General features: G+C 44.7%; 6 protein-coding genes and 1 long non-coding RNA gene across 10 annotated transcripts; 1 reads left to right on the top strand and 6 right to left on the bottom strand.

Annotated features, from left to right (window-relative positions):
- Positions 1 to 8,810: 8,810 nt before the first annotated feature.
- Positions 8,811 to 16,949, bottom strand: LOC309327859 (osteoclast-associated immunoglobulin-like receptor). Its single transcript, XM_081837445.1, has 6 exons — positions 16,309 to 16,949; positions 16,145 to 16,180; positions 14,324 to 14,614; positions 13,009 to 13,314; positions 11,578 to 11,868; positions 8,811 to 9,173 (listed from the first exon to the last, which is right to left on the bottom strand). Exons 1-6 carry the CDS (start codon positions 16,469 to 16,471, stop codon positions 9,064 to 9,066), a joined length of 1,197 nt encoding a protein of 398 aa, XP_081693571.1. The 5' UTR covers positions 16,472 to 16,949; the 3' UTR covers positions 8,811 to 9,063.
- An 8,071-nt stretch (positions 16,950 to 25,020) lies between these two features.
- Positions 25,021 to 46,137, bottom strand: LAIR1 (leukocyte associated immunoglobulin like receptor 1). 3 transcript variants are annotated; one of them, XM_081837471.1, is made up of 7 exons: positions 45,939 to 46,136; positions 45,775 to 45,810; positions 44,524 to 44,811; positions 41,512 to 41,610; positions 39,057 to 39,158; positions 26,071 to 26,108; positions 25,021 to 25,603 (listed from the first exon to the last, which is right to left on the bottom strand). In XM_081837471.1, exons 1-7 carry the CDS (start codon positions 46,069 to 46,071, stop codon positions 25,445 to 25,447), a joined length of 855 nt encoding a protein of 284 aa, XP_081693597.1. In that variant the 5' UTR covers positions 46,072 to 46,136; the 3' UTR covers positions 25,021 to 25,444. The 3 variants fall into 3 exon arrangements, with proteins under 3 accessions (XP_081693597.1, XP_081693598.1, XP_081693599.1); XM_081837472.1 differs by lacking the exon at positions 41,512 to 41,610 and having other exon boundaries at positions 45,939 to 46,137; XM_081837473.1 differs by lacking the exon at positions 39,057 to 39,158.
- LOC309327911 lies at positions 26,115 to 50,263 on the top strand. Its single transcript, XR_014150674.1, has 3 exons — positions 26,115 to 28,052; positions 41,889 to 41,992; positions 50,000 to 50,263. It is a non-coding gene; the product is annotated as an uncharacterized lncRNA (long non-coding RNA).
- On the bottom strand, positions 48,050 to 118,457 carry LOC309327821 (immunoglobulin superfamily member 1-like). 2 transcript variants are annotated; one of them, XM_081837346.1, is made up of 15 exons: positions 118,262 to 118,457; positions 118,095 to 118,130; positions 116,913 to 117,206; positions 116,094 to 116,387; positions 115,578 to 115,880; positions 114,238 to 114,528; positions 103,285 to 103,563; positions 102,348 to 102,638; positions 100,900 to 101,190; positions 78,165 to 78,455; positions 76,717 to 77,007; positions 54,190 to 54,480; positions 50,268 to 50,387; positions 48,883 to 48,920; positions 48,050 to 48,416 (listed from the first exon to the last, which is right to left on the bottom strand). In XM_081837346.1, exons 1-15 carry the CDS (start codon positions 118,323 to 118,325, stop codon positions 48,258 to 48,260), a joined length of 3,333 nt encoding a protein of 1,110 aa, XP_081693472.1. In that variant the 5' UTR covers positions 118,326 to 118,457; the 3' UTR covers positions 48,050 to 48,257. The 2 variants fall into 2 exon arrangements, with proteins under 2 accessions (XP_081693472.1, XP_081693473.1); XM_081837347.1 differs by lacking the exons at positions 102,348 to 102,638; positions 118,262 to 118,457 and having other exon boundaries at positions 118,095 to 118,247.
- LOC309326860 (tigger transposable element-derived protein 1-like) lies at positions 50,895 to 51,880 on the bottom strand. Its single transcript, XM_081835873.1, has 2 exons — positions 51,508 to 51,880; positions 50,895 to 51,456 (listed from the first exon to the last, which is right to left on the bottom strand). Exons 1-2 carry the CDS (start codon positions 51,826 to 51,828, stop codon positions 51,043 to 51,045), a joined length of 735 nt encoding a protein of 244 aa, XP_081691999.1. The 5' UTR covers positions 51,829 to 51,880; the 3' UTR covers positions 50,895 to 51,042.
- On the bottom strand, positions 52,196 to 52,731 carry LOC309326693 (putative CENPB DNA-binding domain-containing protein 1). Its single transcript, XM_081835569.1, has 2 exons — positions 52,319 to 52,731; positions 52,196 to 52,283 (listed from the first exon to the last, which is right to left on the bottom strand). Exons 1-2 carry the CDS (start codon positions 52,715 to 52,717, stop codon positions 52,236 to 52,238), a joined length of 447 nt encoding a protein of 148 aa, XP_081691695.1. The 5' UTR covers positions 52,718 to 52,731; the 3' UTR covers positions 52,196 to 52,235.
- Positions 62,241 to 70,582, bottom strand: LOC309327847 (immunoglobulin superfamily member 1-like). The gene is made up of 9 exons (XM_081837422.1): positions 70,088 to 70,582; positions 69,924 to 69,959; positions 68,749 to 69,042; positions 67,930 to 68,223; positions 67,414 to 67,716; positions 66,078 to 66,368; positions 64,807 to 64,911; positions 64,276 to 64,313; positions 62,241 to 63,326 (listed from the first exon to the last, which is right to left on the bottom strand). The coding sequence occupies exons 1-9, from the start codon at positions 70,116 to 70,118 to the stop codon at positions 63,177 to 63,179; spliced, it is 1,542 nt and encodes a 513-aa protein (XP_081693548.1). The 5' UTR covers positions 70,119 to 70,582; the 3' UTR covers positions 62,241 to 63,176.
- Positions 118,458 to 122,254: the final 3,797 nt, after the last annotated feature.

The following is a 122,254-nucleotide window of genomic DNA, read 5'->3' as shown; positions in this document are numbered from 1 at the left end:
TGGCTTAAAATGCGGATTGGACACACTCATGGAGGACAAGGCTTTCAATGGCTACTAGCCCTTATGGCTGAGAGGATGTGGGTGGTGCTGTGGTCTAAACCACAGAGCCTAGGGCTTGCCGATCAGAAGGTCGGCGGTTCGAATCCCCATGACGGGATGAGCTCCCATTGTTCAGTCCCTGCTCCTGCCCACCTAGCAGTTCAAAAGCACATCAAAGTGCAAGTAAATCAATAGGTAATGCTCCGGCGAGAAGGTAAACGGTGTTTCTGTGCGCTGCTCTGGTTCGCCAGAAGTGGCTTAGTCATGCTGGCCACATGACCTGGAAGCTGTCCACCGGCTCCCTCGGCCAATAAAGCAAGATGAGCACTGCAACCCCAGAATCGTTTGTGACTGGACTTAAGGGTCCGGGGTCCCTTAGCCCTTATGGCTATGCTGTACCTCTGCTGTCAGAGGCATTATTCAGACAGCTCATTACAGAATCCAAGCCAGCTTTCTTTGGAAAGAAGTGGACGGCGGGTATGCCTCTGAATACCAGTTGTTGCCAATAGCAAATGGGAAAGTGCTGCTCCGCTCATTTCTGGCTTACGGGATTCCCACTGGCATCGGCCAAGGTAAGAGCAGGATACTGGGCTTGATGGGCTTGGCCTGATCCAGCAGGCTTGTCTTATGTGGTTCTGTGGCAGGGGCGAGACCAAGGGAGCGTGAGAGCCAGGATTCTCAAGAACGCCTCAGAAAATTAACCCAGAGTATGAGTGGCTGCCACAGTGGGGAAGGAGCCTGGAGCTAACAATATTTCTCTCTGGAGTTTGCACATCCTTCTTTGACTAACCCAGGGCCTGTAGTTACAGGAAGACAAATGACTGCATGTGTCGCCTTTCGTCTGCCACAGGCCCCATTACCTAATCTTACAGAAAGAGGACCTCTTCCTAGGACTGGCGTTTGTGTTTCCCCTGCTACTCCTCTTCCTGAGGCAACTTCCTTAATATTTGACTTTCCCCAACATGACACAGCATTGAAGATGTGACTTTTTCCCTTTAAAAAAAAAAATGTATTTTATTGATTTTCAGTTACAAATGAATTGGATCTGAAAAAGGAGAAAAGAAAAGAAAAGAAAATCAGTAGTAATAGCAACAACAGTTTGGGAGCATAGAACCATCACAAAAATGGGAAAAATAAAACAGGAGCAATCCCAGATGTGGCTCACTGGATATACATTAGTAGGATGAAAGTGACATTCCTTAATGTTCGGTATGTTGCTGGTGGCTGGAAGCCATGCTTCATGGTTTGTGCATATTCAGTCAAAGTTTGTAAGGCTGTTAGTTTGTCCTTAAGAATAGAGTCCCATATCTGTGACATCCAAGCTTCAAAGAGATTTACCTTGAGAGTCCTCCAGTACATGACCATTCTTAATCTGGCAGCAGCTAACACATGGGTAATAACATTTTACTCATTCCTTGGGCATCTAAAGGAAAATAAGATAACAGTGCTATTGTGGGGTCTGATTCCATATTCTGGTTTATGGTCTGGAGAACCTTTTCCCCAAAGGGAACAATCTTTGGACAGCACCGCCACATGGTGTACAGTAATTCCAGGAAGTTTGCAATCTCGCCAGCATAATGGAATGAGATTTTGGCTGATTTTATACCGTGGGATCCTGTGCCTTGAGGACCAGGATCATTATTGGCTGCTCACATTTTGATCTTTCAAGATGTGGCTCCTCCTCCCCCCTACCCCAAAAAACGAGAGTGGCCATCTGTAAGAAAAGGAAGTTGTGGCTACCATAATGGTCACAGCTGTGTAAAACATGAGAACTTTGGTAAGCACACATCAAAAATTAAAAAAGAGAACTTTGGTAAACACACATCAAAAAAATGCTGCAGCTGCTGAAGTTTCCTCCTCTACACGACCACTCTCATAACCAGAACCCCAGTCTTCTCCTTTGCCAGGGGCTCCACAGCCTGACTATTGTTTGTAGGCAAAATGGCATTGAAAACATTTGTGGCTGAAGCCTCACGGTCTACAGATTTATCTGAAGTCAACAGTTGCCTCTCTGTGTGTGTGTGTGTTTAAAGACGACCTTGCTGTCATTTCCCCAATGGGGATAAAGTTAAATGAACCTAAGCAGAACAGCCTGAGGGATTCCACTAAACAAACTTCTTTCTTGATAGCTGCGATAATCTGTCAATATAAAACCTATATATTTGTATATACAGTCGTACCTTGGATACCTAACGCCTTGGTACTCAGATGTTTGGGCTCCCAAACGCCACAAACCCGGAAGTGAGTGTTCTGGTTTGCAAACGTTCTTTGGAACCCAAATGTCCGATGGGGCTTCCGCAGCTTCCGATTGGCTGCAGGAGCTTCCTGCAGCCAATCAGAAACAGCGCTTTGGTTTCCAAACGTTTTGGAAATTGAACAGAGTTCCGGAACGGATTCCGTTTGACTTCCAAGGTACGACTGTAGTCTACAGTTCTATGTTTTGCATAAGGTAGTTTTGAGGTGTACAGTGGCACCTCAGGTTAAATACGCTTCAGGTTACATACACTTCAGGTTACAGACTCCGCTAACCCAGAAATAGTGCTTCAGGTTAAGAACTTTGCTTCAGGATAAGAACAGAAATCGAGCTCCGGCGGCACGGCGGCAGCAGGAGGCCCCATTAGCTAAAGTGGTGCTTCAGGTTAAGAACGGACCTCCAGAATGAATTACGGTAAGTACTTCACCCGAGGTACCACTGTACTTGAAATGTGACAAATCTCTACTATCATTTCCCCCGGCAACCGATCCAAGTCTTTGTGGTTGCAGAGAAACATTCCATCTTCTAGCCCGAGGGAGGATTCTCACCAATATGTAGTTTGGTGGGAGAGTGTGGAAGGAAAGTTACGGGTTGCCATTTGGCTAAGAAAGTCCATGATAATGGTGGACAAAGGACCCCCGTACATAAAAGCCAAGGAGCTGCAACTGGGAGCTGGGGTGAGATCCTTGGATGGTGTAGACTGAGCCCCGTAACCAAACCGTTGGATACAGGAACAGGATCTGGAACAGAGTGATGATTTCTATGGTGTTCTTCCATTTTTGTGTTGATATCATTTTCTCACCCGTTCAGTTTCAGTTATTTAATTATGTTGGCTTATTAATATTGTTTTATATAATGATAATTTTAGGCCCTTAAAATAGGGTTGCTTTTTTTTTGAGCCATGTTTTTTACACTATGGTTTTATGGACTGATTTTGACGTTCAATTTTCTAATATGTTTTGAATGGTTATACTTATTGTTTGCTTAATATTCTGTGAGCCACTTTTGGACACAAGCTTGAGGGCAGGTGGTAAACAACGGAACATGATGATGGTGAGGGACCAAGTCTGGCTGTTGCCACTCCCCTCTCTTCCCATCAGGCCTCTGAGGGCTTTTTGGTGCCTGAGGCATGTGAGATGCTTAAAAAGACTCCCCAGAAACTGCTGGCAGAGACAGGCTCCCGTACATAAGTCAAATGAAAAGGAGCTTTCCTGCAGGTTTGCCGTCTGAAAGTATGGGGTGCAGGAAGGAAGAATGGGAAGGAAATGGCACACTAGGTTGGAGAGTAAAATATTCAAAGAAAGTATAACTCAGAGCTCAAAGCCAAATGGTATTTCCCAAGGCTGACTGTTTCCTTTTTTTCCTACCCCTTTGAGCACCGACAGTAATTAACCTAAGAATAGCACTAGAGCTAAGGAAACCAAAAAGAACAGAAAGGGCAGAAATGAAACGGAGAAAGAGAGAGAGAGAGAGAGAGAGAGAGCTATTTCTTGAACTGGGACAGAGGAAGATAGAGTTGCACATCTAAGCGGATGCAAGACAGACCACACTCAAATACTGGGGATGTCCTCAGAGCAGGATGCTGAGGCTAAACATTGTGGCCCGAGACCAGAGCTTTGCTGTGGTCACTGCTGCTGCTGCTGCTGCTGCTGCACTTTCCCTTTCAAACAAATAGAAAAGGAGCTGCCTCTTCTATCGCTGCTGCCACAATACTTATGCTCCTCCTGCTGACGGGGTGCTGGTTTTGACCTTTAAAACCCTATGCAGCCTAGGACCCACGTACCTCCGGGACTGCCTCTCCTGGTATGCCCTGTGGAGGACCTTAAGGTCCACAAATGACAACACTTTGGAGGTCCCAAGTCGCAAGGTGGTTAGATTGGTCTTAACTAGGGCCAGGGCCTTTTCAGTACTGGCCCCGACTTGGTGGAATGCTCTGTCACAAGAGGCTAGGGCCCTGTGGGACTTGACATCTTTCTGCAGGGCCTGCAAGACAGAGCTGTTCCTCCTGGTCTTTGGTTTGGACTCAGTCTGACCCTTATGTTTCCCTCCCCTTATGGTTTTGATCTATGGGCTACTATTAAAATGAGGCTGCATTTTAAATTGTATTTTTAACCTGTATTTTAAATTAGTTCCCCATCCCCCATTATGTTTTTATTGTAATTTTACTGGTGTTAGCTGCCCTGAGCCTGGCTCTGGCCTGAGAGGGCGGGGTATAAATAAAAATTTATTATTGTTGTTGTTGTTGTCCAGTGCTTGCCCCACAGCGAATGGTGGAATTGAAACTCAAGAAGAAAATTGAGTCCCTGCAGATGTAAAGCACCCAATATATTATGTCAAACTGTGACTTGTTAACATACCAGGCCAAGATGAGGTAAAGATGAGCTAAAGAAACTCCAAACAACAAAATCTGAAGTGTTCTGGAGTCCTACTAGTGAGGTGAGCCTACAAGTGAAAGAGCAGTTTTCTGAAGGTGGATTAGAAGTCTAGCAGTTCATGTTTCTGGAGGCTGAGAGAGAGGAAGATACGTTTCAATGTTTCCCTGGAGGCTTTACAATGTCTATCAGCTTGGCAAATAAACGTACATTTGTGATTTGCATGTGTTACAGTGACTTTCAGTTTGAAAATTAAGTTACATTTGTGATTCTATTCAGACATAGTTGCAAATATCTATTATTGGGTTACAGGGTAGCTTCAGGCAGAAGAGGGATCTATATCAGCTGCAAAAGTTCACAAAGGGAGCAGGGGCGGGAAAGAACTTCCAATTCATTTTGTCATCTATTTTCCTCTTTAAAAAAGGTGTGTTTCCATTTATTGCATAGGAGAACTAGTGATAGAGCTTATCTGGCATAAATCAATACCTTCCTCTTTCAACTGGGCACCCCACAGCGTTGACAGACAAGCCAAGTTAGCTTGTTAGCGCTGTCAAATGACCGGGATGCTGTAAGGCTGGTGGCCTGTGGAGGGGCTGTCTGTAATGTAAATCAATGGCTTGGGATTTCATAGGAATAATACTCCAGGTTGTATAAAATGGGGTTCATGAGTGAATGGTGGAATTTATAGAAATGGCTATCTATTTCTGTGAGTGAGATGTATTTATCTACGTGCATCCCAATATGTGCATGCGGTATAGTGATTTTGTACAATAGCGACCCTACTCTACCAAACCAGCCACGCTACTATCCAAATACTCTTTCCACGTCCACATCCAGCTCTCGATCCAAGTGCAACTCAACTCCAAACTCAGCCAACTCTCTAAACTTCTCCCATCAGCTTTCAAACTCCTTTGCAAACTCCTAGCCAATCACCACTCACTTCCAACATTCCAAGCACACTCCCTCCCCTCCCCAACCCAACACATACCTTAATTCATATATTATACTGACCTACACATTTACCAAATATGAATTTCCCATAATTAATCTAATATTTTTACATACATATGCCATATTATTTACATTAACACCAGAACACCAAGAGCTGCCCTGGGATTAAATAAGAACTTAACACAATAAATGCATTTATTGCATATGTTAAGGTTACCACATTTTTTCCAATGAGTGCAGGGACACTTTTCAACTTCCTATTAAATAGATGGATTTTGTCAGGGGACTGATTTGTAAATCCGGGGACTGTCCCCAGGAAATGGGGACGTCTGGTAACCTTAGTATATGTAAAAAAATATTGTAAACAAGTAGAAACATTGGCAGGCTTTGACTAAACCAGGGGTCAGCAACCCTTTTCCGCCATGGGCTGGTCCACTGTCCCTCAGACCATGTAGTGGGCCAGACAATATTTTGAAAAAAAATATGAACAAATTCCTATGCCCCACAAATAACCCAGAGATGCATTTTAAATAAAAGGACACATTCTATTCATGTAAAAGCACACTGATTCCTGAACCATCTGCGGGCCGGATTGAGAAGGCGATTTGGCCGGATATGGCCCCCGAGCCTTAGGTTGCCTACCCCTGGTAAACACTTGCAAATAGTTAAAATAAGGTAAAGTTTACGGAAGGAAATTTGAACTGAAACAATGAAAACTGATGGTATGTAATTCAGATAAAATAACAAGCATAAGAAAAAAAGAGGTTTAAGTATAATTATGCAGAATATATATATTTTCAATGAACTAGGAAAGGAAATGGAGGGAAGTCAGGAGGTTAAAGACAACCTCTGAAAAGATTTTTTTAAAAAAAAATTCTTATATTTTGTATTTCTCATTCTTTTTCTTTCTTTTCTTTTCTTTTGGATGGAAAATAATTGTTGAATTTGAAATTGTAAAACCAATAAAATTTTATTTACAAAAAAAATAAATAAAATAAGAACTTAACACCAGTTCTTTCAGGCACCTGGAAATGGAGTGACCAGCTTATGTGGAATGACCAGAAGCTGGTGGTGTACCTGAAAGGGATGCACTACATCATAATCTCATATGAACATGTGGTTTTCTCTAAATTATTAACAAGAGAGGACTCCCAGAAGATCATACTGAAAGTGATCTGCCTAGAATTATTCTGATGAGTTGTAGGGAGACACATCTTTTGAGTCAGAAGGAAGAGAAACATCAATTTCAATAGACTGGAATGGAGGAATGGAGTCCCTGAAACTACAAGGAAAGACTGGCTGGAAAAGCTTATGGGGGTGATACTGGCAGACAAGGTTTAGGCTGAGGGCTCTCCCTCACTTCTGCAATCCCACACCTAGAAAGTGTGGGTTCAAGCAGTTTTCTGCATGTTTTGTGCTTTCTAGGCCTGCACTTCTCACCATAGACATATCTTCCTTGGCAGAGGCTGAGAGAAGCTTCTGTCCCTTCACAAGTGAAATTATTTCCTAGCACTAAACCATATGTATATCCAAGACCTTTTGCAGATGAATGCAGGGTATGTCCACAGCTAAGTTGCCTGCACATGACTTGGGCAATGTTCAGATTCAAGCCACCAGCACATATTCTCACCCCATCCCTGTTGTAGAACAGATCAGTCCTCCCACAGCAGATATTTGGCCCATTCATCAATCTGATCTCTGTTGGGTGTGAAATGTTTAAAGACAGATTTGTTTCTTCACCTCCCAGGTTTCTCCTCCTATCTTTTTATTGCCCCTGCTTAGAGGAGCTCATCCAAACAGACTGTATTGAAACGGAGGTTGGTTGGTCCTTGTGAAAGGCGTGAGAAAGCCATGCCTGGATCTGAGCCCTTCTCCAACAGTGTGAGATATTTGTCTGTTGCCCGTGCTTCTTACTAGGGGGGCACGGTTTCCATTTTGTTAAAATAACCTTGTAGTAACCTAAAGATTCATTTGGATTTCCCACCCACAATTTCTAGAATGGATTAAAAAATGGGGGGCGGGGGTTACATCCCAAAATTCAGGACAGCAGAGGAATTTCTACCCCCTTTTTTCTTTCTTCACAAGTTTTTGCCATTGCAGCAGCAAGTGTAGCAAGTCTCCCAGGGCACGCTAGGGTGTCTGGAAGCGCACTCCTTCCCCTTGTACACCCTTCCACATGGTCACATACACCAGCTACATGATAAACTGTTTATGACAAAAAAAACCAAACACCTTGTCCCCTGCCTTTGCCAATTAAACTAGGGATACAGTGGTACCTCGGGTTACATACGCTTCAGGTTACAGACTCCGCTAACCCAGAAATAGTACCTCGGGTTAAGGACTTTGCTTCAGGATAAGAACAGAAATCGTGCTCCGGTGACGCAGCAGCAGCAGGAGGCCCCATTAGCTAAAGTGGTGCTTCAGGTTAAGAACAGTTTCAGGTTAAGAACGGACCTCCGGAATGAATTAAGTACTTAACCCAAGGTACCACTGTATTTCATTTCATTTCCAGAGTCAGGGCCATCTTACCCATAGATGCTAGTGGTGCGGGTCACCAAGGTGCCAAGTTTTGGAGGGTGCCAGATGAGAGTCCCGGGAACACTGAATGAGCGTGCTGAGTGAGCGAAGGTGCATGCCCAGCTTCCGCAGAGCGTCGGCTCAGTTTTTTCCCTTTTAGCCTGTAGGCGCCAAATTCTGTGGAGTGCCAGAAGGCTAAAAGGGAAAAAACCCAGCCAACGCTCAGCCACACACTTTTGCTCGCTCAGGGCAGGCCCGCTCACTTGATGTGCTCACTCACCCAACGGGTTGAGGCGCAGGCACGCGTGGTGCCCCTCCTGTTAGCTGTCTTCGTCTTTGAGCTGGGCATCAGGCGCCACAGATCTCGACAGGGCTGGCTCCTCCGGCCCGCTTACCGCCCTCACCTGCCTCCACCATGCCGCGCCCAAGCAGCGCCACACCCGGAGCCTCCACTTGCTGTAGCCACCGCACCACAAAGCGACCAGCTGAGCTGGGAGGTGCCTCATCCAGCCTCTGCCTCTTCACTGCCGGAGGAGCCTCCCCCCAGCCGTTGCCCTCCTCCTTCAGCCCCACAAAGCTGGGTGCGGCACAGGCAGCGCCATCCTGTCCCAAGAGGCTTCCTCCACTGCTGCTGGTGTTCCCTCACTAAAAAAAAAGGAGGTTGATAACTCTGGGAAACGGGAGGGGGGGTATGCTTAAGAAGGCCCTGTCCAAACTTTGTAAAAAAAGCACAGAAACGGAAGCCTCCAGTATTCTCACCCCACCCCAGCCCCTTCCGAAAAGATTCCTTGGTGTTATCACAGAATAGAAATTTGGCCTTCAGATGAACAAGAAATGAAACCAGTCTCTATGGGATTCCTGTGGCTTTGCTTGTCTTTGATGCCTCATGGAAGGGTCTTGACTTGTGGAACTGAGTCAAGTCAGAGCTTCTCAGCCTTGCCTGCTGCACATGAACTCAGCCACGATCAGCACCAAGGAAAGCAGGACCAAGCCAGCAACGCCCAGGCGGATGATGATCTCCATGGATGTAGAAGTGTTTGCTGCAGAGTGAGACAGAGAAGAGTTACTACTCAATTGTTGGTTGTGATGAAGGCAGGGTGAGGAGGGAGATGGTCTCAAGGCTGCGGCCCTCAGCATACTTAGCCCCATTGAGTTCAGTGGGACTTACTTCTGATTTCTAAGAACATAAGAACAGCCTGCTGGATCTACCTGCCAATGGAAGCAGTCTTCTAATCTACTCCACTTGTCTTTTACTTCTAACTAGAACCAGAGAGATGATACAAAGCATACTAAGTCTGCAAGCAGTGGACCTACTCAGAGTTCCACTGTCACAGTTGCTCCCTGTTGCTAAGAAGGTGGCACGTACACATGTTAAGTTTCAGTTTTTTAAGTCACTGCAGGAGCATCCAAAAGTAGTCAGTTTGTGATTGGTCATTTGCTGGGTGTTCTGTTCAGAATTACTGGTCCATAATGTGGGCTTGAAATTGACCAATGGATTGATTGGGTGGTCCTGGCTGAAGAGAGCAGAAGGTCAGGTTCAGCACTGCCTGGGGGTCAGTTGGGAGGCTCAGTAACTCAAGCCAAAGTCAGTTCTCATAAGAAAACCCGTTGTTTTTAAAAACAAGACTTTGTTAAAAGCAAAAACTTCACATGATTACACAATTTAGGACTGCTCAGAAGCCAAGAAAATAACAAAACTATCTTATCTAGCTGGCTGACACAAAACACACAAATCGTAGCAGGCAGAGCAGAAAGGCAAAAGACAATCTAAGGTCCGAACAGGCACTGGTCATCCCTTCAGGATGAAAACTCCCTCATACCAGCATCACCCAGATTTAAGAAATATCCGCAGATTTGTTGTTGAAGGTTGTAAATAAACAACAACTGGGTCTATATGTACAGATGTTACAGATGTACTAGATGATAAGGCAATGTTACCATGAAAAGGGGGAGGGTGTTAGTATTGTAATGTCTCCTTCTCACATTGCATAATGTTGCATGTTGCCTTTAATTACTTAATTGATGTATGAGTATGGGAATCATTTAAATGTCTCCTCCCTCTCTGCTCTCTCTCTGCTCCTCTGCTGAAGAAGATGGATGTGAGAGTCGTCTTATTGTTTTGTTATTTGTTTTATAAATAAAAACTTTGATGTTACTATTCCACAGTTGCTTCTGCTGTTTTCTGCTGTAAAAGACTGAGTTTACTATCTGTAAATGGGCATTTAATGCTCACAGGCCCAGTGTTGTTCAATACAGTGGTACCTCTGGTTACATACGCTACAGGTTAGATACGCTTCAGGTTACAGACTCCACTAACCCAGAAATAGTGCTTCAGGTTAAGAACTTTGCTTCAGGATGAGAACAGAAATCGTGCTCCGGTGGTGCAGCAGCAGTGGGAAGCCCCATTTGCTAAAGTGGTGTTTCAGGTTAAGAACAGTTTCAGGTTAAGTACGGACCTCCGGAACGAATTAAGTACTTAACCTGAGGTACCACTGTATCTTTATAAATGACTCATGGACTGTCTGGATGCAGAGGAGAGGTGGGGGGTACCAGCATTCCCCAAGGAAGCCCCCATGGGAAGATGGCTCAGAGCCAGGGGACTGGTGGTGGGACAATGAGGAGTGGTCAGAGGGAGGAAGAGCCAACTGTGAGGAGGAAGGGTCATATGCAGGGGAGGTGGCAGGTTTTAGGGAGCAGGAAGAGTTTGGGGCAGAGGGCAGTTCAGAATTAGAGGGAGTTGGAGAGGCCAGGAGACAGAGAGGCAGGATGCTGTAGAAGTAAGAGAATCCATCATTTACTCTGCTTCTTGCTGTTCTTTGGTCTTACAGTGGATGTTGGCATTTCCTTCCAAAGCAATCCCCTCACCTGGGCTCACTGAGATGGAAGGCTTGGGAGAAGCTTATCCAGGGGGAGAAAGAGAAAAAGAGGGATGCTTAATCCTTTGATCTTACACAATAGTCTGGCTTTGTAAAATGGGAAAGATTTGCAGGCTATTGCGGAATATAGAAACCCACGTGCAATTCAGAGTGTGAATATCGATGGGCTGCATTTATGCCATTACTCAGGAGATTAGTTGGCAAAGAACACAGGTGGGATGTGACTTTTGTCAGGGAAAGGCAAGCTGCACAGCAGAGATGCCCTATGAGATGCCCAGGGATGACGGAGTGGACTGGGCCTCACAAAGATGGAAGGCTTTGGAGAAAGCTCTCCTGGAGAAGAAAGAGAGCTGGTATTTGGAAGGTGGAACATCTGCAACTGTATCACTGCAAAATAGGAAACTTTTCTCCTGCTCTTAGAGAAGTCGTGCAGACAGAGACTAAGAAGCTGGTTCCCCTCCTCCCTTGCAATGTGAGTCTCAGGCCCCTTGAAGCTCCTGCCTCCTCCACAACAGGGAGCGAGACTTGGACGGCAGGGGAGAGACAAGTACCAAACCAATCTTCTCACCTCTTACAACCAGCTCTGTGGCATTACTTGCCTCTGACCAGGCAAAGGGATTTCCCCGGTGGTGATATTGGCAGGTGTAGTTTCCTTCATCTTCCAACCCCACGTTGAAGAAAGGGAACTCGGCTCTGTTTCTCTCTGACTCCGTCACCTGCGATGTTATCAGTTCCCCGGATTTGTAGAGGGAGAAGTTCAGACCCTCTTCTGGCCCCTGGCACTCGATGGTGATATTCTGTCCTGGGGAAATACGTTCGTCGGGTAGCACTTTGATGGAGGGTTTGGACAGGCTGGGATCTGGGTGCAAATAAAACACTGTGAGAATGGTATGGAGGGAAGTGGCTTAATATAATTCCCCTGCACTCTGCTGCTTTTGATCAGATCAGCAGAAATATCTGCTGCACATCGCAAACCAGACCTATGCCCTTTTAAATGTGGCTCTTTTGGGGGGGTGGGTGGGGGTTATTGGGTTATTGTTTTTATTTTTATATATTGTGATCTTTTCTGTGAACTGTCCTGAGTCCTCTGGGTATAGGGCAGTAGATAAATTCAGTAAACAAGCAAGCAAGCAAACAAACAAACAATGGCTCTTTGCTTATGAAAAAATGGTTGTACGTAGGGACTGCTATTGTTTTTTCTTTAGTTAAAAATGTCTAGAGTAGTTGTAGGGAATTATTCGCCCTGCAGATGTTACAGACCAACATGCCATTGGCTACACTTGATAGGACCCAGTAACATCAGGAAGGACAAAGGTTCCTTCCTAGTCTGCATCTATCTGTCTATCTATATCTATCTATCTATCTATCTATCTATCTATCTATCTATCTATCTATCTATCTATCTATCTATCATCTATCCAAACTAATAATAATAAATAAATAAGAATAAAAATGTGCACCATACCCCCAAGACCATTCCATTGTAACTATCCAACCTCCCAAAATTTCAACACCTCTTGCAATGGTTTGACCTCTTTCCATTTTAACACTAAAAATTCTACAAACACTTCACTTCAGAAATTTCCAAGAGGAGAAGAAGAAGAAGAGTTTGAATTTGATGTCCCGCTTTATCACTACCCGGTGGAGTCTTAAAGTGGCTAACATTCGCCTTTCCCTTCCTCCCCCACAACAAACACTCTGTGAGGTGAGTGGGGCTGAGAGACTTCAGAGAAGTGTGACTGGCCCAAGGTCACCCAGTAGCTGCATGTGGAGGAGCGGGGAATCAAACCCGGTTCCCCAGATTATGAGTCTACCGCTCTTAACCACTACACCACACCTGTCTCTCAGAGCCATGCACACCACACACCCTCCTTCAATCCCAGCCATTTTGGAATATTTTATTCTATGCAAATACACTGGATGTACAGATGCTGAAAATGCAGAACACTCCCATTTCAGACCCTTTTGTTACAATAGGAGGATGTATTTTGAACCTTACTTATTCTGTTGATGCGTCGGCTGTCACTGAAATCTGAGCACAGTTCAACGAAGGCTGTTATGGAGCAATATCTACATTGGTAGAGACCCCCCTGGAATTCTTGGACATTGTCAAAGCCAAACACAACCTCCTTTGTTGCTGTTTTCTCTGTCAGTTTTATCTGCTGCCTGTCCGCACCCACTTGTATATACAAAGAGAACAAGAATAGTAAGTAGTCTTCTGCCTTGCAGCTGATTTTGACATTCCCCTTTTCGGCAAGCATTTCAGCCGAATTCACTGCGATGGAAGGCTTGGGATACAGCTTTCCTGCACATGGAAGAGAACAAGGGTGAGATTTCAAAGATGCAGTTCAGCCTTCTCAAATCAGTCCCAGGCAACAGTCTGTCATATGGGAGAGGTTTGCATGTTCTGGGAGAATGTAAAATACCAAGGATGTTTAATCCCGAGGGTAAATGTTCATAAGATCTTGATGCTTCTAAGTTTTTTGTTTACAACTTCAGTTTAGAGATGGGTGACCTTGCACCTTCCACACGCCTACAACACCCATCATTGGCCAGGTTAGGTGGGAGACGGGTTCCTGAAAAGAGTTACTGTTTGCTGCAGTTCGGTGTGGCAGATCCAGGGAATTTTATAAGCTGAGTTACTGTACATTTCTGTTGCCTATCTCAATGAACGCTGTAGAAAGAGTTAAGAACCAAGTATTTGGGATCATTGGTCTTATCTGCATCTACACTGAGTATCATGTGTATCTAACTGTGTGATTGCAATTTTTATTTAAGACTCACAGTGCTTTTTCCTGGAGGTACTTAAGGGCATGCAGTACTGGCACCTTTTTGCCCCCTCAATGAAAAGCACTGGTTAAGAGATTTTGTTGAATTTATGGCATTTCTGTTGAATTCATGGCATTTCTGTTGAATTCATGGCATTTCTGCAATATTTAGTACTAGTGGAGAACTCTTGATAACAACAACAAAATATTTTTTTTATCCCATCCATCTGGCTAGGTTTCCACTCTAGGCAGCTCCCAACAGAATACTGTATTAAAGACACATTAAAACATCAAACATTAAAAACTTCCCAAAACAGGGCAGCGTTCAGCTATCTTCTAAAAGTCAGATAGCTGTTTAAGTCTCTTCCCAGCTGCTTCTGCTGTTCTTAAAGTCATGAACTGGAAAAGGCTGCTAGGGCTGGAGGGAGGGACAAGGCAGGTGGGGAAACCCATTGCCTGATGGCCAGCATAATGCCTCTCTCTCTCCCCCCTCCCTTTACATGTCAGTTGTGAAAATAGCATAAAAAGGCTAAGCCAGTCTCTCACCTTTTATGAAGACTTGGACAGGATCACTACGATCTGAGCACCGTTGATCATAACTTAAGAAATAGCTACACGTATAGGTTCCGCCATCTGAAGCCCTTGCATTGGCAATCTGAAATACAACTGCATCCCTCTCGCTCTTCCAAACTGCTAAATCAGTAATTCGTGAATCTTTGTGAAGATAGTAGAATGCATCTTTATGGTAATTACTTGAACACCGTAAAATGATATTTCCCCCCAGGCTGACCACATTTGTGGAAACCACTGAGATGGAAGGTTTAGGGTAAGATTGTCCTGGACCGAAACAGGAGAACAAAGGTGAGATTTGGAAGATGGATCACCAAAGAGGAAGACAAAAGAAGGCCCTGACTTATCACATGCTAATTTATATGGGAAAATCCACATAAATACAGTCGTACTTTGCTTCTCGAATGCCTTATGACTCAAATGTTTTGGCTCCCGAATGCCACAAACCCGGAAGTGAGTACTGTATTCTGGTTTGCGAACGTTTTTTGGAAGCCAAATGTCCAGCGCAGATTCCGACTGAGCGCAGGAAGCTCTTGCAGCCAATCAGAAGCCACGCCTCTGTTTTTGAACGTTTTCGGAAGTTGAACGGACTTCCGGAACAGATTCCATTTGAGAACTAAGGTAGGACAGTAATTACTCTTTTTTTAAATGAAAATGCATTATTTCCACCCTAGTGGGGAAGACTGTGGTCAGGTGAGCTGTGTGTCTGCTCATTCCACTGTTCAGCTGCTCATGGTGGGTGGGCAACTTCAAGACCCCCTCCTGCTTTCCTTTCTTATGGTTTTTAAAACTGAACTTGGACAGCTTTTCAAAGAGAGGACTGTCCTCTGTAATGGCCACCTCATTGGCCTATCAGAATGAGTTGGTAGAAGGCACTCTCTTCTACTGCAGCTACTTGAGCTTTGTCATGCAAGTTCCCCCAGGAGCCAACCAGATGTCTGTGGGGAGTCCAAGAGCAGGACTGAGAGCAGCAGAGCATTCGCCACACTTGCGATTCTTAGCAACTGTTCTTCAGAGGTATCCTGCCTCTGGCCGTGCAGGGAGAAGGTTGCCATCATGTCTAGTTGCTCAGCCTAAGGTTATACTGGGGGAATTGCATTTTGTGTGTAGATTGTCTAAAGGCAAAGGAATAGGGATGGGGTTCATACCATGGATAATATGGATTGATATAAAATATAGATTATGAAATAATATGCAGTTGTAAATGTTGAGAATAGGACCCATGGAGGGGATGTGGAGAAGTCTCGAAATTCAGAGTAGCCAAAGGTAATCCATTCCAGAAGATCGTTCAACTTCTGAAATGTTTGACAACCGATACGCAATTACTAGTTGGCAAAATCCATTGAAAGAATTGGAGAAACACGCCTTGGAAGCTGTTTGAATTCTGAGGCGTGTTGGAAAACCATTCACTTCCAGGTTGTCGTTTGAAAGCCAAAACTTTCAACTTCTGAAGTGTTTGACAACTGAGGTTCCACTGTACAGTATATCAATATGCATTTGGATTGTTACAATTTTATGCTTTGTATAATCAAATAATTTTTTTTTAAAAAAACCTAATTGAAAAATCAGTAAATGTACATTTTGACCAAAAAAGAGAGAGAAAGAAATAGGGATGGGATGTTCCTGTACCTTTAATTTTTGTATAGATCAGAGAACTTTTGGTAGGCCTCTATGGTTATCATTCAGATGTTAGAATATCCGATTTGGTTGTGAGAAATTATTGCAGTTAGCTCCCATTCTGCCCCCATCCATCTCCCTCCGGCGCCATGTTCATATTTATCACCCGAAGAGACTCACCCCCAGAGATCTGCCACTGTCCAGCTAGCAGGAATCCTGGAAAGGAGATGATTGCATTAGCAGCAATGTAGCTGAGCAGCAGGAACCACAACTGGGTCTCTGGTCCTTCCACCCGGCCGTTGCACAACCCCCAGTCCCTTCACCCTTTGATCTGAGATACCAACCGATAAAGAGGATGTTGAAAGAGAGCCTCATGATGAAAGAGCGCCCAGCTCTGTAGTCCAGTGTCCTGTGTCCCCCAAGATGTGTGCTGTCCCCGGAATGAAGATCTTCAAGGGAGGCTGCAACATGGCTCTGCAACACTGTTCTTCCCTTTGATGTACACATACTCTGTGATGCACAGTTGAGCAGCGCTGGAAGTGCCTCGCAAGCCACTTTCCTTTTTTCCCCTACCTTGGATACGTGCCTTGAGGACCAGGATCATTACTGGCTGCTCACATTTTGATCTTTCAAGATGTGGCTCCTCCTCCCCCCACCCCCAAAAATGAGAGTGGCCATCTGTAAGAAAAGGAAGTTGTAACTACCATAATGGTCACAGCTGTGTAAAACATGAGAACTTTGGTAAGCACACATCAAAAAATAAAAAAGAGAACTTTGGTAAACACACATCAAAAAAATGCTGCAGCTGCTGAAGTTTCCTCTTCTACACAACCACTCTCATAACCAGAACCCCAGTCTTCTCCTTTGCCAGGGGCTCCACAGCCTGACTATTGTTTGTAGGCAAAATGGCATTGAAAACATTTGTGGCTGAAGCCTCACGGTCTACAGATTTATCTGAAGTCAACAGTTGCCTCTGTGTGTGTGTGTGTGTTTAAAGACGACCTTGCTGTCATTTCCCCAATGGGGATAAAGTTAAATGAACCTAAGCAGAATAGCCTGAGGGATTCCACTAAACAAACTTCTTTCTTGATAGCTGCGATAATCTGTCAATATAAAACCTATATATTTGCAGGTTTTGGTGTCCTCGGGTGTCTTCCCGTGTAAAAGTTGGGGTGTCTAGGCGACGTTTCGACGAGGTCTCACTCGTCATCTTCAGGCTGGTGCTTTCGGCTTCTTGTTACTGGAACAGAGCAGGATCTCAGTGTTTGAGTTCCTATAAATACTGTAGAGGGGGTGTGGTGTATAGCCTCCAATGTTCTGGGCAGAGAGGAAGTTCCCAGGCTAGTGTGCCTTTTCTTCTTTTGTTCCTTAATTACTTGAGAGATATCTTGAGTGATTTCTTGAGTGATATCCTGAGTACCACTTAGGTGGGTCATTAGGTGTGGATTAGTTGTTAAAGTCTTTGTGTCTTGACCTCTTGAACTTTGTGAAGAGTTTTCCTGAGAAGATGGCTGTACTGTACTTAGTTGTGCTCTGGCTTGGCTTCGTGTATAGGGGCGAGCTGTGGTTTTGTGGCTTGTGTCAGCCAGATCTGTGTAGGGATTGCAGGGGGGTGCAGCATCCGGAGGTGCCACCATGGATTGGCTACTGGATGGTGTCTGTAATTCATCTGTGGAGAGGGTCTGGGTTTGGGTCTGGTGTGGTTGATTGGTGTTGGCGTTCTGTGTGCCTCTGGATCTGGTGTCAGTTTTTGTGGGGAGGGCTAATTTCCAGATGTCTGGCAAGCGGGATGTGTCGTCACGCTTGTTCATGTTGTGAGGGTGTTTCTCTATCTCGATGGCTTCCATGATTATTCTCTTGTGGTGATGTTCCGTGTTAAAGAGCAATTTGGAATCTGCAAAATTAATTTCGTGTCCTGTTTCTTTCATGTGTTGGAAAAGAGAGGAAGTTTTTTCTTCTTTTTTGACGGCATTCTTGTGTTCTGCGATACGTGCATTTATTCGTCTGTTTGTTTGTCCAATGTACGTGGCTGGGCAGACTTTGCAGGGTATTTCATAGATCCCTTGGTTTTCCAACTGGATTTTATCCTTGGGGTTTCTGAGGATATTGGCTATTTTTTGGTTGGTGCAAAAGGCTGTTTTCTCTCAAACGTGTTAATTGCCAATGGATACCAGCAAAACAGGATTACGAAGCTAATCCAAAAGGAAACACCCCCCAAAAACCAAGACACAGAAGAAAACAATGGCATGGCCCTCCTTCCTTATATCAAGGGCACTACAGATAAAATTAGCAAAATCCTCCATAAACACAATATCAAAACAGCCTTTTGCACCAACCAAAAAATACGGAACATCACCACAAGAGAATAATCATGGAAGCCATCGAGATAGAGAAACACCCTCACAACATGAACAAGCGTGACGACACATCCCGCTTGCCAGACATCTGGAAATTAGCCCTCCCCACAAAAACTGACACCAGATCCAGAGGCACACAGAACGCCAACACCAATCAACCACACCAGACCCAAACCCAGACCCTCTCCACAGATGAATTACAGACACCATCCAGTAGCCAATCCATGGTGGCACCTCCGGATGCTGCACCCCCCTGCAATCCCTACACAGATCTGGCTGACACAAGCCACAAAACCACAGCTCGCCCCTATACACGAAGCCAAGCCAGAGCACAACTAAGTACAGTACAGCCATCTTCTCAGGAAAACTCTTCACAAAGTTCAAGAGGTCAAGACACAAAGACTTTAACAACTAATCCACACCTAATGACCCACCTAAGTGGTACTCAGGATATCACTCAAGAAATCACTCAAGATATCTCTCAAGTAATTAAGGAACAAAAGAAGAAAAGGCACACTAGCCTGGGAACTTCCTCTCTGCCCAGAACATTGGAGGCTATACACCACACCCCCTCTACAGTATTTATAGGAACTCAAACACTGAGATCCTGCTCTGTTCCAGTAACAAGAAGCCGAAAGCACCAGCCTGAAGATGACGAGTGAGACCTCGTCGAAACGTCGCCTAGACACCCCAACTTTTACACAGGAAGACACCCGAGGACACCAAAACCTGCATTCCTGTACCCGTGAAAATCTACGAAAGCAACCTATATATTTGTATATACAGTCGTACCTTGGATACCTAATGCCTTGGTACTCAGATGTTTGGGCTCCCAAACGCCACAAACCCGGAAGTGAGTGTTCTGGTTTGCAAACGTTCTTTGGAACCCAAATGTCCGATGGGGCTTCCGCAGCTTCCGATTGGCTGCAGGAGCTTCCTGCAGCCAATCAGAAACAGCGCTTTGGTTTCGAAACGTTTTGGAAACTGAACAGAGTTCTGGAACGTATTCCGTTTGACTTCCAAGGTACGACTGTAGTCTACAGTTCTATGTTTCGCATAAGGTAGTTTTGAGGTGTACAGTGGCACCTCAGGTTAAATACGCTTCAGGTTACATACACTTCAGGTTACAGACTCCGCTAACCCAGAAATAGTACCTCACCTTAAGAACTTTGCTTCAGGATGAGAACAGAAATCATGCTCCGGTGGTGTGGCAGCAGCAGGAGGCCCCATTAGCTAAAGTGGTGCTTCAGGTTAAGAACAGTTTCAGGTTAAGAACGGACCTCCGGAACGAATTAAGTACTTAACCTGAGGTACCACTGTACTTACTGTTTGCTTGATATTCTGTGAGCCACTTTTGGGCACAATCTTGAGGGCAGGTGGCAAACAACAGAACAGATGATTCTGAGGGACCAAGTCTGGCTGTTGCCACTCCCCTCTCTTCCCATCAGGCCTCTGAGGGCTTTTTGGTGCCTGAGGCATGTGAGATGCTTAAAAAGACTCCCCAGAAACTGCTGGCAGAGACAGGCTCCCGTACATAAGTCAAATGAAAAGGAGCTTTCCTGCAGGTTTGCTGTCTGAAAGTATGGGGTGCAGGAAGGAAGAATGGGAAGGAAATGGCACACTAGGTTGGAGAGTAAAATATTCAAAGAAAGTATTCCTCAGAGCTCAAAGCCAAATGGTATTTCCCAAGGCTGACTGTTTCCTTTTTTTCCTACCCCTTTGAGCACTGACAGTAATTAACCTAAGAATAGCACTAGAGCTAAGGAAACCAAAAAGAACAGAAAGGGCAGAAATGAAACGGAGAAAGAGAGAGAGAGAGAGAGAGAGAGAGAGAGAGAGAGCTATTTCTTGAACTGGGACAGAGGAAGATAGAGTTGCACATCTAAGCGGATGCAAGACAGACCACACTCGAATACTGGGGGTGTCCTCAGAGCAGGATGCTGAGGCTAAACATTGTGGCCCGAGACCAGAGCTTTGCTGTGGTCACTGCTGCTGCTGCTGCTGCTGCACTTTCCCTTTCAAACAAATAGAAAAGGAGCTGCCTCTTCTATCGCTGCTGCCACAATACTTATGCTCCTCCTGCTGACTGGGTGCTGGTTTTGACCTTTAAAACCCTATGCAGCCTAGGACCCACGTACCTCCGGGACTGCCTCTCCTGGTATGCCCCGTGGAGGACCTTAAGGTCCACAAATGACAACACTTTGGAGGTCCCAAGTCGCAAGGTGGTTAGATTGGTCTTAACTAGGGCCAGGGCCTTTTCAGTACTGGCCCCGACTTGGTGGAATGCTCTGTCACAAGAGGCTAGGGCCCTGCGGGACTTGACATCTTTCCGCAGGGCCTGCAAGACAGAGCTGTTCCTCCTGGCCTTTGGTTTGGACTCAGTCTGACCCTTATGTTTCCCTCCCCTTATGGTTTTGATCTATGGGCTACTATTAAAATCAGGCTGCATTTTAAATTGTATTTTTAACCTGTATTTTAAATTGGTTCCCCACCCCCCATTATGTTTTTATTGTAATTTTACTGGTGTTAGCCACCCTGAGCCCGGCTCTGGCCTGAGAGGGCGGGGTATAAATAAAAAATTATTATTGTTGTTGTTGTTGTTCAGTGCTTGCCCCACAGCGGAGGGTGGAATTGAAACTCAAGAAGAAAGTTGAGTCCCTGCAGATGTAAAGCACTCAATATATTATGTCAAACTGTGACTTGTTAACATACCAGGCCAAGATGAGGTAAAGATGAGCTAAAGAAACTCAAAACAACAAAATCTGAAGTGTTCTGGAGCCCTACTAGTGAGGTGAGCCTACAAGTGAAAGAGCAGTTTTCTGAAGGTGGATTAGAAGTCTAGCAGTTCATGTTTCTGGAGGCTGAGAGAGAGGAAGATACGTTTCAATGTTTCCCTGAAGGGTTTACAATGTCTATCAGCTTGGCAAACAAATGTACATTTGTGATTTGCATGTATTACACTGACTTTTAGTTTGAAAATTACCGGTAAATTACATTTGAGATTCTATTCCAAACACAGTTGCAAATATCTATTATTGGGTTACAGGGTAGCTTCAGGCAGAAGAGGGATCTATATCAGCTGCAAAAGTTCACAAAGGGAGGGGGGGAAAGAACTTCCCATTCGTTTTGTCATCTATTTTCCTCTTAAAAAAAGGTGTGTTTCCATTTATTGCATAGGAGAACCAGTGATAGAGCTTATCTGGCATAAATCAATACCTTCCTCTTTCAACTGGGCACCCCACAGCGTTGACAGACAAGCCAAGTTAGCTTGTTAGCGCTGTCAAATGACCGGGATGCTGTAAGGCTGATGGCCTGTGGAGGGGCTGTCTGTAATGTAAATCAATGGCTTGGGATTTCATAGGAATAATACTCCAGGTTGTATAAAATGGGGTTCATGAGTGAATGGTGGAATTTATAGAAATGGCTATCTATTTCTGTGGGTGAGATGTATTTATCTACGTGCATCCCAATATGTGCATGCGGTATAGTGATTTTGTACAACAATAGCGACCCTACTCTACCAAACCAGCCACACTACTATCCAAATACTCTTTCCACGTCCACATCCAGCTCTCGATCCAAGTGCAACTCAACTCCAAACTCAACCGGTGGTACATGACACCAGTCAAGCTTGCAAAAATATATCATTTGCCCGAGAACAAATGTTGGAAATGTAAAGAGAATGAAGGTACATTCTTTCACCTTTGGTGGACGTGCCCAAAGATTAAGGCTTTCTGGGAGAGGATTTATAATGAAATGAAAAAGGTATTTAAGTATACCTTCTTGAAGAAACCAGAGGCCTTTCTCCTGGGCATGGTCGGCCAATTGGTGCCAAAAAAGGATAGAACTTTCTTTATGTATGCAACAACAGCAGCAAGAATACTTATTGCAAAGTATTGGAAGACACAAGATCTACCCACCCGGGAAGAATGGCAGATGAAGTTGATGGACTATATGGAATTAGCGGAAATGACTGGCAGAATCCGAGACCTGGGAGAAGAGTTGGTGGAAGAAGATTGGAAGAAATTTAAAGACTACCTGCAGAAACACTGTAAAATTAATGAATGTTAAAATGAGGAAGATATGTTTCAATGTTTCCCTGGAGGGTTTACAATGTCTATCAGCTTGGCAAACAAATGTACATTTGTGATTTGCATGTATTACACTGACTTTTAGTTTGAAAATTACCGGTAAATTACATTTGAGATTCTATTCCAAACACAGTTGCAAATATCTATTATTGGGTTACAGGGTAGCTTCAGGCAGAAGAGGGATCTATATCAGCTGCAAAAGTTCACAAAGGGAGGGGGGGAAAGAACTTCCCATTCGTTTTGTCATCTATTTTCCTCTTAAAAAAAGGTGTGTTTCCATTTATTGCATAGGAGAACCAGTGATAGAGCTTATCTGGCATAAATCAATACCTTCCTCTTTCAACTGGGCACCCCACAGCGTTGACAGACAAGCCAATTTAGCTTGTTAGCGCTGTCAAATGACCGGGATGCTGTAACTCTGGTGGCCTGTGGAGGCGCTGTCTGTAATGTAAGTTAATGGCTTGGGATTTCATAGGAATAATACTCCAGGTTTTCTGCATCTCTTGTGCTTTCTAGGCACAGGTCGGAGTGGTTCTGCTCTGGTCCTGCCACTTTCCTCAGAAAAAAACCCCACATTTTGGGGATAAATTTGAGCAATTATCAATCCATGGAAAACCCAGCTGACATTTCCTCTAATTCGCTACTTAAGATTGGGTTTTCCAATTGGATAGGTCTAGATGAGTCCTGAGAGATTGTCTCCAGTCACACAGTGACAAAAAACAACAACAACATAAAGATAACTATGAAAAATGTTGGTCAGAGGTGAAAAAAGATTTGTAAATTTGGACAAATTTGAAACTTTCCTTGCTAGGCCGAATTTCTGTTATTAAGATGAATGTATTGCCGAGAATGTTGTTTTTGTTTCAATCGTTACAAATTATTGACAAGATGGATTGTTTCAAGAGGTGGCAAAGAGATATCTCTAGATTTGTCTGGCAGGGCAAAAAGCCCAGAATAAAATTTAAGATACTTACGGATGTTAAAGATAGAGGGGGATTTGCCCTGCCAGACTTGAAGCTTTATTATGAATCAGCAGCTTTTTGCTGGTTGAAGGAATGGCTACTTCTTGAAAACACAGACATCTTAGATCTTGAAGGTTATGATAATGCATTTGGATGGCATGCATATTTGTGGTATGGCAAGGTTAAGGTACATAAGGCTTTTAAAAACCATATTGTCAGAAAAGCACTGTTTAATGTATGGTCGAGATATAAAGATCTTTTGGAAAGGAAAACCCCAAGGTGGCTCTCACCTATGGAAGCCAAAGCGTTGAAAAAACTTAATATGGAGACTAAATGGCCAAAGTATTGGGAAATTTTGGAAGAGGAAGGTGACAAATTGAAACTGCAGAGTTACGAGAAGCTTAAAGATAAGGTGCGAGACTGGTTACATTATTTTCAAATAAGAGAGGTTTATAATCAAGATAAGAAAGTGGGCTTCCAGGTGGAAAAATCAAAGTTAGAGACAGAACTGTTAGAACCCAATGCTAAGATATTGTCAAAAATGTATAATTTGCTGCTGAAATGGAATACTGAGGAAGAAACGGTAAAATCTGCTATGATAAAATGGGCACAAGATATAGGATATAACATTATGTTTGCAGACTGGGAGAAGTTATGGACCACCGGGATTAAATTCACGGCATGTAATGCCTTAAGAGAGAATATCATGAAAATGATGTATAGGTGGTACATGACCCCAGTCAAGCTTGCAAAGATCTATCATTTGCCCGATAATAAATGTTGGAAATGTAAAGAAATTGAAGGTACATTCTTTCACCTTTGGTGGACGTGCCCAAGGATTAAGGCCTTCTGGGATATGATATACAATGAACTAAAAAAGGTACTTAGGTACACTTTTCCTAAAAAACCAGAGGCTTTTCTGCTGGGCATAGTCGGCCAATTGGTGTTAAAGAAGGATAGAACTTTTTTTATGTATGCAACAGCAGCAGCGAGAATCCTTATTGCAAAGCATTGGAAGACACAGGATGTACCCACTCTGGAAGATTGGCAGATGCAAGTGATGGAGTACATGGAGATGGCGGAAATGACTGGCAGAATCCGAGACCAGGGAGAAGAGTCGGTGGAAGAAGACTGGAAGAAATTTAAAATGTATTTACAGAAACACTGCAAAATTTTTGAATGCGAATGATGTTGAAATGAAATGAAGTGGTTCTAGCAATATGATTAGAAGTTAAAATTTGAGAGGATAAATAATTAAGGGTAAAATAAGAGGATATGAATTTGCTGATTAAATTTCTAAATGGAATACAAAAAAGGGAGATGTGAGGAAGTCATGAAAATAAGTTAATGAATGGCATGATACTTGAAAAAATGATTTTTAATTTTTCTTTTTAAATTTTTCTTTTTGTTTTTTGTGTTTCTTTGTGTGTTTTTCTGTTTTTGTAAACTTTTTTGTAAAACTCAATAAATATTATTATAAACAACAACAACAACAACAACAACAACAACAACAACAACCTTATCAAGAAACTTCCAGGACTATGTACATAGTAATTCCTATGAGGGACAAAGAGGAGTCTTTAGCAACCCCCAATAGTCCAGGGTTATTTAGAATTTAACATTGCACTAACAACAACAACAACAACTTGCACTAAAACCAGAAAAGGAGATTATTTATTTAAACTGTTTCTAGACCACTTTTCATTCTCATGAATACAAAATAGTCATGAATACAAAATAGTGAATAAAATGAAAAATACAACCAAGTAATACATTATAGTAAAACGATTAGAGACATCTTAAAAGCATTATGTGATTATTGGGACAAATGTATTTACACGGGGAGGCAATGCCTAATGTTCCTTTAAGGCAGCTGGTTATTGATTATTAGTTCCTTCCTTCCTTCCTTCCTTCCTTCCTTCCTTCCTTCCTTCCTTCCTTCCTTCCTTCCTTCCTTCCTTCCTTCGAGTCTTTGGCTCTCAACCATTCTCCATTAGGAAGGGAAGATGTACAGCCAGGGTCAGGGAATCTTTTTCAGTCTGAGGGCTGCATTCTTTTGTGATGCCTTGCCTATTGGCCTTCCTTGGTTCTGCCTTTGGCCACTGTTGCATAAGTACATGACTCAGGGATCCCATCTGCATCAGGTGCTGGTTTGGTTTTCAATGAGCTGTGGGTCAGTACAGCATAGGAAACTCCATCAGGGTCTTCTTCAAGCTCAGACTGCAAGGGCTATGGAGGGAAAAAGAAGGAGATGCAATCTTGCCATTCCCTCTGCTGGAGTTACAATAAAAACAAAGGAGAGTGCTGCCAAGCAGGAATAGGGCACCTGCGACCCTCCAGACATGATTGGACTACAACTCCCATCATCCCTGACCACTGGCAATGATGGCTGGGGCTGATGGGAGATAGAGTGCAAAAAAAAATCTGGTACCCCATCCCTATTCCAGAGAAGCTTCAGGAATGTGGGAGAGCCATTTCAAGACATCCAAGGATACCAACAAATGATCTGGAGGTTGATATCTGGCCCCACCCCCAATCAAATCACTCCTGTAATCCCCTATAAATTGGACAGGTAGAGGATGTCGCATTGATGTTATGTTCTGTCTCCCTCCCACCAGGTTTGAGTGTCAGGACTGTAAAGCGTTGGCTGGAAGTTTACAGTTGTAAATGTTTTGTTTCATAGGAATGTTTCTTACTATGTTCACTTGTTCAGCTTGTTCATTGGCCGTGGAACCTGCAGAGCAGAGATATACTGTGAGATTCTTCACCCAGTTGGTTTCAGATTGAAGTTATGGATGCTGCTACCACCCCCATCACTGGCCCATATAGTACAACCTCCAAGAACCTTGTCTGGATAGAAGAAGCCACCCAATTCATCTCTGTTACTTGACTAAGGTTACCAGACATCCCCGTTTCCCAGGGACAGTCCCCGGATTTACAAATCGGTCCCCATACAAAATCAATTGAAGTTGAAAAGTGTTCCCGGATTCATAGAAAAAAATCTGGTAACCTTATACTTGGTACTGAAAACATTCACTACTAAGGAAGCTGAAATAATGATTTTCTTCAATGGCATGAAGACTTTTTCTTTAAATGTGCTGAAACATATCGCACAAATAATGGGATATTGACTGTCAAAAGGCGTTGTTCTGAATCATGTGAATACAACTGGTAAAAAAGATGATAAGACAAATCCTTTATAGTATATAATTGTAGCCTTATGAGGCTTTGCCCTTGGGTGGGAAAAATATTGCGCCCGGGAAAGGGAGATGGGAGTCAACAGACACTCAAGGAATAGTTTCAGAGAAAAAGCTTTATTTCTACCATCCATGAACTGGTAGAAGGAGCAAGTGTGATAGTTCACAAACAAGCACAGGTTCACAGTCATTTGCACAGAGCATATATTCCCCTTCTAGTTCCCTCCCCTTTTTCCTCCTTTTCCAGAAATCCTGCCCCATGAGTTCCTCTGAGCATGAACAGAAAGTTGTCTTGGGACTATTGTGGACTCTTGGTACCCTTCCCAGGAAAGGGGAATGAGAGTGGTTCAGCATGTCCAAAGATATTGCAACTGAATGAGATAAAAGTCAGTTCTCAGGCCTGCTCTGACAGAGTCTATTCATTAGCTTTTAAAAGTAACATTTTGCCTATGCACAGCATCTTGTGATAAGAACATAGGAAAGCTTTAGCTGTGGATTTTTGGAAGACAAAAGGAATTTTGGACAGTTTTGAGACCTGGGGTGATTATTGAGGGGGGGGGGTGACTTCGGGCCTAGGTGGGGTCACCTGTCCTCACCTCCTTCATAATGAAGTCATAATGACAAAAATCAACAGCACACCCACCATGTTCTGCTGTAAATTGACATAAAATGCAGGGAGAGAGAAGCAAATCATATGTAACAAATGTAAGAAATGCACTCATATTTTTCACCACAAAGATTGCTGTTCTAATTCTTGATCTGATGGGGGGGGTAGTGGTGGTTAGAAGCCAATGACCTCCTCTGTAACATGGGAAATGTGGTGGAAGCAATATTACTGCTTGTTAAATGTTTGGAAAAAGTCAGAAGCCCAAGGCAGTATAAGTTCCTCAACTATGTTTATTTAACATTTGTCAGTGATGACAACGGCTCACTCATAGGAAAACAAGAACCAAACTGACTGGACAACACAATAATAATGCCGAGCATGAACTGACCGTTGACAGTTGACAGTTGACAGTTGACAGTTGAAAGTGCATGTGCTTACTTGCCATTAGAACGTTCGTCTACCAACGCTTATACAATTGGTTAGAACGTGCCTTGTAATATCAAATGTGTTAAACCCAATTCATAACACTGCTGAAGGAAACCCTGAAAGTGGGCTGTCTTGAGGGTAGGGAGAGCTGAACCAACGAGGCAGTCACTGAGAGGAAGGTGGATGATAAAGCTTCCCACAGATTGACTCCCAACCACCCAAGATTGAAGATGAACGAAGAGGCAGTGGGGGAAATGGGGTGGGGAAAGAGTACTACTTCTACGGGATTCTACTACTACACTGATGGTAGTAATAATAGTGTGTGGTTGGTTTACATGGAAATCAACAGTAAAAGGACCACCATAAAACAATCCGAAAAGATCATCCAATAAAGGGGTAGAAACAGCGGTAGAACTACGTGGTGGTATTTGCATTCTGTGACCCACAGGTAAGGAAGCAGTGGCAGCACTGCAAAATCACACAAATGTGGAATGGATCTTAATTAAAATGGATTTTGTTTGGCTATTGCTTAAAGAATGATATCCAGTATGTGATTTTTTAAAAATAATTTTTATTAGTTTACAACAAAAACAAAAACACATAATAATTTCACATCCAATTTTTCACAAATTATTTCTTTTCTGGACTTCCTTCAGCTTTTCCGTAAATCATCCATAGTCATTATTTAAATTACGCATTCCTTAGGTTTGTATTGTCATTATTTAAACCTTTCTTTTTCTATTCCCTTTAAACAATACTTCTCAAATTTCACAGTGCTTCTTTAAATCCCTCTAGCGTTATCTGTCCCTCACTTATACTTTCCAGATATTCCACAAATTTCCCCCAGTCCTCAATGAACTTTTGGTCTCTTAAATATCTAATCTTCCCAGTCAGTTTATCCAACTCAGCATAGTCTAACAGCTTCATTCTCCATTCTTCCATCGTTGGTATTTCCTGTTGTTTCCATTTCTGGGCCAGTAACACTCTTGCAGCTGTCACTGCATATTGGAAAAATTTACTGTCCTTTCTCTTTATCTCATTTCCTAAAATTCCTAACAGAAAGGCCTCTGGTTTCTTTATAAATGTATATTTTAATATCTTCTTCAATTCATTATATATCCTTTCCCAGAAGCCTTTCACTTTCTTACATTCCCACCACATATGGTAAAAAGAACCTTCTTTATCTTTACATTTCCAACACTTATTACATGTCTTATACATTTTCGCTAGTTTTACTGGTGTTATGTACCATCTATAAAACATTTTCATAACATTTTCTTTTAACGTCATACATGCTGTAAATTTTAAATTTTCTTTCCATAATCTTTCCCAATCCTCAAATTGTATGTTGTAACCAAAATCTCTGGCCCAATGTATCATTACCGACTTAACTTCTTCATCCTTCAAATTCCATTCTAGCAACAAATTATACATTTTGGATAAAATTTTAAAGTCATTATTTATTATTTCTATCTGAAATTTTGAATCCTTGTCTGCATAACCATGTTCTTTAATGTCTTTCCTAAACATTTCATTTATTTGAAAATAATGCAACCAGTCATATACATGTTCTTTAACCTGTTCATATGGTTTCATTTTCCATTTTCCTCCTTCTTTAAATAACAATTGGCCATATGTGATCCAATTACCTCTCATATTAATTTTCCTTACACTCATAACTTCTAATGGAGATAACCAGTGTGGTACTCTAGGTTCTAATAGGTTTTTATACCTATCCGAAACTTCAATCAAAGGACCTCGGAAGATGTGGTTCTCAAAACCTTTATGGATTTTCTTCTTCTCACACCATAGGTACGCATGCCATCCAAATCTGTTATCAAACCCCTCTAGGTCTAACAATTCCTTATTTTCTCATTTTATCCATTCTTTCAACCAACAAAGGCATGATGCCTCATAATATAATTTCAGATCAGGCAGGGCAAAGCCTCCTCTTTCTCTCACATCTGTTAATAACTTAAATTGAATTCTCGGCTTTTTGCCCTGCCAAATATATCTTGAAATCGCTCTTTGCCACTCTTTAAAAATCCTATTCCCCTTAATTATGGGGATAGTCTGAAATAGAAATAACATCTTTGGAAGCACATTCATCTTAATTGTAGATATCCTGCCCCAAAGGGACAGTTTCATTCTTCCCCACACCTCCAAGTCCTTTCTTATTCCATTCCATACTGGTTCGTAGTTGTTCTTGAATAAGTCTATATTTTTAGAGGTTAACCATATTCCTAAATATTTCACCTTTTTAACCACCTCTATCTCTGTTTGCTGTTGCATTATTTCTATTGCACTTTGGTCCATGTTCTTCACAATCATTTTCGTTTTCTTCTTATTTAGTCTAAAACCTGCCACTCCTCCAAACTGTTCAATTTCCTCCAATACTTCTTTTATAGTACTTATTGGGTCTTCTATCATTATTACCAAATCATCTGCAAACGCTTTGATTTTATATTCATTTTGACCAATTGTCACTCATTTATTTTTCTATTTTGTCTAATCAAATTTAAAAGGACTTCTAGCACTGATACAAATAATAGTGGCGAAAGTGGGCATCCCTGTCTTGTTCCTTTTGATATCTTTACTTCTTCTGTAATTACATTATTTATAATCAGTTTAGCTTTTTGTTCTGTGTAAATTGCCTTTATTCCGTTAAAGCATTCGTTACCAACATCCATGTGTTCTAAGTTTTTCAACATAAAGTCCCATGCTATATTGTCAAAGGCCTTTTCTGCATCCACAAACATCATTATGGCTTGTTTCTCATTCCTGGCAGACAGATATTCCACAATATTGATTATATTCCTTATATTATCCTTCATCTGCCTGCCTGGAAGGAAACCCGCCTGATCCTTATGAATGATTTCTAGTAGTATGTTTTTCATTCTTTTCGCAAGGATTCCTGCAAATATTTTATAGTCTGTATTTAGCAATGAAATCGGCCTATCATTTTTAACTTGTGTTAAGTTAAGGGCAGCAGCTGAAGAAGGAGGAAAAAGGTGTTTCTTGTGTGTGTGTTTCTTGTGGCTGATTAGCTGCTCTCCCTGTGCAAAGGTCAGAGGGGGCAGGGTTTCTGTTGAGGCAGGTGATTAGCTGTGGGAGGAGCTTATCAGAGCTTGCAGTTTGCTCCATCTTTAGATTTAGGGGAGCTAGTCTCAAACGTTTGTTGGGGGAGACCTAGGGTTTTTTGGGGGGGAGTTATTTGTCCTGTCTGCACGCTTCTTATGATGGAGGACCGCTGTAGCCAGCCCCAATGACACATTCTCAAGATGGAGAGTGAGGGAACAGCTGCAGTCGCCTGCGGTTCCTGCACAATGTTTGCCATCTTGCCAAAGGTTGCAGGCAGCTTTACCTGCAGCAATTGCATGTTGATTGCCCTCTTAAAAGACAAAGTCCAGCAACTGGAGGAACATGTGGCTACGCTCCAAAGAATTAGAGAGCTGGAGCTCTTCTTGGAAGCAACAGAGCACACCGTCTCCACCAAGGAGGAGACAGGGGACTCCCCTGAGAAGGAGGCTAGTTCATCAACACAGGAGCCAGATATATGGAGAAACGTGACGCAAAGAAGTAGGAGGCCCAGGGTTCGCTCTGATTGTTTAGAAATACACAATCGCTTTGAGGTCCTCTCCGCTAGCATGGAAGACGAAGAGCAGACTCCATTTGAGGATCTCTCCCTTGTTACAGTCGATCAGGTATATGAAGACGAGCAGCAAAGTCAGTCCTCAGGGAATGTGCAGGCGACCTTGGAATGGACAGCTCGTGGAAGAACCCCGACCAAACCTAAGAGGAGGCGTGTAGTGGTGATAGGGGATTCCCTACTGAGGGGAACAGAAGCAGTGATCTGTGGGCCTGACAAGATGACTCGGGAAGTGTGCTGTCTCCCCGGGGCTAAGATCCAAGATGTAACTGAACGACTGCAAGGAATCATAAAACCCACTGACAAATACCCCTTCCTCTTGGTTCATGTGGGAACCAATGACACTGCAAGCAATAGCCTCCAGAAGATCAAAAGAGACTATGAGGCTCTGGGCAGGAAATTGAAGCAATTAAATGCACAAATTGTCATCTCATCTGTCCTCCCAGTTGAACGACGTGGCCCAGGGAGAGAGGGAAAAATAGTGGAAGTGAACAGCTGGCTTCGCAAATGGTGTAAACAGGAACGGTTTGGATTCTTAGATCACGGACTGCAGTTTCTTGAAGATGGACTTCTGGCAAGCGATGGGCTGCACCTCACAACGGTTGGGAGGAATGTTTTTGCCAAAAATCTCAGAAACCTCATCAGGAGGGCTTTAAACTGACTAACGTGGGGGAGGGAGACAGTGCTCCTGAAGGTAGGAGTCTATCAATTGATGAAGATGATCATCCAAATGTCATAGATCAAATGGAGCAAACAGCACGCAGACCTAGTGGTGGGAGGAAAAAATCCTTAAATAAGAGACACGGGGGAATGATTAATGGACTTCAATGTCTGTACACTAATGCGCAAAGCATGGGTAATAAACAAGATGAGCTTGAGCTCTTGGTACAGCAAACTAAATATGACATAATAGGCATCACTGAAACCTGGTGGGATAAGTCCCACGACTGGAATGTAATAATGGAGGGATACAATCTATTTCAGAGAAACAGACCAGACAAGAAAGGAGGAGGAGTGACGTTATATGTCAGGGATGTGTATACCTGTGAAGAGATCCAAGATTTAGAACCTCAAAGCCAAAGTGAGAGCATTTGGGTCAAAATTAAGGGAGAGAAGAATAACAGGGACCTCATTGTGGGAGTTTACTATAGATCCCCAAGCCAAACGGAGGACATAGATGATGCCTTCCTGGAACAGATGGCCAAGCATGCAAAAGGAAGGGAGATAGTAGTAATGGGGGACTTCAATTACCCGGATATTTGCTGGATGTCAAACTCAGCCAAGAGCATAAGGTCAAACAGATTCCTCACTGGCCTTGCAGACAACTTCGTTGTCCAGAAAGTGGGAGAAGCAACAAGAGGAACAGCCATTTTAGATCTGGTCCTAACCAATGTTGATGACCTGGTTAGTGGGGTAGAAGTGGAAGGATCATTAGGCGCGAGTGATCATGCTCTTCTGAAGTTTACTATACAGCGGAAAGGAGCAGCCAAGCATACTAGGACTCAATTTCTTGACTTTAAGAAAGCCGACTTCATAAAACTTAGGGAAGTGCTGGGTGAGATCCCATGGACAGTAATACTAAAAGGAAAGGGAGTTCATGATGGCTGGGAGTTTGTTAAGAGGGAGATAGTAAAAGCACAACTTCAGGCAATACCAATGAGACGGAAACATGGAAGGTGCCTAAAGAAGCCAGGGTGGCTATCTAAAGAACTTTTAACTGAGTTAAGATTAAAAAAGGATGTGTACAAAAAATGGAAAAGGGGGGAAACCACCAAAGAGGAATTCAAACAAATAGCCAGCAAGTGTAGACACAAAGTCAGAAAAGCTAAAGCACAGAATGAACTCAGGCTTGCTAGAGAGGTTAAAAGCAACAAAAAAGGCTTTTATGGGTATGTTCGTAGCAAAAGGAAGAACAAAGAAACAGTGGGGTCACTCAGAGGAGAAGATGGTGAAATGCAAACAGGGGACACAGAAAGGGCTGAACTCCTCAATGCCTTCTTTGCCTCACTCTTCTCCAATAAAGAAAACAATGCCCGACCTGAAGAATTTGGAGCAAATGATTCAGCAGAGGAAACACAGCCCAGAATAACTAAGGAGATAGTACAAGAATACTTGGCTAGTTTAGATGTATTCAAGTCTCCAGGGCCAGATGAACTGCATCCGAGAGTATTAAAAGAACTGGCAGATGTGATCTCAGAACCACTGGCAGTCATCTTTGAGAATTCCTGGAGAACAGGCGAAGTCCTGGCAGACTGGAGGAGGGCAAATGTTGTCCCTATTTTCAAAAAGGGGAAAAGAGAGGACCCAAATAATTACCGCCCAGTCAGTCTGACATCAATACCAGGGAAGATTCTGGAGCAGATCATTAAGCAAACAGTCTGTGAGCACCTAGAAAGGAATACTGTGATCACCAATAGTCAGCATGGATTTCTGAAAAATAAGTCATGTCAGACTAACCTGATCTCGTTTTTTGACAGAATTACAAGCCTGGTAGATGAAGGGAACGCAGTGGATGTAGCCTACCTTGATTTCAGCAAGGCGTTTGACAAGGTGCCCCATGATATTCTTGTAAAGAAGCTGGTAAAATGCGGACTTGACTATGCTACCACTCAGTGGATTTGTAACTGGCTGTCTGACCGAACCCAAAGGGTGCTCATCAATGGTTCCTCTTCATCCTGGAGAAGAGTGACTAGTGGGGTGCCACAGGGTTCTGTCTTGGGCCCCGTCTTATTCAACATCTTTATCAACGACTTGGATGATGGACTCAAGGGCATCCTGATCAAATTTGCAGATGACACCAAACTGGGAGGGGTGGCTAACACCCCAGAGGACAGGATCACACTTCAAAACAACCCTGACAGATTAGAGAACTGGGCCAAAACAAACAAGATGAATTTTAATAGGGAGAAATGTAAAGTATTGCACTTGGGCAAAAAAAAAATGAGAGGCACAAATACAAGATAGAATCATAGACTCATAGAATCATAGAATCATAGAGTTGGAAGAGACCACAAGGGCCATCGAGTCCAACCCCCTGCCAAGCAGGAAACATATGGGAACAAGCAAATCTTTAAATACAGTATATTATAGTCTGCTCACTACCCAAGAAACACTGCCTGTCATATGTATAGAAGACAGCTTGAGATCTTCTGCCTTCTATAAGGCACACTTGCACACTGGCAAACCCCAACCCTGATTCAGCCTACAGGAATAGTCTACAATCGCAAGAATTGCTTGAGAGCAGTACATGTGAAAAGGATCTAGGAGTCTTGGTTGACCACAAACTTGACATGAGCCAACAGTGTGACGCGGCAGCTAAAAAAGCCAATGCAATTCTGGGCTGCATCAATAGGAGTATTGCATCTAGATCAAGGGAAGTAATAGTGCCACTGTATTCTGCTCTGGTCAGACCTCACCTGGAGTACTGTGTCCAGTTCTGGGCACCACAGTTCAAGAAGGACACTGACAAACTGGAACGTGTCCAGAGGAGGGCAACCAAAATGGTCAAAGGCCTGGAAACGATGCCTTATGAAGAACGGCTAAGGGAGCTGGGCATGTTTAGCCTGGAGAAGAGGAGGTTAAGGGGTGATATGATAGCCATGTTCAAATATATAAAAGGATGTCACATAGAGGAGGGAGAAAGGTTGTTTTCTGCTGCTCCAGAGAAGCGGACACGGAGCAATGGTTCCAAACTACAAGAAAAAAGATTCCACCTAAACATTAGGAAGAACTTCCTGACAGTAAGAGCTGTTTGACAGTGGAATTTGCTGCCAAGGAGTGTGGTGGAGTCTCCTTCTTTGGAGGTCTTTAAGCAGAGGCTTGACAACCATATGTCAGGAGTGCTCTGATGGTGTTTCCTGCTTGGCAGGGGGTTGGACTCGATGGCCCTTGTGGTCTCTTCCAACTCTATGATTCTATGATTCTATTCTATGATTCTATGATTCTAAGTTTGAATCCTGTTTTGGAATAAATGCAATATATGCTTCTTTCCATGTTTCCGGGATGTCTCTTTCCCTTAAGATGTTGTTCATTACTTCTTTCAGTGGCATCATCAAAACAGATTTCATTTCTTTATAATAACTTGCGGTGAATCCATCTGGACCTGGAGCCTTTCCCCTTTTTAAATCTTTTATTGCTTCTTTTATCTCCTCTATTTCTATTGGGGCATTTAACTGTTCTTTTTTATCTGTCGGGATCTTCTGCATCCTTCAAAAATCTCTCTATTTTCCTCAAATTGTTTCTTTCTCTATTTTTATATAATCTTCTGTAGTAGTCCAAGAATCCCTTTCTGATTTCCTTCGGATTGATTATCTCTTCTCCTTCCACTATAATTTTATTTATTGTATTCTTTTCTTTTCTTTTTTTGATTTGCCATGCAAGCCATTTTCCTGATTTAGTCGCAAATTCGAAGCTTCTTTGTCTTAGTTTTTTAATATTCCATTCCACTTCCCTATTTATTATCATTGCAAACTGAGTTTGTAGAACTTTGATATTTTCTTTTATTTTTCGACTGTTTGGTTGCTTAATTAATTTTTGTTCATTGTCCATTATCTACTTCAAAATTTCTTTTTTATCTTTTTCTCTGTTTTTATTCTTGATTGAGTTCTGCTGGATGAAAAATCCTCTCATCACTGCCTTGCTTGCATCCCAAACCACTTTTGTCTTTGTACCCTTATTACAATTGTCAACAAAGTATTCAGTTAACCTCTCTTGTGCTTTTTCAATAATTTTCTGATCATCTAAGAGATAGTCTTTCATTCGCCATCTGAAAGTTCTTTCCTCAGAACCTTTTAGTTCAAATTTTATTGGACTATGATCGGATATCTATTTTGGTTGAATTTCTATTTGTTGGGTTCTTGGAGTCAATTCGCTCGAGATCCAAATCTGATCAATCCTTGACATTGACTGGTTCGGTTCAGAATAATAAGTAAACTGTTTGTCCAATGGGTGTCTAAGTCACCAAATATCTATCAAGTTACAGTTTTTTATCATTGAGAAAAAAGATTTGGGTAGTTTCCCTTCTTTACTTGTTCCCTCTCTGAGTCTATCCATTTCCAGTGAGACCACTCCATTCATATCACCCATTATTATAATTTTCTGATCCATGTATTCGAATAGTTTTTCTTCCAAAGTTTTGTAGAACTCAGTCTTATTGCCATTAGGTGCATAGATCCCAACTATAATCAAATTTTCTCCTTGCCTTTTGATTCGAACCGCAATTATCCTTCCTTCTTCATCTTTAAAGATTTGTTGCGCTTCAATTTTGTTTTTTATATACATGACCACTCCTCTTTTTTTCTACTTGTCTGAAGATATGAATTCATTTCCTAATCTTTTGTTAATCAGTATTTTTTTGTGTCTTCTTGCCACATGTGTCTCTTGTAATCAAATGATATCTAAATTTTTCTTTTTTAAGAATTGTTCAATTTTGTTCCTCTTTTTTTCCCTCATTCATCCCATTAATGTTCCAATTCCAAATTTTTAACGCCATGATATCCTGATTTTAAATAAATTTTATTTATATTTCTATAATTTAGCTGTTTCTTCTTCTTCCTCTTCTTCTTCCTCATCTGATTTCTTTCCATTCTCTCCCTCTTCTTCCTCTGGTTCTGATCCCCTTGGTGCTCCTCCGTCTGCTCCTTTGGTTTCATCCCTTTCTGATCTTAATTCCTTATATTTTCTCAGAAATTTCCCAGTCTCCTCTGGACTTGTCAATCTGTGCCTCTTGCTTCTATACGTAAATGAAATTCCTTCCGGGAACTCCCATCTAAATTCAATGTTTTTCTTCAGCGTCTGTACCAATGGTTTATATGGGTCTCTTCGTTTGAGTAATCTGATTGGTATATCTTTAAAAATAATTATGAAGTTCCCATCGATACTCAATCTCTTTTCTCTATTCTTTTGTAGAATCATATTTCTCATTTCTCTATCTTTAAATGTAATCAAGCAGTCTCCTGCAAATCTTCTTGCTTTAGTTGTTCTTACTCTCATTCTAAATGCATTTTGCACTGTTTTTGCCATTTCTTCTACTGGTAGTTCCATCCATTGGGCTAATTCTGCTATCAATTTCTCTTTAATATTTTCTCCTTGTGTCTCTGGCACAGCTCTAAGCCTCAGATTCACCTCCCTCTGCCTCAGTTCATTCATGGCTATTACATCCTTCATCTCTTCTTGCGCTTTACTCAATTCCATCATCTCTACTTTAATCTTTTCCTCCTCCCGTTTGACATCTTTCATTTCCAATCTTGTCTTCTTTAATCCCTCTTCTACAGATTGCGTTCTCCTAGACACATCTTTTATTTGCCCTTTCAATTCATTAACTGTTTCATCAAATTTTTTATCCATTTTTCCAATCTTGTTATCCACCTGCTCTAATTTTGACTCCAAATTTTTTCCACTCTGTTTAATTTCTGTGAACATTCTTAAAATATCTGCTTTAAAATCTGCTTCTTGTTTAGACCCTTTCCTTTCTGTTGGTGTCCCCCCATCCGTCCCTCTCTTTGGTGGATTCAACATTTTAATCTAACTAACCCAAGAAACAAAGAAAAAACCTTTTACGTCCACCAACCCCCTATAGCAAAATTGACACCTCTTCACAATCCCGTATACCCTTCCAATATTATTCAATATTTATCAGATAAAACAATCTTTTATATACCTCGAAATTTATCAATTTTACAGTTACTCAATTTTCTAATTTATAACCTTTCAATTAATTAACAGTCATTAAGTTGTATATATCACCAAATGTCAACGCAGGGTCAACGCAGTGTCATCTTCTTGCCACCACTCAGGCTATTCCTCCTTATGGATTATGGATTATTTTGCTCTGTAGATTATGTCTTTAGGCTCAGATTACTTAATTTAACTTAAATCCCTCTTCTTTCAAAGCCGGAGAGCGTAGATGTTAAAGCCAAAGAAATAATAATAAAAAAATAAAATCCGTCCCATAGATGAAGAAGACAAAATATTTAAACCCTTATTACCAAATTTATATCCAATTTTGTATCCACTTTTGTATCCAGTTTTTCACCACAGAGTTCGGGAGAAGTATATGTAGCGTAGAAATATAGGAAAATAAAATCCAAATTCCACTCCCACAGGTAGAAGAAGACACCACAATTATAAATCCTTAATATCCTTAATATCAAATTTACGCCCAATTTTATATCCAACTTTCAATATCCATCAATGAAGAAGTAAAAAAAAACAAGTTGTACCATCTCATTCCAACCACTAGAGGTCCTAAATCCGTGTTGGTGTGGCGTAGTTGTAAAAGTAATAAAAGTTGTGAAGATGTCCCAGTTAGTTGGAGTCTCTTAAATATTTTATCCTTCTTTATATCAAAGATTCAAAAAGAAAAGTGAGAATATGAATATGTGAATTTATAACTCTTCTGTTATTGACTTGTGGGTCCTTCAACTGATAAATCCATTGTACTGGCACTTGGTGTGTGTGCTGTCAATTTTGTGCTATTATTTATCACTTGCATCTTACTTTTGTTTGTTCATTGGTTAACAAATATTACATAACAACAACAACTTTTGCTTCACTCATGCCCACCCACCAGCTTTTGAGATTTTACCAGACATCGCCCCCCAAACCTTCAAACCTATCTGTTCAACTATAAGGGATAAAAGTCTATGTTGTTGCTTTTAAGAGAAGCCTTTTCTCCCTAACAGCAACTTTTGAACATATTTAAATATATCTTCTCATGTGGGACTTTAAGGGGCACAGGATGTAAAGACTTAGCACCTTTTAACCTCAGCTGTTGTGAAGCAACCCACCCAGAAGCTCACTCACCCTTTTTCCTTTTCTTGGACAATATGAAGGCAAGTAACAGGAGGAGGACCAGAAGGAAAACACTGGCAGCAATGCCTGCCCACATGGCTATTGAATATCCACCTGTAAAACCATGAATAGGATACCTCGAGTTGGAATGCTGCCGGTGCTTACCAAACCACACGCAGACACGTCCAGAGGCTACCCAAAATTATTGTTCTGCTATTTCATCTATCTCTCCAGCCTCCATGTAGCCCACCCCCCCTGTTCCTTTGCAGGCATTTCCATATCCCTTTTGGCAAAGCCCTTCCATTCATTCTACCACACACCATGACTCTTTTTGTCTTCTCTGTCTCACTTTCTGCCTCTCATACACCTTCCCCTATATGCTAGCCATGTTTGACCAGCAACCAACCCATGGTGGGGTGACAGGGTTCACCCGTCACTGCTGCCAGGTGCGCCACCTTGCCCCAGTGACAGTGGGTGCCTGGGGTGTGCCGACGTCACCGTGGCGTGTGTGCATGGGACATCAGCATGCCTGGTCATTCCAAGAGGAGGTTGTCCTACACAGCAGTACAGCCATGGAATGTAAGGCATCTCTCTCTGCCAGCCTTCAGCCAGCCTGCCCAAGATGGATCCCAGTTTGTTACCCTGTCAGTCTTCCAGACTCCTAGTCGCTGTTCACACCTCAGGGCAAGTGTGTGGGGGAGTTCTCTTGCATTGCAAATGGCTCTCCATGGCCCTGTATTGTTTCTTAATGGCCCTAGCTTGGCCAGATCATTTTTGCATAGGCAAGCCCAGGAATTCCTCTGCAGATTGCATTCTCCATTCATATCCCAAGTAATCAAAATCCTAAAATTCATTAATTTCTAGGGTTTGAGGGGTTTCCCCCACAAAAAACCTATAATAATATTATTGGTGTAGGTCAGGGGTCACCAATCTAAGGCTCATGGGCCGGAAGCAGCCCGTGGAGGTCGTTTGACCGGCTCATGACTTGCAGCGCGGTGCGGGGACTCACTTCTACAGTGCCGAAAAGCATGTCTGCAGCGCCGAAAAGCACATCTGCGCACGTGTAGATGCCGAAAACCACATCTGTGCAGATGCCGAAAATTGTGGGTGCGCGTGATCAGGCCCACAGAGGGATCTCCCTCGGAACCAATCTGGCCCAGGCAAGATAAACCTTGCTGACCCCGGTGTAGGTTGTGTGCATTTGTTTGTAAAGAAAAACTATACACAGCCCTGGAGATTTCCATTGCTAGTGTGCACAATCATATGTAAGAATGGCAAAGGCCATTATATACTCTACATGTCCGAAGTATACTCAAGAAAACATTGAAATGGGCTTCCTTCCTTCTCTGGATACCTACATCTCCCACTGACCTGAGCTCAGCTGCAAGCATATTTAGTTCTTTAATGAAGAAGAAGAAGAAGAAGAAGAAGAAGAAGAAGAAGAAGAAGAGGAGGAGGAGGAGTAGTTTGGATTTGATATCCCGCCTTATCACTACCCAAAGGAGTCTCAAAGTGGCTAACATTCTCCTTTCCCTTCCTTCCCCACAACAAACTGTGAGGTGAGTGGGGCTGAGAGACTTCAAAGAAGTGTGACTAGCCCAAGGTCACCCAGCAGCTGCATGTGGAGGAGCGGAGACACGAACCCGGTTCACCAGATTACGAGTCCACCGCTCTTAACCACTACACCACACTGGCTCTCTTGCTGATGCAGACTAAGCATCCTGTTCCTCCCAAGATTTGTTTTCAGCTCCTCCCTCCCTCTGCAAAAGCAGTGGCCACGCCTCCCCCAGATGTTGTGTCACCAAAATAAACAGAACAAGATGGAGGAAAAGGGAAGCAGAACGAGAGAGGAAGTGTCAGGCAGGATGAATATAGATAATGACGGAGAGAAAGCAGTGGGAGGCAGGGAGTGGCAGAAGAAGGGGGGTGAGGTCCACCCCAGGTGTCATCACTGAGGGGGGAGTGACAAAATGAATTAAAAATAATAATAATTGGGTTCACGAAACTTTTTAGGAGTGACATGGTGGCTTAGGCACCTGCAGGTTCCGTGCTGCCTGAAATGGCAGTGGGGGACTTTCTTCTACCTACTGCCTCTCCCTCAGCCGCCCTGCAGCGGGGGGGGGGGGCAGCAGAGAGGGTCCGCCCCCAGCTGCAGGACACGCCCCTGCACCAGGTACCTGAGTGGCTAGCTACTCCACTGGAGGCAGGGGAAATAGGAGAATGACAGAAATGTAGCAAAAATATTGAGGTGCCTCAGAAATAATGGGGAAGCAAAGCAACTCTCTGTCGTAAATTGTTTGTTGATGAAATTATCTTCCCAATAGTTGGGTACTAAGGCTTCCTCTTACCCAAAGCATAACTAAGGGGTTAGACCCCGTGGGGGGGAAGAGAAAATTGTTTCCTACTGCTGTTCTACCATTTTTATTTTACCATCTACGATGGTGCTTCTAATGTAGGGATGACAAACCTGATTTTTTCATATTCTCTCCCTTTTCCCAAACTTCATTTTGTGCTATTTCTGCATCAGTTGGGCTCACTGAAATGGAAGGCTTGGGATTAGCTGTCCCTAGGGGGAAAGAGAGGAAAAGCAATGTTTAATCCTTTGATTTTTATGCAGTAGTCTGGTTCTGTGAAATGGGAATGATTTGCAAGCTATGGGGGAAGAGAAAAGATGGAGCAGAGACTCCATTTTGATCTTTACCATGTATTTTTGTAACATACGAGTAGATTCTGCCTGACTTGCTTTCACTGCTACTGTCTGCTTCTATCGAGCCTGAAGCTTTATGTAAGTAAAATCTATTTTTATTCTTACATGACAGACTTCTCTGTGTTTATTTTGTGTAGAGGGATAAAAAGTAGAAGATCCAATCTGCTGAAGCATCCTGGATAATTACTAATAAGGTTAAGCAACCGTGTCCCAGAAGCTTCCACAGTTCATGCTGCAAAAGGTAAATTTAAACTATGCTAACTAGATGTTCGTTGGGACATGGGTGGCGCTGTGGGTTAAACCACAGAGCCTAGGACTTGCTGATCAAAAGGTCAGCAGTTCGAATCCCCACAAAGGGGTGAGCTCCTGTTGCTCGGTCCCTGCTCCTGCCCACCTAGCAGTTTGAAAGCATGTCAAAGTGCAAGTAGATAAATAGGTACGACTCTGGCGGGAAGGTAAACAGCGTTTCCGTGTGCTGCTCTGGTTCGCCAGGACCTAATGGACCTAATGGTCAGGGGTCCCTTTTTACCTTTACCTTTAACTAGATGTTTAACTCACACAAGTGAGCAAGAGGACAGATAACTAATAAGATAGTATCACATCCTGCCCTCCAAAGCCACCCAACACCCTGTCCCCAAAATCATGAACTTTCAGGAGGAATTCTAAAACATTTGGTGGCTGAAGAGCACTGTTACAGGGCAATCTTGAGATGAGATAATTGTTTTTAACTGTAAATGCCTTTCTTTTTCTTTTTTTAGAATGCTTTGTAACACTTTTTCAAAGGCATGCATGCAAGACTGCTCCTGCTAAAACCAGCCACTGAGAATTGCCTTCATTCATGAAAATTGCCAAGACATGTAAGTGGGATGCAAAGCAGGAGAGAGACCCTGAAGTCCACTGTAGAGTTTAGCCCAGCCTTTGCCAACCTGGTGCCCTCCAGATGTTTTGGACTGAAACTCCAAGCAGGCTCTGCTGACTGAGGCTGATGGGAGTTTGTCTTGCCAAATGCAAGGTGGTTCTTTTAATTGAGATTCAGAGGCAAGACAAACACAAGTGAGTGAGAAGATTAAAGATTTTATTCTAAACAGCAAGCAATATATACCGTATTTTTCACTCTATAAGACACACTTTTCCCCTCCTAAAAAGTAAGGGGAAATGTGTGTGCATCTTATGGAGCGAATGCAGGCGGGAGGCTCTGCTCAGCACTCCCTTTAAAGAGCCGCACACACGCTCCATGCACTCTTTAAAGGGAGCGCGGCTCTTGGGGGAGCCTTAGCCACGCTCAGCCTTTCCCGGGCAACAGGAGCCTTCATCCCGCTGCCCGGGAGAGGCTGTGTGTGGCTATCCCATAAGCCGGGACATCAAGTGGGATTGCTGAGCTGCGATCTTATGGTCTGGTGCATCTTATAGAGCGAAAAATACTGTACATACCAAGCAAGCACTTCGATCTGCTACTTGGAAACCCTAAAGAAGTGGTAAAGTGACCACCCCCCAGGTAGCCGCAGGTTGCATGGCCCCACGGCCGTCAGTCCGTGCACAAGCTTCTCCCTAACACTATGCCCACAGTCGAAACAAAATAAAAAGGTCCTTTCCAGCAGCACCTTAGAGACCAACTAAGTTTGTTCTGGGTATGAGCTTTCGTGTGCATGCACACTTCTTCAAATACACTGAAGCAGAAGTCACCAGACCCTTATATATAGTGAGAGGGTGGGGAGGGGTATTACTCAGAAGGGTGGTGGGAATGGGTGATTGGCTGATAGGTGTGGCAAACCTGTTAACGACTGTTGACGACTGCAGTTGGTCTTACAGGAAAAAGCAAGGGGTGGGATGGCTAAGAATAGCTTTGTCATGTATACAGTGGTACCTCGGGTTAAGAACTTAATTCGTTCCGGAGGTCTGTTCTTAACCTGAAACTGTTCTTAACCTGAAGCACCACTTTAGCTAATGGGTCCTCCTGCTGCCGCCATGCGATTTCTGTTCTCATCCTGAAGCAAAGTTCTTAACCCGAGGTAATATTTCTGGGTTAGCGGAGTCTGTAACCTGAAACGTATGTAACCTGAAGCGTATGTAACCCAAGGTGCCCTGTAATGAGATAAGAATCCAATGTCTCTATTCAGACCAGGTCTCTCCGTGGTTTTAAGTCTGGTAATAAGTTGCAATTCAGCAACTTCTCTTTCCAGTCTATTTCTGAAATTCTTTCGTAATAAGACAGCTACTTTGAGATTTTGTATAGAATGTCCTGGGAGGTTGATGTGTTCTCCTACTGGTTTCTCTGTCTTGTGATTCCTGATGTTAGATTTATGTCCATTTATCCAATTTATAGATAGCTAACCTGTGTGGTTTGCCTGACCGCCTACGTGCTACTAGCTACGTACAGATTATTCATTAGCCACCTCTCCCAATGCCTCACTTTCTTAAAGCAATGTCCAACATCAAAAGAAGGTACCCAGCAATATCACTTCCTTCCAACAGATTAGGACTAGGAAATTAAAGGATGTTCTTCAACCATCAAAGAGCTTAGAGAGGGGGAAGCAAACAGAGGCAGGAAAGGAAACCATGTTAGAGCACTATCTCCTTAAAATACAAATATCTTCCGGATAAATTGCCCATACAGAGTTGTAGACCAAAACACACGGAGGGCACCAGGTTAGCAAAGGTTGCTTTAGTAAAAGTAGTCCCCCCCCCCCATGATTTATACATGTGGGAGATATAAAGTTTCATTTTATGTGGCATTTGGGGGAACGGCGTATCAGGATTCAGCCTGGCTCTCACCTTTTATGTTGACTTGGACACCAGCACTGAAATCTGAGCACATGTTTTCGTTGTGGCAATATTTACATCGGTAGATTCCGGCATTTGATTCTTTGGCATTGGAAATGTGAAATACAATTGCATCCTTTTCTATCTTCTGAGTTGCTGAAGCAGAATGGTCTGAATCTCCTTTGTACAGAAAGTGTCGTGCAGATTGATGGTAGCCACTTTTGCACTCCAAGTTGATATCTCCCCCCAGGTTGACATTTATGGGGCCCTTTGAGATGGAAGGTTTTGAGTTATATTGTCCTAGGTCAAAGAAGGAGAACAAGGCTGAGATTTGGAAGGTGGAACATCTACAAAGGTGGGAGACATTTGCATGCTCTGGGGATACTGAAGCTTTGATCAGAGGGTCAAGGTCCACAAAACACCCGTTTTTGTTGAATAAATTGATTAATAATAATAATAATAATATTTATACCCCACCCATCTAACTGGATTCCCTCAGCCACTCTGGGCGACTCCCAACAAAATTAAAAGCACAATAAAACATCAAACATTAAAAACTTCTCTAAACAGGTCTGCCTTCAAATGTCTTCTAAAAGTTAGATAGTTGTTTATTTCCTTGACATCAGAAGAGAGGGCGTTCCACAGGGTGGGCGCCACTCTGCCTGGTTCCCTGTAACCTCACGTCTCACAGGGAGGGAACTGCCAGAAGGCCCTCGGAGCTGGACATCAGTGTCTGGGCTGAACGGTGGGGGTGGAGACTCTCCTTCAGGTATACTGGGCTGAGGCCATTTAGGGCTTTAAAGGTCAACATCAACACTTTGAATTGTGCTTGAAAACATACTGGGAGATTTCTATGTCTCTCTCCAGGGTGACTTGCAGAAAAGAAGAAACAAACACCAGCAGTCTATATAACACAGTGCTTTTAAAATGGCAGGAATATATCATCCTCCGCATCCCTTCTAATCTCAGTCCTCAGTCCTCAGATACGTCAGCATGGCAGGAAGCATTCCTTCAGGTCCCGAGTCTCAAGCCATTGAGGGCTTTATTCCTACAAGTTAACCTCGAAATCAGTTTGGATGGGATGTTCCTGGACATTTAATATTTGTATAGATCAGAGAACGTTTGGTAGGCCTCTGTTGTTATCATGCAGATGTCAGGAAATCGGATTTGGTTGTGGGGGAAATCATTACAGTTAGCTCCCATTCTGCCCCCATCCAACTCCCCCTGGGCCCATGTTCATATTTATCACCCGAAGAGACTCACCCCCAGAGATCTGCCACTGTCCAGCCAGCAGGAATCCTGGAAAGGAGATGATTGCATTAGCAGCAATGTAGCTGAGCAGCAGGAACCACAACTGGGTCTCAGGTCCTTCCACCCAGCCATTGCACAACCCTCAGTCCCTTCACCCTTTCATCTGAGATACCAACCGATAAAGAGGATGTTGAAAGAGAGCCTCATGATGAAGGGCCGCCTAGCCCTGTAGTCCAGTGTCCCCCAAGATGTGTGCTGTCCCTGGAATGAAGATCTTCGAGGGAGGCTGCAGGGCCTGAAATGTAACATGGCTCTGCAACACAGTTCTTGCCCATGAAGTTCATGTACTTAAAATGCACAACTTAGCAGCATTGGAAGTGCCTTGCAAACCACTTCCCTTTTCCCCCTCCACACTGCAGTCATATGCTGCAAAATCAGCATAGATATGATCATGTGTTTTCGGATACACCCAGGGAGGCAGGCAGAAGGATCTTTCACTACAGTGGTGCCCCGCAAGACGAACGCCTCGCAAGATGGAAAACCTGCTAGACGAAAGGGTTTTCCGTTTTGGAGGCGCTTTGCAAAACGAATTTCCCTATGGGCTTGCTTCGCAAGACGAAAATGTCTTGCGAGTTCCTGCGGGGTTTTTTCCCTTTCCCCCCCTTTTCCTAAGCCGCTAAGCCGCTTATCAGCTGATCCGCTGATAAGCCGCTTAACAGCTGATCGCTAAAAGCTGCTAAACCGCTAATAGCGCTAATCCGCTAAGCTGTCAATGGGCTTGCTTCGCAAGACGAAAAAACCGCTATACGAAGAGCCTCACGGAACGGATTAATTTCGTCTTGCGAGGCACCACTGTACTTCTATTAACACTAAGCAGACACCCTGGCCAAAATGTTTTAGACACTAGGTAAAAAAACCTTCTCTATTTCAGCAAGAATATCCAGGCATATAATTAGCTATGTATGCTCATTTTATAAATATGCTTATTTTATCCGCATATCGCTGATAATTATACTTTTTAATGTAAACTGCTGAGGGATTGGTTATACATTAACAGAGTTCATAATTTTTTCCAAAGAGATAAATCAAGTAGACTACAGCTTCGGTCCTATATACCTGAAGGAGCTTCTACCACCCCACCCCCCTTTGGCAGTAGATAAGCAGAACAAAGAGAAAGAAGTCTCTTACCAGTTTGATATTTTAATGATCACAGGGAGAGAACAAAGAATCCATTTCTCGGAATGAAGGTGCTCCCAATTAAGGGTCCCCCCCCCACTTCCTCCCTTGTCCTCAGCGTCACTACCATGCCTTGTAACCAGATCTTGTGACCACTGTGCTTTCTGTGCTACCTTATCTGCTCTTCTTGACCTTGGGCTGAGCTGATGAACACTTTCCAGAGAAATTGAGTCTGTTAACTCTCTCTCTCCCAGTGTTTCTCCTCCTAGCTGTTCCCCATTTGGTATTTCCCAGCTTCTGCCTTCTGAACTATGTCCCTCTGCAAACCACTGTTCCAAATCTATACTGTCCTCCTGCTCCTGGGAAGAGTCAGGATCCTGATCACTAGCAGGGGGAAGGGCAGGCTCTCACCATTTCTCCTCAGTGCAGCCCTCTTCAGCACGGTCCCTAACAACACCCCACTTCTCTAGCCCCGATTCTGGCAAGCAGGAGGCAATGTTACATCAAGACACCATCCAGCCAGGCAAAAGCCCTCAAGATGGTACTGAGGATCATTGCCCATGGAGAGCCCCAAGGGCCACACCCAGGCCCCAGAAGTGAGGTCCCCTCCCCTATTTTGGCCTCTTTCCATATTACCAACAGTTGGAAGGATGTGGTCTTCCAACACAGCCGTAAAAGCAGCTGCCCCATTCCATTTTTTAAATAATAGTTTTTTAATAGTTTTTTTACACAAAACCTGATGTTATTCAATTCACTTTCAATATAATAATTTCTTACATTTTGACCGGCCTTTTATTTTCTATGGTATTATAACTTACATTACAATCATTTATTTATTCACCTTCCCTTGCCTATTATCCAAATCCAGCTCGTGATTTCATTGGGCTACAGCTTTTTCTCAGATAGTCCGAAAATAACCTCCGCTCTCCATCTTTTTGATCTCTTACTTTTGCTGTCAGCTTTGCCATCTCTGCATAGTCCATTAACTTTAAAACTCATCTTCTTTTGTTGAGAATTCTTCCCACTTCTGCACATACAAGATTCCGGCTGTGGTAGTAGCTTACACAAACAACTTAACCATCTTTTTAGGAACCTCTGCCCCTATAGGCCTCTTGGCAATAGCTATTTTAAACATCTTTTTAAATGCATTATGTATGGCCTGCCCAGTTCTTAGCTGTGAGCAATAGTTTCTTTCCGTGAATAAGGCCACCATATGAAACCCGTCTCCCATGTCGCGGAAGCTAGAAATAAGCAAAATGTCCATAACACTCGGGGATAAGCCAAGGTCCCAGAAATCTCTGCATTGCAAGATGACCTCCTTATTGGCCCCCCTTGGTTCTGTGTTGGGCCACTGTTGCATAAGTGCAGGACTCAGGGATCCCGTCAGCATCAGGTGCTGGTTTGGTTTTCAATGAACTGTGGCTCAGTACAGCATAGGAAACTCCATCAGGGTCTTCTTCAGGCTCAGACTGCAATGGCTATGGAGGGAAAAAGAAGGAGATGGAGCCTGCAGTCTGCCATTCGGTCTGCTAGAGTTACATACAGTGGAAACAAAGCAGGAATGGAGAAACTGCTGCTCTCCAGATCTTACTGGATTACAACTCCCATCATCTACGGCCTCTGGCTATGGCTGATGGGGGATGTAGTCTAACAACATCTGCCACAGGTCCTGCATCCTTGGTCCAGAGAAATTCCAGGAATTTGGAAGAGCCAGTTCAAAAAGTGGACATACTTGGAGATGGGCACAGACCATGCGGAGGATGGTACCTGGCCCTCTACCCCACCCCAAATCACATCAGCCCTGCCATCGCCTGTTACTTGGAAAGGTAGTGGCTGTTTCAATGAATTAGAATCCTCCTCCCCCCAGTTGGAATGTCAGGGCTGTAAAGTGTTGGCAGGACATTCATAGTCATAAAAGTTTTTGTTCATTGGTATATTTCTTACTATGTTTGCTGGCTGAGTTCTTTCATTGGCCACGGAACCTGTAGAGCAGAGATACACACTGTGAGATTTTTCACCCAATAGGTTTCTGAGTAAAGTTATGGATGGTGTTTTTCTGTCCCCACTGGCCCAAATACAGTGGTACCTTGGTTGTCAAACTAATCCGTTCTGGGAGTCCATTCAACTCCCAGCACCATTCAAAAACCAAGGTGTGGCTTCTGATTGGCTGCACTGCTGGTTAACATGCAAATCAACAGTGAAAGGACGCCACAAGAGGTAAACAACAAAAACATGAAACAAGCCTGAAAAGCCTTCAAATAAAGAGATGGGAGTGGTGGAATAACTCCATGGTGGTAACGGCATTGTGTGACTCACAAGCGAGGAAGTAGCAGCAGCACCACTAATGTGGAATGGATCATACCTGAAATGGATGGTCAACTATCCCTTGAACAATTATATCCACCATGTGAATTTATAACTACTGTACAGTGGTAACTTGGTTCCCAAATGCCTTGATACTCAAACAACTTGGAACCCAAACACTGCAAACCTGGAAGTAAGTGTTCCGGTTTGGGAACTTTTTTCAGAAGTCGAACGTGCTCCGTTTTGAGTGCCACACTTCCATTTTGAGTGTTACGCTTCCGTTTTGAATGTTACGCTGAGGTCTGTCTGTTTTTGCTATTTATTTTGCGTTTTTGTGGCTCTTTTTTTGTGACCGTGTGGAACCCAGTTTCAGCTATTGATTGATTGATTGTGTGACTGCAGTACATTGTTTATTGCTCTCATTTTATGGATCAATGGTCTCGTTAGATACTAAAATTCATGTTGAATTGCTCTTTTAGGGGTAGTTTTTAAAAATCTGGAATGGATTAATCCATTTTGCCTTACTCTCTATGGGAAAGCATGCCTTGGTTTTGGAACGGACTTCCAAAACGGATTAAGTTTGAGAACCAAGGTACCACTGTATTCTGTTAGATCACTGTATTAACTTGTGAGTATTTTAACTGATGAATTGATTTCTACTGGCACATGGTGTGCACGCTGCTGGCTTTGTGCTATTATTTATCACATATATATTGCATAGATAAATAAATACACTTTTTTTTTTTGCTTTGCTCAGGCCCAGCACCAGCTTTAGAGATTTCACCAGGCACTGCCCCAATACCATCAAGTCTGCCTGTCCAGCCATATGAACTTCAACCCTACTTTGTTTTTAAAAGAAGAGCGTTCTCTCTCTGAGATTGTAACCTGTCTTGACACCTGGGGCTTTAATCTTCTCGTGTGGAACTTGAAGTGGTACAGCTCCCACAAAGTGAGCATTTACAACCTCGGTTATGCATGCTTTCATCTCAGCTATTGCAGAACAACTGACCCAGAAGCTTACTCACCCTTTTTCCTTTTCCTGGACAATACAAAAGCAAGGATCAGCAGGAAGAGGACCGAAAGGAAGACACCGGCAGCAATGCCTGCCCACATGGCTATTGAATGTCCGGCTTTTGAATTCCCACCTGTAAAACCATGAAAAGGACACCTAGAGTTAGAATACTGCCAATGCTCACCAAACCCCACACAGGCAGTGCCCAGAAGCTCCCAAGAAAGACCCTTCTATCAGTTCATGGAGCTTTCTATTCACCCTCTGCGTAATTATCTCCCAGTGCTGTGAATCAAGCACATCTTGATTCCAGTAAGGCTTTGGACAAAGTTCCCCATAATATTATTGTGAGATGCTGGTAAAATGTGGGTAGAGGATGCTACTGTCGGGTGGATTTGTAGCTGGTTGACTGATTAAACCCAAAGAGTGCTCACCAATGGAAAAAAACACTGTAGGGCCTAGTCCCGGGCCCAATGTTGTTCAATATCTTTATACAGTGGTGCCTCGCAAGACGAAATTAATTTGTTCCGCGAGTTTTTTCGTCTAGCGAATTTTTCGTCTTGCGAAGCATGAAATCCCATAGGAATGCATCGAAAATCAATTAATGCGTTCCTATGGTAAAAAAAGTCCAAACAAAGCCAAATTTGGTACAAAAAGAGTTTATTAACTGCTCTTTAAAGTCACACATACTGTAAAGAGCATTTCAAAAACTGAAGGAACAATAAATTAAGTTTCTAAACATGACAGAAAAACATTTAGAAATCAACAAAGTGTACAGTACAGTACATTTTCTAAGACTCTGGGGGACCACTCGAAGAAGGTTCCTCTTCCACTCTTTGCTTCTTGCTGAAGAACCTGTCCATGATCTGCTGCTTCATCCGCCTTTTCAGCACCTCCCTGAAAGACGACATGACCGTCATATCAAAAGTGTTCGCAAGGTCATGTGCCAGGTCCTTGTCAGGGTGGTGCCGCTGTGCAAAAGCCTGCACATCTTTCCACTTCAGGCAAATGTCCCTCAGTTCTTTGGAGGACAGCCGTTCCTCAGTTGCTTCCTCCTCTTCCAGCGAGGCCTGCTCCTGCGCAGCCTCTGCCTGCAGTTCGACCAGCTCCTGGGTGGTCGGCTCGTGGTCGTTCTCCTCCACCAGCTCACAGACGTCCTCCTCTGTGACCTCCAGTCCCATGGTCCTCCCCAAGGCAACAATGTCCTGCACCACTGTTGACTCTGGTGCATCAGAGTCACTTGGTGCCACACAGACCGGCCACAGGCTGCGCCAAGCGCAATTCAAATTTCTCTGGCTGAGCCCGTTCCAGGCCGTGGTGATTATCTTCAAGCAGGTGACGATGTCAAAGTGGTCCTTCCAGAATTCCCGCAGGGTGATGGTGGTGCAATCAGTCACCTCGAAGCATCGCCTGAAAAGCTCCTTGGTGTAGAGTTCTTTGAAATTGGCGATGACCTGCTGATCCACCGGCTGGAGCAGTGGCGTGGTGTTAGGCGGCAGGAACATGATGTTGATGAAGCTGAACTCCTCCAACAAGTCCACCTCAAGGCCTTTAGGATGAGCAGGGGCATTGTCCATCAGAAGCAAAGCCTTCAGCGGCAGGTCGTTGTCCAGCAGGTACTGTTTGACAGCAGGGCCAAAACAAGATTGACCCAGTCCACAAACAGCACACGTGTGACCCAAGCCACATGACACTCAGCTGCTCCTTGTCGACCTTGTGTCTCTTGAAGGCCTGTGGGTTCTCCGAGTGGTACACCAGCAGCGGCTTGATCTTCAGGTCGCCACCTGCATTGGCACAGAAGAGCAGGGTCAGACGGTCCTTCATGGGCTTGTGGCCAGGCAACTTGGCCTCCTCCTGAGTGATGAAAGTCCTTTTGGGCATCCTCTTCCAAAACAGCCCGGTCTCGTCGCAGTTGAAGACCTGCTGTGGAACATAGCCCTCCGTCTCCAGGAACTCCGCTGCAAACTCTTCAGCTGCAGGAACATCAGAACTGGCAGCCTCTCCATGCCTGACCACCCTGTGGATTCCAGATCTTGTCTTGAACCGGTCAAACCAACCTCTGCTTGCCTTGAAGACTTCTGGCTTGCCTGAGGTTCCTGGCTGTTCCCGGACGAGGTCTGCGTGCAAGGCCTTGGCCTTCTCACAAATGACGGCCTCAGTCACTGTGTCCCCTGCACGCTGCTTCTCTTCCAACCAGATGAGCAGCAACTTCTCGACCTCCTCCAGAACAGCTGGGCGGTTCTTCACGATCCTGGTGACTCCCTTGGCTGCATCAGTCGCAAGGATCTTCTCCCTCATCTTCAGGATGATCCCGATGGTCGATGGATTCCTCCCGTACTCCCTGGCGAGGTCTGTCACACGCATTCCGCCGTCGTGCTTCCAGATGATCTCCTTCTTCATTTCCAGCATCACCTTCTCCTTCTTCCTCTCGCCGGCCTCTGCAGCAGCAGTCTTCTTGGGTCCCATGGCAGCACAGCTCCTACCTTGTAAACTGACACACACACACACACACACACACACACACACACACATCAGTGCTTCAAATCCAAAAAATTCAAAAGCACCCAGCCACCCACCACACAGAAATTCAAACCCAGAACCAAGTCCTTGAATCCCAAACACCCCAACCCAAAATCCAAAAACCCCCCAAAAAGTTTTAAAAATTTAACTTACCAAATGGATGCAAAAGAAGTTTTGGAAAAGCTTCAAAAATCATCAAAGTCTTCAAAAACCTCAACTGTTCCCCCAGCCACCCACCCACCACACAGAAATTGCAAACCCCTCCCCAACTGCTGCAAACCCCTCCCCAACTGTTCCCTAAACCACCCAGCACACAGAAATTCAAACCCAATTTTTTTAAAAAAACAGCAGAGTGGCCCAATGGTCACAGAAAAACAGAAGAATGCAGGAAAAAACCCCACAATCTCCCAGATTCTTGCAAACCCCTCCCCAACTGTTCACCCAGCACACAGAAATTCAAACTCAGAATTTTTTTTAAAAAACAACAACAATGGTCACAAAAAATCATAAAAATTCAAAAAAAAAAAACCCCCACAAGCTCCCAGATTCTTGCAACCCCCCCCCCCAACACCAAGTCCTTGAATCCCAAACACCCTAACCCAAAATCCAAGAACCACAAAAAAGTTTTAAAAGTTTAACTTACCAAATGGATGCAAAAGAAGTTTTGGAAAATCTTCCAAAAAAGTCCTCAAAAACCTGAAAAAAGGCTACCAAACCGCGTGCTATGTGTTGCTCCTTGAAGTCAAGTCGCAACTGCACCTCTTCAAGCAAAGCACCCTGGGTTTTAACGGTTTTAAGACAAAGGAAACAAACTTGCAAGACGTTTTCGTCTTGCGAAGCAAGCCCATAGGGAAATTCGTCTTGCGAAGCAACTCAAAAATGGGAAACTCTTTTGTCTAGCATGTTTTCTGTCTTGCGAGGCATTCGTTTTGCAGGGCAACACTGTAAATACTTGTGGACTGTCTGGATGCAGAGGAGAGGTGGGGGGCACCATCACTCCCCAAAGGAGCCCCCATGGGAAGATGGCTCAGAGCCAGGGGACTGGTGGTGGGACAATGATGAGTCGTCAGAGGGAGGAAGAGCCGACTGTGAGGAGGAAGGGTCATACCCAGGTGACAGGGTTTAGTGAGCAGGAAGAGTCTGGGGCAGAGGGCAGTTCAGAATTAGAGGCAGCAGAGGGAGTTGGAGAGGTGTGGGGCCAGGAGACAGAGAGGCAGGATGCTGTAGAAGTCAGGGAATCCATCATTTACAAATGTTGAAATGATACCCAACTGTGACGTGAAGAGATACCTCCTTTTAAAACTAAGGAATGGTGGAGCCAGCACACTTTTCCAATTTCATTTACAATTGCAGCAAATACAAACCTGGATTAGTGCAATCTGTGAAAGATGCATACAAGGATTAAGACAGGATCTTACCCGTTACTTTGATGTGTACTTCATCACTGTAGTTTGAGCATGCTTGAGTGTTCTCGAGCTTTAAGCAATAGCTACAGCGATAGATGCCCCCGTCTGATTCTTTGGCATTGATAATAGGAAATAGAACTTCTCCCAATCCCATCTTCTTGTTTTCATAAGTATTTGAAGAATTTTTTATGTGTAGAGTAAATTCTACTTCTTGCTGTTCTTTGGTCTTACAGTGGATGTTGGCATTTCCTTCCAGAGCAATCACCTCACCTGGGCTCACTGAGATGGAAGGTTTAGGAGAAGCTTATCCAGGGGGAGAAAGAGAAAAAGAAGGATTCCTAATTCTTTTGATCTTACACAATAGTCTGGTTTTGTAAAATGGGAAAGATTTGCATGCTATTGCGGAATGTAGAAAACGACGTGCAACTCAGAATGTGAATATCGATAGGCTGCTTTTAGGCCATTACTCAGGAGATTAGTTAACAGAGAACACAGGTGGGATGTGAGCCTTGTCAGGGAAAGGCAAGCTGCACTGCAGAGATGCCCTATGAGAGGTGCAGAACCTATTGGGGTAGGATTGCTGTGGACCCTCCATTGTAGGCTTCAGGTTGTATAGTAACGTCCATTGCCTTGCCAGTTGACTAGGACCAGGGTGTGTGACAAATGGAGTACAGAGCAGGGGGTTGTATAGTGTGCTACACAATCTGCATTCCATTACGACTTTGATTACAGAGAATGCATTTTAATCTGGAATAAAATACTAATAGTTAATTAGGGATAAAGAATCCCTTTTGATAGGTACATATTTTGATCAGTGCAGTTACAGTTCAGTTATATAGTTCAATCAGTGCATTCCCCCCCCCCCCATTTGATTGGCAGATGGAATAAACCCAACACCCATTTTAGCGCCATTTGTAAAACTGTCACACAGAGACTAAGCGAAGCCCTCACCTGTTACGTTGATATAAAGTCTGTCACTTAGATGCGAGCATAGGCGATCGAGGCAATACCTACACTGATAAATTCCTCCATGTTCTAGTTTGGCCTCAGAAATGAAAAAATCCACTGTATAAGCCAAAGATTTCTCAGATTGCACATAGTTTGCAGGTTCTCCCTTGTAGAGATCAAAGGTGGCTCCATAATCTTGATTCCCACATTGGATGTAGAAATTCCCTCCAAGGGCGACATTAGGACTGGGAATCACTGTAATCGAGGGCTCGGGATATTGTCCTGATCAAGAAAGAGAATGGGAAGGTGGTTTGGAAGGTGGAACACTGGCAATAGGAGGCTTTCATCTGCAGCTGGAGAATCAAATAGAGTGAGTTTGTACAAAAATTCAAATGGCAGTGCTGGATGACTCGGCTTTGACATTATCCAACAGAGCAGGGGTCATCAAGCTGTGGTCCCTGAGCAGCTGGCTGCCCATGAGCTTCATTTAGGGGTACTGTGGTCCATCTGAGAAAAAAACACACACCTACAAATCTTGTGACATCTGGCACAGTGTATTACAACAGCTACAACAGGCATAAAATGAATTAAGTCATCCTCCAAGACTCTCACCAATTTTCATCTGATCCATGGCCGGAGAAGGGGAGTTTGGGAACCGCTACAACGCAGCCCATATCCATCGGTTTGTGTAAATTTCTGGTCAGCAAGCTTTTGTGTTTTAAAAAGCAGCTTTATCATCACTCAGAGATGCAGTAGCTTGAGGAAGAGTCAAAAGAGAACCAAGTCCAAAAGGAAGCAAGTACCTTCCTTGGAAATGTGGGGTGTAGACATAGAGCAGTCAAGTCCAACATTCCTTGTTTCCTAGAATGGACACACAGAGGAAGGTGGCTCCAAAAAGGGAGGACTTCCTGCAATACCTGTTGGGAGCCACCTCCCTCTGAGTGTGACCAGGTAGATAGGTGTGACCCAAGAGAAGCCAAATAAAAGGGCTGGGCACACAGCCATCTTTCTCTTTTGAATCTCTCTTTTGGATCTCTTTTGACCTGCTCCTGATCCTGCTCTTCAAATGCAGCCTCATCCATAACAAAGGATGTAGGCCACATGTTGTATGTCTGAAACTGCACTTCTCTTGTCTACATTTTCCTGCAAATGAAACCAAAGCTGCAGCTAAAGCCTGCCTTCAGATTGCTGCTGAATGTGTGTCAATTTTATTCTTATTTTAATAAGATGGCTTTGTGTTGTTATTGTTTTAAGAGGGAAATAAAGGGGAAATGACCAGGAAAAAGCTCATCTGTACAAAGGGCATCCTGGATTGCTTCGTTAAAAGGCTGAAACCAGCCATCAACAAGCGTCACTAGGCAGAGAGCCTTCTCGGTAGTGGCGCCCATCCTGTGGAACACGCTCCCATCAGATGTCAAGGAAATAAACAACTATTTGACTTTTAGAAGACATCTGAAGGCAGCCCTGTTTAGGGAAGTTTTTAATGTCTGAAGTTTTATTGTGCTTTTAATATTCTGATGGAAGCCTCCCAGAGTGGCTGGGGATAATAATAATAGTAATAGAAATAGTAGTAGTAGTAGTAGTAGTAGTAGTAGTAGTAATAGCATTCCTTACAGTAAATAGTGGTAGTAGTAGTTGTTATTGTTATTTACTGCAAGGAATGTGATGTGCTCTACGCTCACTAGCATGAGCGAGGAAGGAGCATATCTAATAAATTTAACCTCTCCTACATTACTTAATGGGATGCAGGTGGCACTGTGGGTTAAATCACAGAGCCTAGGACTTGCCAATCAGAAGGTTGGCGGTTCGAATCCCCGCAACAGGGTGAGCTCCTGCCAACATGGCAGTTCGAAAGCACGTCAAAAGTGCAAGTAGATAAATAGGTACCGCTCCAACGGGAGGGTAAACGGCGTTTCCGTGTGCTGCTCTGGTTCGCCAGAAGTGGCTTAGTAACAGTGGCGTAGCATGGGGGGGGTGCAGCGGGGCCAGCCGCACAGGGTGCAACATCTGGGGGGGGGCTCGCACTCGAGTGCTAAAATCCACGGGTTAGGGGGCGCAAATTACTTGCCTTGCCCCGAGTGCTGACAACCCACGCTACGCCACTGCTTAGTAATGCTGGCCACGTGACCCGGAAGCTGTACGCCGGCTCCCTAGGCCAATAAAGCAAGATGAGCGCCGCAACCCCAGAGTCGGCCACGACTGGACCTAATGGTCAGGGGTCCCTTTACCTTTACCTTCCTTAACATTCCTACAGAAACTTCAGAGTGACACATGGACAGCTGAGATGAACACAGGTTGTCTAAAGACAAAGGAGGGTGGGGCACTTGCACCTGTCATCCTTGCACACTACAGGGAAAGTGTGGGAACTCCAGCAGTAGTGAGAAAAGCAAGCTTGATTGTGGGAGGCCCTGGCATTGAACTCCCATTCTGTCCTATGCCTCTCTCCCACTCTTGGGATAATTTCGTTGACCCAAACTTACCTCTAGCCGTTTGCCACTGCCTGGTCAGCCAACACCCTGGAAAGGAGAGGATTGTGTTAGAGGCGAGACATCTGAGCGAAAGGATCTGAAGCTGGTCCTCTGAGCTCCCCACAGCACCTTGGCCACTTGCTCTGCCCCCACCATCCTGCAAGGTGGGATACTAACCAAGAAAAAGGATGCTGGAAGACAGCCTCATGGCGTGGGTTCTGCCGCTAGCAGGGAGTCCTGTTTGCTCCTATCTTTGCTGTGTCCTAAATGACGGTCTTGGTTGGCAGCTGTTGCTGCTGAAATCCGGCAACTTTCTGTTACACAGCGGATCCTCAGCACAAATCGCTTCTCTCTGATTTGATATTCAGATCATAGTCCCTTCCCTAGACTGCCTGATTAACCACATCTCCTATTATGTCACAACTGTGGGTTGCACAATGAAAGGAACGGAAGTGAACAGATGAAACTTCTGCATTTTTTGGAAAAATGGTTTAGTATAGATTGTATCCCCTGTGCTTTTTTATAGCTGTTGTCCTGAGACAAAGGCAGTGGTGTAGCATGGGGGGGGGGCAGAGGAGTGATTGCCCCAGGCACAAAATTGTATGGGGCACAAAATTTCAACACCCAGTGCTGCCTCAATGCCGTTGTGCATTTCCGTCGCTGGGCTCTATTGAAAATAGCTTCTGCATCCAAACCAGGAAATGACCTCTCCAGACAATGGAAAAAGTCTTTTCTTATCTCTGCTGCTGCAATCTCCCGGGTGACATGGACGGTGTTAAGCAGTTGAATGTGCATGTGTCCTCTGTCCATTTCTCTCCCATCCACCCCGCTCTGTACAGCTCCGGGCGCAAGCAACCCATGCTATGTCACTGGACAGAGGGATTCTCAGCAGTATTGTGAGGGCGAAAGGAATCTGGTATTGCCAGTCACAAGTCATTGCAAGGTCAAGTCCTGGGCAGCCCACTGGGACTTGACAACTTGCCTCTGTTCAGCTTTTAGGTGTGGAATATTTACAATGCAGTCAAACCAACGATTCGTGTTTGCTAGATAGGCCCATGATGGGAGCTGAAGCTCACAGAGTTTACCTGTAAGTTTACTAGAGAGGACTTTGCGAGTGGCAATCCCACTGTGCCCTGAGAGGGAGAGGGTGTGGCCCTATATATTCCCCTTACCTGGGCACCTTCTCCTTTGCCTCTCTTCACTCTTACTCTTCATCTCATCTCCAAGCCAGAAATCAGAGCTGCTAAGTCTGAGCTGTAGCTCAAACTCCATCTTAAGCTAGACTAAAATATGTCGAACTGAACTACCATTTTAAGTCCGCCTGAACAAAACTCCTGTATCACTTATTCTGCAACAGATACTCTGAATGAGTAAATGTTGCTTTTACCTTTTGCAAGACTGTTTGTGTGATTATTGTTTTAAGGGAGAGAAAAGGGGGAAACAGCAGGATAATCCAGAAGCAACCTGCATTACTTAAACTAAAAGACTAAAACTAGCCTTGCTAAGCTTCCCTTTTAAATAAACCTATCCTCTCCCAGCATCTATAGACATCCCTACATAGGGTAGCCCAAGTCCCATCTTCCCATGAAGCAAGCAGCCTCTACCCAACCACCCCCTGATTCTTGTCTGCTGTTTCTTGGAAGTGTGTTCTTCAGAGGCACAGTTCTCAGTAGAATAAAGAACTGGTTGGGGTCAGGAAAGCTGGGGGAGATGTAGGGGTAGAAATTTCAAACAGTAATGTGGGGGGGGGGGGGTATCATAGGGTTGCCATATTTTGAAGACCGTAAAGGAGGAGACATTTGCAGACTTCTACTTTTAACTATGGATCACTCCTATGACTCTCATTTTACATACGCATGAAAAAGAAGACATGTCTGGGGAAAAGAGGACATCTAGCAGCTCAGCCTTCTTCCTTGTGAAATCTAGATTGACTCCCTCATAGTCTTTCACATCGCCTTCTGCTTGTGAAGTGCAGTGCAGGGTGGAGGAAAATCAGGCAAAATTGCCCTTGTAGCTCAGTATGTTATCTCTACGACTATCAAAATGAAGTAGAAGTAGGGGGGAGCTGGCTCATGTGGAAACCAAGAGGGCAAGAGCAGGGCAAAAAATGAAAAAGCTGTCACAAGCTGAGTCCAAAAAAATTCCAGACTAAAAGAGAAGAAGTAGTGGCATCATCTGTCATCTGACTCATGAGTCGGCCAGAGGCAGCGACCAAGAAGCATTGTGCCAAATATTGCTATTGTGGATTGGATCCTGGGAATCTGTTCGAAACAAACAACCAAGTGGATTTCCTTCCAGCCATACATTCAACTGCCACTGTGGCACTGACTCTTGCTCTGTAAGTTTTAATCTTTCTTCCTTATAACATACTTTTTTAAAAAAATAAGGGCACACATATATGTGTGAATAGAAGCATGAATGGCTCTGCAATATAAATTATTTTGATATTCATTGATATATACTGGTATTCCCCCCCCCTTTTTTTCCCCTGAAGTGTATTTTGTTGCCAAAGACATCTTATATCCATTAGGCCTGCACTCCTAACTACGTTATGCTAACCTAAGAAATATATCCTAATTCATTCAGTGAGGCCTACTCCCAGGTAAGTGGGGTTAAGATTTCAGTCTTAATCTGCTTCCTATTGTGAATTTTAAACAGCAGCTAAATGCAACATTCACTATTGTTCTTTTTTGCATGGAAAGAAATGTTATCATGAAGCTCCTGGGAGAGGTCACCTGGACTTTGGGGGGGGGTTGTTGTTGTCCCCAGCAGCCTGACGACACCCAGCTCTATTTCTCCTTTCTGCCCAAGTCCAAAGCAGCTTTCTTGGTTCTCAACTCAGTCTGTCATCACTAAAGGACTGGATGAGGGCCAACAAATTGAAACTCAGTCCAGGCAAGACTGAGGCGCTCTTGGTCAGTGTCAAGGCTTCAGTGAATCCCATGGTGGCAGCAAAGAAGCAGATAAAGGAAAAGAAGAGTTCTTACCAATTACCGTATATTTTGCTCTATAAGACTCACTTTTTCCCTCCTAAAAAGTAAGGGGAAATGTGTGTGCGTCTTATGGAGCAAATGCAGGCTGCGCAGCTATCCCAGAAGCCAGAACAGCAAGAGGGATCACTGCTTTCACTGTGTAGCGATCCCTCTTGCTGTTCTGGCTTCTGACATTCAGATTTTTTTTCCTGTTTGCCTCCTCCCAAAACTAGGTGCGTCTTGTGGTCTGGTGCGTCTTATAGAGTGAAAAATACAGTAGTTTATTCAACAATCTCTCTCTCTAGAAATGGTGCTGCTCCAAGTAAAGTCCCACCCCCTTCGTCTCTCTCATACTACGTCTTCCTTGTGCTGGTTGGTCTGGGCTTTCTGTCTCTCAGCTCTCTGTTCAGCTACTCTAGTCCTGGGCTCAGGGGGGCTCAGGAATGCTTTCCAAAGAAAATGTGTCTGTCGGCTGCCTCTCTCCCGTGGCTTCCCTTTCTTCCTGCTGTTCCTCTTCTACTATTTCCCATCTTCTGCCCTCTGCAGACTGTGAACTATGCCCTTCTGCAATCCACTGCTCTAAATCGAGACTGTCCTCCTGGTCTCAGGAAGGTTCAGGAGAAGGGGGAGCAGCCCCCACCATTCCTCCTCAGTCCAGCCCCTGACAGTCAGTCAGAAGGCAGGACAGGGAATAGAGATTCGGTTTGTGCTGGATCGGGTAACACTCCCCCCGAAGGTGCAGGTTTGCACTTTGAGTGTGCTTGTGATAGCCTGGGATTCGGACTTGGATGCTGAACCTGAGGAATCCCAGCCTGCACAGGATTCCCTGCCTCCAGAACCAGCTGAGGCTTGAGCCTGAAGGGTCCTCACCTGTGCTGGATCCTCAGGTACAGGCACCAGCTGAGTCTGCTCTGGCTCCTGAGGTGATGGAGGACTCATTGCCTGCAAGTGCTCCACTCTCAGCCCCGTCAGAGGAAGCTGAGGTTGCCTCTGGGTCTGGTAACCCTCCAGCCTCTCCTGAGCTGCAGAGGCTTAGGGCAGAGAGGTGGAGGGAACTAAGTTCCCGCAGGAGGAGTGCTCGCCTCTAGGCCAGGAGAGGCGAGTCACCTGAGGATCGGGGCCACCCTATGCCTCAGGGCAGATAAAAGCCAAGCAGCCCCAGTCCCAAGTTGCGGGAGTGACATTGTTGATAGTTCCTGCCTGAACCCTGTCCTGCTTTCTTGCCTGAGCTCCTGACCCGCCCTGGTTCACTGCTTGCATGCCTGTACCTGACTTCACCCGACTCCCTGCCCTGCACCCAGCTTCAGCTATTATGGACTGCTCCCTCGTTGCACCTTTGACCATGGACTGGACTTGGACTTCGCCTCTTGGGTAACCCATGGGACCAGCACAGTGCTCCTGGCTCAGACCTAAGCATAGATACACAGGTTTCAATAAAAAGACAATTTTAAAAAGGCTAGCAGTGTAAACATGCATTTGGGAATTTGAGTACAGAATATTCAATCCACAGAGTTGAAGATTCTCTTTTTTGAAATTTTTTAAAATTTATTTTACAAATATAGAATTACAGTGGTACCTTGGTTTGCAACCATTTAGGATTACAACGACATAAAACCCAGAAGTGTGTGCCCCTTTTTTGGGGATTACAACCCTTTTTTTGGGGGGGGGAGGCCCCATTAGCGAAAGCATGCCTTGGGTTACAACCTGTTTTGGTTTACAACTGCTCCTCCGGAACAGATTATTGTTGTAAACCAAGGTACCACTGTATAACAATCCAAATACATATTCATATATAGAGATTACTCTGAATCTCATGGCTTCACCCCACCCCCTCCATGGATGTTAATATCAACATTAAAATCTTCATATTGTTGCATAATCTATAATTTGTATCAATCCATATTATCCAAGATATCTGTTACATTACAAGTGAGATTAAAATCCTGCTAATGTTTCCATCATCTTACACTGGTTTCCTAAATAAACTATAATTTCCCCCCATTCTGTTTTTGAAGTTTTTGTCCTCTTGGTTCCTGAGCTTTCCAGTCAGCTTTGCCATTTCGGCACAGTCCATTCCTCTCTGGTAGAGACTTTGCCTTCTTTCCATCTCTGAGCTAATAGCATCCGAGCGACTGTTGTCCCGTATGTAAAAAGTCTTTTCTGATCTTTTGAAATTTCGGTGTCTATAATTCCTAATAGAAAAGCTTCTGGGTTTTTTTAAAAAGCAAAAGTTATTTTAAACATTTTTTTCCATTTCATTATATATCATCTCCCAGAAAACTTTTATTATCTTAGACGTCCACCACATATGATAAAATGTAGTGCTGAAGATTCTCAACCCTGGATTAGGCGATGTTCTCAACCGCAGGGGCAAACCACCTTAGTGAGCCAGGAGCCTAAGGAAGAACTCTACAGAAAGGAGGTCGTCAGTGGTCAAAGAAGAAGAGTGCATACATATTTGGGGTGCCCAGCTCTTTGGTGGGAGCAGCAGGTTCTCTCAGTGAAGAAGGCTCTACTAAGAAGCATTGTCCTGCTAGAAATGTCCCTGCAAACCAAGGATCAGCCGAGGTCCCAGAAGTCTCTACGTCCTAAGAGGTCCTGCTTGTCAGTCCTACTTTGGTCTGCCTTGGGCCAATGTTGCGTAAGTACAGCTCTCAGGGATCCTGTCAGCATCGGGTACCTGTTTGGATTTCAGGGCCCCGTGGTTCAGGGCAGCGTAAGAAACTCCATCAGGGTCTTCTCTGCTGTTGGATTCCAGGGACTATGGAGAGGGGAGGGAGAGGGAGATATTTAGCATGCAGTCTCTGCCACTACAGAGGGGGGTAACAAAATCCCCCACAGAGGATCGCGCTGCTGCTCTGTGAATGGAACCCCCCCCCTGAGGATTGTCCCGCCCTGTGGGAGGGATCGTCCTACCCTGGTGCTCTGGGTGCAGGAGCGGCAAACTCCGCCACTGCACCTGGGGCTGCCACTCAGCTGTCAAGAGGATGAGTGTTACTTGGCACTCTGCACATGCCTGCACACTCACAGTCAAATGAGCCTACTGCTGAAAAATAAATAGAATATACATAACTCTGCCACCCCTAAAGCTAAAGGGGTACATTTGCAATGCAGCTTCCCTTTCCACAAACGTCTGTTATAAAATTGAGCTGCTTTATACACTGTTAGTGAATCCTAAGTGGCCTAGGACTCTCACATAGAGATGTATGAATAAAACCACACCCCAGAGGTTATAATTGCCAATGGCTGTTTTCGGTCTGACATCTGAAGTGTTTCACAGGCTGTATCTTTTTCTGTCTCTATGGTCTGTTTTCTCCACCATATTGGTTAGAAGGAGAAGAGGAGGAGGAGTTTGGATTTGATATCGTGCTTTATCACTACCCGAAGGAGTCTCAAAGCGGCTAACAATCTCCTTTCCCTTTCCCTTTCCCTCCCCCACAACAAACACTCTGTGAGGTGAGTGGGGCTGAAAGACTTCAGAGAAGTGTGACTGGCCCAAGGTCACCCAGCAGCTGCATGTGGAGGAGCGGGGATGCAAACCCGGTTCCCCAGATTACGAGTCCACCGCTCTTAACCACTACACCACACTGGCAGAGATGCGCTTTTTTCCTTCTTAGATTGAAGGGTCTGGAGTGTGGGAGGTTGGCAGGATGTCCACAGTCATAAAGGTTTTTGTTTACAGGGAAGTTTTTGTTGCTAGGAAAGCTTACTATGTTCGGTGGTTGGCTTCTTTCGTGGGCTGTGGAACCTGCAGATCAGAAAGAGAGCATGAGATTCTTGGCCCAATCTGTTTCAGAGCAGCTTTGTGGGTTCTGCTCCCTCCCCATGTAGCCTAGCCCTTAAGACCAGCCTTCCCTAACCTGGTGCCCTCCAGGTGTTTTAGACTACAAGTCCTATCACCCTGACTATTGGCCATGCTGGAGTTGTCATCCAAAAACTTCCACAAGAAGGACATCAGGCTGGGAAAGGCTGACTAAGACCTTGCTCTTCATGGATGGAGAAAACGTCTTGCTTCGTTTCTGTGAGGCTGTGTGTCACTCTGCATTGGAAAAATTTCCACCAAGGTAACCCATAAACTAAATTGCTTTTTAAAATAAATTTAAATAACACACACAGAAAATTTTTCGTCTGCTAGAGATAACTTTCTGTTCAGGCCACTGAAAACCTATACTGCTACAAAAAGAGTTTTGCATGCTTTAATCTCAGCCATTGTAAAGCAGTCCATTCAGAGGCCCACTCACCCTTTCTGCGTTTCCTGTACAACATAAAGGCAAGTACCAGCAGGAAGAGAATCAGAAGGAAAAGTCCAGCCACAATGCTTGCCCACAGGATGACTGCAAATCTCTCTGTAAAACCAGGTGACAGTTAGAATGCTACTAATGCTTATTGTGCAGTGTCCAGTAGCTATTAGGAATGATCCTCTTATTGGCCTTTGGATCTATCAATCAACCTCCACAAGACCGCCTCCCAGTTCCCTTACATGCATCCATTAACCCCTGCATGACCACATCACTCAGGACTAGTCATGATGGCCATGCATGTGCTATACCTCCACCATCACAGGCAGTATACCTCTGAACATCTGTTGCTGAAGATCATGCGCACAAGAGGGCTGTTGCATGCATTAAGCTGCTTGTGGGCTTCCCATAAGCTTCTGGGTGGCCACTCGGAGACGGGAATGCTGGACCAGATGGGCCTTGGGTCTGATTCTGCAGGGGTCATTCTTACGACAAAAGCTTTCTATCTACTGCACAGTATGGACACCCACCTTGCTTTCCCATCAATAATCCTAGGAAAGCCTTGGTTTCCACAGAAGCTATTCTTTACAGACTTACTATTCCCACTATCTTTATCAAACCACAGTTCTCTGGATTCTTTTGAATGAGTCATGTGCTTTAAATGCTGTGTATGCCATCCATCTCTCTCTCTCTCTCTCTCTCTCTCTCTCTCTCTCACACACACACACACACACTGAATTTCCTTTACACTGGGAATATATGTGCAGATGACACAATCCCGTGAGCACGGCAAATTGGTTGGGGTAACTGATGCCATGCCAGAAAGGAGAGCACCAGCTTTGAAGTTGGAATGATCCACGTGTCTGGTCCCAGCATCATGGTTGATTAAATCACATGTATTCTCCAACAGGATGCAGGGCCAACCCAAGATATTGGCCTACCAGCCAATGATTACATGACACAAGTGCAGAAAGCCATATCACATTCCCTTACATGTCCCAAGTAAGTGAATATTGAGATGGGCTTCCTGCTATCTCCATGTACCTCCATCTCCCATGGACCTCACCTTGGATGCTATCATCTTCATTTCTGATCTTGCCTCTAGTAACCCGTTGCTGACGTAAACCCAAATGCCCAGTTCCTGCATTCCTTGTAATGTGGCTCAAGGCCTCCTAGGGTGGTATTTGGCTTTGACAGCCATAATCCCTAGAGCTCATGCACAGAGAGTGAGAGTTAGGAGAAAGGTGAGAGAAAGACCTATGGAAGCTCCTCACCTGTCACAACCAGTTCCATGGGGTCACTGGACTCTGACCAAAGAAAGGAGTCACCTCTGCGGTGATATCGGCAGGTGTAGCTCCCTCCAGCCTCCAACCTCACTTCAGAGAAAAAGAACTTGGTTGCATTTCTGTTCCCTTCCGCCTCCTGTGATGCTATCAGGTTGTTTGATTTGAACAAGGAGAAGGTCACATAACTCTTTGCCCCCTGACACTCAATGCTGACATTCATCCCAGTAGAAATCTGCTGGGTTCGTGTCAGAATGATGGAAGGTTTAGAAAGCCAGGGATCTAGTGTTAGGAAAAAGAAAAGAAAAAACAGCCAAGAAAGGATTCAGACGTTTTGCTTGTCATGCATTTAATGCATCCTGCTAATTTGCATCAGATCAAAAGACCTTTTTGCTATGCACCAAATCACCTTCAATGGACATGTATTGGATATACTGTGCAGCCACACTGTGCAAAGAGTAGCATCCAAATACTTTATCTTCCAAATTATTTCCGCTTCATCCCCCCCCCATCTTTCTACCCCTTAATGGTGCAAACACATGTTTGAAAGTATGGGCAAGGTGAATCACAATCTCTGAAGGAGAGGGCAGGAAGGGAGGCTGAAACATATGCTAGTCCCTGAATATTATCCCTGCCCCATCAAAACCAGTAGCTGGTGAATAAATAATGCAGAGCGCATAAGAAAATGTGCTTTATACTGAGTCAAACCATTGGTCTTCACCAGAGGCCTGAGCCAATATGTGCCAATGCCATATAATCAGCCAAAAAAATTAACAATTTCTCCTTCATTTTCAGGTGATGGAGTGAAGGAAAGGCAGATGAGAAATTTGATTTAACAGAGACTTAAAGGCAGATCTATCTAAGCTGCAATCTTCCAAAATAATGCATTGCAACCCTAACAAAAATATGTTAACTTGGATTATTGACTATGAACCTGAGTGCCTCTGCTTTTCAAAATATAAACAGCATATAAACATCTTCTCAACTGTATATTAAGATATATTAAGACATGCAATTAGCTAATTAATCATTATTTTTTCAACTATATCCCAAGACACTCAAGCCAGGATAATGGTTCTTTACCTCATTTTGTCCTCACAACAGGAGTGTGCTTGAATCTCATCCAATGAGTTTCGCACCTGAATAGGGATTTGAGCCAAGTCCTAGCCAGAACCATCAACTGCTTCATCACACTGGCAAAGGACTCTCTGACAGAAACTTTAACCTTTTGGTTAAACTACAGTTCCCAAACTACACGGAGGAAGCCATGACTGCTAAAGTGGTATAAGAGTCTTTGGTGTGGATGCAACCCAAGACAGAATCTCACCTGTTATGTTGATGTATACTCTGTCACTGTAGTTTGAGCATCGCTGATTGAAGTCTAAGTCTGATTGGAAGCAATAGGTACAAAAGTAGATCCCAACATCAGTTCGTTTAGCATTGAGAATGGGAAATAAAATACTGCCTAGTTCCATCTTCTTGATCTCACAGTTACCCCAAGAATCTTCTCTCAGCAGAGTGATTTCTGCCATTGGGCTCTCTTCACTCTTACAGCGGATGGTTGCATTTTCCCCCAGGGCAATTATTTCATGTGAACTCACTGAAATGGAAGGTTTGGGATAGAAATGCTCTGAATGGGAAAGAGAAGAAGAGGGATGTTTAAGGGCTGGTGCAACTCCAACATTCAGCAGAAGGCAGAACTACAATCTTCTAGGAATGTAATATAGAAAGAGAATGAGAGAGAAGATGCATCATTTCCTTCTGGTTGAAGATGCAATAAATTCGACTTGCACTTTAGTATCATTTGTGAAACTGGCACACCAAGACGGAGCTGAGCCCTCACCTGTTATGTTGACATGAACTCTGTCGCTGGAACCTGAGCATTTTTTAACTTGGTCTTGAATGAAGCAATACGAACACAGGTAGATCCCTCCATCTGTTTGCATGGCATTAGGAATGTGAAATACAGTACTAAATGAATCAGTCCTAGAAAACAAATGCCCCGGAGTCCCTTCCTTGGAGAAATAGAAAGTTGCTTGTTCACGGTATTCATTTCTACAGTGGATGAAGAATCGTGTCCCTGGGATGATGAGAGGACTGGGACTCACAGAAATGGAAGGCTTTCGATAAAGCTGCCCTGGGAAAGAAAGAGAGCAGATATGCGGAAGGTGGAACATCTGCAACTGTATCACTCTAAAAAATAGGAAACTTTTTCCTGCTCTTGGAATATCTGCTCACCTGGGACAGAGAAGATGAGTGGCAATGCCATATGCAACAGCCTGACTCTTGTCGCATTTGGCAAGAAGGGGGGCATTGTGGCAGGAACAGAAGTGAGGGGTGTGCAAGGAGTGGCACATTCCCATTTTGCCTCAAATGGTGACACAGAGTGGCCCCCTCCTGTCGTTATGCAGCACCCATGTGCTCCATGGGGTTGTCTGCAGAGACATTCCCACCTAGGCATATGTAACCAGCCGCAATCACGCAGAATCCTTACATGTGTGTCCATGCAGTGGATTCTCTGCAGACAACCACATGTAGCATGTGATTCTTGCCTGAAGGAGTGGGGACATTAAGGTTAGAGCTTAAAACAAGAAACTGCTTTTCTTTCAACGTAAGTATGCCCTGCACATGAATAGGTCTAAAGATAGAACAAAATTCTCACCTGTTATGTTGACATAAACATTATTGCTGAATTCTGAGCATGTATTTTCATTAAAGCAATATTTGCACTTGTAGACCCCGCCATTGGGTTCTACATGTTTGGCATTAGAAAGGGGAAAATCTGTATAATATAAAGCAGTCTTAGAATCCACAGCCGCTGAACTCCCTCCTTCCTTGACAAGGTAGAAAGTTGCTTTTGAGTTAAGTTCATTCCCACACCGGATATAGAAATCTTCACCTAGGATGACCTGAGGACTAGGTCTCACTGAGATGGAAGGCTTCCGATAAAGCTGTCCTGGGAAAGAAAGATAACAGGAGTGAGATTTGGAAAGCAGAGCAGTAGTAATGGGAGACTTGTAGTAGACTTGTATCAGGGTACAAACATCCACAAAAGTGTGGTACGTATATTTATCAGTAACATTTTCCAGTTGACATATATCTATATTTTCACATATTCCTCATCACCAAGCTGTTTTCAAAAGAAGTAGGAATCATATTTTGAGCTGAGCAACAGCTGTAGGGCCAACAATATAGCCTTCAACCAATGACTCACTTCTGAGATAGCAGAGGGGGGGGAGGGCTCTTTAACTTCCCCTTCCCTGTTGATGTTGGAGGAGGACAGGGTGGAGAGGAAGTAGAAGAGTCCAGAACCTGAGGTCCTTTATTTGCTCACTCTCCTGCATAAGCCAAAACACAGGAGACAGGCAGGACAACGTCAGTTGCGATTCATGCACCCGGGAGGCAATGAAAGAGAAGATTCTCCCTTAGTATCTGGTGATGTTTACAGTGGGAGGGGCAGGAGACTAAGGATCCCTGTGTCTAAACAGCCCTTGAACCCAAGAGAAATAAACTGAAGTGGATAACTGGGAGGACGGTTTCCTTGACAGGCTGTATAGAGACAAATAAATATGAGCTGTACAACTTTTCTAGAAAAAGAGGTACCGGAACTCACCATGAAAAGAGGTACCGGAACTCACCATTGCTCCCACCTAATAGGGCTGGAATTGAGTTCCGACTGAAAAACAGCGCTGAATATGAGACAGAGAAAGTTTGGCAACTGCCACTTATTGTCTACCATGAGAAAAGTAGTCCTGTTTGGAGGAGTCTACGGCATTTAGTTCCCATTCTTCTCACCCCCTATTTTTATCACCATTCTCACGGCTGGCTGACACTCACCTCTGGAGATCTGCCACTGGCTGGTCAGCCAACACCCTGGAAAGGAAAGGATCCATTTAGAGTCAAGATATCTGAGCAACAGAAATGGAAGCCGGGCCTCCATTCTCCCAGGCCTGCTCTTGCAAACACTCTGACCCCACCGCCCTCCAAGGAGTGAGACCAACCTAGAAAGAGGATGCTGGAAGGGAATTTCATGGTGTGGCTTCTGTAGCCAGCGGTTTCTTCCGTTTGCTCCTAATTCTGCTGTCTCCCGAGTGAAGGTCTCAGCTGGAGGCTGTTGCCGCTGAAACCCAGCAATGTTCTGTGCTGCAGCTCTTCCACAGAAGAAATGACTCCTCTCTGATTGGCCAGTGCTGTTGTCCTTCTTCTGTTCTCACGGCTGCCTGACCAACCACATCCCTTATTAGTTTGCATCTATCTGATGGTTGCAAAACCAGAGGAAGTGAAATGCTGAGTGTTTGGCGTGGAACACAACTCCTATTTTTAATTTTTCTAGTTCTCAGAGAGAGAGAGCATCTCAGTAGTATTGTCGGGGCAAAAGAAATCTAGTATGCCCAGTTGTACATCATGGCAAATTCAAGCTCTGGTCACTTACTGCCTCCTCGCCAAAGATATTGTGCCTATGCTGTCACTTTGGACCCTCTTGGTCAAAAAGGACATTTAAGGAACAATTAGGAGACCTGGTGGTGTGTCCCTCTGTACAGACTCACAGATACATTGCGAGTTGTAAATTTAAGCTCCACAGAGGCATTGGGACTGCAGTTATGATGGCTCCCCACTGCAGAGGAACGACCAGCCCCCAAATACAGTATTTGGCCCATTCATCAATCTGATTTCTGTTGGGTGTGAAATGTTTAAAGACAGATTTGTTTTTTCACCTCCCAGGTTTCTCCTCCTATCTTTTTATTGCCCCTGCTTAGAGGAGCTCATCATGTGAACAGACTCTATTGAAACGGTGGTTGGTTGGTCCTTGTGAAAGGCGTGAAGAAGCCACGCCTGGATCTGAGCACTTCTCCAACAATGTGAGATATTTGTCTGTTGCCCGTGCTTCTTACTAGGGGGGCACAGTTTGCATTTTGTTAAAATAACCCTGCAGTAACCCAAAGATTCATTTGGATTTCCCATCCACAATTTCTAGAATGGATAAAAAAATGGGGGGGGGGTTTACATCCCAAAATTCAGGACAGCAGAGGAATTTCTACCCCCTTTTTTTCTTTCTTCACTAGTTTTTGCCATTGCAGCAGCAAGTGTAGCAAGTCTCCCAGGGCACGCCAGAGTGTCTGGAAGGACACTCCTTCCCCTTGTACACCCTTCCACATGGTCACACACACCAGCTACACGATAAACTGTTTATGACAAAAAAAAAACCCTTGTCCCTTGCCTTTGCCAATTAAACTAGGGATATTTCATTTCCTTTCCTTCAGGGGATATGCACTAGCATTCTTCCATGCTGGCTCCACACAACAGTCTTCTGATCCCATACCCCGAAAATCCTCTCATTTTTGCTGCTGGATTTCAGGAGCTGCTTTCTCACTGAGGGTGGGCATTTCGGAGTTTGCCAATCACAGTTGAAAGCAACAGAAAAGCAATTACCTAACTCACAGTCACATTGGTTTTAGATGGACAGGTATGCTTTTTACTGATTTTCATTTGATACGGTTACTATAAGAGATAATAAAAAACAAAGCAAAACACCCAGACAAGGAATAAAATCATAAGTTACAGAGTTAATACACATGATTCACTTAGTTATTTCAATGGGTTTTCTGTGAGAAGGGCTTAGCTGAAGAGTAAGTTAAGTGTTCCAAACTCAGGGCCGTCTTACCCATAGATGCTGGTGGTGCAGGGTGCCAGGGCGCCAAGTTTTGGAGGGCTCCAGGCGAGAGTCCGGGGAACACCGAATGAACGCCCTGAGTGAGCGAGGGTTTCATGTACTGCTCCTGCCAAGCGTTGGCTCAGTTTTTTCCTTTTTAGCCTGCAGGCGCCGAATTCTGCAGAGTGCCAGAAGGTGAAAAGGGAAGAAACCGAGCCAATGCTTGGCGAGAGCAGTGCACGCACCCTTGCTCGCTCAGGGCAGGCCCGCTCACTCGCCTAACCGGTTGAGGTGCAGGAACGCATGGCACCCCTCCTGCTAGCTGTCTTCATCTTCAAGCTGGGCATCAGGCACCACGGATCTCCACAGGGCTGGCTCCCCCGGCCCGCTCGCTGCCCTCACCCACCTCCACCATGCAAGCACTGCACCCGGAGCCTCCGCCTGCCGTGGCCACCACAACACGAAACAGCCAGCTGAGCTGGGAGGTGCCTCATCCAGCCTCTGCCTCTTCCCTGCTGGAGAAGCTGCCCCCCCAACCGTTGCCCTCCTCCTTCAGCCCCACAAAGCTAGGTGCGTCACAGGCAGCGCCGTCCCTTCCCAAGAGGCTCCCTCCGCTGCTGCTGGTCTTCCCTCCCTAAAAAAAGGAGGTTGACAACTCTGGGAAATGGGGGGGGGGGCGCAGGGATCTTTGCACCACGGCGCCGGATATGCTTAAGATGGTCCCGTCCAAACTTTTTTAAAAAGCTCAAAAAAAGCGCAGAAACAGAAGCCTCTAGTATTCTCTCTTTTTTAAAAAAAATGATATTTATTAAAGTTTCCAGAATAGAAAAGAAAAAAAGAAAAAGGAGAAAGATAGAATTTACACTTAAAACCTTAATTTCATTAACATCTTTCCAGGACTTCCCCCCTCCCCCTCTTGTATTCCATTTCCATTAGATTAGTTCCACAAATTCTTACCCCAAATTTTAAAACCTTATTATAATTATAATTATAATTATAATTAGCCCATTTGTTCAAAATTAATTTATCTTATTTAACCATTTCTCTTTATATTTTTTATACTTCCCTAAGATCGACCCCAGTTCCCTTCCACGAATTCCCCTATTTTTATCACACAAAGTAAAACAAGAGAAAATAAAAAGATATAATTTTACAGCCTTTGGGTTCCAAATCTCCCTCCCCCCTTTCCCGGTTTCGATCTCCAAAGTCCATCCATCTGTCTACTGCCGGCCTGGAGATCCCACGTCCATGTCTAAATCTCTCTCAATTCCACTTTGCCGTCTTTTTGGTAGTTTTTAATTTCAAAAGGTCCAATCTTAGAGAAACTCTCAGAAAAGATCATTCTTCTTCCATCCAGACCTCTATATTTAAGAGTATAACTCAAATTCTGTTTCTTGATCCTTTTAAAGTCTGGATGTCCCAAATGTTCCAACTTTGAGTTTAGTCCAGTTCTTATTCCTCAGGTTTCTTTTTCTGTTCCGCTGCAAAAACCTTCTAATTCAAAAACTTCTAATTCCTCTACAGAGGCTTTATTCATTCAGGAACATAAGCTTACGTCAAGTCCCTTCCTTTCTTCAATAGATAAATCCATTGTCTCCTTTAGTGTAGAAACCTCTGTAGACAAAATAATGCTTCGTTTTTGCAGCTTTCCCAGGAGATAACAAATTCTGTTCAGTTCCATGAGTATTTTTCCATTTGCCACCACTCTTGCAATGTCCCAGAACTCCCTCTAGAGGGAATATGGTAACTTAGTTTCTTTCCAGATCAGACCCAAAAGTTAAATAACTTGTTGCCCTTGTTTTCAATAATTTGTATCCAAATTGTAACGAATCTAACCAGCAAAGACATCGTAACAAAGTTCTCTTTTATTCTCCTACTTTGACAGCTACTTTGACAGCTGTCAAAATTTCTATGTCTCTTCACCAGTCTCTCATAACGGATCGCTCCCGGTTCCCGGGGGGTTACATTTTAGCTCTCACAGACCACTCTTCTCCTCCAGCACAATTACTTGTAATTTCCCTTCGTGAAATTAACTTTTTTCGAATAAACAAATTCTTCTCTCGATCTTAGTTGTCAAATCCTTGCGTTAAAACATCTACAACGGGGGGGGGGGGACTTCCTTTTTGCACCTCCCCCGCTCGCTCCGGATTCGTAAAACAAATTTTTCCTTTTAAGTCCGATAAGTTTACTCACGGGTTGTTCTTTTTAATCCAAATTTTCAAAAGAAGAAGTCGGTGCTCTCCGCCGAATAGCATGCGGCTTCACTAGGCAGGGGAAGCAGTGGACTCATAGCACCACACCCCCCCGTCACCCGCTCCGCAGCCTTTAAAAAGGCTCCTTCGTGGGTCGGGGGGGCGCAAACGGTGCCCGCCGAGTCACCAAGTCCATGGGCATCACCGCCCATGGTTTTTGAGGGTCCCCGCGTCGCCGGCGCAGCGGGACCCGACCCCTGCCCAGCAGGCTCCCTCCGGAGCTCAGAGGGAGTCCGCCATTCGGTGATGGCGCCGACCCGGAAGTCTCCTCTAGTATTCTCACCCCACCCCAGCCACTTCCAAAACGGTTCTTGGTGTTATCACAGAATAGAAATTTGGCCTTCAGATGAACAAGAAATGAAACCAGTCTCTATGGGATTCCTGTGGCTTTGCTTGTCTCAGATGCCTCATGGAAGGGTCTTGACTTGTGGAACTGAGTCAAGACAGAGCTTCTCAGCCTTGCCTGCTGCACATGAACTCAGCCACGATCAGCACCAAGGAAAGCAGGACCAAGCCAGCAAGGCCCAGGCGGATGATGATCTCCATGGATGTAGAAGTGTTTGCTGCAGAGTGAGACAGAGAAGAGTTACTACTCAGTTGTTGGTTGTGATGAAGGCAGGGTGAGGAGGGAGATGGTCTCAAGGCTGCGGCCCTCAGCATACTTAGCCCCATTGAGTTCAGTGGGACTTCCTTCTGATTTCTAAGAACATAAGAACAGCCTGCTGGATCTACCTGCCAATGGAAGCAGTCTTCTAATCTACTCCACTTGCCTAAAACCAGACTAGAACCAGAAAGATGATACAAAGCATACTAAGTCTGCAAGCAGTGGACCAACTGACAGCTCCACTAATAAGATGGCAGGTACACATGTTGCGTTTCAGTTTTTTATGTCACTGCAGGAGCATCCAAAAGTGGTCAGTTGATGATTGGTCATTTGCTGGGTGTTCTGTTCAGAATTACTGGTCCATAATGTGGGCTTGAAATTTCATTGACCAATGGATTGATTGGGTGGTCCTGGCTGAAGAGAGCAGAAGGTCAGGATCAGCACTGCCTGGGGGTCAGCTGGGAGGTCCAGTAACTTGAGCTAAAGTCAGTTCTCATTAAAAAAAACTTTATTTTTAAAAACAAGACTTTGTTAAAAGCAAAAACTTCACATGATTACACAGTTTAGGACTGCTCAGAAGCCAAGAAAATAACAAAATATCTTATCTAGCTGGCTGAAACAAAACACGCAAATCGTAGCAGGCTGAGCAGGAAAGCAAAATTCGATCTAAGGTCCGAACAGGCACTGATCATCCCTTCAGGATGAAAGCTCCGTCATACCAGCCCCACCCAGATTTAAGAGAGTGCTAATTATGGTGCTCACCCCCTCCATCCCATAGGAATCAGCACCTGTTCCCACCACAGGTCTTTGATTAACATTCAGCACTGGTCTTGAGACCTTAATGAGGAACATCTGCATTTGAGCTCAACATTCCAGAATTTCTAACAACCTCCCATACGACCCACAAGCTAGCCTTAAAAGGGACTATATCAACAAAGGAAGTCCCATACAGCATATAATACGTATTGTAAAAAAAGGATCAACAGCACACGTACCATGTTCTGATGGAAATTTGACCAAAAAAAATGCAGTAAGAGTTAGGCAAATCATATACAGTGGTACCTCGGGTTACAAACACCTTGGGTTACAACACTTCGGCTTACAGACTCCACTAACCCGGAAGTAGTACCTCGGGTTAAGAACTTTACCTCTGGATGAGAACAGAAATCGAGCGGTGCGGCGGCAGTGGGAGACCCCATTAGGTAAAGAGGTAGCTCAGGTTAAGAACAGTTTCGGGATAAGAACAGACCTCCGGAACGCATTAAGTTTGTAACCAGAAGTACCACTGTATAATATATGCAAGACATGCATTCCTATTTTGCACAGCTAAGACTGCTATCCTAATCCTTGATCTCATGGATGGGTTTGGATCGAACAGACATCCCTGTCCACTGGCCTCCTCTGCAACCATGAAAATGTTGTGGAAGCAAAATTTTTGCCAGAGAAGGTTCCTAAAGCAGGCTGTTTTGAGGGTGGGGCAGAACTGAGCCAATCATGCAGTCACTAAGAGGAAGCTGGACAATAAAGCTTCCCATAGATTGACTCCCAACCCCCTAAGATTGAAGATTAATGATGAGACAGTGGGGTGAGGTGGGGTGAGGAAAAATCACAAAATGAATTATTGGAATCAACCCCAGAGAAAATAGCAGCAATAGTGTATTGCTGGTTTACATGCAAATCACCAACAAAAAGACACCACAAGCAGTAAACAACAAAAACATGGAGCAAGCCTGAAAAATCTTAGAATAAAGGGATTTAAATGGTGGAATAAGTTCATGGTGGTGCTGGCATTGTGTCATACACAGGGTCATACACAGGTGACAGGGTTTAGTGAGCAGGAAGAGTCTGGGGCAGAGGGCAGTTCAGAATTAGAGGCAGAAGAGGGAGTTGGAGAGGGGCCAGGAGACAGAGAGGCAGGATGCTGTAGAAGTCAGGGAATCCATCATTTACAAGTGTTGAAATGATACCCAACTGTGACTTGAAGAGGGAGAGATACCTCCTTTTAAAACTAAGGAATGGTAGAGCCAGCACACTTTTCCAATTTCATTTACAATTGCAGCAAATACAAACCTGGATTAGTGCAATCTGTGAAAGATGCATACAAGGATTAAGACAGGATCTTACCCGTTACTTTGATGTGTACTTCATCACTGTAGTTTGAGCATTCTTGAGTGCTCTTGAACTTTAAGCAATAGCTACAGCGATAGATGCCCCCATCTGATTCTTTGGCATTGATAATGGGAAATAGAACTTCTCCTGATCCCATCTTCTTGCTTTCGTAAGTATTTGAAGAATTTTTTATGTGTAGAATAAACTCTGCTTCTTGCTGTTTTTCTGTCTTACAGTGGATGTCGGCATTTCCTTCCAGAGCAATCACCTCACCTGGGCTCACTGAGATGGAAGGTTTGGGAGAAGCTTATCCAGGGGGAGAAAGAGAAAAAGAGGGATGCTTAATCCTTTGATCTTACACAATAGTCTGGCTTTGTAAAATGGGAAAGATTTGCATGTATTGCGGAATATAGAAAACCACGTGCAACTCAGAGTGTGAATATTGATAGGCTGCTTTTATGCCATTACAGTGGTACCTCAGATTAAGTACATAATTCGTTCCGGAGGTCCATACTTAACCTGAAGCTGTTCTTAACTTGAAGCACCACTTTAGCTAATGGGCCCTCCTGCTGCCGCCGTGCCGCTAGAGCACGATTTCTGTTCTCATCCTGAAGCAAAGTTCTTAACCTGAAGCACTATTTCTGGGTTAGCGGAGTCTGTAACCTGAAGCGCATGTAACCTGAAGCGTATGTAACCCGAGGTACCACTGTACTCAGGAGATTATTTGGCCGAGAACACAGGTGAGATGTGACTCTTGTTAGGGAAGGGCAAACTGCACAGCAGAGATGCCCTGTGAGAGGGACAGAACCTATTGGGGTAGGATTGCTGTGGACCCTCCATTGTAGGCTTCAGGGTGTATAGTAATGTCCATTGCCTTGTCCGTTGACTAGGGCCTGGGTGTGTGACAAATGGAGTACAGAGCAGGGGATTATATGGTGTGCTACACAATTTGCATTCCATTACGACTATGTTTACAGAGAATGCATTTAAATACTTGTGGACTGTCTGGATGCAGAGGAGAGGTGGGGGGCACCATCACTCCCCAAAGGAGCCCCCATGGGAAGATGGCTCAGAGCCAGGGGACTGGTGGTGGGACAATGATGAGTCGTCAGAGGGAGGAAGAGCCGACTGTGAGGAGGAAGGGTCATACCCAGGTGACAGGGTTTAGTGAGCAGGAAGAGTCTGGGGCAGAGGGCACTTCAGAATTAGAGGCAGAAGAGGGAGTTGGAGAGGTGTGGGGCCAGGAGACAGAGAGGCAGGATGCTGTAGAAGTCAGGGAATCCATCATTTACAAATGTTGAAATGATACCCAACTGTGACGTGAAGAGATACCTCCTTTTAAAACTAAGGAATGGTGGAGCCAGCACACTTTTCCAATTTCATTTACAATTGCAGCAAATACAAACCTGGATTAGTGCAATCTGTGAAAGATGCATACAAGGATCAAGACAGGATCTTCTTACCTGTTACTTTGATGTGTACTTCATCACTGTAGTTTGAGCATGCTTGAGTGTTCTCGAGCTTTAAGCAATAGCTACAGCGATAGATGCCCCCGTCTGATTCTTTGGCATTGATAATAGGAAATAGAACTTCTCCCAATCCCATCTTCTTGTTTTCATAAGTATTTGAAGAATTTTTTATGTGTAGAGTAAATTCTACTTCTTGCTGTTCTTTGGTCTTACAGTGGATGTTGGCATTTCCTTCCAGAGCAATCACCTCACCTGGGCTCACTGAGATGGAAGGTTTAGGAGAAGCTTATCCAGGGGGAGAAAGAGAAAAAGAAGGATTCCTAATTCTTTTGATCTTACACAATAGTCTGGTTTTGTAAAATGGGAAAGATTTGCATGCTATTGCGGAATGTAGAAAACCACGTGCAACTCAGAATGTGAATATCGATAGGCTGCTTTTAGGCCATTACTCAGGAGATTAGTTGACAGAGAACACAGGTGGGATGTGAGCCTTGTCAGGGAAAGGCAAGCTGCACTGCAGAGATGCCCTATGAGAGGTGCAGAACCTATTGGGGTAGGATTGCTGTGGACCCTCCATTGTAGGCTTCAGGTTGTATAGTAACGTCCATTGCCTTGCCAGTTGACTAGGACCAGGGTGTGTGACAAATGGAGTACAGAGCAGGGGGTTGTATAGTGTGCTACACAATCTGCATTCCATTACGACTTTGATTACAGAGAATGCATTTTAATCTGGAATAAAATACTAATAGTTAATTAGGGATAAAGAATCCCTTTTGATAGGTACATATTTTGATCAGTGCAGTTACAGTTCAGTTATATAGTTCAATCAGTGCATTCCCCCCCCCCATTTGATTGGCAGATGGAATAAACCCAACACCCATTTTAGCGCCATTTGTAAAACTGTCACACAGAGACTAAGCGAAGCCCTCACCTGTTACGTTGATGTAAAGTCGGTCACTTAGATGCGAGCATAGGCGATCGAGGCAATACCTACACTGATAAATTCCTCCATGTTCTAGTTTGGCCTCAGAAATGAAAAAATCCACTGTATAAGCCGAAGATTTCTCAGATCGCACATAGTTTGCAGGTTCTCCCTTGTAGAGATCAAAGGTGGCTCCATAATCTTGATTCCCACATTGGATGTAGAAATTCCCTCCAAGGGCGACATTAGGACTGGGAATCACTGTAATCGAGGGCTCGGGATATTGTCCTGATCAAGAAAGAGAATGGGAAGGTGGTTTGGAAGGTGGAACACTGGCAATAGGAGGCTTTCATCTGCAGCTGGAGAATCAAATAGAGTGAGTTTGTACAAAAATTCAAATGGCAGTGCTGGATGACTCGGCTTTGACATTATCCAACAGAGCAGGGGTCATAAAGCTGTGGTCCCTGAGCAGCTGGCTGCCCATGAGCTTCATTTAGGGGGACTGTGGTCCATCTGAGAAAAAAACACACACCTACAAATCTTGTGACATCTGGCACAGTGTATTACAACAGCTACAACAGGCATAAAATGAATTAAGTCATCCTCCAAGACTCTCACCAATTTTCATCTGATCCATGGCCGGAGAAGGGGAGTTTGGGAACCGCTACAACGCAGCCCATATCCATCGGTTTGTGTAAATTTCTGGTCAGCAAGCTTTTGTGTTTTAAAAAGCAGTTTTATCATCACTCAGAGATGCAGTAGCTTGAGGAAGAGTCAAAAGAGAACCAAGTCCAAAAGGAAGCAAGTACCTTCCTTGGAAATGTGGGGTGTAGACATAGAGCAGTCAAGTCCAACATTCCTTGTTTCCTAGAATGGACACACAGAGGAAGGTGGCTCCAAAAAGGGAGGACTTCCTGCAATACCTGTTGGGAGCCACCTCCCTCTGAGTGTGACCAGGTAGATAGGTGTGACCCAAGAGAAGCCAAATAAAAGGGCTGGGCACACAGCCATCTTTTTCTTTTGAACCTCTCTTTTGGATCTCTTTTGACCTGCTCTTGATCCTGCTCTTCAAATGCAGCCTCATCCATAACAAAGGATGTAGGCCACATGTTGTATGTCTGAAACTGCACTTCTCTTGTCTACATTTTCCTGCAAATGAAACCAAAGCTGCAGCTAAAGCCTGCCTTCAGATTGCTGCTGAATGTCTGTCAACTTTATTCTTATTTTAATAAGATGGCTTTGTGTTGTTATTGTTTTAAGAGGGAAATAAAGGGGAAATGACCAGGAAAAAGCTCGTCTGTACAAAGGGCATCCTGGATTGCTTCGTTAAAAGGCTGAAACCAGCCATCAACAAGCGTCACTAGGCAGAGAGCCTTCTCGGTAGTGGCGCCCATCCTGTGGAACAAGCTCCCATCAGATGTCAAGGAAATAAACAACTATTTGACTTTTAGAAGACATCTGAAGGCAGCCCTGTTTAGGGAAGTTTTTAATGTCTGAAGTTTTATTGTGCTTTTAATATTCTGATGGAAGCCTCCCAGAGTGGCTGGGGATAATAATAATAGTAATAGAAATAGTAGTAGTAGTAGTAGTAATAGCATTCCTTACAGTAAATAGTGGTAGTAGTAGTTGTTATTGTTATTTACTGCAAGGAATGTGATGTGCTCTATGCTCACTAGCATGAGCGAGGAAGGAGCATATCTAATAAATTTAACCTCTCCTACATTACTTAATGGGATGCAGGTGGCACTGTGGGTTAAACCACAGAGCCTAGGACTTGCCAATCAGAAGGTTGGCGGTTCGAATCCCCCCAACAGGGTGAGCTCCTGCCAACATGGCAGTTCGAAAGCACGTCAAAAGTGCAAGTAGATAAATAGGTACCGCTCCAACGGGAGGGTAAACGGCGTTTCCGTGTGCTGCTCTGGTTCGCCAGAAGTGGCTTAGTAACAGTGGCGTAGCATGGGGGGGTGCAGCGGGGCCAGCCGCACAGGGTGCAACACCTGGGGGGGGGCTCGCACTCGAGTGCTAAAATCCACGGGTTAGGGGGCGCAAATTACTTGCCTTGCCCCGAGTGCTGACAACCCACGCTACGCCACTGCTTAGTAATGCTGGCCACGTGACCCGGAAGCTGTACGCCGGCTCCCTAGGCCAATAAAGCAAGATGAGCGCCGCAACCCCAGAGTCGGCCACGACTGGACCTAATGGTCAGGGGTCCCTTTACCTTTACCATCCTTAACATTCCTACAGAAACTTCAGAGTGACACATGGACAGCTGAGATGAACACAGGTTGTCTAAAGACAAAGGAGGGTGGGGCACTTGCACCTGTCATCCTTGCACACTACAGGGAAAGTGTGGGAACTCCAGCAGTAGTGAGAAAAGCAAGCTTGATTGTGGGAGGCCCTGGCATTGAACTCCCATTCTGTCCTATGCCTCTCTCCCACTCTTGGGATAATTTCGTTGACCCAAACTTACCTCTAGCCGTTTGCCACTGCCTGGTCAGCCAACACCCTGGAAAGGAGAGGATTGTGTTAGAGGCGAGACATCTGAGCGAAAGGATCTGAAGCTGGTCCTCTGAGCTCCCCACAGCACCTTGGCCACTTGCTCTGCCCCCACCATCCTGCAAGGTGGGATACTAACCAAGAAAAAGGATGCTGGAAGACAGCCTCATGGCGTGGGTTCTGCCGCTAGCAGGGAGTCCTGTTTGCTCCTATCTTTGCTGTGTCCTAAATGACGGTCTTGGTTGGCAGCTGTTGCTGCTGAAATCCGGCAACTTTCTGTTACACAGCGGATCCTCAGCACAAATCGCTTCTCTCTGATTTGATATTCAGATCATAGTCCCTTCCCTAGACTGCCTGATTAACCACATCTCCTATTGTGTCACAACTGTGGGTTGCACAATGAAAGGAACGGAAGTGAACAGATGAAACTTCTGCATTTTTTGGAAAAATGGTTTAGTATAGATTGTATCCCCTGTGCTTTTTTATAGCTGTTGTCCTGAGACAAAGGCAGTGGTGTAGCATGGGGGGGGGGCAGAGGGGTGATTGCCCCAGGCACAAAATTGTATGGGGCACAAAATTTCAACACCCAGTGCTGCCTCGATGCCGTTGTGCATTTCCGTCGCTGGGCTCTATTGAAAATAGCTTCTGCATCCAAACCAGGAAATGACCTCTCCAGACAATGGAAAAAGTCTTTTCTTATCTCTGCTGCTGCAATCTCCCGGGTGACATGGACGGTGTTAAGCAGTTGAATGTGCATGTGTCCTCTGTCCATTTCTCTCCCATCCACCCCGCTCTGTACAGCTCCGGGCGCAAGCAACCCATGCTATGTCACTGGACAGAGGGATTCTCAGCAGTATTGTGAGGGCGAAAGGAATCTGGTATTGCCAGTCACAAGTCATTGCAAGGTCAAGTCCTGGGCAGCCCACTGGGACTTGACAACTTGCCTCTGTTCAGCTTTTAGGTGTGGAATATTTACAATGCAGTCAAACCAACGATTCGTGTTTGCTAGATAGGCCCATGATGGGAGCTGAAGCTCACAGAGTTTACCTGTAAGTTTACTAGAGAGGACTTTGCGAGTGGCAATCCCACTGTGCCCTGAGAGGGAGAGGGTGTGGCCCTATATATTCCCCTTACCTGGGCACCTTCTCCTTTGCCTCTCTTCACTCTTACTCTTCATCTCATCTCCAAGCCAGAAATCAGAGCTGCTAAGTCTGAGCTGTAGCTCAAACTCCATCTTAAGCTAGACTAAAATATGTCGAACTGAACTACCATTTTAAGTCCGCCTGAACAAAACTCCTGTATCACTTATTCTGCAACAGATACTCTGAATGAGTAAATGTTGCTTTTACCTTTTGCAAGACTGTTTGTGTGATTATTGTTTTAAGGGAGAGAAAAGGGGGAAACAGCAGGATAATCCAGAAGCAACCTGCATTACTTAAACTAAAAGACTAAAACTAGCCTTGCTAAGCTTCCCTTTTAAATAAACCTATCCTCTCCCAGCATCTATAGACATCCCTACATAGGGTAGCCCAAGTCCCATCTTCCCATGAAGCAAGCAGCCTCTACCCAACCACCCCCTGATTCTTGTCTGCTGTTTCTTGGAAGTGTGTTCTTCAGAGGCACAGTTCTCAGTAGAATAAAGAACTGGTTGGGGTCAGGAAAGCTGGGGGAGATGTAGGGGTAGAAATTTCAAACAGTAATGTGTGGGGGGTATCATAGGGTTGCCATATTTTGAAGACCGCAAAGGAGGAGACATTTGCAGACTTCTACTTTTAACTATGGATCACTCCGATGACTCTCATTTTACATACGCATGAAAAAGAAGACATGTCTGGGGAAAAGAGGACGTCTAGCAGCTCAGCCTTCTTCCTTGTGAAATCTAGATTGACTCCCTCATAGTCTTTCACATCGCCTTCTGCTTGTGAAGTGCAGTGCAGGGTGGAGGAAAATCAGGCAAAATTGCCCTTGTAGCTCAGTATGTTATCTCTACGACTATCAAAATGAAGTAGAAGTAGGGGGGAGCTGGCTCATGTGGAAACCAAGAGGGCAAGAGCAGGGCAAAAAATGAAAAAGCTGTCACAAGCTGAGTCCAAAAAAATTCCAGACTAAAAGAGAAGAAGTAGTGGCATCATCTGTCATCTGACTCATGAGTCGGCCAGAGGCAGCGACCAAGAAGCATTGTGCCAAATATTGCTATTGTGGATTGGATCCTGGGAATCTGTTCGAAACAAACAACCAAGTGGATTTCCTTCCAGCCATACATTCAACTGCCACTGTGGCACTGACTCTTGCTCTGTAAGTTTTAATCTTTCTTCCTTATAACATACTTTTTTAAAAAAATAAGGGCACACATATATGTGTGAATAGAAGCATGAATGGCTCTGCAATATAAATTATTTTGATATTCATTGATATATACTGGTATTCCCCCCCCCCTTTTTTTCCCCCTGAAGTGTATTTTGTTGCCAAAGACATCTTATATCCATTAGGCCTGCACTCCTAACTACGTTATGCTAACCTAAGAAATATATCCTAATTCATTCAGTGAGGCCTACTCCCAGGTAAGTGGGGTTAAGATTTCAGTCTTAATCTGCTTCCTATTGTGAATTTTAAACAGCAGCTAAATGCAACATTCACTATTGTTCTTTTTTGCATGGAAAGAAATGTTATCATGAAGCTCCTGGGAGAGGTCACCTGGACTTTGGGGGGGGGGTTGTTGTTGTCCCCAGCAGCCTGACGACACCCAGCTCTATTTCTCCTTTCTGCCCAAGTCCAAAGCAGCTTTCTTGCTTCTCAACTCAGTCTGTCATCACTAAAGGACTGGATGAGGGCCAACAAATTGAAACTCGGTCCAGGCAAGACTGAGGCGCTCTTGGTCAGTGTCAAGGCTTCAGTGAATCCCATGGTGGCAGCAAAGAAGCAGATAAAGGAAAAGAAGAGTTCTTACCAATTACCGTATATTTTGCTCTATAAGACTCACTTTTTCCCTCCTAAAAAGTAAGGGGAAATGTGTGTGCGTCTTATGGAGCAAATGCAGGCTGCGCAGCTATCCCAGAAGCCAGAACAGCAAGAGGGATCACTGCTTTCACTGTGTAGCGATCCCTCTTGCTGTTCTGGCTTCTGACATTCAGATTTTTTTTTCCTGTTTGCCTCCTCCCAAAACTAGGTGCATCTTGTGGTCTGGTGCGTCTTATAGAGTGAAAAATACAGTAGTTTATTCAACAATCTCTCTCTCTAGAAATGGTGCTGCTCCAAGTAAAGTCCCACCCCCTTCGTCTCTCTCATACTAGGTCTTCCTTGTGCTGGTTGGTCTGGGCTTTCTGTCTCTCAGCTCTCTGTTCAGCTACTCTAGTCCTGGGCGAGGGGGGCTCAGGAATGCTTTCCAAAGAAAATGTGTCTGTCGGCTGCCTCTCTCCCGTGGCTTCCCTTTCTTCCTGCTGTTCCTCTTCTAGTATTTCCCATCTTCTGCCCTCTGCAGACTGTGAACTATGCCCTTCTGCAAACCACTGCTCTAAATCGAGACTGTCCTCCTGGTCTCAGGAAGGTTCAGGAGAAGGGGGAGCAGCCCCCACCATTCCTCCTCAGTCCAGCCCCTGACAGTCAGTCAGAAGGCAGGACAGGGAATAGAGATTCGGTTTGTGCTGGATCGGGTAACACTCCCCCCGAAGGTGCAGGTTTGCACTTTGAGTGTGCTTGTGATAGCCTGGGATTCAGACTTGGATGCTGAACCTGAGGAATCCCAGCCTGCACAGGATTCCCTGCCTCCAGAACCAGCTGAGGCTTGAGCCTGAAGGGTCCTCACCTGTGCTGGATCCTCAGGTACAGGCACCAGCTGAGTCTGCTCTGGCTCCTGAGGTGATGGAGGACTCATTGCCTGCAAGTGCTCCACTCTCAGCCCCGTCAGAGGAAGCTGAGGTTGCCTCTGGGTCCGGTAACCCTCCAGCCTCTCCTGAGCTGCAGAGGCTTAGGGCAGAGAGGTGGAGGGAACTAAGTTCCCGCAGGAGGAGTGCTCGCCTCTAGGCCAGGAGAGGCGAGTCACCTGAGGATCGGGGCCGCCCTATGCCTCAGGGCAGATAAAAGCCAAGCAGCCCCAGTCCCAAGTTGCGGGAGTGACATTGTTGATAGTTCCTGCCTGAACCCTGTCCTGCTTTCTTGCCTGAGCTCCTGACCCGCCCTGGTTCACTGCTTGCATGCCTGTACCTGACTTCACCCGACTCCCTGCCCTGCACCCAGCTTCAGCTATTATGGACTGCTCCCTCGTTGCACCTTTGACCATGGACTGGACTTGGACTTCGCCTCTTGGGTAACCCATGGGACCAGCACAGTGCTCCTGGCTCAGACCCAAGCATAGATACACAGGTTTCAATAAAAAGACAATTTTAAAAAGGCTAGCAGTGTAAACATGCATTTGGGAATTTGAGTACAGAATATTCAATCCACAGAGTTGAAGATTCTCTTTTTTGAAATTTTTTAAAATTTATTTTACAAATATAGAATTACAGTGGTACCTTGGTTTGCAACCATTTAGGATTACAACTACATAAAACCCAGAAGTGTGTGCCCCTTTTTTGGGGATTACAACCCTTTTTTTTGGGGGGGGGAGGCCCCATTAGCGAAAGCATGCCTTGGGTTACAACCTGTTTTGGTTTACAACTGCTCCTCCGGAACAGATTATTGTTGTAAACCAAGGTACCACTGTATAACAATCCAAATACATATTCATATATAGAGATTACTCTGAATCTCATGGCTTCACCCCACCCCCTCCATGGATGTTAATATCAACATTAAAATCTGCATATTGTTGCATAATCTATAATTTGTATCAATCCATATTATCCAAGATATCTGTTACATTACAAGTGAGATTAAAATCCTGCTAATGTTTCCATCATCTTACACTGGTTTCCTAAATGAACTATAATTTCCCCCCATTCTGTTTTTGAAGTTTTTGTCCTCTTGGTTCCTGAGCTTTCCAGTCAGCTTTGCCATTTCGGCACAGTCCATTCCTCTCTGGTAGAGACTTTGCCTTCTTTCCATCTCTGAGCTAATAGCATCCGAGCGACTGTTGTCCCGTATGTAAAAAGTCTTTTCTGATCTTTTGAAATTTCGGTGTCTATAATTCCTAATAGAAAAGCTTCTGGGTTTTTTTTAAAAGCAAAAGTTATTTTAAACATTTTTTTCCATTTCATTATATATCATCTCCCAGAAAACTTTTATTATCTTAGACGTCCACCACATATGATAAAATGTAGTGCTGAAGATTCTCAACCCTGGATTAGGCGATGTTCTCAACCGCAGGGGCAAACCACCTTAGTGAGCCAGGAGCCTAAGGAAGAACTCTACAGAAAGGAGGTCGTCAGTGGTCAAAGAAGAAGAGTGCATACATATTTGGGGTGCCCAGCTCTTTGGTGGGAGCAGCAGGTTCTCTCAGTGAAGAAGGCTCTACTAAGAAGCATTGTCCTGCTAGAAATGTCCCTGCAAACCAAGGATCAGCCGAGGTCCCAGAAGTCTCTACGTCCTAAGAGGTCCTGCTTGTCAGTCCTACTTTGGTCTGCCTTGGGCCAATGTTGCGTAAGTACAGCTCTCAGGGATCCTGTCAGCATCGGGTACCTGTTTGGATTTCAGGGCCCCGTGGTTCAGGGCAGCGTAAGAAACTCCATCAGGGTCTTCTCTGCTGTTGGATTCCAGGGACTATGGAGAGTTGAGGGAGAGGGAGATATTTAGCATGCAGTCTCTGCCACTACAGAGGGGGGTAACAAAATCCCCCACAGAGGATCGCGCTGCTGCTCTGTGAATGGAACCCCCCCCCCGAGGATTGTCCCGCCCTGTGGGAGGGATCGTCCTACCCCGGTGCTCTGGGTGCAGGAGCGGCAAACTCCGCCACTGCACCTGGGGCTGCCACTCAGCTGTCAAGAGGATGAGTGTTACTTGGCACTCTGCACATGCCTGCACACTCACAGTCAAATGAGCCTACTGCTGAAAAATAAATAGAATATACATAACTCTGCCACCCCTAAAGCTAAAGGGGTACATTTGCAATGCAGCTTCCCTTTCCACAAACGTCTGTTATAAAATTGAGCTGCTTTATACACTGTTAGTGAATCCTAAGTGGCCTAGGACTCTCACATAGAGATGTATGAATAAAACCACACCCCTATTGGGATCCAGAGGTTATAATTGCCAATGGCTGTTTTCGGTCTGACATCTGAAGTGTTTCACAGGCTGTATCTTTTTCTGTCTCTATGGTCTGTTTTCTCCACCATATTGGTTAGAAGGAGAAGAGGAGGAGGAGTTTGGATTTGATATCATGCTTTATCACTACCCGAAGGAGTCTCAAAGCGGCTAACAATCTCCTTTCCCTTTCCCTTTCCCTTTCCCTCCCCCACAACAAACACTCTGTGAGGTGAGTGGGGCTGAAAGACTTCAGAGAAGTGTGACTGGCCCAAGGTCACCCAGCAGCTGCATGTGGAGGAGCGGGGATGCAAACCCGGTTCCCCAGATTACGAGTCCCCCGCTCTTAACCACTACACCACACTGGCAGAGATGCACTTTTTTCCTTCTTAGATTGAAGGGTCTGGAGTGTGGGAGGTTGGCAGGATGTCCACAGTCATAAAGGTTTTTGTTTACAGGGAAGTTTTTGTTGCTAGGAAAGCTTACTATGTTCGGTGGTTGGCTTCTTTCGTGGGCTGTGGAACCTGCAGATCAGAAAGAGAGCATGAGATTCTTGGCCCAATCTGTTTCAGAGCAGCTTTGTGGGTGCTGCTCCCTCCCCATGTAGCCTAACCCTTAAGACCAGCCTTCCCTAACCTGGTGCCCTCCAGGTGTTTTAGACTACAAGTCCTATCACCCTGACTATTGGCCATGCTGGAGTTGTCATCCAAAAACTTCCACAAGAAGGACATCAGGCTGGGAAAGGCTGACTAAGACCTTGCTCTTCATGGATGGAGAAAACGTCTTGCTTCGTTTCTGTGAGGCTGTGTGTCACTCTGCATTGGAAAAATTTCCACCAAGGTAACCCATAAACTAAATTGCTTTTTAAAATAAATTTAAATAACACACACAGAAAATTTTTCGTCTGCTAGAGATAACTTTCTGTTCAGGCCACTGAAAACCTATACTGCTACAAAAAGAGTTTTGCATGCTTTAATCTCAGCCATTGTAAAGCAGTCCATTCAGAGGCCCACTCACCCTTTCTGCGTTTCCTGTACAACATAAAGGCAAGTACCAGCAGGAAGAGAATCAGAAGGAAAAGTCCAGCCACAATGCTTGCCCACAGGATGACTGCAAATCTCTCTGTAAAACCAGGTGACAGTTAGAATGCTACTAATGCTTATTGTGCAGTGTCCAGTAGCTATTAGGAATGATCCTCTTATTGGCCTTTGGATCTATCAATCAACCTCCACAAGACCGCCTCCCAGTTCCCTTACATGCATCCATTAACCCCTGCATGACCACATCACTCAGGACTAGTCATGATGGCCATGCATGTGCTATACCTCCACCATCACAGGCAGTATACCTCTGAACATCTGTTGCTGAAGATCATGCGCACAAGAGGGCTGTTGCATGCATTAAGCTGCTTGTGGGCTTCCCATAAGCTTCTGGGTGGCCACTCGGAGACGGGAATGCTGGACCAGATGGGCCTTGGGTCTGATTCTGCAGGGGTCATTCTTACGACAAAAGCTTTCTATCTACTGCACAGTATGGACACCCACCTTGCTTTCTCATCAATAATCCTAGGAAAGCCTTGGTTTCCACAGAAGCTATTCCTTACAGACTTACTATTCCCACTATCTTTATCAAACCACAGTTCTCTGGATTCTTTTGAATGAGTCATGTGCTTTAAATGCTGTGTATGCCATCCATCTCTCTCTCTCTCTCTCTCTCTCTTTCTCTCTCTCTCTCTCTCTCTCTCTTTCTCTCTCTCTCTCTCTCTCTCTCTCTCACACACACACACACACTGAATTTCCTTTACACTGGGAATATATGTGCAGATGACACAATCCCGTGAGCACGGCAAATTGGTTGGGGTAACTGATGCCATGCCAGAAAGGAGAGCACCAGCTTTGAAGTTGGAATGATCCACGTGTCTGGTCCCAGCATCATGGTTGATTAAATCACATGTATTCTCCAACAGGATGCAGGGCCAACCCAAGATATTGGCCTACCAGCCAATGATTACATGACACAAGTGCAGAAAGCCATATCACATTCCCTTACATGTCCCAAGTAAGTGAATATTGAGATGGGCTTCCTGCTATCTCCATGTACCTCCATCTCCCATGGACCTCACCTTGGATGCTATCATCTTCATTTCTGATCTTGCCTCTAGTAACCCGTTGCTGACGTAAACCCAAATGCCCAGTTCCTGCATTCCTTGTAATGTGGCTCAAGGCCTCCTAGGGTGGTATTTGGCTTTGACAGCCATAATCCCTAGAGCTCATGCACAGAGAGTGAGAGTTAGGAGAAAGGTGAGAGAAAGAGCTATGGAAGCTCCTCACCTGTCACAACCAGTTCCATGGGGTCACTGGACTCTGACCAAAGAAAGGAGTCACCTCTGCGGTGATATCGGCAGGTGTAGCTCCCTCCAGCCTCCAACCTCACTTCAGAGAAAAAGAACTTGGTTGCATTTCTGTTCCCTTCCGCCTCCTGTGATGCTATCAGGTTGTTTGATTTGAACAAGGAGAAGGTCACATAACTCTTTGCCCCCTGACACTCAATGCTGACATTCATCCCAGTAGAAATCTGCTGGGTTCGTGTCAGAATGATGGAAGGTTTAGAAAGCCAGGGATCTAGTGTTAGGAAAAAGAAAAGAAAAAACAGCCAAGAAAGGATTCAGACGTTTTGCTTGTGATGCATTTAATGCATCCTGCTAATTTGCATCAGATCAAAAGACCTTTTTGCTATGCACCAAATCACCTTCAATGGACATGTATTGGATATACTGTGCAGGCACACTGTGCAAAGAAAGTAGCATCCAAATACTTTATCTTCCAAATTATTTCCGCTTCATCCCCCCCCCCCATCTTTCTACCCCTTAATGGTGCAAACACATGTTTGAAAGTATGGGCAAGGTGAATCACAATCTCTGAAGTAGAGGGCAGGAAGGGAGGCTGAAACATATGCTAGTCCCTGAATATTATCCCTGCCCCATCAAAACCAGTAGCTGGTGAATAAATAATGCAGAGCGCATAAGAAAATGTGCTTTATACTGAGTCAAACCATTGGTCTTCACCAGAGGCCTGAGCCAATATGTGCCAATGCCATATAATCAGCCAAAAAATTTAACAATTTCTCCTTCATTTTCAGGTGATGGAGTGAAGGAAAGGCAGATGAGAAATTTGATTTAACAGAGACTTAAAGGCAGATCTATCTAAGCTGCAATCTTCCAAAATAATGCATTGCAACCCTAACAAAAATATGTTAACTTGGATTATTGACTATGAACCTGAGTGCCTCTGCTTTTCAAAATATAAACAGCATATAAACATCTTCTCAACTGTATATTAAGATATATTAAGACATGCAATTAGCTAATTAATCATTATTTTTTCAACTATATCCCAAGACACTCAAGCCAGGATAATGGTTCTTTACCTCATTTTGTCCTCACAACAGGAGTGTGCTTGAATCTCATCCAATGAGTTTCGCACCTGAATAGGGATTTGAGCCAAGTCCTAGCCAGAACCATCAACTGCTTCATCACACTGGCAAAGGACTCTCTGACAGAAACTTTAACCTTTTGGTTAAACTACAGTTCCCAAACTACACGGAGGAAGCCATGACTGCTAAAGTGGTATAAGAGTCTTTGGTGTGGATGCAACCCAAGACAGAATCTCACCTGTTATGTTGATGTATACTCTGTCACTGTAGTTTGAGCATCGCTGATTGAAGTCTAAGTCTGATTGGAAGCAATAGGTACAAAAGTAGATCCCTCCATCAGTTCGTTTAGCATTGAGAATGGGAAATAAAATACTGCCTAGTTCCATCTTCTTGATCTCACAGTTACCCCAAGAATCTTCTCTCAGCAGAGTGATTTCTGCCATTGGGCTCTCTTCACTCTTACAGCGGATGGTTGCATTTTCCCCCAGGGCAATTATTTCATGTGAACTCACTGAAATGGAAGGTTTGGGATAGAAATGCTCTGAATGGGAAAGAGAAGAAGAGGGATGTTTAAGGGCTGGTGCAACTCCAACATTCAGCAGAAGGCAGAACTACAATCTTCTAGGAATGTAATATAGAAAGAGAATGAGAGAGAAGATGCATCATTTCCTTCTGGTTGAAGATGCAATAAATTTGACCTGCACTTTAGTATCATTTGTGAAACTGGCACACCAAGACGGAGCTGAGCCCTCACCTGTTATGTTGACGTGAACTCTGTCGCTGGAACCTGAGCATTTTTTAACTTGGTCTTGAATGAAGCAATACGAACACAGGTAGATCCCTCCATCTGTTTGCATGGCATTAGGAATGTGAAATACAGTACTAAATGAATCAGTCCTAGAAAACAAATGCCCCGGAGTCCCTTCCTTGGAGAAATAGAAAGTTGCTTGTTCACGGTATTCATTTCTACAGTGGATGAAGAATCGTGTCCCTGGGATGACGAGAGGACTGGGACTCACAGAAATGGAAGGCTTTCGATAAAGCTGCCCTGCGAAAGAGAGAGAGCTGATATGCGGAAGGTGGAACATCTGCAACTGTATCACTCTAAAAAATAGGAAACTTTTTCCTGCTCTTGGAATATCTGCTCACCTGGGACAGAGAAGATGAGTGGCAATGCCATATGCAACAGCCTGACTCTTGTCGCATTTGGCAAGAAGGGGGGCATTGTGGCAGGAACAGAAGTGAGGGGTGTGCAAGGAGTGGCACATTCCCATTTTGCCTCAAATGGTGACACAGAGTGGCCCCCTCCTGTCGTTATGCAGCACCCATGTGCTCCGTGGGGTTGTCTGCAGAGACATTCCCACCTAGCAGTGGCGTAGCGTGGGTTATCAGCACCCGGGGCAAGGCAAGTAATTTGCGCCCCCTAACCCGTGGATTTGCGCCCCCTAACTCGTGGATTTCCCTAACCCCCAGATGTTGCGCCCGGTGCGGCCGGCCCCCCCTGCACCCCCCACGCTACGCCACTGCCACCTAGGCATATGTAACCAGCTGCAATCACGCAGAATCCTTACATGTGTGTCCATGCAGTGGATTCTCTGCAGACAACCACATGTAGCATGTGATTCTTGCCTGAAGGAGTGGGGACATTAAGGTTAGAGCTTAAAACAAGAAACTGCTTTTCTTTCAACGTAAGTATGCCCTGCACATGAATAGGTCTAAAGATAGAACAAAATTCTCACCTGTTATGTTGACATAAACATTATTGCTGAATTCTGAGCATGTATTTTCATTAAAGCAATATTTGCACTTGTAGACCCCACCATTGGGTTCTACATGTTTGGCATTAGAAAGGGGAAAATCTGTATAATATAAAGCAGTCTTAGAATCCACAGCCGCTGAACTCCCTCCTTCCTTGACAAGGTAGAAAGTTGCTTTTGAGTTAAGTTCATTCCCACACCGGATATAGAAATCTTCACCTAGGATGACCTGAGGACTAGGTCTCACTGAGATGGAAGGCTTCCGATAAAGCTGTCCTGGGAAAGAAAGATAACAGGAGTGAGATTTGGAAAGCAGAGCAGTAGTAATGGGAGACTTGTAGTAGACTTGTATCAGGGTACAAAAATCCACAAAAGTGTGGTACGTATATTTATCAGTAACATTTTCCAGTTGACATATATCTATATTTTCACATATTCCTCATCACCAAGCTGTTTTCAAAAGAAGTAGGAATCATATTTTGAGCTGAGCAACAGCTGTAGGGCCAACAATATAGCCTTCAACCAATGACTCACTTCTGAGATAGCAGAGGGGGGGGGAGGGCTCTTTAACTTCCCCTTCCCTGTTGATGTTGGAGGAGGACAGGGTGGAGAGGAAGTAGAAGAGTCCAGAACCTGAGGTCCTTTATTTGCTCACTCTCCTGCATAAGCCAAGACACAGGAGACAGGCAGGACAGCGTCTGTTGCGATTCATGCACCCGGGAGGCAATGAAAGAGAAGATTCTCCCTTAGTGTCTGGTGATGTTTACAGTTGGAGGGGCAGGACTAAGGATCCCTGTGTCTAAACAGCCCTTGCACCCAAGAGAAATAAACTGAAGTGGATAACTGGGAGGACGGTTTCCTTGACAGGCTGTATAGAGACAAATAAATATGAGCTGTACAACTTTTCTAGAAAAAGAGGTACCGGAACTCACCATGAAAGCCTCCCTTGTTCTCTGATCATGGCAATTGCTCCCACCTAATAGGGCTGGAACTGAGTTCCGACTGAAAAACAGCGCTGAATATGAGACAGAGAAAGTTTGGCAACTCCCACTTATTGTCTACCATGAGAAAAGTAGTCCTGGTTGGAGGAGTCTACGGCATTTAGTTCCCATTCTTCTCACCCCCTATTTTTATCACCATTCTCACGGCTGGCTGACACTCACCTCTGGAGATCTGCCACTGGCTGGTCAGCCAACACCCTAGAAAGGAGAGGATCCATTTAGAGTCAAGATATCTGAGCAACAGAAATGGAAGCCGGGCCTCCATTCTCCCAGGCCTGCTCTTGCAAACACTCTGACCCCACCGCCCTCCAAGGACTTGTGAGACCAACCTAGAAAGAGGATGCTGGAAGGGAATTTCATGGTGTGGCTTCTGTAGCCAGCTGTTTGTTCCGTTTGCTCCTAATTCTGCTGTCTCCCGAGTGAAGGTCTCAGCTGGAGGCTGTTGCCGCTGAAACCCAGCAATGTTCTGTGCTGCAGCTCTTCCACAGAAGAAATGACTCCTCTCTGATCGGCCAGTGCTGTTGTCCTTCTTCTGTTCTCACGGCTGCCTGACCAACCACATCCCTTATTAGTTTTTTCATCTATCTGATGGTTGCAAAACCAGAGGAAGTGAAATGCTGAGTGTTTGGCGTGGAACACAACTCCTATTTTTAATTTTTCTAGTTCTCAGAGAGAGAGAGCATCTCAGTAGTATTGTCGGGGCAAAAGAAATCTAGTATGCCCAGTTGTACATCATGGCAAATTCAAGCTCTGGTCACTTACTGCCTCCTCGCCAAAGATATTGTGCCTATGCTGTCACTTTGGACCCTCTTGGTCAAAAAGGACATTTAAGGAACAATTAGGAGACCTGGTGGTGTGTCCCTCTGTACAGACTCACAGATACATTGTGAGTTGTAAATTTAAGCTCCACAGAGGCATTGGGACTGCAGTTATGATGGCTCCCCACTGCAGAGGAACGACCAGCCCCCAAATACAGTATTTGGCCCATTCATCAATCTGATTTCTGTTGGGTGTGAAATGTTTAAAGACAGATTTGTTTTTTCACCTCCCAGGTTTCTCCTCCTATCTTTTTATTGCCCCTGCTTAGAGGAGCTCATCATGTGAACAGACTCTATTGAAACGGTGGTTGGTTGGTCCTTGTGAAAGGCGTGAAGAAGCCACGCCTGGATCTGAGCACTTCTCCAACAATGTGAGATATTTGTCTGTTGCCCGTGCTTCTTACTAGGGGGGCACAGTTTGCATTTTGTTAAAATAACCCTGCAGTAACCCAAAGATTCATTTGGATTTCCCATCCACAATTTCTAGAATGGATAAAAAAATGGGGGGGGGGGTTACATCCCAAAATTCAGGACAGCAGAGGAATTTCTACCCCCTTTTTTTCTTTCTTCACTAGTTTTTGCCATTGCAGCAGCAAGTGTAGCAAGTCTCCCAGGGCACGCCAGAGTGTCTGGAAGGACACTCCTTCCCCTTGTACACCCTTCCACATGGTCACATACACCAGCTACATGATAAACTGTTTATGACAAAAAAAATAAACCTTGTCCCTTGCCTTTGCCAATTAAACTAGGGATATTTCATTTCATTTCCTTCAGGGGATATGCACTAGCATTCTTCCATGCTGGCTCCACACAACAGTCTTCTGATCCCATACCCCGAAAATCCTCTCATTTTTGCTGCTGGATTTCAGGAGCTGCTTTCTCACTGAGGGTGGGCATTTCGGAGTTTGCCAATCACAGTTGAAAGCAACAGAAAAGCAATTACCTAACTCACAGTCACATTGGTTTTAGATGGACAGGTATGCTTTTTACTGATTTTCATTTGATACGGTTACTATAAGAGATAATAAAAAACAAAGCAAAACACCCAGACAAGGAATAAAATCATAAGTTACAGAGTTAATACACATGATTCACTTAGTTATTTCAATGGGTTTTCTGTGAGAAGGGCTTAGCTGAAGAGTAAGTTAAGTGTTCCAAACTCAGGGCCGTCTTACCCATAGATGCTGGTGGTGTGGGGTGCCAGGGCGCCAAGTTTTGGAGGGCTCCAGGCGAGAGTCCGGGGAACACCGAATGAACGCCCTGAATGAGCGAGGGTTTCATGTACTGCTCCTGCCAAGCGTTGGCTCAGTTTTTTCCTTTTTAGCCTGCAGGCGCCGAATTCTGCAGAGTGCCAGAAGGTGAAAAGGGAAGAAACCGAGCCAATGCTTGGCGAGAGCAGTGCACGCACCCTTGCTCGCTCAGGGCAGGCCCGCTCACTCGCCTAACCGGTTGAGGTGCAGGAACGCATGGCACCCCTCCTGCTAGCTGTCTTCATCTTCAAGCTGGGCATCAGGCACCACGGATCTCCACAGGGCTGGCTCCCCCGGCCCGCTCGCTGCCCTCACCCACCTCCACCATGCAAGCACTGCACCCGGAGCCTCCGCCTGCCGTGGCCACCACAACACGAAACAGCCAGCTGAGCTGGGAGGTGCCTCATCCAGCCTCTGCCTCTTCCCTGCTGGAGAAGCTGCCCCCCAACCGTTGCCCTCCTCCTTCAGCCCCACAAAGCTAGGTGCGTCACAGGCAGCGCCGTCCCTTCCCAAGAGGCTCCCTCCGCTGCTGCTGGTCTTCCCTCCCTAAAAAAAGGAGGTTGACAACTCTGGGAAATGGGGGGGGGGCGCAGGGATCTTTGCACCACGGCGCCGGATATGCTTAAGACGGCCCTGTCCAAACTTTTTTAAAAAGCTCAAAAAAAGCGCAGAAACAGAAGCCTCTAGTATTCTCTCTCTTTTTTTTTTAAATGATATTTATTAAAGTTTCCAGAATAGAAAAGAAAAAAAGAAAAAGGAGAAAGATAGAATTTACACTTAAAACCTTAATTTCATTAACATCTTTCCAGGACTTCCCCCCCTCCCCCTCTTGTATTCCATTTCCATTAGATTAGTTCCACAAATTCTTACCCCAAATTTTAAAACCTTATTATAATTATAATTAGCCCATTTGTTCAAAATTAATTTATCTTATTTAACCATTTCTCTTTATATTTTTTATACTTCCCTAAGATCGACCCCAGTTCCCTTCCACGAATTCCCCTATTTTTATCACACAAAGTAAAACAAGAGAAAATAAAAAGATATAATTTTACAGCCTTTGGGTTCCAAATCTCCCTCCCCCCTTTCCCGGTTTCGATCTCCAAAGTCCATCCATCTGTCTACTGCCGGCCTGGAGATCCCACGTCCATGTCTAAATCTCTCTCAATTCCACTTTGCCGTCTTTTTGGTAGTTTTTAATTTCAAAAGGTCCAATCTTAGAGAAACTCTCAGAAAAGATCATTCTTCTTCCATCCAGACCTCTATATTTAAGAGTATAACTCAAATTCTGTTTCTTGATCCTTTTAAAGTCTGGATGTCCCAAATGTTCCAACTTTGAGTTTAGTCCAGTTCTTATTCCTCAGGTTTCTTTTTCTGTTCCGCTGCAAAAACCTTCTAATTCAAAAACTTCTAATTCCTCTACAGAGGCTTTATTCATTCAGGAACATAAGCTTACGTCAAGTCCCTTCCTTTCTTCAATAGATAAATCCATTGTCTCCTTTAGTGTAGAAACCTCTGTAGACAAAATAATGCTTCGTTTTTGCAGCTTTCCCAGGAGATAACAAATTCTGTTCAGTTCCATGAGTATTTTTCCATTTGCCACCACTCTTGCAATGTCCCAGAACTCCCTCTAGAGGGAATATGGTAACTTAGTTTCTTTCCAGATCAGACCCAAAAGTTAAATAACTTGTTGCCCTTGTTTTCAATAATTTGTATCCAAATTGTAACGAATCTAACCAGCAAAGACATCGTAACAAAGTTCTCTTTTATTCTCCTACTTTGACAGCTACTTTGACAGCTGTCAAAATTTCTATGTCTCTTCACCAGTCTCTCATAACGGATCGCTCCCGGTTCCCGGGGGGTTACATTTTAGCTCTCACAGACCACTCTTCTCCTCCAGCACAATTACTTGTAATTTCCCTTCGTGAAATTAACTTTTTTCGAATAAACAAATTCTTCTCTCGATCTTAGTTGTCAAATCCTTGCGTTAAAACATCTACAACGGGGGGGGGGACTTCCTTTTTGCACCTCCCCCGCTCGCTCCGGATTCGTAAAACAAATTTTTCCTTTTAAGTCCGATAAGTTTACTCACGGGTTGTTCTTTTTAATCCAAATTTTCAAAAGAAGAAGTCGGTGCTCTCCGCCGAATAGCATGCGGCTTCACTAGGCAGGGGAAGCAGTGGACTCATAGCACCACACCCCCCCGTCACCCGCTCCGCAGCCTTTAAAAAGGCTCCTTCGTGGGTCGGGGGGGCGCAAACGGTGCCCGCCGAGTCACCAAGTCCATGGGCATCACCGCCCATGGTTTTTGAGGGTCCCCGCGTCGCCGGCGCAGCGGGACCCGACCCCTGCCCAGCAGGCTCCCTCCGGAGCTCAGAGGGAGTCCGCCATTCGGTGATGGCGCCGACCCGGAAGTCTCCTCTAGTATTCTCACCCCACCCCAGCCACTTCCAAAACGGTTCTTGGTGTTATCACAGAATAGAAATTTGGCCTTCAGATGAACAAGAAATGAAACCAGTCTCTATGGGATTCCTGTGGCTTTGCTTGTCTCAGATGCCTCATGGAAGGGTCTTGACTTGTGGAACTGAGTCAAGACAGAGCTTCTCAGCCTTGCCTGCTGCACATGAACTCAGCCACGATCAGCACCAAGGAAAGCAGGACCAAGCCAGCAAGGCCCAGGCGGATGATGATCTCCATGGATGTAGAAGTGTTTGCTGCAGAGTGAGACAGAGAAGAGTTACTACTCAGTTGTTGGTTGTGATGAAGGCAGGGTGAGGAGGGAGATGGTCTCAAGGCTGCGGCCCTCAGCATACTTAGCCCCATTGAGTTCAGTGGGACTTCCTTCTGATTTCTAAGAACATAAGAACAGCCTGCTGGATCTACCTGCCAATGGAAGCAGTCTTCTAATCTACTCCACTTGCCTAAAACCAGACTAGAACCAGAAAGATGATACAAAGCATACTAAGTCTGCAAGCAGTGGACCAACTGACAGCTCCACTAATAAGATGGCAGGTACACATGTTGCGTTTCAGTTTTTTATGTCACTGCAGGAGCATCCAAAAGTGGTCAGTTGATGATTGGTCATTTGCTGGGTGTTCTGTTCAGAATTACTGGTCCATAATGTGGGCTTGAAATTTCATTGACCAATGGATTGATTGGGTGGTCCTGGCTGAAGAGAGCAGAAGGTCAGGATCAGCACTGCCTGGGGGTCAGCTGGGAGGTCCAGTAACTTGAGCTAAAGTCAGTTCTCATTAAAAAAAACTTTATTTTTAAAAACAAGACTTTGTTAAAAGCAAAAACTTCACATGATTACACAGTTTAGGACTGCTCAGAAGCCAAGAAAATAACAAAATATCTTATCTAGCTGGCTGAAACAAAACACGCAAATCGTAGCAGGCTGAGCAGGAAAGCAAAATTCGATCTAAGGTCCGAACAGGCACTGATCATCCCTTCAGGATGAAAGCTCCGTCATACCAGCCCCACCCAGATTTAAGAGAGTGCTAATTATGGTGCTCACCCCCTCCATCCCATAGGAATCAGCACCTGTTCCCACCACAGGTCTTTGATTAACATTCAGCACTGGTCTTGAGACCTTAATGAGGAACATCTGCATTTGAGCTCAACATTCCAGAATTTCTAACAACCTCCCATACGACCCACAAGCTAGCCTTAAAAGGGACTATATCAACAAAGGAAGTCCCATACAGCATATAATACGTATTGTAAAAAAAGGATCAACAGCACACGTACCATGTTCTGATGGAAATTTGACCAAAAAAAATGCAGTAAGAGTTAGGCAAATCATATACAGTGGTACCTCGGGTTACAAACACCTTGGGTTACAACACTTCGGCTTACAGACTCCACTAACCCGGAAGTAGTACCTCGGGTTAAGAACTTTACCTCTGGATGAGAACAGAAATCGAGCGGTGCGGCGGCAGTGGGAGACCCCATTAGGTAAAGAGGTAGCTCAGGTTAAGAACAGTTTCGGGATAAGAACAGACCTCCGGAACGCATTAAGTTTGTAACCAGAAGTACCACTGTATAATATATGCAAGACATGCATTCCTATTTTGCACAGCTAAGACTGCTATCCTAATCCTTGATCTCATGGATGGGTTTGGATCGAACAGACATCCCTGTCCACTGGCCTCCTCTGCAACCATGAAAATGTTGTGGAAGCAAAATTTTTGCCAGAGAAGGTTCCTAAAGCAGGCTGTTTTGAGGGTGGGGCAGAACTGAGCCAATCATGCAGTCACTAAGAGGAAGCTGGACAATAAAGCTTCCCATAGATTGACTCCCAACCCCCTAAGATTGAAGATTAATGATGAGACAGTGGGGTGAGGTGGGGTGAGGAAAAATCACAAAATGAATTATTGGAATCAACCCCAGAGAAAATAGCAGCAATAGTGTATTGCTGGTTTACATGCAAATCACCAACAAAAAGACACCACAAGCAGTAAACAACAAAAACATGGAGCAAGCCTGAAAAATCTTAGAATAAAGGGATTTAAATGGTGGAATAAGTTCATGGTGGTGCTGGCATTGTGTCATACACAGGGTCATACACAGGTGACAGGGTTTAGTGAGCAGGAAGAGTCTGGGGCAGAGGGCAGTTCAGAATTAGAGGCAGAAGAGGGAGTTGGAGAGGGGCCAGGAGACAGAGAGGCAGGATGCTGTAGAAGTCAGGGAATCCATCATTTACAAGTGTTGAAATGATACCCAACTGTGACTTGAAGAGGGAGAGATACCTCCTTTTAAAACTAAGGAATGGTAGAGCCAGCACACTTTTCCAATTTCATTTACAATTGCAGCAAATACAAACCTGGATTAGTGCAATCTGTGAAAGATGCATACAAGGATTAAGACAGGATCTTACCCGTTACTTTGATGTGTACTTCATCACTGTAGTTTGAGCATTCTTGAGTGCTCTTGAACTTTAAGCAATAGCTACAGCGATAGATGCCCCCATCTGATTCTTTGGCATTGATAATGGGAAATAGAACTTCTCCTGATCCCATCTTCTTGCTTTCGTAAGTATTTGAAGAATTTTTTATGTGTAGAATAAACTCTGCTTCTTGCTGTTTTTCTGTCTTACAGTGGATGTCGGCATTTCCTTCCAGAGCAATCACCTCACCTGGGCTCACTGAGATGGAAGGTTTGGGAGAAGCTTATCCAGGGGGAGAAAGAGAAAAAGAGGGATGCTTAATCCTTTGATCTTACACAATAGTCTGGCTTTGTAAAATGGGAAAGATTTGCATGTATTGCGGAATATAGAAAACCACGTGCAACTCAGAGTGTGAATATTGATAGGCTGCTTTTATGCCATTACAGTGGTACCTCAGATTAAGTACATAATTCGTTCCGGAGGTCCATACTTAACCTGAAGCTGTTCTTAACTTGAAGCACCACTTTAGCTAATGGGCCCTCCTGCTGCCGCCGTGCCGCTAGAGCACGATTTCTGTTCTCATCCTGAAGCAAAGTTCTTAACCTGAAGCACTATTTCTGGGTTAGCGGAGTCTGTAACCTGAAGCGCATGTAACCTGAAGCGTATGTAACCCGAGGTACCACTGTACTCAGGAGATTATTTGGCCGAGAACACAGGTGAGATGTGACTCTTGTTAGGGAAGGGCAAACTGCACAGCAGAGATGCCCTGTGAGAGGGACAGAACCTATTGGGGTAGGATTGCTGTGGACCCTCCATTGTAGGCTTCAGGGTGTATAGTAATGTCCATTGCCTTGTCCGTTGACTAGGGCCTGGGTGTGTGACAAATGGAGTACAGAGCAGGGGATTATATGGTGTGCTACACAATTTGCATTCCATTACGACTATGTTTACAGAGAATGCATTTAAATACTTGTGGACTGTCTGGATGCAGAGGAGAGGTGGGGGGCACCATCACTCCCCAAAGGAGCCCCCATGGGAAGATGGCTCAGAGCCAGGGGACTGGTGGTGGGACAATGATGAGTCGTCAGAGGGAGGAAGAGCCGACTGTGAGGAGGAAGGGTCATACCCAGGTGACAGGGTTTAGTGAGCAGGAAGAGTCTGGGGCAGAGGGCACTTCAGAATTAGAGGCAGAAGAGGGAGTTGGAGAGGTGTGGGGCCAGGAGACAGAGAGGCAGGATGCTGTAGAAGTCAGGGAATCCATCATTTACAAATGTTGAAATGATACCCAACTGTGACGTGAAGAGATACCTCCTTTTAAAACTAAGGAATGGTGGAGCCAGCACACTTTTCCAATTTCATTTACAATTGCAGCAAATACAAACCTGGATTAGTGCAATCTGTGAAAGATGCATACAAGGATCAAGACAGGATCTTCTTACCTGTTACTTTGATGTGTACTTCATCACTGTAGTTTGAGCATGCTTGAGTGTTCTCGAGCTTTAAGCAATAGCTACAGCGATAGATGCCCCCGTCTGATTCTTTGGCATTGATAATAGGAAATAGAACTTCTCCCAATCCCATCTTCTTGTTTTCATAAGTATTTGAAGAATTTTTTATGTGTAGAGTAAATTCTACTTCTTGCTGTTCTTTGGTCTTACAGTGGATGTTGGCATTTCCTTCCAGAGCAATCACCTCACCTGGGCTCACTGAGATGGAAGGTTTAGGAGAAGCTTATCCAGGGGGAGAAAGAGAAAAAGAAGGATTCCTAATTCTTTTGATCTTACACAATAGTCTGGTTTTGTAAAATGGGAAAGATTTGCATGCTATTGCGGAATGTAGAAAACCACGTGCAACTCAGAATGTGAATATCGATAGGCTGCTTTTAGGCCATTACTCAGGAGATTAGTTGACAGAGAACACAGGTGGGATGTGAGCCTTGTCAGGGAAAGGCAAGCTGCACTGCAGAGATGCCCTATGAGAGGTGCAGAACCTATTGGGGTAGGATTGCTGTGGACCCTCCATTGTAGGCTTCAGGTTGTATAGTAACGTCCATTGCCTTGCCAGTTGACTAGGACCAGGGTGTGTGACAAATGGAGTACAGAGCAGGGGGTTGTATAGTGTGCTACACAATCTGCATTCCATTACGACTTTGATTACAGAGAATGCATTTTAATCTGGAATAAAATACTAATAGTTAATTAGGGATAAAGAATCCCTTTTGATAGGTACATATTTTGATCAGTGCAGTTACAGTTCAGTTATATAGTTCAATCAGTGCATTCCCCCCCCCCATTTGATTGGCAGATGGAATAAACCCAACACCCATTTTAGCGCCATTTGTAAAACTGTCACACAGAGACTAAGCGAAGCCCTCACCTGTTACGTTGATGTAAAGTCGGTCACTTAGATGCGAGCATAGGCGATCGAGGCAATACCTACACTGATAAATTCCTCCATGTTCTAGTTTGGCCTCAGAAATGAAAAAATCCACTGTATAAGCCGAAGATTTCTCAGATCGCACATAGTTTGCAGGTTCTCCCTTGTAGAGATCAAAGGTGGCTCCATAATCTTGATTCCCACATTGGATGTAGAAATTCCCTCCAAGGGCGACATTAGGACTGGGAATCACTGTAATCGAGGGCTCGGGATATTGTCCTGATCAAGAAAGAGAATGGGAAGGTGGTTTGGAAGGTGGAACACTGGCAATAGGAGGCTTTCATCTGCAGCTGGAGAATCAAATAGAGTGAGTTTGTACAAAAATTCAAATGGCAGTGCTGGATGACTCGGCTTTGACATTATCCAACAGAGCAGGGGTCATCAAGCTGTGGTCCCTGAGCAGCTGGCTGCCCATGAGCTTCATTTAGGGGGACTGTGGTCCATCTGAGAAAAAAACACACACCTACAAATCTTGTGACATCTGGCACAGTGTATTACAACAGCTACAACAGGCATAAAATGAATTAAGTCATCCTCCAAGACTCTCACCAATTTTCATCTGATCCATGGCCGGAGAAGGGGAGTTTGGGAACCGCTACAACGCAGCCCATATCCATCGGTTTGTGTAAATTTCTGGTCAGCAAGCTTTTGTGTTTTAAAAAGCAGTTTTATCATCACTCAGAGATGCAGTAGCTTGAGGAAGAGTCAAAAGAGAACCAAGTCCAAAAGGAAGCAAGTACCTTCCTTGGAAATGTGGGGTGTAGACATAGAGCAGTCAAGTCCAACATTCCTTGTTTCCTAGAATGGACACACAGAGGAAGGTGGCTCCAAAAAGGGAGGACTTCCTGCAATACCTGTTGGGAGCCACCTCCCTCTGAGTGTGACCAGGTAGATAGGTGTGACCCAAGAGAAGCCAAATAAAAGGGCTGGGCACACAGCCATCTTTTTCTTTTGAACCTCTCTTTTGGATCTCTTTTGACCTGCTCTTGATCCTGCTCTTCAAATGCAGCCTCATCCATAACAAAGGATGTAGGCCACATGTTGTATGTCTGAAACTGCACTTCTCTTGTCTACATTTTCCTGCAAATGAAACCAAAGCTGCAGCTAAAGCCTGCCTTCAGATTGCTGCTGAATGTCTGTCAACTTTATTCTTATTTTAATAAGATGGCTTTGTGTTGTTATTGTTTTAAGAGGGAAATAAAGGGGAAATGACCAGGAAAAAGCTCGTCTGTACAAAGGGCATCCTGGATTGCTTCGTTAAAAGGCTGAAACCAGCCATCAACAAGCGTCACTAGGCAGAGAGCCTTCTCGGTAGTGGCGCCCATCCTGTGGAACAAGCTCCCATCAGATGTCAAGGAAATAAACAACTATTTGACTTTTAGAAGACATCTGAAGGCAGCCCTGTTTAGGGAAGTTTTTAATGTCTGAAGTTTTATTGTGCTTTTAATATTCTGATGGAAGCCTCCCAGAGTGGCTGGGGATAATAATAATAGTAATAGAAATAGTAGTAGTAGTAGTAGTAATAGCATTCCTTACAGTAAATAGTGGTAGTAGTAGTTGTTATTGTTATTTACTGCAAGGAATGTGATGTGCTCTATGCTCACTAGCATGAGCGAGGAAGGAGCATATCTAATAAATTTAACCTCTCCTACATTACTTAATGGGATGCAGGTGGCACTGTGGGTTAAACCACAGAGCCTAGGACTTGCCAATCAGAAGGTTGGCGGTTCGAATCCCCCCAACAGGGTGAGCTCCTGCCAACATGGCAGTTCGAAAGCACGTCAAAAGTGCAAGTAGATAAATAGGTACCGCTCCAACGGGAGGGTAAACGGCGTTTCCGTGTGCTGCTCTGGTTCGCCAGAAGTGGCTTAGTAACAGTGGCGTAGCATGGGGGGGTGCAGCGGGGCCAGCCGCACAGGGTGCAACACCTGGGGGGGGGCTCGCACTCGAGTGCTAAAATCCACGGGTTAGGGGGCGCAAATTACTTGCCTTGCCCCGAGTGCTGACAACCCACGCTACGCCACTGCTTAGTAATGCTGGCCACGTGACCCGGAAGCTGTACGCCGGCTCCCTAGGCCAATAAAGCAAGATGAGCGCCGCAACCCCAGAGTCGGCCACGACTGGACCTAATGGTCAGGGGTCCCTTTACCTTTACCATCCTTAACATTCCTACAGAAACTTCAGAGTGACACATGGACAGCTGAGATGAACACAGGTTGTCTAAAGACAAAGGAGGGTGGGGCACTTGCACCTGTCATCCTTGCACACTACAGGGAAAGTGTGGGAACTCCAGCAGTAGTGAGAAAAGCAAGCTTGATTGTGGGAGGCCCTGGCATTGAACTCCCATTCTGTCCTATGCCTCTCTCCCACTCTTGGGATAATTTCGTTGACCCAAACTTACCTCTAGCCGTTTGCCACTGCCTGGTCAGCCAACACCCTGGAAAGGAGAGGATTGTGTTAGAGGCGAGACATCTGAGCGAAAGGATCTGAAGCTGGTCCTCTGAGCTCCCCACAGCACCTTGGCCACTTGCTCTGCCCCCACCATCCTGCAAGGTGGGATACTAACCAAGAAAAAGGATGCTGGAAGACAGCCTCATGGCGTGGGTTCTGCCGCTAGCAGGGAGTCCTGTTTGCTCCTATCTTTGCTGTGTCCTAAATGACGGTCTTGGTTGGCAGCTGTTGCTGCTGAAATCCGGCAACTTTCTGTTACACAGCGGATCCTCAGCACAAATCGCTTCTCTCTGATTTGATATTCAGATCATAGTCCCTTCCCTAGACTGCCTGATTAACCACATCTCCTATTGTGTCACAACTGTGGGTTGCACAATGAAAGGAACGGAAGTGAACAGATGAAACTTCTGCATTTTTTGGAAAAATGGTTTAGTATAGATTGTATCCCCTGTGCTTTTTTATAGCTGTTGTCCTGAGACAAAGGCAGTGGTGTAGCATGGGGGGGGGGGCAGAGGGGTGATTGCCCCAGGCACAAAATTGTATGGGGCACAAAATTTCAACACCCAGTGCTGCCTCGATGCCGTTGTGCATTTCCGTCGCTGGGCTCTATTGAAAATAGCTTCTGCATCCAAACCAGGAAATGACCTCTCCAGACAATGGAAAAAGTCTTTTCTTATCTCTGCTGCTGCAATCTCCCGGGTGACATGGACGGTGTTAAGCAGTTGAATGTGCATGTGTCCTCTGTCCATTTCTCTCCCATCCACCCCGCTCTGTACAGCTCCGGGCGCAAGCAACCCATGCTATGTCACTGGACAGAGGGATTCTCAGCAGTATTGTGAGGGCGAAAGGAATCTGGTATTGCCAGTCACAAGTCATTGCAAGGTCAAGTCCTGGGCAGCCCACTGGGACTTGACAACTTGCCTCTGTTCAGCTTTTAGGTGTGGAATATTTACAATGCAGTCAAACCAACGATTCGTGTTTGCTAGATAGGCCCATGATGGGAGCTGAAGCTCACAGAGTTTACCTGTAAGTTTACTAGAGAGGACTTTGCGAGTGGCAATCCCACTGTGCCCTGAGAGGGAGAGGGTGTGGCCCTATATATTCCCCTTACCTGGGCACCTTCTCCTTTGCCTCTCTTCACTCTTACTCTTCATCTCATCTCCAAGCCAGAAATCAGAGCTGCTAAGTCTGAGCTGTAGCTCAAACTCCATCTTAAGCTAGACTAAAATATGTCGAACTGAACTACCATTTTAAGTCCGCCTGAACAAAACTCCTGTATCACTTATTCTGCAACAGATACTCTGAATGAGTAAATGTTGCTTTTACCTTTTGCAAGACTGTTTGTGTGATTATTGTTTTAAGGGAGAGAAAAGGGGGAAACAGCAGGATAATCCAGAAGCAACCTGCATTACTTAAACTAAAAGACTAAAACTAGCCTTGCTAAGCTTCCCTTTTAAATAAACCTATCCTCTCCCAGCATCTATAGACATCCCTACATAGGGTAGCCCAAGTCCCATCTTCCCATGAAGCAAGCAGCCTCTACCCAACCACCCCCTGATTCTTGTCTGCTGTTTCTTGGAAGTGTGTTCTTCAGAGGCACAGTTCTCAGTAGAATAAAGAACTGGTTGGGGTCAGGAAAGCTGGGGGAGATGTAGGGGTAGAAATTTCAAACAGTAATGTGGGGGGGGGGTATCATAGGGTTGCCATATTTTGAAGACCGCAAAGGAGGAGACATTTGCAGACTTCTACTTTTAACTATGGATCACTCCGATGACTCTCATTTTACATACGCATGAAAAAGAAGACATGTCTGGGGAAAAGAGGACATCTAGCAGCTCAGCCTTCTTCCTTGTGAAATCTAGATTGACTCCCTCATAGTCTTTCACATCGCCTTCTGCTTGTGAAGTGCAGTGCAGGGTGGAGGAAAATCAGGCAAAATTGCCCTTGTAGCTCAGTATGTTATCTCTACGACTATCAAAATGAAGTAGAAGTAGGGGGGAGCTGGCTCATGTGGAAACCAAGAGGGCAAGAGCAGGGCAAAAAATGAAAAAGCTGTCACAAGCTGAGTCCAAAAAAATTCCAGACTAAAAGAGAAGAAGTAGTGGCATCATCTGTCATCTGACTCATGAGTCGGCCAGAGGCAGCGACCAAGAAGCATTGTGCCAAATATTGCTATTGTGGATTAGATCCTGGGAATCTGTTCGAAACAAACAACCAAGTGGATTTCCTTCCAGCCATACATTCAACTGCCACTGTGGCACTGACTCTTGCTCTGTAAGTTTTAATCTTTCTTCCTTATAACATACTTTTTTAAAAAAATAAGGGCACACATATATGTGTGAATAGAAGCATGAATGGCTCTGCAATATAAATTATTTTGATATTCATTGATATATACTGGTATTTCCCCCCCCCCCTTTTTTTTCCCCTGAAGTGTATTTTGTTGCCAAAGACATCTTATATCCATTAGGCCTGCACTCCTAACTACGTTATGCTAACCTAAGAAATATATCCTAATTCATTCAGTGAGGCCTACTCCCAGGTAAGTGGGGTTAAGATTTCAGTCTTAATCTGCTTCCTATTGTGAATTTTAAACAGCAGCTAAATGCAACATTCACTATTGTTCTTTTTTGCATGGAAAGAAATGTTATCATGAAGCTCCTGGGAGAGGTCACCTGGACTTTGGGGGGGGGGTTGTTGTCCCCAGCAGCCTGATGACACCCAGCTCTATTTCTCCTTTCTGCCCAAGTCCAAAGCAGCTTTCTTGGTTCTCAACTCAGTCTGTCATCACTAAAGTATTGGATGAAGGCCAACAAATTGAAACTCAGTCCAGGCAAGACTGAGGCGCTCTTGGTCAGTGTCAAGGCTTCAGTGAATCCCATGGTGGCAGCAAAGAAGCAGATAAAGGAAAAGAAGAGTTCTTACCAATTACCGTATATTTTGCTCTATAAGACTCACTTTTTCCCTCCTAAAAAGTAAGGGGAAATGTGTGTGCGTCTTATGGAGCAAATGCAGGCTGCACAGCTATCCCAGAAGCCAGAACAGCAAGAGGGATCACTGCTTTCACTGTGTAGCGATCCCTCTTGCTGTTCTGGCTTCTGACATTCAGATTTTTTTTTCCTGTTTGCCTCCTCCCAAAACTAGGTGCGTCTTGTGGTCTGGTGCGTCTTATAGAGTGAAAAATACAGTAGTTTATTCAACAATCTCTCTCTCTAGAAATGGTGCTGCTCCAAGTAAAGTCCCACCCCCTTCGTCTCTCTCATACTACGTCTTCCTTGTGCTGGTTGGTCTGGGCTTTCTGTCTCTCAGCTCTCTGTTCAGCTACTCTAGTCCTGGGCGAGGGGGGCTCAGGAATGCTTTCCAAAGAAAATGTGTCTGTCGGCTGCCTCTCTCCCGTGGCTTCCCTTTCTTCCTGCTGTTCCTCTTCTAGTATTTCCCATCTTCTGCCCTCTGCAGACTGTGAACTATGCCCTTCTGCAAACCACTGCTCTAAATCGAGACTGTCCTCCTGGTCTCAGGAAGGTTCAGGAGAAGGGGGAGCAGCCCCACCATTCCTCCTCAGTCCAGCCCCTGACAGTCAGTCAGAAGGCAGGACAGGGAATAGAGATTCAGTTTGTGCTGGATCGGGTAACACTCCCCCCGAAGGTGCAGGTTTGCACTTTGAGTGTGCTTGTGATAGCCTGGGATTCAGACTTGGATGCTGAACCTGAGGAATCCCAGCCTGCACAGGATTCCCTGCCTCCAGAACCAGCTGAGGCTTGAGCCTGAAGGGTCCTCACCTGTGCTGGATCCTCAGGTACAGGCACCAGCTGAGTCTGCTCTGGCTCCTGAGGTGATGGAGGACTCATTGCCTGCAAGTGCTCCACTCTCAGCCCCGTCAGAGGAAGCTGAGGTTGCCTCTGGGTCCGGTAACCCTCCAGCCTCTCCTGAGCTGCAGAGGCTTAGGGCAGAGAGGTGGAGGGAACTAAGTTCCCGCAGGAGGAGTGCTCGCCTCTAGGCCAGGAGAGGTGAGTCACCTGAGGATCGGGGCCGCCCTATGCCTCAGGGCAGATAAAAGCCAAGCAGCCCCAGTCCCAAGTTGCGGGAGTGACATTGTTGATAGTTCCTGCCTGAACCCTGTCCTGCTTTCTTGCCTGAGCTCCTGACCCGCCCTGGTTCACTGCTTGCATGCCTGTACCTGACTTCACCCGACTCCCTGCCCTGCACCCAGCTTCAGCTATTACGGACTGCTCCCTCGTTGCACCTTTGACCATGGACTGGACTTGGACTTCGCCTCTTGGGTAACCCATGGGACCAGCACAGTGCTCCTGGCTCAGACCTAAGCATAGATACACAGGTTTCAATAAAAAGACAATTTTAAAAAGGCTAGCAGTGTAAACATGCATTTGGGAATTTGAGTACAGAATATTCAATCCACAGAGTTGAAGATTATCTTTTTTGAATTTTTTTAAAATTTATTTTACAAATATAGAATTACAGTGGTACCTTGGCTTGCAACCATTTAGGATTACAACGACATAAAACCCAGAAGTGTGTGCCCCTTTTTGGGGGATTACAACCCTTTTTTTGGGGGGGGGAGGCCCCATTAGCGAAAGCATGCCTTGGGTTACAACCAGTTTTGGTTTACAACTGCTCCTCCGGAACAGATTATTGTTGTAAACCAAGGTACCACTGTATAACAATCCAAATACATATTCATATATAGAGATTACTCTGAATCTCATGGCTTCACCCCACCCCCTCCATGGATGTTAATATCAACATTAAAATCTGCATATTGTTGCATAATCTATAATTTGTATCAATCCATATTATCCAAGATATCTGTTACATTACAAGTGAGATTAAAATCCTGCTAATGTTTCCATCATCTTACACTGGTTTCCTAAATAAACTATAATTTCCCCCCATTCTGTTTTTGAAGTTTTTGTCCTCTTGGTTCCTGAGCTTTCCAGTCAGCTTTGCCATTTCGGCACAGTCCATTCCTCTCTGGTAGAGACTTTGCCTTCTTTCCATCTCTGAGCTAATAGCATCCGAGCGACTGTTGTCCCGTATGTAAAAAGTCTTTTCTGATCTTTTGAAATTTCGGTGTCTATAATTCCTAATAGAAAAGCTTCTGGGTTTTTTTAAAAAGCAAAAGTTATTTTAAACATTTTTTTCCATTTCATTATATATCATCTCCCAGAAAACTTTTATTATCTTAGACGTCCACCACATATGATAAAATGTAGTGCTGAAGATTCTCAACCCTGGATTAGGCGATGTTCTCAACCGCAGGGGCAAACCACCTTAGTGAGCCAGGAGCCTAAGGAAGAACTCTACAGAAAGGAGGTCGTCAGTGGTCAAAGAAGAAGAGTGCATACATATTTGGGGTGCCCAGCTCTTTGGTGGGAGCAGCAGGTTCTCTCAGTGAAGAAGGCTCTACTAAGAAGCATTGTCCTGCTAGAAATGTCCCTGCAAACCAAGGATCAGCCGAGGTCCCAGAAGTCTCTACGTCCTAAGAGGTCCTGCTTGTCAGTCCTACTTTGGTCTGCCTTGGGCCAATGTTGCGTAAGTACAGCTCTCAGGGATCCTGTCAGCATCGGGTACCTGTTTGGATTTCAGGGCCCCGTGGTTCAGGGCAGCGTAAGAAACTCCATCAGGGTCTTCTCTGCTGTTGGATTCCAGGGACTATGGAGAGGGGAGGGAGAGGGAGATATTTAGCATGCAGTCTCTGCCACTACAGAGGGGGGTAACAAAATCCCCCACAGAGGATCGCGCTGCTGCTCTGTGAATGGAACCCCCCCCTGAGGATTGTCCCGCCCTGTGGGAGGGATCGTCCTACCCCGGTGCTCTGGGTGCAGGAGCGGCAAACTCCGCCACTGCACCTGGGGCTGCCACTCAGCTGTCAAGAGGATGAGTGTTACTTGGCACTCTGCACATGCCTGCACACTCACAGTCAAATGAGCCTACTGCTGAAAAATAAATAGAATATACATAACTCTGCCACCCCTAAAGCTAAAGGGGTACATTTGCAATGCAGCTTCCCTTTCCACAAACGTCTGTTATAAAATTGAGCTGCTTTATACACTGTTAGTGAATCCTAAGTGGCCTAGGACTCTCACATAGAGATGTATGAATAAAACCACACCCCTATTGGGATCCAGAGGTTATAATTGCCAATGGCTGTTTTCGGTCTGACATCTGAAGTGTTTCACAGGCTGTATCTTTTTCTGTCTCTATGGTCTGTTTTCTCCACCATATTGGTTAGAAGGAGAAGAGGAGGAGGAGTTTGGATTTGATATCATGCTTTATCACTACCCGAAGGAGTCTCAAAGCGGCTAACAATCTCCTTTCCCTTTCCCTTTCCCTCCCCCACAACAAACACTCTGTGAGGTGAGTGGGGCTGAAAGACTTCAGAGAAGTGTGACTGGCCCAAGGTCACCCAGCAGCTGCATGTGGAGGAGCGGGGATGCAAACCCGGTTCCCCAGATTACGAGTCCACCGCTCTTAACCACTACACCACACTGGCAGAGATGCGCTTTTTTCCTTCTTAGATTGAAGGGTCTGGAGTGTGGGAGGTTGGCAGGATGTCCACAGTCATAAAGGTTTTTGTTTACAGGGAAGTTTTTGTTGCTAGGAAAGCTTACTATGTTCGGTGGTTGGCTTCTTTCGTGGGCTGTGGAACCTGCAGATCAGAAAGAGAGCATGAGATTCTTGGCCCAATCTGTTTCAGAGCAGCTTTGTGGATTCTGCTCCCTCCCCATGTAGCCTAACCCTTAAGACCAGCCTTCCCTAACCTGGTGCCCTCCAGGTGTTTTAGACTACAAGTCCTATCACCCTGACTATTGGCCATGCTGGAGTTGTCATCCAAAAACTTCCACAAGAAGGACATCAGGCTGGGAAAGGCTGACTAAGACCTTGCTCTTCATGGATGGAGAAAACGTCTTGCTTCGTTTCTGTGAGGCTGTGTGTCACTCTGCATTGGAAAAATTTCCACCAAGGTAACCCATAAACTAAATTGCTTTTTAAAATAAATTTAAATAACACACACAGAAAATTTTTCGTCTGCTAGAGATAACTTTCTGTTCAGGCCACTGAAAACCTATACTGCTACAAAAAGAGTTTTGCATGCTTTAATCTCAGCCATTGTAAAGCAGTCCATTCAGAGGCCCACTCACCCTTTCTGCGTTTCCTGTACAACATAAAGGCAAGTACCAGCAGGAAGAGAATCAGAAGGAAAAGTCCAGCCACAATGCTTGCCCACAGGATGACTGCAAATCTCTCTGTAAAACCAGGTGACAGTTAGAATGCTACTAATGCTATTGTGCAGTGTCCAGTAGCTATTAGGAATGATCCTCTTATTGGCCTTTGGATCTATCAATCAACGTCCACAAGACCGCCTCCCAGTTCCCTTACATGCATCCATTAACCCCTGCATGACCACATCACTCAGGACTAGTCATGATGGCCATGCATGTGCTATACCTCCACCATCACAGGCAGTATACCTCTGAACATCTGTTGCTGAAGATCATGCGCACAAGAGGGCTGTTGCATGCATTAAGCTGCTTGTGGGCTTCCCATAAGCTTCTGGGTGGCCACTCGGAGACGGGAATGCTGGACCAGATGGGCCTTGGGTCTGATTCTGCAGGGGTCATTCTTACGACAAAAGCTTTCTATCTACTGCACAGTATGGACACCCACCTTGCTTTCCCATCAATAATCCTAGGAAAGCCTTGGTTTCCACAGAAGCTATTCTTTACAGACTTACTATTCCCACTATCTTTATCAAACCACAGTTCTCTGGATTCTTTTGAATGAGTCATGTGCTTTAAATGCTGTGTATGCCATCCATATCTCTCTCTCTCTCTCTCTCTCTCTCTCTCTCTCTCTCTCTCACACACACACACACACACACACTGAATTTCCTTTACACTGGAAATATAGGTGCAGATGACACAATCCTGTGAGCACGGCAAATTGGTTGGGGTAACTGATGCCATGCCAGAAAGGAGAGCACCAGCTTTGAAGTTGGAATGATCCACGTGTCTGGTCCCAGCATCATGGTTGATTAAATCACATGTATTCTCCAACAGGATGCAGGGCCAACCCAAGATATTGGCCTACCAGCCAATGATTACATGACACAAGTGCAGAAAGCCATATCACATTCCCTTACATGCCCCAAGTAAGTGAATATTGAGATGGGCTTCCTGCTATCTCCATGTACCTCCATCTCCCATGGACCTCACCTTGGATGCTATCATCTTCATTTCTGATCTTGCCTCTAGTAACCCGTTGCTGACGTAAACCCAAATGCCCAGTTCCTGCATTCCTTGTAATGTGGCTCAAGGCCTCCTAGGGTGGTATTTGGCTTTGACAGCCATAATCCCTAGAGCTCATGCACAGAGAGTGAGAGTTAGGAGAAAGGTGAGAGAAAGACCTATGGAAGCTCCTCACCTGTCACAACCAGTTCCATGGGGTCACTGGACTCTGACCAAAGAAAGGAGTCACCTCTGCGGTGATATCGGCAGGTGTAGCTCCCTCCAGCCTCCAACCGCACTTCAGAGAAAAAGAACTTGGTTGCATTTCTGTTCCCTTCCGCCTCCTGTGATGCTATCAGGTTGTTTGATTTGAACAAGGAGAAGGTCACATAACTCTTTGCCCCCTGACACTCAATGCTGACATTCATCCCAGTAGAAATCTGCTGGGTTCGTGTCAGAATGATGGAAGGTTTAGAAAGCCAGGGATCTAGTGTTAGGAAAAAGAAAAGAAAAAACAGCCAAGAAAGGATTCAGACGTTTTGCTTGTGATGCATTTAATGCATCCTGCTAATTTGCATCAGATCAAAAGACCTTTTTGCTATGCACAAAATCACCTTCAATGGACATGTATTGGATATACTGTGCAGGCACACTGTGCAAAGAGAGTAGCATCCAAATACTTTATCTTCCAAATTATTTCCGCTTCACCCCCCCCCCCCATCTTTCTACCCCTTAATGGTGCAAACACATGTTTGAAAGTATGGGCAAGGTGAATCACAATCTCTGAAGTAGAGGGCAGGAAGGGAGGCTGAAACATATGCTAGTCCCTGAATATTATCCCTGCCCCATCAAAACCAGTAGCTGGTGAATAAATAATGCAGAGCGCATAAGAAAATGTGCTTTATACTGAGTCAAACCATTAGTCTTCACCAGAGGCCTGAGCCAATATGTGCCAATGCCATATAATCAGCCAAAAAATGTAACAATTTCTCCTTCATTTTCAGGTGATGGAGTGAAGGAAAGGCAGATGAGAAATTTGATTTAACAGAGACTTAAAGGCAGATCTATCTAAGCTGCAATCTTCCAAAATAATGCATTGCAACCCTAACAAAAATATGTTAACTTGGATTATTGACTATGAACCTGAGTGCCTCTGCTTTTCAAAATATAAACAGCATATAAACATCTTCTCAACTGTATATTAAGATATATTAAGACATGCAATTAGCTAATTAATCATTATTTTTTCAACTATATCCCAAGACACTCAAGCCAGGATAATGGTTCTTTACCTCATTTTGTCCTCACAACAGGAGTGTGCTTGAATCTCATCCAATGAGTTTCGCACCTGAATAGGGATTTGAGCCAAGTCCTAGCCAGAACCATCAACTGCTTCATCACACTGGCAAAGGACTCTCTGACAGAAACTTTAACCTTTTGGTTAAACTACAGTTCCCAAACTACACGGAGGAAGCCATGACTGCTAAAGTGGTATAAGAGTCTTTGGTGTGGATGCAACCCAAGACAGAATCTCACCTGTTATGTTGATGTATACTCTGTCACTGTAGTTTGAGCATCGCTGATTGAAGTCTAAGTCTGATTGGAAGCAATAGGTACAAAAGTAGATCCCTCCATCAGTTCGTTTAGCATTGAGAATGGGAAATAAAATACTGCCTAGTTCCATCTTCTTGATCTCACAGTTACCCCAAGAATCTTCTCTCAGCAGAGTGATTTCTGCCATTGGGCTCTCTTCACTCTTACAGCGGATGGTTGCATTTTCCCCCAGGGCAATTATTTCATGTGAACTCACTGAAATGGAAGGTTTGGGATAGAAATGCTCTGAATGGGAAAGAGAAGAAGAGGGATGTTTAAGGGCTGGTGCAACTCCAACATTCAGCAGAAGGCAGAACTACAATCTTCTAGGAATGTAATATAGAAAGAGAATGAGAGAGAAGATGCATCATTTCCTTCTGGTTGAAGATGCAATAAATTCGACCTGCACTTTAGTATCATTTGTGAAACTGGCACACCAAGACGGAGCTGAGCCCTCACCTGTTATGTTGACGTGAACTCTGTCGCTGGAACCTGAGCATTTTTTAACTTGGTCTTGAATGAAGCAATACGAACACAGGTAGATCCCTCCATCTGTTTGCATGGCATTAGGAATGTGAAATACAGTACTAAATGAATCAGTCCTAGAAAACAAATGCCCCGGAGTCCCTTCCTTGGAGAAATAGAAAGTTGCTTGTTCATGGTATTCATTTCTACAGTGGATGAAGAATCGTGTCCCTGGGATGACGAGAGGACTGGGACTCACAGAAATGGAAGGCTTTCGATAAAGCTGCCCTGCGAAAGAGAGAGAGCTGATATGCGGAAGGTGGAACATCTGCAACTGTATCACTCTAAAAAATAGGAAACTTTTTCCTGCTCTTGGAATATCTGCTCACCTGGGACAGAGAAGATGAGTGGCAATGCCATATGCAACAGCCTGACTCTTGTCGCATTTGGCAAGAAGGGGGGCATTGTGGCAGGAACAGAAGTGAGGGGTGTGCAAGGAGTGGCACATTCCCATTTTGCCTCAAATGGTGACACAGAGTGGCCCCCTCCTGTCGTTATGCAGCACCCATGTGCTCCATGGGGTTGTCTGCAGAGACATTCCCACCTAGGCATATGTAACCAGCTGCAATCACGCAGAATCCTTACATGTGTGTCCATGCAGTGGATTCTCTGCAGACAACCACATGTAGCATGTGATTCTTGCCTGAAGGAGTGGGGACATTAAGGTTAGAGCTTAAAACAAGAAACTGCTTTTCTTTCAACGTAAGTATGCCCTGCACATGAATAGGTCTAAAGATAGAACAAAATTCTCACCTGTTATGTTGACATAAACATTATTGCTGAATTCTGAGCATGTATTTTCATTAAAGCAATATTTGCACTTGTAGACCCCACCATTGGGTTCTACATGTTTGGCATTAGAAAGGGGAAAATCTGTATAATATAAAGCAGTCTTAGAATCCACAGCCGCTGAACTCCCTCCTTCCTTGACAAGGTAGAAAGTTGCTTTTGAGTTAAGTTCATTCCCACACCGGATATAGAAATCTTCACCTAGGATGACCTGAGGACTAGGTCTCACTGAGATGGAAGGCTTCCGATAAAGCTGTCCTGGGAAAGAAAGATAACAGGAGTGAGATTTGGAAAGCAGAGCAGTAGTAATGGGAGACTTGTAGTAGACTTGTATCAGGGTACAAAAATCCACAAAAGTGTGGTACGTATATTTATCAGTAACATTTTCCAGTTGACATATATCTATATTTTCACATATTCCTCATCACCAAGCTGTTTTCAAAAGAAGTAGGAATCATATTTTGAGCTGAGCAACAGCTGTAGGGCCAACAATATAGCCTTCAACCAATGACTCACTTCTGAGATAGCAGAGGGGGGGGGGAGGGCTCTTTAACTTCCCCTTCCCTGTTGATGTTGGAGGAGGACAGGGTGGAGAGGAAGTAGAAGAGTCCAGAACCTGAGGTCCTTTATTTGCTCACTCTCCTGCATAAGCCAAGACACAGGAGACAGGCAGGACAGCGTCTGTTGCGATTCATGCACCCGGGAGGCAATGAAAGAGAAGATTCTCCCTTAGTGTCTGGTGATGTTTACAGTTGGAGGGGCAGGACTAAGGATCCCTGTGTCTAAACAGCCCTTGCACCCAAGAGAAATAAACTGAAGTGGATAACTGGGAGGACGGTTTCCTTGACAGGCTGTATAGAGACAAATAAATATGAGCTGTACAACTTTTCTAGAAAAAGAGGTACCGGAACTCACCATGAAAGCCTCCCTTGTTCTCTGATCATGGCAATTGCTCCCACCTAATAGGGCTGGAACTGAGTTCCGACTGAAAAACAGCGCTGAATATGAGACAGAGAAAGTTTGGCAACTGCCACTTATTGTCTACCATGAGAAAAGTAGTCCTGGTTGGAGGAGTCTACGGCATTTAGTTCCCATTCTTCTCACCCCCTATTTTTATCACCATTCTCACGGCTGGCTGACACTCACCTCTGGAGATCTGCCACTGGCTGGTCAGCCAACACCCTGGAAAGGAGAGGATCCATTTAGAGTCAAGATATCTGAGCAACAGAAATGGAAGCCGGGCCTCCATTCTCCCAGGCCTGCTCTTGCAAACACTCTGACCCCACCGCCCTCCAAGGACTTGTGAGACCAACCTAGAAAGAGGATGCTGGAAGGGAATTTCATGGCGTGGCTTCTGTAGCCAGCTGTTTGTTCCATTTGCTCCTAATTCTGCTGTCTCCCGAGTGAAGGTCTCAGCTGGAGGCTGTTGCCGCTGAAACCCAGCAATGTTCTGTGCTGCAGCTCTTCCACAGAAGAAATGACTCCTCTCTGATTGGCCAGTGCTGTTGTCCTTCTTCTGTTCTCACGGCTGCCTGACCAACCACATCCCTTATTAGTTTGCATCTATCTGATGGTTGCAAAACCAGAGGAAGTGAAATGCTGAGTGTTTGGCGTGGAACAAAACTCCTATTTTTAATTTTTCTAGTTCTCAGAGAGAGAGAGCATCTCAGTAGTATTGTCGGGGCAAAAGAAATCTAGTATGCCCAGTTGTACATCATGGCAAATTCAAGCTCTGGTCACTTACTGCCTCCTCGCCAAAGATATTGTGCCTATGCTGTCACTTTGGACCCTCTTGGTCAAAAAGGACATTTAAGGAACAATTAGGAGACCTGGTGGTGTGTCCCTCTGTACAGACTCACAGATACATTGCGAGTTGTAAATTTAAGCTCCACAGAGGCATTGGGACTGCAGTTATGATGGCTCCCCACTGCAGAGGAACGACCAGCCCCCAAATACAGTATTTGGCCCATTCATCAATCTGATTTCTGTTGGGTGTGAAATGTTTAAAGACAGATTTGTTTTTTCACCTCCCAGGTTTCTCCTCCTATCTTTTTATTGCCCCTGCTTAGAGGAGCTCATCATGTGAACAGACTCTATTGAAACGGTGGTTGGTTGGTCCTTGTGAAAGGCGTGAAGAAGCCACGCCTGGATCTGAGCACTTCTCCAACAATGTGAGATATTTGTCTGTTGCCCGTGCTTCTTACTAGGGGGGCACAGTTTGCATTTTGTTAAAATAACCCTGCAGTAACCCAAAGATTCATTTGGATTTCCCATCCACAATTTCTAGAATGGATAAAAAAATGGGGGGGGGGTTACATCCCAAAATTCAGGACAGCAGAGGAATTTCTACCCCCTTTTTTTCTTTCTTCACTAGTTTTTGCCATTGCAGCAGCAAGTGTAGCAAGTCTCCCAGGGCACGCCAGAGTGTCTGGAAGGACACTCCTTCCCCTTGTACACCCTTCCACATGGTCACATACACCAGCTACATGATAAACTGTTTATGACAAAAAAAATAAACCTTGTCCCTTGCCTTTGCCAATTAAACTAGGGATATTTCATTTCATTTCCTTCAGGGGATATGCACTAGCATTCTTCCATGCTGGCTCCACACAACAGTCTTCTGATCCCATACCCCGAAAATCCTCTCATTTTTGCTGCTGGATTTCAGGAGCTGCTTTCTCACTGAGGGTGGGCATTTCGGAGTTTGCCAATCACAGTTCAAAGCAACAGAAAAGCAATTACCTAACTCACAGTCACATTGGTTTTAGATGGACAGGTATGCTTTTTACTGATTTTCATTTGATACGGTTACTATAAGAGATAATAAAAAACAAAGCAAAACACCCAGACAAGGAATAAAATCATAAGTTACAGAGTTAATACACATGATTCACTTAGTTATTTCAATGGGTTTTCTGTGAGAAGGGCTTAGCTGAAGAGTAAGTTAAGTGTTCCAAACTCAGGGCCGTCTTACCCATAGATGCTGGTGGTGCGGGGTGCCAGGGCGCCAAGTTTTGGAGGGCTCCAGGCAAGAGTCCGGGGAACACCGAATGAACGCCCTGAGTGAGCGAGGGTTTCATGTACTGCTCCTGCCAAGCGTTGGCTCAGTTTTTTCCTTTTTAGCCTGCAGGCGCCGAATTCTGCAGAGTGCCAGAAGGTGAAAAGGGAAGAAACCGAGCCAATGCTTGGCGAGAGCAGTGCACGCACCCTTGCTCGCTCAGGGCAGGCCCACTCACTCGCCTAACCGGTTGAGGTGCAGGAACGCATGGCACCCCTCCTGCTAGCTGTCTTCATCTTCAAGCTGGGCATCAGGCACCACGGATCTCCACAGGGCTGGCTCCCCCGGCCCGCTCGCTGCCCTCACCCACCTCCACCATGCAAGCACTGCACCCGGAGCCTCCGCCTGCTGTGGCCACCACAACACGAAACAGCCAGCTGAGCTGGGAGGTGCCTCATCCAGCCTCTGCCTCTTCCCTGCTGGAGAAGCTGCCCCCCAACCGTTGCCCTCCTCCTTCAGCCCCACAAAGCTAGGTGCGTCACAGGCAGCGCCGTCCCTTCCCAAGAGGCTCCCTCCGCTGCTGCTGGTCTTCCCTCCCTAAAAAAAGGAGGTTGACAACTCTGGGAAATGGAGGGGGGCGCAGGGATCTTTGCACCACGGCGCCGGATATGCTTAAGATGGCCCTGTCCAAACTTTTTTTAAAAGCTCAAAAAAAGCGCAGAAACAGAAGCCTCTAGTATTCTCTCTCTTTTTTTAAAAAATGATATTTATTAAAGTTTCCAGAATAGAAAAGAAAAAAAGAAAAAGGAGAAAGATAGAATTTACACTTAAAACCTTAATTTCATTAACATCTTTCCAGGACTTCCCCCCCTCCCCCTCTTGTATTCCATTTCCATTAGATTAGTTCCACAAATTCTTACCCCAAATTTTAAAACCTTATTATAATTATAATTAGCCCATTTGTTCAAAATTAATTTATCTTATTTAACCATTTCTCTTTATATTTTTTATACTTCCCTAAGATCGACCCCAGTTCCCTTCCACGAATTCCCCTATTTTTATCACACAAAGTAAAACAAGAGAAAATAAAAAGATATAATTTTACAGCCTTTGGGTTCCAAATCTCCCTCCCCCCTTTCCCGGTTTCGATCTCCAAAGTCCATCCATCTGTCTACTGCCGGCCTGGAGATCCCACGTCCATGTCTAAATCTCTCTCAATTCCACTTTGCCGTCTTTTTGGTAGTTTTTAATTTCAAAAGGTCCAATCTTAGAGAAACTCTCAGAAAAGATCATTCTTCTTCCATCCAGACCTCTATATTTAAGAGTATAACTCAAATTCTGTTTCTTGATCCTTTTAAAGTCTGGATGTCCCAAATGTTCCAACTTTGAGTTTAGTCCAGTTCTTATTCCTCAGGTTTCTTTTTCTGTTCCGCTGCAAAAACCTTCTAATTCAAAAACTTCTAATTCCTCTACAGAGGCTTTATTTATTCAGGAACATAAGCTTACGTCAAGTCCCTTCCTTTCTTCAATAGATAAATCCATTGTCTCCTTTAGTGTAGAAACCTCTGTAGACAAAATAATGCTTCGTTTTTGCAGCTTTCCCAGGAGATAACAAATTCTGTTCAGTTCCATGAGTATTTTTCCATTTGCCACCACTCTTGCAATGTCCCAGAACTCCCTCTAGAGGGAATATGGTAACTTAGTTTCTTTCCAGATCAGACCCAAAAGTCAAATAACTTGTTGCCCTTGTTTTCAATAATTTGTATCCAAATTGTAACGAATCTAACCAGCAAAGACATCGTAACAAAGTTCTCTTTTATTCTCCTACTTTGACAGCTACTTTGACAGCTGTCAAAATTTCTATGTCTCTTCACCAGTCTCTCATAACGGATCGCTCCCGGTTCCCGGGGGGTTACATTTTAGCTCTCACAGACCACTCTTCTCCTCCAGCACAATTACTTGTAATTTCCCTTCGTGAAATTAACTTTTTTCGAATAAACAAATTCTTCTCTCGATCTTAGTTGTCAAATCCTTGCGTTAAAACATCTACAACGGGGGGGGGTGGACTTCCTTTTTGCACCTCCCCCGCTCGCTCCGGATTCGTAAAACAAATTTTTCCTTTTAAGTCCGATAAGTTTACTCACGGGTTGTTCTTTTTAATCCAAATTTTCAAAAGAAGAAGTCGGTGCTCTCCGCCGAATAGCATGCGGCTTCGCTAGGCAGGGGAAGCAGTGGACTCATAGCACCCCCCCCCCCGTCACCCGCTCCGCAGCCTTTAAAAAGGCTCCTTCGTGGGTCGGGGGGCGCA

The sequence above is a fragment of the Podarcis erhardii genome (genome assembly GCF_964252035.2).
Source record: "Podarcis erhardii genome assembly, chromosome: 13".
Lineage (NCBI taxonomy): Eukaryota > Metazoa > Chordata > Lepidosauria > Squamata > Lacertidae > Podarcis > Podarcis erhardii.
Note: the sequence above shows the minus strand (reverse complement) of the source record. Positions and strands in the feature narration are given on the sequence as shown.

Coding starts and splice junctions, on each gene's coding strand:
- LOC309327859 (XM_081837445.1), bottom strand. CDS start 16,471: ATGTGTACATCAAAGGGAAGAACAGTGTTGCAGAGCCATGTTGCAGCC. Junction 16,181..16,308: donor TTTCAACATCCTCTTTATCG/GTTGGTATCTCA, acceptor TCTCCTTTCCAG/GATTCCTGCTAGCTGGACAG. Junction 14,615..16,144: donor ACAGTGGCAGATCTCTGGGG/GTGAGTCTCTTC, acceptor GTTTCGGTCCAG/GACAATCTTACCCTAAACCT.
- LAIR1 (XM_081837471.1), bottom strand. CDS start 46,071: ATGTTACATTTCAGGCCCTGCAGCCTCCCTCGAAGATCTTCATTCCAG. Junction 41,611..44,523: donor TGTCCAAGTCAACATAAAAG/GTGAGAGCCAGG, acceptor CTTTCCCCCTAG/GGACAGCTAATCCCAAGCCT. Junction 39,159..41,511: donor AGAGAATATGAAAAAATCAG/GTTTGTCATCCC, acceptor ATGGTTTTACAG/GTGGATATTCAATAGCCATG.
- LOC309326860 (XM_081835873.1), bottom strand. CDS start 51,828: ATGGACAATGCCCCTGCTCATCCTAAAGGCCTTGAGGTGGACTTGTTG. Junction 51,457..51,507: donor CTTGGCGCAGCCTGTGGCCG/GTCTGTGTGGCA, acceptor ACAGTGGTGCAG/GACATTGTTGCCTTGGGGAG.
- LOC309326693 (XM_081835569.1), bottom strand. CDS start 52,717: ATGGGACCCAAGAAGACTGCTGCTGCAGAGGCCGGCGAGAGGAAGAAG. Junction 52,284..52,318: donor GCAAGCCAGAAGTCTTCAAG/GCAAGCAGAGGT, acceptor GTTCAAGACAAG/ATCTGGAATCCACAGGGTGG.
- LOC309327847 (XM_081837422.1), bottom strand. CDS start 70,118: ATGAAATTCCCTTCCAGCATCCTCTTTCTAG. Junction 67,717..67,929: donor AGTTCATGTCAACATAACAG/GTGAGGGCTCAG, acceptor TTTCCCATTCAG/AGCATTTCTATCCCAAACCT. Junction 64,314..64,806: donor GTACAGGAAACGCAGAAAGG/GTGAGTGGGCCT, acceptor TCTGATCTGCAG/GTTCCACAGCCCACGAAAGA.
- LOC309327821 (XM_081837346.1), bottom strand. CDS start 118,325: ATGGAACAAACAGCTGGCTACAGAAGCCACGCCATGAAATTCCCTTCC. Junction 114,529..115,577: donor AGTATACATCAACATAACAG/GTGAGATTCTGT, acceptor TCCTAACACTAG/ATCCCTGGCTTTCTAAACCT. Junction 103,564..114,237: donor CATGGAACTGGTTGTGACAG/GTGAGGAGCTTC, acceptor TTTCTTGATCAG/GACAATATCCCGAGCCCTCG.